This window comes from Adiantum capillus-veneris, chromosome 7 (assembly GCF_014529385.1).
Source record: "Adiantum capillus-veneris isolate H3 chromosome 7, ASM1452938v2, whole genome shotgun sequence".
In the NCBI taxonomy this organism is placed as follows: Eukaryota; Viridiplantae; Streptophyta; class Polypodiopsida; order Polypodiales; family Pteridaceae; genus Adiantum; species Adiantum capillus-veneris.
The window spans coordinates 102,998,813-103,142,991 of record NC_140937.1 but is presented as its reverse complement, the minus strand read 5'-3'; the positions used below and the strand labels follow the sequence as shown (position 1 = coordinate 103,142,991).

The 144,179-nt window shown below is 43.8% G+C and overlaps 1 protein-coding gene across 2 annotated transcripts; it reads left to right on the top strand.

Moving 5' to 3' along the window:
- The first annotated feature begins 31,778 nt into the window (after positions 1 to 31,778).
- Positions 31,779 to 109,518, top strand: LOC147454350 (Plasma-membrane choline transporter family protein). Of its 2 annotated transcripts, none has more exons than XM_086516342.1 (4): positions 31,779 to 31,992; positions 83,797 to 85,002; positions 85,125 to 85,473; positions 108,830 to 109,518. In XM_086516342.1, the coding sequence occupies exons 2-4, from the start codon at positions 83,831 to 83,833 to the stop codon at positions 109,082 to 109,084; spliced, it is 1,776 nt and encodes a 591-aa protein (XP_086372468.1). In that variant the 5' UTR covers positions 31,779 to 31,992; positions 83,797 to 83,830; the 3' UTR covers positions 109,085 to 109,518. The 2 variants fall into 2 exon arrangements, with proteins under 2 accessions (XP_086372468.1, XP_086372469.1); XM_086516343.1 differs by lacking the exon at positions 31,779 to 31,992 and adding an exon at positions 32,010 to 32,288.
- The last annotated feature ends 34,661 nt before the right edge of the window (positions 109,519 to 144,179 follow it).

The window sequence follows — 144,179 nt, the reverse complement described above, 5'->3', positions numbered from 1 at the left end:
TCTTTATGTAGATGATTTGCTAATCAATGGACCAAATGAGAGACATATTGCTAAATTTAAGGCTGATTTGAATGCTACTTTAAAGATGAAAGATTTGGGGTTGTTGCATCATTACTTGGGCATACAGTTTAAGCAGTGTGATGGTGGTATTGCTTTGTGTCAAAAAAGTTTGAAGTTGAGTCTACATGATGCTGGCAATCCTGCTGATGTCACTCTTTACCAAACTGTTGTTGGCTACCTCATTTATGTATGCAGCACGAGGCCGGATATTCAGTTTGCAGTCTCACAGGTCAGCAGATTTATGCATAGCCCAGGGTCTAAGCATTGGTAGGCTGTCAAGAGGATTTTCCGCTACCTTAGTGGCACTTTACATCTTGGCTTATTTTATCCCAAGGGGGGATCATTGCCGCCAGACTTACATGCTTTTTCAAATTCAGATTGGGCTGGTTGTTTTGACATGCGAGTGTCTGTTGGGGTTAAGGTCTATGTGCCTTGACCGGTCGCCCAGGTCATGGGCGCCCGCCCACTGTTACCCTATACTTATAGTGAGTATATTGTATAGGGGGAGCTGCCACTTCACAGTCTCCCCATCCACATTGTGTGTGTGTCTCCTTCTCTCTCTCTCACTCTCCGTTTGTGGTGCTCCCCGATCCCCTTCAATTGGTATCAGAGCTATGGTGACCGCGGAGAGCACGACGGCTTTGAGAGCTTCGAGGTGATAACTCGCTCGCTCTCGACGGTAGAGAGATTAAGAAAGCTTGGAAGCTTTGTGAGAATGCAATGGGAGCTTGTGAGCTCAGTTGAGAGTGATGTATGCTCTTGTGGAAGCTCAGAAAGAAGTGTGGAAGACTGTGTGTACGTGAAGGTGCTGCCCTAAAAACTGGGTGCGCAGTAGCACTGTTTTCAGATTCGTTTTTCTCCTTGTAGAATGCAGATCTGAGAATTCTGTCCTCCTTGCCCATCCGTTTCGACGTGGTCTACAACTTTGTAAAGGAAACTTTTTGCAAATTCCTCACCGTTTTGCTGATATTCAGCTTAGACTGACTGTATACAGAAATTCCATATTTTCTGTTGTCGCATTGTGTGCGAGTTTGATGCACTTTTGGAAGCACGGGAGAAGCTTGAAGTTGAGTGCATAAATTCTGAGCTGAAGATGCAATTGCAGCTTGTGTTAAGCTTGTGGTTTGAGGGTTTTTTGGTAGACTTGGGCAACGAAGTACGGAGCCGTTTACACACCACCGAGGCGGTCTCTTGAGAGACACAGTTTTTTGGAGCACACGGGTGGAGCTTCTTTCACTGGTTTTCACAGGATACTTTGGCAGTGATTTTGTGCTTGGATTCATGGTCTTTGAGGATGGTTTGCATATGGTTATGGTGCATGGATGATGCCCATTATACATGCATTTTAGCGAGCACTTTCAAGTGCCGGTGAGCTCTCTTGAGAGCATTGTTTTCGCATTGATCAAGTTTCCGGATTGCAAATCTTTTGGCGCTTGCTTATGCGCGGTCACTTCGTTGATGTACGTTGAGTGCGGATTGCCATTGTATGTGAAAATGTGGAGCCATTTTGGCATTTCTACTCATTGGCATTGAGTAGTGTTATGGTTTATGGTAGAGATTGTACTTGAGTTTTTTGGTCAGTTTTCAGGGGAAATTCTGTCGGATTTTTCCCAGATTCTCGCCATAGTTTGTGATCGAGTGTTTACTCTCACTTTGACAGGTTTTGTCAGTTTGGACACAGTTTTGTGTTTTTGTATCCACTCTCGCAAGAGTGAGGAGTTGTGTATCTTTCTTTGCTTGAGACAGTGGTTTGCTCTCAGGTGGGAGAGTCTTGTGATCTCGAGCATTGTTTGCCATAGTTTTGCAGAGCTTATGCATGTATGTTGAGTGTAGTTTGATGCGCATTGATTGCTCATTGTATTGAGCTTGCAGGACAATGGTTATTTTGTGTTGATAGCCATTGTGCGTCGAAACTCTGGCGAAATTTTCCCAGGAGTTTTATGCGTATCATTTATGCGATCTAGGTAGAGATTGCGGGTTGCACTCAGCATTTGCGTGCGGTGTTCTCTGTAGGTGGGAGACTTGTGCGTGTGTATGCATCGATACGGCATAGAGTGGGCTTGGTGATTAGCTCACAGATTGCAGTGTGATACTAGAGCATGCGAGGCTTGTATTGACATTGCGAGAGCTCTATTTTGGAGTGTGTCTCACAGGTTTTACATTGTGTTTCTGGCCATATTTGTAGACAGTTTCTAGGTGTTGTTGGTGAGGTGGTTTTTCTTTCTAGTTTGCTACATTGTGCTCATGGCATAGACAGGTGATCGCTCAGATTATGATCTCTCCGAAATGTGCATGTTTGATGGGTCAGACTTTGCAGCATGGAGAGAGTGTATGCTTGATGCATTGACACAGCGAGGGTTGCATCGACCATTGAGTGGTGATGCAGGTAGACCTTTAAACATGTCTGACGATCAGTGGAAGGAGCTAGAGGAGATGGCACTATCTACACTCTCTTTGCACCTTGCGGAATCTGTATATGCTCTTGTTATGTATGAGACTACTTCGAGAGCACTTTGGCGCAGATTACATGATATGTATGATAGATCTGAGTCATCAAGGACTCGTGTGAGACATGTACATTCACGAGTACGCCGACAGGTGATATGTTGGTATTGTGGTCATTCTAGACACGTTAGACGGCGCTGTTTTCGTCGTATGCAACATTGTAGGAGACATGGCAATCTCAGAGATGTATGTAGTGATGCCATGGACTCAGTTGCTTTGATAGTTGAGGCACATGTAGTGTCGGAGTATACTAGTGACGGGGATGTCACTTTTACCTCAAGCTATGCACGAGATGCTATACATGTGGATAGTTCACTCCCTTTGCAGTGGTTGCTAGACGCAGATGCTATGTTTCATGTCACGCCGCATCATGAATGGTTTTGTAGCTATTCTAGCGGGATGCTTGGCAGTGTACGTTTGACCGATGGATCGGTGCATGCGATAGCAGGTGCAGGAGATGTGAGACTGTCATTACCAAGTGGTGCATCTTACTTGTTACGACATGTGCGCTATGTACCAGATTTGACAGTGAGCTTGATCTCGATTGGTCAGCTTAGAGATTGTGGATGTCAGATTTCGCTACGAGAGCGAGATTTTGTGATGCATTTGGGTTCGCTAGTGATTGCGAGAGGTGCCAAGAGTAGTACAGGTTACCCATTGCATGTGGATCACGGGAGAGACGGTGTTGTCTATGTGATCATGCAACCATGTAGAGAGCGAGAGAGCAGGCGAGTCTCTTTTGCTTGTGGGTTGCAGGATGCTTTGCATGGAGTGCATAGCAGTGACCTTGTTGTGCAAGTTGCGTCTACGGATGCACAAGTAGAGCTGGACAGCTCTAGTGAGTCACATCATGATGAGTCATCAGAGGTGATGACAGAGATGACTCACATGGATGCTGAGATGTCAGCTATTGTGGAGTCATTTCTTGATATGCTTATGCCAAAGCTTGATGCACATTTAGGACAGATGGATACTCTTGGTACACATGTGATATGTGGTGGGCATGAGGAGTCACTCCAGAGCTCGGAGCCAGAGTGCCATGGTCTCTATGATAGGGGACAGGATTGCCATGAGTTGAGTTCTGAGTTGGAGGTGGCAGAGGTTGCCAAGGTTGCATCAACGTTCGGTGTCCTCATGTACGAGATGCTGATCTCAAGGCTCGACATAGCAGCTACATTGGGAGCATTTGCAGCATGGTTGATTAGTTGTTCGATGACTGATCTCGGCATAGAGCATAGGGGAGGTTTGCAGCTATTGAACCGATACTTGCAGGAGTGCTTGAGCTCTTGTAGACTCTTTGCAGAGCTTGGAGATAGCTCTGTGTGGCTTCCTCAGCGGGATGTTTGTCTATCAGTAGAGCCAGATGCACTAGCTCATCGAGAGTCATTGGGCATAGGTTGAGAGAATATCTCACCTTCTATTAGTTGTACACTCGTAGATCTTTCTTAAAGGCACATTGGCCTTTAAGTGGGAGGTTGTTGGGGTTAAGGCCTATGTGCCTTGACCGGTCGCCCAGGTCATGGGCGCCCGCCCACTGTTACCCTATACTTATAGTGAGTATATTGTATAGGGGGAGCTGCCACTTCATAGTCTCCCTACCCACATCGTGTGTGTCTCTCCTTCTCTCTCTCACTCTCCTTCTGTGGTGCTCCCTGATCCCCTTCAGTGTCCACAAGTGGTTTTTGTTTCATGCTTGGCATTTTATGTATATCATGGTTGAGAAAGAAGCAACCTATCGTGGCCACTTCAAGTTGTGAGGCTGAGTACAAGGCAGTCTTCACAGGTACAATTGAGTGTGTATGGCTCAGACGCCTTATGGCTGATTTGGGTGTTGGATAGGACACTGCCAACACTATCTACACTGACAGTCAGAGCGCATTGGCAGTTGTGAGGAACCCAGTTTTTCATGCTCACACAAAGCACATTGAGGTGCATTACCACTATGTCAGGGAGAGGCTCTCAATAGGAGAGATCGGCTTGGCTTATGTGCCAATACAGGACAACCTTGCAGATCTTTTCACAAAGGCATTGTCTTGTGAGAAGCTTGAAGCTTTCCACAAAGCTTTGGCTTACTCCCCTTTGTGGACTGATCATGTTCTCAGGGCATGGCACTTCCCTTTACTCATGTGCCAGCTCTCATTCACCGCATCACTCCAGGGGGAATTTGTTACCATATACATGTGGTACTGATGTGTGTGAACACACTAGGACCCCCGACGCATTTTTTCCCGCTTTAGCAGGTTTTTCTCCCATGCATTGTATATACGCCCATCACTCTAGGGCTATCTATCTTTCATTGCACACTAAGTAACACACTCTCTATTGTGTGCCTTGAGCTTCCTTCGTCTTCTCCAAGCTGTGTGCGTTTCTTTGCAACCCTAATTCCAACAGAAGATTCACCATGTTCCCTAGCTGCTGCGCCATTTTCTCCTCATCCTCCTCTGTGATGAGTCAATCTTCTTCCAGCAAGAAAAGCGAATTGTCCCTTCTCGTTCAAGCTGAGCAAGGTCCGCATATTCAGTTATGTGCGGCAATGATAGAGCCAATACACATTGATTGTTGCCTTCAGAGCCTCCCTAAACCAGTCGGCTCCATACAACGCCTCTCCGTTGGGAATGGCTTCCATGGCATCCCACGCAGAATTGATTTTATTCTCAAGATCGATGGATATCGTGAAAAGTAAGAGAAGTGGGCTACGGTAGCTAGTGGACGCTTTCACAAAAATAATTCAAGAAATGCCAATTTATAGCAACTGTATTCATGATGTGACACATAAACAACCACTTTCCAAATTTGAAAAAATTTGCAAAACAATGTACCGAAATGTGGCCATCATAAAATAAAATTAGAACCTGGTAGAGTTGTTCATTTTCTGAATTGAAATACAAAAAGTGAGAAACGAAAAATGCTATGCATCCATGCCTGGATAGGTCCGGCCTCGACTCAGTGCCTTGAAGATATCAGCATCTGCCAGAATTGGTTAATGGATAAACATGTTTTCATTTTGGCTTAACCCTAGCACACACAGATAAATAAATACAAATGTTTACATGCAAGATATGGTTTTTGCTTTGACACCCGTTTCATGAAGTCTAGACATGTGCACAAAGGATGGTTGCAAATACAAACATTGTACAACCCAAAATGACCATCTTTACTTTTGGTCTCTACTTTAAAGACCTCATGGACACCATCTACCGCACATATCTCTTCTACGACCTTGGCTCTCAACGCTAGTGCTAAACTGATCTTGCGAACAGCGTCCTTGAAAATGGAAGTCCGATACTGTACACTTACACCATCTCGCATTGTGGCTTGTACACTGCCTTGAGGAGTGGATATATCTTTTGACTTGAAAGGAGAGTTGGTCATATTTTGTGCTGGAACAATCTCCGTTACATTAGAGATTTCTTCTTTCCTGAACTCCACTTGATACCCCCCTTCATGCAATGTTTGCACCTCATCCTCAGATAGGTTGGTGCCCACATGCATGGGCCAAGTGTGTGGTGGATGATGAGGTTGCGGCTCAATGTTCTGGTCTACTATATGGCAATGCAAGACATGATCCGGACAAAAAAAAAACCATTGGCACCACACCATTCCGATGCTTTCGATATCCTTCAAAAGATGGGTCCGGTATACCAAGGCTTGAACCTACAATACTGCTTCCACACCTTCGTCCTCATCTTGGCGTGCCGCTACATGTGACTCTACTACCTTGTGGAGTTTGGCATATGGCCCACATTGCCTCATTGACCTTGCATTTCACTACTTACTGCCCACCCGAACCTATACTTTGTTTTGGGGTTTGTGATATCCCTTCTTGTGCAAAGTTGATCATACAAGGTCTTCCACACTTCTTGCGATCTTTGGTGACCGAGTTGTACGCAGGCCTATGTGATGTATCATCTTTCACATTGATAACCACATTTTGCTTGCGTTTTCGCCTTGATGTCTCCTTATCTCCTATCAATGGATTCAGTTGTTTATACATTGGAGTGCCCTCGGTAGCCTCGTTCATCACTGCTCTTATTACTTGACTGGGATGTTTTTCATGGCGTTCTGCAAGATTCTGTATCGATGGACCATTCCAATGTGTTTTCCATGACTGTATGAAATGGCGTTTGCGCTCTGTAAGATGGAATTGCAAGGTCGGTTGTACATGCATCATATAATAAAATGCGTTTACTAAAACCCTCCCCTGCTAGCCAGCTGCCATACTTGCTCTTCGCAAGGTTTGTGAGTGGAGTGTTTGGTTCGTCAGAGCTTCTTTCTACGCACGTCATAATGCCACCCCAATGTGCAATACAAATTTCCCACCAACTAAGCCATGAATCCATGTTTGGAATGGTATGGTCTATGCAATGGCCGTTACACCACCATTGGCGTATTAGACGAGCCTCTGCTGCTGCAGCCTCTTTTGTTGGTGCTTGCTCCACTTCTCACACATTTCTTTGTGTGTGTGTTGAGAAGCTTGAGCCACATACTTCATTGTGTGTTAATTCAAGCTTTGCTTCCAATGGAAAATACAAGAACGCTCTCGATCGTTCATTGTATTGGTCTTGTTGCCACCATTGAAAACAATTTAAATTGCATTCCAATTTGCTTGAGCTTCATCCGCCATGAAGCCAAAGAAATTAGCTATGTCACACCCACATGATAGCGTTACATAATTGAGGCACTCCCAAAACAGACACTGTGTTTCCATGTCTTCCTGTTTCATTTCACAAGTTGCAATAGTCAAAAGGTCGTGCATGCTACAAACAAATTGTTAGAGAGAGAGTCAAAGGCAACCCACAATGTTTTCAAGGTGCACCATGTACCTTAGATCATAGACATGACCAGGTCATAGTCACCCAATCGTTAAGATGTCTAGTGTGATGAAACTGGATTCACGCACGTTGAAGAGCGCCATCCCTGTCTTGTCTCATTCGGTTCACCAGGTCCACATCGGATGTTGGACCAATTGTGGACATTTTGAAGACATAACATTTCTCCCCCTCCGTACCTTGACCAGAAAACCTGCTTCCAAGGAAAAAGTCATATGTGCAGTCTCGCTTCAGCTTTAGGAGTGCATCAATGCCAAAAGATTCTTTGTCAACCCCTCTTCGTAAACTAGATACTGACAGTCAAACCCTAACAACGGTCATAGTGTTCAGAGAAAAAATAATTTAGCATAGAGTTTTGCATTGAAATAAGAATCTAGAAAATGCACATACCAATTATCTTGCACCAATGGCCCCAACTCCTCGGTGATTGCAAATAGCTGTTGCTCACCTAAAATTCCTTCGTTGGTGTTGTTGCGAAGAAGTGTTGTACTTATAATTTCTTTTGCCAAACATATTTAAACCTTCCTGGCTCATGAATGTGGGTCAACAGTCAAAATCCTTTGCACCATCACCTTGGTGTTGTCCGTTAGTGTTTTGGATGTGCCACTATGCACATCGTGTCTATGTGGGCCACGATACATCATGACTCTGGTGGCGGTCTCATTGGATGGCATGACATAGTATACTACACAATCACATGTTGCAATAATACAGAAAGCAATTGTCTCGCAAAAGTGGCATGTAAGGCTCTTATCTCCAATCTTACAATATTGTCCGGATGCAGTAGCCTTTTTTATGTACCCATTGAAATGACTTGTATTACGAATATGATAAGTAGCCAAGTGGGCACATTGTTCATTCATGCACTTCAAAGATCCTAGACAATGACTAAGATGCACTACACCCGGAAAACTATATTGGACGTTGGTGGCTTCGACCACAAATGAGGATCATACTTATGCTCCATTGCATCCATATGGTGCAACCTCCCCATGGTAGGTAGAAATTCTAAAACAAGATCACCATTGTAAGCCCTTGGAATCTCTATAACTTGTTCCACTTCTTGTATATGCATTAAAAGCTTTTTCAGTGTGCCCTTATTTTCGGCCTACAAAAGTTTTTGTCTTGTACTCCTTTTGAAGCTATTTGGAAGCAAGACTCGAGACGGGGTGCAAAGATCTACTAACTCCTTTTGAGCGAAGTGCACCTTTGACGGACTATCCACAATGGCAATGGGAGTCGTGCTAGGTGAGTCTGCATTATATGCTTGATGGGACACGTTGACTTTGTATTTACGTGAAAGTTGTTCATCCAGTAAATAGATGAATTCACCCAAATTGTTGCATGTCCTTTCAAGAGGCAAATTCATATCAATATCACCAACTTCGATCACTGCATCTAAAGTTGTAAATTGCATTGGAGAAATTATTTATAAAAGAAATGATTCAGATATTATAAATTTACCATTGTAAAAAGGATAAGAAAGCCCTTTATCAAGGAAAAATAATGATCGAGCCATAATAATAAGCCAATGGTTGTCCTTGCTCAACTCATTTGGAAGGTATGCTTGAAAGCAATGCTAAATGAGAATATGTTTTGATTATGAATTCTTATTATATATGTTTTGATTGTGTCATTGGCAAATGATACGATGCTATGTACAATAGTAAAACTGAAGGGCTACCATCAAAAGGGAGCTTCAACTACGACTTGGCACCTGGCTCATACGAGCAAAGTATTGTTTCTGCGCTATCTCCCCAGGGGATTCACCGTGGAAAACTTACCGCACCACGTAAGTGCAAGGGAGGGGGTTTTTTTTACAAGTTACATAAGCGTATAAGTTAGGGGTAGGCCCCAATAATTTATCTCCTAAGCTTAAACATAAGGGAGGGGATATCATATTTCGGGGGGCAGGGGGGAAGTGAGAAAAGGGGAAATAAAAGCATTTTTTTGTGTCTGAAAATCATGGCTTCCCAAAAGAGTCTTCCCTCAAATTTGTGAGTCAATAGCTACCAAGATACATGCAAGAACCAACACTGCTTTGTAAGTATCAATTGCTTGTTTTGTTATTATAGTTCATTTGTTGAGGGATGAAAGCTATAAAGAGTTTGTATAGATGCAAATTTACACGGAGAACCTAACACAACTTTATAACCATGTTTTTTGAGTAATTTAGATAGGTCAGAATTGGACAAGTAGCTAGAGTGCAGGCTGAATGGGCACATAGTTGGAAAGTCAAACTAAGAGACATTGAGGGTACATCTAGCTATGAACAAAAGTGGTTCCTTAGTACATTGTCAGTCACTATGCTACACGCTCTTTGACTAGTTTTACTCAGTTAGATCATGTGAGACTTTAATTTTATATGTAAGATAGGGGTATGATAGTTTTATGCATTGACTTTTGTATAAGCGAAGAAAAGGGGGTCATATTCCCTAATATGAGTCATATATAGAGGTGGTGACTTGCTCCAAGGTGGTGATGCAACCTTGAAAGAGAATGGCATAGGGTTGACGGAGAAGGCATGGATCCAGTGGCTTTGATATCACATGTATTGGTGGCAATAGGAAAGGTGGATCAAGTGATTATTTCCTTGAATCAATTTGTTGGTGATCTAACTTTTGTCCTATTATTTGCTGCAGGAGAGTGCTTGAGATGGCCGAGAAAATGGAGGGCGAGAATCAACACGTTTCCATCCAACACGAGAAGGCTGAAGAGAGGCATGGTTGCACACTCACACACACATTACATAAGTACAGACGGAACCACTTTGACAAAGCCTTCAAGAAGTGGAGTGCACGGATCAAATCCACACAAGATCCCGAAGAGCAACTTTACTTTGCTTGCACGACACGATGCATGTTTTACAGGTTGGACATCTTTGATTGACACATTACGTATGTTGTAGGTTACACTAATCCTGTCAAAGGTGGCTCAAAACATTATTTGTTGTCTTGTAGATGGTGGAGAGATGCTCTAGTCATACTCACACACACATTGCAAAAATACAGATGGAACCACTTTGACAAAGCCTTCAAGAAGTGGAGTGCACGGATCAAGTCCACACAAGATCCCGAAGAGCAATCCCACTTTGCTGCACGACATGACGCATGTTGTACAGGTTATACGTTTGATGTACATGGCCTTTCCCTTACACACTAGGCCACATACAGCTAGCACGTGTGCAGCTCCTTTATGGAACCAATGGGATAGCGAGCTTGTGGATGCTGCATTCCTCACAACCGAGTTTCTTTTGGTTGATGGCATGGTTGTGGTGGCGACATGTCATGCATAACATTTTTCCATCACCACTTCGAAGGCAGAGGGAGCTCATTTCCAGTTGTTGAGGATATTGTACATACGACTGTCGGAGTCTAGTTGCACGACTGTTCAGGACTATGTAGAGGGGGTATGTTGTTTATTGTTTTAATACTGATCAGTATCTTTGGTGTTCACAATTCAAAATATCTACGTTTTAATGTTATTCATAGGTTGGTACTTTGTTGCTAGTCATTTTTTCACCCCTTAGAACCTGCGGGTGTCGGCTTCCGAGATATGATCGATCGGATGGAGAGATTGCAACAAATGTACGTGGCTTCTCTGTAGATGACGACATGTTGTGGAAGAAGCTACCAGGTATACAGATCGCACACGGTGGATGCTTGATGGTATGGGCAGGCCTTATAGTAGAGGTGTTGAGAGGAGTCCAGCGTTTGCCAGGTGCTAGAAACTTATTGGATGTTTTTACTTCATGTTCCTAAAAAATTGGAGGTATAACAAATCTAAGTATTTTTGTTGTTTTGTAGGTGGCTACTAGGTACCTTCACAAACATGGGAGATGATGTGTTGGATTGTTTTGCAGGAGTGGGACATTGGTAGCACAATGTTTACTACTACGCAGTCAATTGTGAGAAGGATTGGTCAGTTTTTTGGTGTTTATCTAGGGCTGGCTCAACGTCTACCTTCCGATTTAGGCTCAACATTGATGTTTCGTAGGAGTGACAAAGTTCATGTAACTGAGCATCCAAAGCAGGTGATAGAGCAGATTCATCTGCTGGAGCCACCTTTGTCGACACCACTCAGCGGTCAGGGGGGAATAATAGCAGCTCCACATACTACTTTCATGGCCCCAGTGTTGGCATGGCATGCAACTGGACCATCCCCCCGTGCATTCAGTGCCTCCACATCTAACGCCCCGCCCGGAGTTGATCCATTGCCTCTTTCACTACCTACAGGCCTCCCCACATATGGTTCGTACCCTCTACCATTTGGAGGAGTTCCTCCACCATTTGGTGCATTCCCCTGTTGGCACAACCTTTGTCTGCTCCCGGAGCATATGGCTCCCCACCGCCCTTCTTTCATCCACCTCACCATGATGTATCCCCCCCCATATGTGTTTACTTTTGATGCAATGGAACACATAGATTTGGGGTTTGCTATATCAAATAGACCATACTTGTGTGTAAGAAACTTCTGTTTTTCTTGACAATAGTGCATTGAATGCATCCATGGTGGTAATTCATGTTTTTGTTTGAATGTAAGTTGGCCCTGAACGTGCAATCTTCAATGTTACATTTTAGTTGAAAAGGGGGAGAGAGAGAGAGAGAGAGAGAGAGGAACCCAAAAATAAAAAGGGAGAGAGAGAGAGAGGTAGATAAAGGATCTTGTGGGATTCCGCTCACCTGATTCTTATAAAGTGCTTGCCAAAAATTTCTCGCCCAAAAATTGCACCCATATTCTCCCCTTGGCAGTATAATTGATATCATATCCTGCATACGTTCATCAAGTCATTATGTTCAATCTCATGTAATAGCCGGAGTAATTCTAGTTGCGTAAGTCAATTGAGGTGCTGCATTGCCCCGTAGTTTTTTCATAGAAGCCCTAGACCCCGTTGACCCCATAGACCGTGTGTTTGGGAATCGTTGATGTCCAAAAGATTCTTCCACTCTGGTTCTTAATGGACTTACATTCCCAATGTTTGGTCTCGTGTGAGTAGTTGTGGTTTTAACTTCTTCTAAATTTACATAGTATTGGTGGAGTGGTCCCCCAAAATATGTATATCTCTCTAGCTCCTTATGGTCCATAGGAGAGTATTTTCGGCCATGCTTATCCATTATGACCACCTGGATATTTCTCTCTCTGTGTAAGTAAAAACGTATAGTTTTTTGCGATCAATCAGTTCCTTGATGCGGGGTTCATCGCATTTATAATAGAGCATTTGTTCTCCATTATTGAATTTATATAGCCCCACATAACTGTTGTCTGTATTAAGCCGCTCTGTCTCGATAGTGCGTCCATTTTGGGTGGTTCATATGCTAGCTCTTCATCTACCGTGGTGCCAGTCATTCCCCATTTGTCTACAATAAAGGGGTTGTGAACCACTAGGTACATTATTCCCTCTCTGTCAAAGTATTTGTCTCTGTCATAATCCACATCTACAAGGTCCTTGAACTCGCTTGGCTTGTTTTCCAACTTAACACAGTAGCGGTCCATTCCATCCGTATAGATTTTGGCCTTAAGCACATCAAATTGAAACTTTAAAATACAATAATTTTACGTTAGATGCAGGTTGTGAAGGACCTACCCCCATGGAAGTTACTTCCTTAGGGTTCAACTTTTTGGATTCCTCAACCATTAGGATGTATGATCTATCTGACGAGGTGGTAGAAAAGCTTTCCTCTACAATGGCTTCTAAAGGATGCAATGGTCTTTGATTCACGCTACCTTCAGTTGAGTGATCGCTCACTTGGTCTATGATGTTAGGATTCCTATTCTAGTACATTCTTCCTGATTGCAAATATATGAAGAGTTGATATTGCAAAATCCAAACCAAGTTACCTCATTAGCTAATTTGAATGCCCCGTTTTGGTCTTACTCGTTGGGTTGTATTCTCTAGCACTTGCAACCTGTCAAAAAATGCTTGATAGCTATGAGTTTCTAGCCGTTTGTGTTAGTTCGAGCTTTCAATCGACAAAATTTAACTAGGTTTTTCAATACTCCACAATTTTGCTCACAACATCAACAATTCAGGTCCAATATCAATTTCAAAAAATCCACCAGGTTACCGGGGACTACCTCTCTTTTCGGTCAAATTCTGCTCTTATGCTAACTCAGAGAAACATGGATCGTGATCCATGTTGGGAGGCCAAACTGACTTTTCTTGGCACCAATAGAATCAACATGGTTAGTAGGTTATTTGGTACTAGAATTTTGGAAAATGGATTTTTGGATTTTAGAATTAGGTTGTTGCTCAGAATGCTTGACAGTCCTGGACTTTTGGCTTGAATTTGGAGATCCTAATTCAGTTTTGAAATGATCACTAGAGTCATTGGGATGTTCTCTAGCTATGGTGCAAGTTTTGTATCGATTAGTGTCGAAAGAACATGGATCGCAATCCATGTACCTAGATTGAATAAAAACTTAGCTCATAGCTTTTCTTTGGCTCCCTGATGTCAGCTTTAGGGTTTTTGTAGTATTTGGACTTTTTTAAGGTCAAACAAAAGTCAATTCTTTGGTCTGTTCCAGTGGTTTCCCCCTGGATCTGTTTTATGCCCTTTAGGCCCACCTTTTGACCTTTTCTAATAATAGTAGTTTAGGAAGAAGTACTTCAAATCTTATCACTTTGTTACCTGTCAAATATCAGCTCAAATTTCCAAAAGGTACATGGATCATGCTCCATGTTTGGCATGATTTTGGCATGATCTTTGGTGAGGTTGTGACAAAGGGTGTGATGATGCTCTTCCCAAAATCTTTTTGGATTTGACCCACTTTTTGCAGGCCAAAAGCAAGATTTTGTCTGCTTTGTGGTTTTTTGCAAACAACTCCTTTTTGGGAATTTTGATCAGATTTTTACACTTTTTTGTTGTGGACCCTTTGAGAAAAGTTGTTCCCTTAGTTCTCAGGAGTGCATTGATCAATTTTCCTTTGCAATTGTCAACCAAGCATATGGATCGCGATCCATGTTTGGCAACATCTGGTCATGAATTTTTGTATGTTGGTTCCCTGCTTTTAGTTGAACCCAATTCTCACCCCTTTATAATTTGGACAAATAAAAGTTCAGTTTTTCCAAATTTTCTCATTGCACTTGTAACCGTTCCAAAAGAAAGGATTCTAGGAACTCTTGTAGCAAATTTTGAGGTTCATTGCACAATGATTGCTATCATTGTCATAAGAAAGAACATTTTAAGAAAGACTGTCGTGCATGGCAAAGAGACAATAAAATGTCTCAAGACGGTAAGAAGTCTAACAATGATGCCAAGGGAAAGCTAAGATTGAAGACCTCAATGTGCTAGAGTCTCTTAAGATTTTAGATGTGCATAAGGTACAAACTTCCTCAAATGTTCTCGTCTTTATAAATTATAATCTTAGTCTAGATGCTCTTATTGCACAAGATGCTAGCTTTGATTAGAATTGGATCATAGATTTTGGAGCCAGTTTCCATGTGACACCTCACAGAGAATGGTTCTCTACATATGAACATATGCATGGTAAAGTGAATCTCAATGATGTCTATGAGCTCAGGATACATGGTGTTGGAGACATCAAGCTAGTTATGCATAATGGCGTGACATTCATAGTCAAGAATGCCAGACATGTTCGCAAGTTAGCAAACAGTTTGATATCTGCTGGTCAACTTTAAGACTTGGGCTACATGACCACCTTTGGGAATGGTTCATGGTCAATAGAGAAGGTAAATCTTGTGATTCTTAGTCCAAATCATGGAACATGTTACTCTATTTTTGTCTTGTGTGTCAAAGAGGATTGTATATCCATAGCCAAGCTACCATCTATTGAGTAATGGCATAGCCAACTAGGCAATATGAGCTAAAAGAGAATGAAAAAACTTTCTCATTTTGGTTACTTGCCTATGTAAAGTTATTCCATGAATTTTTTCTAGCTTGCCATGATGGTGATGTTTGGTCACCATCAACTGCTGCAATTGTTGCTAATAGGAGCAAGAATGACATGCTCACCCATCTCTCTCTCTCTCTCTCTCTCTCTCTCTCTCTCTCTCTCTCTCTCTCTCTCTCTCTCTCTCTCTCTCGGGTGCCTCTTGGGATCCCTAGTGCCTCTTAGGCTATGCATAAGCCCGAAGCATTTATGTGGCTACTCATAATGGGTTGGAGAGGGGGACTTAGAGGTGGCAAAGAGAAGTAGAGTGCACTCTGTGTGGTCATATATGGACAAAACATACAACACACTTCATCTATAGTATAGATAGAAACTTGTCAAATTTTCATTTGTTACATCAAGGCAGAACATTTAAAAGACCAACATGTGTCTTTTGCTCTTAGCATTGATAGAAAATCATTTTAGCAAGAAGACCAAAAGCTTGAGGACTACTAATAGTGGAGAGAATGTCTCCAAGGAGTTTGAGAATTTTTGTAGCAAGAGAAGTATTAAGGGACAGCTTACTACACTTACATACCCAATCAGAATGGAGTTGCAAAAAGGATGAATTGAACAATTAAGGAGTGAGTCACGGCCATGCTTTCTATCATGAATCTAACTCAAGGTTTTTGGGTAGAGGTAATACTAACAACAATACACATCATTAACAAACACCTAGTATGCCATTGAATTATCATATTCTAGAGGAGATGTGGTCTAGAAAGAGCATGTCTTTGGATGTGAGGCATATGCACATGTTCCCAAAGAGCTTCAAAAAAAGCTAGACCCAAAGTCACACGAGTGTATATTCCTTGGTTATGGTTCAAATGGAGAGGTGGAATGTCATCTTTGGCACCCAAAATCTTGCAAAGTGAATTGCAGCTCACATGTTATCTTTAACAAGTTGACGATGCACAAAAAACCTATCAAAGAGTTCGAATATAGAAAAGTCACATTCAAGGACATTGCCTCAAAATTTGTGCAAGCTCAGAAGACTAGTGACATACCTTCCACTAGAAATGCTCCAATTGACAGGGCAAAGACTAGTAGTCAGGCTTTGAAATGATCTAGTAGATCCTCACATCCACCTGAGTGGTGTCAACCATGGTTGGGTTATCTCATGCTGATAGATTGTGGTGAGCCATCTTGTTACAAAGAAGCCATGCAAATGGATGAGAAGGTCAAGTGGGAGCATGCGGGGAGCATGCCATGCAATCAAAGTTCCCCCTAGATTGTATATATTCCCATCACTCTATGACAAGCCTTATTTTTGTACTGACACACTCTACAAAACTACCTCCTATGGTGTGTGATCTTGAGCTTCTCTTTTATCTTCATCATCATCACGTGCATTCTTGCAACCACATTTCTAACACAAAGCCTCAAGGGAGGTTTGTTGGGCATTTAGTTTTTGGCCCTATGTACCAATGTGTGGTGTGTATCATCTCTACTCTAGTCATTAGTTTATGTGGCACTTTCCATGTGACCCTCATGTGAGTTGTATGAGGTGTATATACTTCTAGATAAGTTGTACAAGCTTCCAAATCATTTCATGCATTGACACTCCCTTTGTAAGAGCTTATTTGGGGAAATTCTTGGAGCCATGTGCATGTTATTACACACTTGTACCACCTTGGTACTTCTACTTAAGTAGCCTACTCTTGTACACACTTCTAGTGTGGGTTAAAAGTTTCATTATCAATTATCTAGTTCATTTCATATTGACTGTCTCTTGTGTATTGTGCCATTGGTTATTATTGTAATCATCATGAATGATGTTGGGGTAAAGGCAAAGTGCTTTTGCTCGAGGTTGGACATCCGATGTTCGATCATCCACTGCATACACTTTCCTTATCTTTTTACATATACAAAGAATAAGGAGCACTCTCACTTCTTCTTCCAACATGCTTGCTCCACCCACACAACATTATACTCTCCTCCTCTCCCCTTCCTTGCACACACACACATGCATCCGTGAACATCACACTTTCAACTAATATGAGAGCCACGATGGTCAACAGTGCTCCCTCGATGGCAATGGAGTTTGACCTGGATCCGACAAGAGAAGGCTGATCGAAGGAGACCGACAGAGCTCAGAGCTCCCAGCCTGTGCAAATCTTCCAACTTGGAGGATTTGGGGATCTATGCAAGGAATCTTGAGAGGAATCGGGTATCTCTGTAGAGCAAGAGTGAGCAATAGAAGTTGGTAGTAGATGTGATCATTGGAAAATCTAGTAGGCAGATTGTAATCAAATCTCAATTGTGTGTCCTCGTGTGTACACACACACACGTGTTCACATTCAACTTTCAATTAGGAGAACCGAGCAGCAAGGAATTACGTGCGAGTAGCAAATCGGGCAGAGACCTTGAAGGGAGCATGCAATCAAGCAAAAAGGGATTTTTTTTTGGTAACATTGACGACGCTAGTAAAAGCAAAGCGAGTGTACTGGAAGTCGGGACATTAGCAAGCAAATGCATTAAGAATTTAGAAAAAGGTATTGAAAGCAGCCAACAACTCCTAATTGGTAGCTTTAAGAAGAGAAAATGTGCGAAAATCAGGCCAACACCTACAATGCTGGGCAGAGCCAGCTTAGAATTTCTTTGAAGCAAAGTGAGTAGAAGAAAGGCAAGGGTGTGTGTGTATAAGGGTGTGTCCACACACACACACACACACAATCTTGGTGTAAGGTCGAGCTTCAAAGAACAAAAGCGTTCAAAGGTGTAGAGAGAGAGAGAGAGAGAGAGTGTATGCTCTTAGGAGTGTATACATAGGAGAGAGCGAGAGGAATTGTGTGTGTATACATCAACACAACACACACACATAGAGTTTTTTCTTTAGGTCTTGATTCTACATTGACGGCGGTTCTCCCATCTCTTTCGCCGCAATAGCACAACATTGACGGCTACAACTTCGTTGACATTGGTATATAGGTAGAGAGAAACATTGGTATATATGTAGAGAGAGAGAAAGAGAGGGAGAGTGGCATCATCTCTCAACTTAGTTTTGACATCAGGAAGCATGCTCTCTACGGCATCGACTATCGGCTTTTCGGTTTTTGACATTCTTCTCAGCTTTGACATCGACTAGGCGATTCGGCATCAATAGTGACTTTCTTCTAGCAATGGATGATGGCATTGGCATGCTTTTCTAGGCTTTGATATAGCAAGAAGAAGAGAGAGTGATTTGGCTCTCCTTCGGTGTATCCTTGACATTGGCTACCCTCCCACTCCCATTCTAGAGCGGTTTTGCTCTGACAATTCCCCTCGGCATCCCAACCTTGACATAGCAGGAGATAGATTGTGTGTGTGTGTGTGTGTGTGTGTGTGAGAGAGAGAGAGAGAGAGAGAGAGAGGCATCGGATCTCTTCTAGCCCACATTGGCTCCAGGGTGTCTCCTCGACAATTTTGGCTTTGATAGTTCTCCATTTTTTTCTTCGATCACACACATCGATACATAGAGGCTCCGATGGACCATTCTGGAGCGGATTTTATTGACATACTTTTCGATCGATGAGGTAGTGTGTGCAAAATTCCAAGAGCTTTGCTCACAGGTTGCGCATTCTTTTCAGTGCAGATTGTGCAGCACGAATACTCTGCTCATCTATAAAGATTCAAGGAAAACTCTATAGAATTTTTCCTAGATTCTTGCCATTCTTTGTGTGTATCTATAGTTTACTCTCTGATGGTTTAATGGTCAAGTGTGACAGTGATCGAGTTCTTACTCTCACTTTGACAGGTTTTGTTAGTTTGGACACGGATTTGGTGTTCTTGTATCCACTCTCGCAGGAGTGATTTTTGCATATGCTTGTGTGGCTACAAATTACAGTTAGTCACAAGCTTTGTAGATTCTACATGTTTTTGGACCCTTGTCAATTTTTTGCACAAAGTTTTCTTGTGACATCATTTGGAGCATTGTTCGCTCACTACTTGCATATATGGTTATGCACTTTATGCTTGATTTAGATATTTGTCCCATATTGGGCCCACTTGGTATAGTGATGTTGTTTATGCCTACAGATTGTGGAATTATTTTACGCATATACAAGCATCGGCTTTGATGTGGTTGATCATGGAGTGGTTGAGTGATCTTACACTACTTTGTTGCCATTGTGACATGGTTTATGGTTGAGATCTTGAGTTTTTGCTCAGTTTACAAGAGACACTTGCAGCTTTTCTCCTAGGATTTCTTGCCATAGTTTCTTGGAATCCATTAGCAGACATGTGTGATAGTTCAGAGTTGATAGGGATAACTCGTGAGAGACGGCGGTTTGTAGCTGTCGATATGCAATGTTGGCACTGTGGTCATACATGGCACACTAAGGTCCACTGTTTTTTATATATGAGGCAACAACAAAGATGTATGTGTGATGCAGATGAGGCTTTAACACATGTGAGAGTGGTGTCTTCATTAGCCAGTGACAGTGATGTCAATTTAACTTTAGCATTCCTCTTGACTATGTGTCTTCAAGAGGTGGCACTTCTCCTCGTTGGTTGCTAGATGAGGATGTAGTTTTACACATCACAGCACATTGTGAGTGGTTTATCACCTTCTCTAGTGGGAGCTTTGGTCTGTGCAAACAAAGGTAGAGCTGGTCTACTCCCTAGAGACACAAGGAGAGATGATGAAAATGGAGTTTTATGATATGATCATGCTAGAGGCTTGTGAATCAATGCCAAGACACAGAGTTTTGCCTATGGATGAGAGGCATGCAGATAGCACTAAGGAGGCTAGGATAGCCAAGGTTGTGTAGATTCTATCAATGTTTGGGCGTCTCATGTATGACCTACTAGTGTCGAGACCCGACCTAACAGCTACAGTGGGAGCACTTGCAACAAGAATTGTCAGTTATACGGTGACTGACACTAGTATGATGAATTGTGGAGCTATGCAAATGATACAGAGTTTTTTGTGGAATTTGCATACAAGTTCTAGCATATGGATACACATGCTCGCCTATCACTAGAGCCGATACAGCTGCATGTAGATTGAGAGAGTGAGCGCGTGGGCTTAGGTTGAGAGAGTCTCTCACCTATTTTCTTGTACATACTAGTAGCTAATAAAACCCACTTATTGAGACATTCACCTTCAAGAGGGAGATTGTTGGGATAAAGGTGAAGTGCCTTTGCTCCGGGTCGGATGTTTGGTGTATGTTCGTTCATGGCATACACTTTCCTTATATTTGTATATATATAAAGAATAAGGAGCACTCTCACTTCTTCTTCAAGAGGCTTGCTCCACCCACACAACACTATACTCTCCTACTCTCCCCTTCTCGGCACGCACACACACACATGCATCCGTGCACAACGCACTTTCAAATGCTTCACTAATAAGGCCTCTATACAATAACAATAACCACAAGAATAACAATAACAATATATATATATATATATATATATATATATATAGATAGTGTTGAAAATAGGGTTGCAGGGAAACACACACCTTGAAGAAGACAAAGAAGCTCAAGGCACACAACAGAGAGTAGTATTACTTAGTGTGCAATGGAAAGATAAGTTAGCCGTAGAGTGATGGGTGTATATACAATGCATGTGGAAGAAAACCTCCTAGTGAGGGAAAAAATGCCCGACGGTCCTAAGTGTGTTCACACACATCACTACCACATGTATATGGTAACAAATACCCCTTGGGAGTGATGCGATGAACAAGAGTTGGCACATAGTGTATAGGGAAGTCCTATGCCCTGACTACATGATCAATTTACACAGGGGAGTAAGCCCAAAGCTTTGCGGAAAGCTTTGAAATTCTCACGAGGCAAAGTCTTTGTGAATAGATCTACAAGGTTTTCTTGTGTTGGCACATAAGCCAAGTTGACCTCTCCTACTGAGAGTCTCTCCCTAACATAGTGGTAACGCACCTCAATGTGCTTTGTGCGGACATGAAAAATTGGGATGCTTGCAACTACCAATGCGCTCTGACTATCAGTGTAGATGATATTGGCAGTGTCCTGTCCAACACCCAAGTCAACCATAAGGCGTATGAGACATACACACTCAACCGTAGTTGTGAATACTGCTCTGTACTCATCCTCACAACTGGAAGTGGCCACAGTAGGTTGCTTCTTGCTCAACCATGATATGCATGAACTGTCGAGCATGAAATAGAAACCACTTGTGGACACTCACGTGTCAAAAGAACCAGCCCAATTTGAGTCTAAAAAAGCATGTAAATCTAGTGGCAATGATCTCCCCTTGGGATAAAACAACCAAGATGTAAAGTGCCACTCAAGTAGCGGAAAATCCTCTTGACAGCCTGCCAATGCTTAGACCTTGGGCTATGGATAAATCTGCTAACTTGTGAGACTGCAAATTGAATATCCGGTCTTGTGTTGCATACATAAATGAGGCAACCAACAACAATTTGGTAAAGAGTGACATTAACAGGATCACTAGCATCATGAAGACTCAGTTTCAAACCTATTTCCATGGGAGTGGAAATAGGTTTGCAATCCTCATGTCCAAACCTACATAGAAATGTCTCTATGTAACTTTTCTGACACAAGGCAATACCACCATCACACTGCTTAAACTGTATACCCAAGTAATGACGTAACAGCCCCAAATATCTCATCTTGAAAGTACCATTGAAATCAACCTTAAATTCACCAATATGTGTCTCATTTGGGCCAGTGATCAACAAATCATCCACATATAGAACAACAATCAGAAGTACAACACCCTCACGCTTTACATACAAAGTGCGTTCCGTTGGACTGTTACAAAAGCCTCGTTTAACCAAATGAGTGTCAACTTTCTAATACCAAGTATTAGTAGATACTTCAACCCATACAAATCTTTCTTACATTTGACTTTATCCTCTTGTCCTTTCTTGACAAACCGTATGTCACCATTCAAGAAAGCTATAACAATGTCTGATTGATGTACATCCCATCCAAAATGAGCTATCAATGCACATAGAAAATGCACAATAGTCATATGACAAGTGGGAGCAAAAGTCTCTTCATAAGCTATGCATAGCCTTTTGCAACAAGTCAAGCCTTATAAAATTTCACCATCCGGCTTGCGTTTCAACTTGGAAACCCACTACATACCAATGGCTTTTTTGTCAGGAGGCAAATCACATAAAGTCCATGTGTCATCTTTTATAAGTGCATCATATTCTGATTGCATGGCAGCCATCCAATTTTTTTATTTTTGTGCTTCATCAAAAGAAAAGGTTCCTCTACATCACGTAGACTAGAAACATCCAAAGCATAACAATTTGATGCAAAAGATGCATGGCAAGAACCTGAACGAGTACAATAGACAAAGGTGCATCCAATTTACTGTCACACAAAGTATGCACCAGCCATTTTGGCATACCTCTAGCCTGCTCATTCTTAGCCCTTTCCATATCAAGTACATCTGCATCAGTAATAGGCTGATCTGTAACATTTTCAAAAATCCCATAGGCTCTACATTTTCCTCATTTGAATTTACATTCAAGTTTCACCAGTAAAAAGAGGCAACAAACTGACATAAATGTCTTGTGCGCTTACCTTATTGTCTCTAGTACATGATAGCAAGGGCTGAATGGAAGCTTACATTATTGTCTCTAGTACATGACAGCAAGGGCTGAAGAGAATCTTCCACAAACCCAACATCCCATGAAACCAAGATACTCTTTGCTTGCAGGTGGTACAACCTATAACCTTTGCTTTCAATACTATAACCAACAAAATCACATGACAGCCTTATCATCCAATTTTCTACGCTGCATTTAAGGCACCAAAGCATAAGAAAATAGCCAAAAATGCGCATGTGATCAATAGATGGCTTTCTATCATGCCATGCTTCATAAGGAGTCATAAACTGCAAAGCTTTCATAGGACACCTGTTAAGTACATAAGTGGCACACATGATATCCTGAAGCCAAAATGAATGTGAAAAAACTTGACTTTTGGCCATACATCGTGCCATTTTTGTAATCGACCTATTTTTCCTTTCAACAACACCATTTTGTTGAGGTGTATACGACACTGCACATTGGTGTTTTATCCCATGACTAGCCAGAAATGCATTAAATTTATGAGACATATATTTCCCCCCTCGATTTGAACGGAGGGTGCCCATGGTACATTTAGAGAAATTTTCAGCTAGAGCCACACGTCGGACTTTTCTTAAGCGGATACACCCATGCATGCCCAAGGGCGGAGTTTGCATGGGTCCACAAACATCACTATACACAAGTTGTAGCCTGCATGTAGCCCTAATTGAACCATCCTTTGGAAACTTGGAATGTTGCATCTGATCCAAAATACAGTCCTCACAAACATGCTTCACAGAAGCTTCAAGAGGTGGCAAAGAAGCAAGCATATCAATTTTCTACAAACGCAACAAACTGGTAAAATTTAGATGCCCAAAACGTGCATGCCAAAGTCTTGCATTTGAAACAGTCTTTGAATCCACAATTGCATTTGCAAAATTTTTCTCACACTTGTCATACAAAGTGAGCTTATACAGGCCACAACACAAAATACCGGATGCAGCAATTCCATCACAAAAAATGAGATCATGAACTGTACATCTATCATCCACAAATTTGACAACAAGACCAAGTCTAGCAAGTGCAGATACAAACAAAAGGTTTTTCTTGATCCCAGATACATAAAGTGCATCGACAAATGTGAAGGAACTGCCATTCGCAGCAGTCGGCACAATCTTTGTTGGAATTAGGGTTGCAAAAAAACACACACAACTTGGAGAAGATGAAGGAAGCTCAAGGCACACAACATTACTTAGTGCGCAATGGAAAGATAGATATCCCTAGAATGATGGGCGTATATACAATGCATGGGGGGAAAAACCTCCTAGTAGTGAGGGAAAAAATGCCTCGGCAGTCCTAATTGTGTTCACAAACATCACTACCACATGTATATGGTAATAAATCCCCCTTGGAGTGATGCTGTGAACAAGAGCTGGCACATAGAGTAAAGGGAAGTGCCATGCCCTTAGGACATGTTAGTCCACAAACGGGACTAAGCCCAAAGCTGAGCCTCTCCCTGACATAGTGATAATGCACCTCAATATGCTTTGTGCGAGCATGAAAAATAGGGTTCCTCGCAACTATCAATGCGCTCTCACTATCAGTGTAGATAGTGTTGGAAGTGTCCTATCCAACACCCGAATCAGCCATAAGGCGTCTGAGCCATACACACTCAACCATATCTGTGAAGATTGCCATGTGCTCAGCCTCACAACTAGAAGTGGCCACAGTAGGTTGCCTCTTGCTCAACCATGATATGCATGAACTGCCAAGCATGAAACAAAAACCACTTGTGGACACCCGCGTGTCAAAACAACCAGCCGAATTTGAGTCCAAAAAAGCATGTAAGTATGGCGGCAATGATCCCCCCTTGGGATAAAAAAAGCTAAGATGTAAAGTGCCACTCAAGTAGCGAAAAGTCTTCTTGACAGCCTGCCAAGGCTTAAACCTTGGGCTATGCATGAATCTGCTGACCTGTGAGACTGCAAGTTGAATATTTGGCCTCGTGTTGCATACATAAAATAAGCCAACCAATAGAAGTTTGGTAAAGAGTGACATCGGAAGGATAACCAACATCATGAAGAATCGACTTTAAACTTTTTTCCGTAAGAGTGGAAATAGGTTTGCAATCCTCAAGTCCAAACTTACATAGCAATGACTCTATGCAACTTTTCTGACACAAGGCAATACCACAATCACACTGCTTAAACTGCATACCCAAGTAATGATGCAACAATCTCAAATCTTTCATCTTGAAAGTAGCACTCAAATCAGCCTCAAATTCAGCAATATGTCTCTCATTTGGTCCAGTGATCAGCAAATCATTTACATAGAGAACCACAATGTGAAGTACATCACCCTCACACTTTACATACAACGTGCTTTCTGTTGGACTATTACGAAAGCCTCGTTTGACCAAATGAGTGTCAGCTTTCTCATACCAAGCGCGAAGAGATTGCTTCAACCCATATAAAGCTTTCTTACATCTGCACACTTTATCTTCTTGTCCTTTCTTGACAAAACCGCGAGGCTGCGTTACATAAACATCCTCAAATATTTCACCATTTAAGAAAGCAATAACAATGTATGATTGATGTACATCCAACCAAAATGAGCTACCAATGCACATAGAAAACACATAGTAGTCATACGACAAGTGGGAGCAAAAGTCTCTTCATAATCTATGCCTTTTTGATGTGCATAACCCTTTGCAACAAGTCGAGCCTTATAGTGATCAATCTCACCACATGCGTCCTTTTCTATAAGTGCATCATATTTTGATTGCATGGCAGCTATCAAATTTTTTGAATTTTGTGCTTCATCAAAAGACAGTGGTTCCTCAACATCATGTAAGCTAGACACAACCAAAGCATAACAATCTCATGCATAAGATGCATGGCGAGAACCTGAATGAGTATGACTAGACAAAGGTGCATCCAATTTACTGTCACGCAAAGTATGCCCCAGCATTTAGGCATACCTCTAGCCTGCTCATTCTCAGCCCTTTCCTCATCAAGTATATCATTTACATATGCATCAGTAATAGGACGATCTATAACAATTTCAGAAACCCCCATAGGCTGTACATTTGCCTCATTGGAATTTACATTGAAAACTTCCACCAATGAAAAGAGGCAACAAAGTGTCATAAATGTCATGTGAGCATACATTAATGTCTCTAGTACATGACATCAAGGGCTGAACAGAATCTTTCACAAACACAACATCCCGTGAGACCAACCTGTAAGCTTTGCTTTTAGCACTATAACCAACAAATATACTTTTGATAGCCTTATCATCCAATTTTCTGTGCTGCATTTGTCGCCCCAAAGCATATGCCAAATAGCCAAAAACACGCATGTGCTCAATAGAAGCCTTTTTATCATGCCATGCTTCATATAGAGTCATGGATTGCAAAGCTTTTGTAGGACACCTGTTTATTATATAAGTGGCACACATGACGGGCCTCAAGCCAAAACGAATGCGGTAAAACTTGACTCTTGACCATACATCATGCCATTTTTGTAAGTAAACTATTTTTCCTCTCAGCAGCACCATTTTGTTGAGGCGTATAAGGCATTGTACATTGGTTTTTTATCGCAGGACTAGCTAGAACTGAATTAAATTCATGAGACATATATTCCCCCCCCCCTCGATCGGAATGGAGGGTGCCCATAGTACATTTCAAGACATTTTCAACCATAGCCAAAAATTGTTTGAAGCACATGAATACTTTGGACTTTGGTTTAAGCGGATACACCTATGCATGCCTGGAGTAATCAATAATGAAAGTCGCAAAGTAAAGGTAATTGCCCAAGGATGGAGTTTACATGGGCCCACAAACATCACTATGCACAAGTTGCAACCTGCATGTGGCCCTAACTGAACCATCCTTTGAAAATTTGAATGCTGCATCTTACCCAAAATACAGCCTTCACAAACATGTTTGACAGGTCTTCAAGAGGTGGCAAAGAAGCAACCGTATCAAATTTTTGCAAATGCAGTAAACTGGTAAAATTTAGATGTCCAAAACATGCATGCCAAAGTTTGCATCTGAAATAGCCTTTGAGTCCACAAATGCATCTGCAAAATTCTACCCACACTTGTTATACAAAGTGAGCTTATACAACCCACGACATAAAATTCCAAATGTAACGATTTCATCATCAAAACTGAGATCATGTACTGTAAATTTGTCATCCACAAATTTGACTACACGTCCAAGTCTAGCAAGTGCAGATATAACAAAAGATTCATCTTGATCCCAGGTACATAAAGTGCATCAACAAGTGTGAAAGAACTGCCATTTGCATAAGTAAGCACAATCTTTCCAACTCCTTGAACTGAATAAGAGCCATTGTTGGCACAAATAACTGAATTCCCATGAGAGACAGACTCAAGAGAGGTGAACAAATCACGATGTGAGGTAATGTGATTTGTAGCACCATTGTCAAAATACCACACATGTGAATCTACAGGAACTGACATGCATGCATAATGGACAGCAAGATTATAGGTACACCCTGCACTAAAAGCCATTCTGCATCAACATCATCATCATAGTCTCCTTTCACAGAAGACTCAACAATAGCTACATTTGTAGTGGAACCAGCCTCTTTCTTCTTAGCCTCTTTGGCCTTCAACATAGAACACTACTTGATCAAGTGATCATTAGCTTTACAATAATGGCAACACATCTTCTTTTTGCCCTTATCACCAAAATTCCCAGACGAATTGCTAGCAGAAGCATTAGGAATAGGTGATTTGCCACTCGCAGAAGAACCATGAGAAGTGGCTATATTACTGCTACCACATTTTCTTTGAGCATCAATAAAGGCCCGTTCAACTGCACGCTGTCTAGGCCTGTTTTTTCTGGAAAGTGACTCTTGCAAAGCAGCAATGTGCATAGTGCATCAAACTTGACAACTTCAGGATTTCCTTGGGTCATAAGTCTCCAACTACTAGCAAAAGTCTGGTAAGAATCTAGCAAGGCATCAAGAACAGTCTGCACAAGGGAACTATCTGAAATGACTTCACCTGCTCATTGATATCCTTGACACCACCAAGGAAAGTGTCCATGTCATCTTCCTCATGCATAATCTTCGACTCCAGCTCTTTATGCAGCAATGCAAATTTTGCCTCATTGGCGACTTGAGAAATAAAGCGGGAACAACATGTGCTATATATCACAAGCCGTAGAAGACTGTAAGAGACCTGTTACGCAAAAAAACAACACTGACAAAAATTCTGCACAAAATGAAGAAATAGCCTGCGCAGTACTACCTTTAGTGGAAACGAAGGCCGAAATGAGCACAAATAAAAAATATGAGCAGACCAAGATCTTTGAGCTTTCTCAGATAATTTGTCGACCTGCAAACGCTCGCCAAAACTCACATAAATTGGAGAAAGTGAGCAGGCGCGTGCTCGAGCTGCTGGCGACTAAGCTCGAGAGGAGACAACCTGCTCTGATACCAATTATTGGAATTAGGGTTGCAGGAAAACACACACAGCTTGGAGAAGACGAAGGAAGCTCAATGCACATAAGAAAGAGTATATTACTTAGTGTGCAACGGAAAGATATATAGCCCTAGAATGATGGGCATATATACAATGCACGGGAAAAACCTCCTAGTGAGGGAAAAAATGCCCAGACGGTCCTAACTGTGTTCACAGACATCACTACCACATGTATATGGTAATCTTTCCAACTCCCTTGACCAGATAAGAGGCATTATTGGCACAAGTGACTGTATTCCCACGAGGGACATCCTCAAGAGAGGTAAACAAGTCAAGATGAGAGGTAATGTGCTTTGTAGCACCACTATCGAAGTACCACACATGAGCATCTGCAACAACCGACATACATACATCATGGACAAAAGGATCATAAATGCACTCTGTACTAAATGCCCACTTTGCATCTACATTAGCATCACAATCACCCTTCACATAAGATTCTACAATTGCTGCACTTGTAGTGGAACCAGCCTCTTTCTTCTTAGCCTCTTTTGCCTGCAATTTTGCACACTGCTTAATCAAGTGATCATTAGCTTTACAATAACGGCAACACATCTTCTTTTTGCCGTTTTCACCAAAATTCCCAGAAAAAGTGATACCAATAGAAGCATTAGGAACAGGTGATTTACCACGTGCAGAAGAACCATGAGAAGTGGCCATTGTTGCAGTTACCACTTTTTCTTTGATCAACAATAAAGACCTGTTCAAGTGCATGTTGTTTAGCCGTGTTTTTTTTTCCTTGAAAGTGACTCTTGCAACAACAATGTGCATAATGCATCAAACTGACAACATCAAGATTTCCTTGGGTCATAAGTCTCCAAGTACTAGCAAAAGTCTGGTAAGAATTTGACAAAGCATCAAGAACAGTCTGCACAAGGGAAGTTCAGAAATGGCTTCACCTGCAAAAATAAGTTGCTCATTAATATCCTTGATACTAGCAAGGAAAGTGCCATTTCATCTTCCTCATGTATAATTTTTGACTCCATCTCTTTACACAACAATGCAATTTTAGCCTCATTGCAACTTGCATAAAGACCAACCATAATATCCCAAGCCTATTTTGCAGATTTCACTAAACAAATGTAAGGAGTAATAGTGCGCTTCACAGATAACGCAATCAATGCACGAGCCTGCGCATCTGTTACATATCCCAACGAGCTTGCTCAACTGTAAGCAAAACAGCTCTGGCAGCAGCAACCCTGCCACCAAAACCTGCAACATCCTCAACATCGCCTGTATCCTCAGAACCAAGACGCACATCAATGCCCTTGCACAACATTCCATACCCCCTTTGACACAAGAACATGTTGCATCATGTAAGCCAACATTGAGTAATTATCCCCATCCAATTTATCCTCAGCAACAAACATCTTGAACACATTTGTGTTGTTGTCAGCCATGGTGCGTGCCTGCACCTGATGTGAAAACTGCCGAGAAACAAAGCGAGACTAGCACTTGCTATAAAGAATAACACGAAGAAGACTATAAGAGACCTATTATGTAGAGAATGGTAATGACAAAAATTGTGCACAAAAGGACAAAATTGCATGTGCAGTACTGTCTATAGTAAAAACGGAGGTCGAAATGAGCCCGAATGGAAAATTTGAGCAAGTGTTGTCGACCTACTAATGCTCACGAAAGCTCACCAAAATCTAAGAAAGTGAGCAAGCATGTGCTGGCGATATTGACTACTAAGACTGGAAGGACTCAACCTGCTATGATACCAATTGTTGGAAATAGGGTTGCATGGAAACACACATAGAGTCACGTGCTTTTGTCGACACAATTTTTTACGAGGGACAACACACAATTGACAAAAGTGTTCCCCCCTAGTCACTTGCTTTTATTCGACACAATTTTTTGCGAGGGACAACACACAATTGACGTTAGTGTCCCTCCTAGTCACTTGCTTTTGTTCGACAAAGTTTTTGGCGAGGGACAACACACAATTGATGCAAAGTGTTCAGGTATTAAGAATAAGAGCAAAGACCACATGAATGTATTGAGCGTGTGTAGAGTCAAAAACTGGAAAACTCCCATCATTGCTTCCATAATTCAATGTTACTTTTTGACATGCAACGATACCCATCAAAGGCTCCAAATTCTGGCAATTTTTAGGTTCTTTACACATTTATTGTGTTTTTAGAGGGATGGGAATAAGTTTGCCCTTCACAAATGTGCATAACACCCAAACACGCCATGAAGGGCAATGGCTCTAGTGGAAAATGGAAAGAATCATATTGCCATTCAAGAATGAAGAGAAAGCATCTATATGACAAGAATATTGAAAAACATGAAACATGAAGGCGGCACTTTGAAAGCAATTTCACTTTTTGAATATATTGACAAATAGCTTAAAAAGGTGGCAAAAGAACTATACACTTAACCTCACTCTATGCATTGTTCACTCAAGTTAAAACCCCTCTCTCTCTCTCTCTCTCTCTCTCTCTATATATATATATATATATATATATATATATATATATATATATATATATATATATATAACTTGCATTAACATCAAGATGAATATATTTGAACTACGTATGCACCTTTAGTTATGAGTAACTTGCATTAACATCAAGATGAATATATTTGAACTACGTATGCACCTTTAGTTAAGCAAATTATTAGCAAAGCTTTTAGTTTAGGCTTGTAATATGTCTTTGTTCCATGAGGGATATATTTTGTAGTGCGTAATTAGTTTGGTTTCATAAGACTCAATGTCCTCTGTGTGTGTGTGTGTGTGTGTCCAATTGCCGGTTTGTCTCTCTTTCTCTCTCGAACAATAGGCCTCGAATTCACGACTTGTATGATAGATCTTTGAGTTCTCCTAGGATTGTTCCTAGGATGTTAAACTTCTCTCCTTAAAAAAGAAACCCCATTGAGCACGGTGAAGGTAGTAGGGAGAAAATTTACACATATCATGGTTTTACAACTGTACATTGTTGTACATTACACCCTCGAGGACGACCTGTGAATCACTTCCCCAATAGGGAAGGTGAATACCCAACAAAATGTAACCTGTGAGCCTCAAACCCTCAACCTTGGGGTTACATAACAAAGGACTCACCAACTTGAGTAACACTGCGTGAGCAAATTTCTCTCCTCCTTCTTCTTCTTCTCTCTCTCTCTCTCTCTCTCTCTCTCTCTCTCTCCCTCCTCGACTATGGTGTGCTCCACTCCTTTTCCAACTACCTTTCGCCCAGAGACACACAGGACACCCATTTTTGGGCTTCCCGTCCCCACTTACCATTTAGCCCTCTTTTTTACACTAAAAATTCATTTGAGTCCCATCCCCCGACCCCCATGCCGTGACTCGTCCCTTGTGACTATGCTTTCGCCATCTTCCGCCTTCTCTATTATTTAAATAATTATCTCCCTCCAATGAGGTGCGGCCAAGTGGCATAGGTCTTCTTGTAGCATCCTCACTAGCCTAGGCCAATTGGAAGCTGGAAGGATAAAAGAAATGCACATGGACCAGCCTGGCACACAGTAAAATCGGGGAAGCTCTCTCGTTCGAAGTGCGAAACTTAGGCTATCAGAAGAAGACTGCATTTCCTCTCATATCTCTTACATGTAGAACGTGCACGCTCATTGCATCGTCATCGTCATCCTAATCATCACATTCTCTCTCTCGGACCTCGGTTTCTCCGCTATCAGACAGCAAAAGCTTCTTCCTGGGTAACATAGCTCATTTCTTCGTTTGGTCTTTGTTTCCCTCTTGTTACTGTCATGCATGCAAGCCCCTGAAGACGTACGATTGTTGGGTTCTTCAATGCTGGCAAAACTATAAATTTCATTCACTCACAGGATATAGTAGCCCTACGTTTTAGAACATTTAAGAGAGAGAGAGAGAGAGAGAGAGAGAGAGAGAGAGAGAGAGAGAGATTTCATGATCTGGATGAATTGCTTTTGGAGCTCTCTATCGATGGAGATTTTCAAACGACTGGGCAGAGTTTATGTGCATTATCCATAAGGTGCGTGCTGTATTGCAGAATTCTGGGTTTTGTTTGGGTGTGGAAACTGTACTGAGTGACTTAAAGTTCAACCCATTTATCTCTTGGGGTCCACTTTATTGCGTAAGGATTTCAAGACAAGGCTTACCCATCGTAAGACAACGCGTACCCACTGTTTGGATACTTACCATCCACTTATAGTAATGCACAACAATCACAACGTAGAATCAAGGAAATTGAATCTCCTCAAATGTGTTTTGAGGAACTGCTTTGAGTTGCAGTCAAGTGGTAGTTTAAGCCTCACTCCTTCAGGTGACCTCATGCTATTCTAGTCTCTAGGGCCCTACAGATGGGGCCCTCCTACATGTAGGGCCTTCTCTTACAAGCCACATTGGCTACATTCCCAAAACATGTCCCGATTCTGGATCGTCTCTTCCATGGCATTGACATCACATACTTAAGGATCGATGATGTCCACATGGATGAATGGAGAATTTTCAAAGCTTCAATGGAGGTAAAAGTAGCAGCCTGCAGGTCTCTTCTTTGGATTTCTCCATTATCTCAGTACTTGTCTTTATTGATAGGCCATCTATGGTGTAGAGTAACATTTGGAGGAGATCCTACCTTTTTGACGTTTGCCGAGATCTAGGGGAGAGAGGTCTTCTTTTGAGGTTTTGCTAGGCCTATGGTTGCCCTTTTAAGACCCATGACTTTTCATATCCTCATTATCTAGTCGTGGGGCACATATAGGGGACTTGGGAAATCAAGAGCCACCCTTGAGGTGTTGGTGGCGGGACCCCATGTGCAGTGATTGAGAGAGACAAGCCACACGAACACGAGAGACAGATGGCGAAGTTGGCAACTCAATAACTCCAGATGGCGACTCAAACGTCCATTGAATGGCCCTTGGCAGCACATATAAAGTGTGCCAGAGGTAGGCCAGACAATACCTCTAAAAGTACCCAACATCCATCAGAATTCCATTAATGGGAAAACAGAGAAAATGGGCAAAATGCCTGGTGCAAATCCTATATAAGCCTAGAATCCCTATTAGGAGGGTGAAAAGGTGGCCAACCCACAAGAGAGGTCCTGTGTGCATGAGTGAAAGTGCATAAGCAAGAGAGAGGATTTGGATGGTGAAAATAAAGCTTTGACTCAGTTTTCTGGGATCCGTATCGACTATTGATTAGAGGGGCCCTGCAGAGCCTCATCTCTCTCTCTCTCTCCCCCCCCCCCCCCCCCCCCCCCCTCCTCCCTCTTCCCGCTTCCTCTCTCTCGTCTTGTGTTTCCTAATCACTTGGTTGCCCTCCTTGTTGCCATACTCTCATTTCCGTTACACAATTTGAAATAGATAAAAGCTCACCAAGAAAGATACAGTGGACGCTTATTGTGAGAGATTCTGGAGCTCTTTTCTACCTGCCTCTTCATTTAAGAAGATCTCGTTCAAGGAACAGATTGAGCGGTTTACCTTGGGTCTACCTACAGAGATCCGAGATCACTGCTTGGAACAAAAGTCAGCTTCCATTCAGGAGTTGATGAGTCATGCGAAACGGGGTTTTGCCATTCACTCAGGCAATCTGACCTACCCCACCGATGAGATCATGACACAAAGAGCCGAACAGACTTCGACAAATGAAAGTAGAAAGAGAAAGAGCAACCCAGAGAAGAAAGATGCACCGCCCAAGCTTACTCCTCAGGAGAGAGCTCGCTTCCTCAGGGAAGGGAAGTGCTTTGGATGCGGGGAAGTGAATGTTTCCTACCAGAGATACACTTTTTGGGACACATTGTGTCCGCAGTAAGAGTACAAATGGATCCGGCCAAGATAGAGACTATCTGTGATTAGCCCGATTTGAAGAATGTCCATGAAGTTAGAAGCTTTTTGGGATTGTGTTCGCACTATAGGCGGTTCATTTGAAAGTTTGCAGAGGTTGCTTTCTCTTTGCATATCTTGACACAGAAAGGAGTGGGGACCCACAGAGGTGACCGCCTTTCAGGCTTTGAAAGAGAAATTGACTACGAGACCAATTTTGACTTTGCCGGACTTGCAGAAGTCATTTGAAGTATATTGTGATGCTTGTGGTCGTAGTCTGGGTGCGGTCTTAATGCAAGAAGGCCATGTCATTGCTTACGTGAGCGGATTGTTCTCAAGGCCGGAATTGACAGCACAGATTTATGAGAAAGATCTTTTGGCGGTTATCCATGCTCTTACTCAGTGGCGGCACTACCTACTCGGAGCGGATTTTACTGTCTTTATAGACCATCAGAGTTTACGCTACTTCTTGTCACAAAAGCAGCTATCGGAAAAGCAGATGCGGTGGGCGAATATCTTGTCAGAGTTTCACTTCCAGATTGTCCATGTTCAGGGACAGAAGAATTTGGTGGCAGATGCTTTGTCTCGGAAGCTGTTGGTTCCGACTATTTCCACGATATATCATAGGAGCTTCAAGGATATGGTTGACCAATATTCCATAGATCCAGATTTTGCAGACGTTTTCACACGGATACGGGATGGGGAGATAGTAGCGGGATATTCCATTCGGGATGGCTACTTGATGAGAAAAACCATGTTGTGCGTTACACAGCCGTTGAGGGAAAAGGTTATGGCTGAATGCCACTGTCCGCCTTTTACGGGTCACCGCGGCATTGCTACCACCATGAAAGGGGTAGAGAGATATTTCTTTTGGCCGAGACTCAGGAAGGATGTGGACGAGTTTGTATGCAGGTGCTTGGTATGCCAGAAGGTCAAGTTTGACAGGCATAAAGCACAGGGATTGTTACAGCCTTTGCCCATACCCACTCGCCCTTGGGAATATATTGCAATGGATTTCATTTTTGATCTCCCGAGAACACAGAGTGGTCATGATGGTATCTGGACTGTTATTGATAGATTTAGAAAGCAGGCTCATTTCATTCCAACGAAGAAAATAGTCAAGCCGGATCACTTAGCGAGACTGTTTGTGGCCCAGATTTTTAGATTACATGGCATGCCTGAGACGATTGTCTCCTACAGGGACCGTAGGTTTATGAGTTTGTTTTGGAAGGCAATTTGGGAGAACATTGGCCCGCGGTTGCAGCTCTTGTCATCTTTCCACCCGCAGACCGACGCTCAATCTGATATTGCCAATTCAGTGGTTTTAGATTTAGTGAAGTCTTATATCTTAGATCAGAAGACTCAATGGGAAAAGTACCTACCTTTGGTGGAATTTGCCTACAACAACACGATACACTCTTCGACGGGGAAGACGCCATTTGAGATTATTGAAGGTGCTCCGAAGGTTCCACCCTAAGCACGAAGGATAAGATTTTTGAAGCTGATGAGTATACGCGCGACTTAGACACGGCTTTTGCCAAGGTCAGCTAGGCTTTGTAGAAATCTCAAGAACGACAAAAAAATACATCGGATCGCCATCGTCGCGATTTGAAATTGAAGGAGGATGATTGGATGCTCTTACGTTTTGAGAAGACACGCCTGAGAAAGAAGAAGGGAAAGGAGAGGATTTTTCCAAAGCTTAGTAAGCGATACTACAGACCTTTCCATATCTCTGAAAAGATCAATGATGTTTTCTTCCGACTGAAACTGCCTGACACTTCGAGGATTCACAATGCATTTCATGTGAGTCTCTTGAAACCTTTTAAAGGTGATGTGCCCGATGATGGGGAGCCCGATGAGCAACCCGAAGTAGAGGAAAACGAGGAGATCCTTGTTCTTGAACAGATTTTGGCACATCAGGACACAAAGAATAAGGGTAAAGTCAAAAGGTGGTTCTTGGTTAAGTTCAAGAACTATCCTGCATTGGATACGAAGTGGATGGAGGAGGAGGACCTAGCAGATACTCCTCAGATTGTGAACCTAGTGCGTTCCTAGTGCGTAGGTACTAACAGTCAATGTCTGCTAAGACAGTTTATGGCTTCTGTCTGTTTTGCAGGCGTAATCGAGGGCGATTACAATGCGTTCAAGAGGGGGTATGTCACAAACTGGTGACGTGGCTGCACACACACACACCCTTTCAGCATGGATAGCCCCCGGAAAATCCCTGGCAATGTTGACGTGGCTGCCCAGTGCACACACCCTTGTGGCGGGCTAAAAAGCTGACGTGGACAGTCCATACAACTGCTGACGTGGCAGTCCGTGATTTGCGGTAGAATTTACGGAAAGCCTGGCTGCTTTTTCCTGCGTAGGCCTGGCTGCTTTTTCCTGCGCAGGCCTGGCTGCTTTTTCCTGCGCAAGTGAAGAGAAAGAGAGAGAGCCTTTTGCTTTATTTTGTGGCCAAGTATGGCTAGAGAGAGAGAACCTGCTTTATTTTATTAGAGCTTTTGATTTTCAGCTTTTGGGGTCTGCTTTTAGCAACCCTTGTAAGCTTTAAATATGTGAGCAGGCCTCTCACAACTCAGAGCATTTGGACGCAGAGTCTGAGTGTGAGCCCCTGCCCGCACTCTTGTACTTTGAACTCAGATTAATACAAAAAGAAATACCGAAAGGGGCGCTAGTCTCTGGGGCCAATAACTCTAGGCACGAAACTCCGCCGGGCCAGTGTTGAATAAATTGTGAACTATGAACTGTTTTGAAGTGGTTATTTGGTGTTGTTGCGGTAGATTCTCGACTTGGAGTGTCCAAGTCTATTACACTTGCATATTGTTGGAGCTGCCCTGCAGCCTCTCGAATTGACCTCGAAGTCTTCACCAATGGGATGGGGCGGGCCTTGAAGATGTGGAAGCAACGGGCTCTCCATGTGAACTAGAGAGTTAATGTCACAAGACGGGCACCACGTGCCAATAGAAAAGAACAGACTGTACAGACTTTTAGCACTTCAATAACAACTGAACTGAAAGAGAGCACACGCAACACGGAGCGGCGGAATTCCACCCCAGAGAGTATTGGCCCCAAACCTTGGCGCCTCTCTCGATATTTGTTTATATTTCAACAACTGACTACAAGTCGATACTCCATCCAGAAGCATGTAGAGAATGAGCCCTAGCCTCATATTTAAAGGCCCTAGGCCCAAAAGCAGTTTACATGAAAAGCCTTAAACTCAAAAGCATCTGGTACAAAAAGCAGTCAGCGTGATTTATGAAAATCCATACAGTTCTGCCACGTCAGCACAGCCAACTCATCCTGCGAAAAAATCCGTACAGTCTGCCACGTCAGCAACGCAAAATTAGGAAATCTGTACAGTTTTGCCACGTCAGCACAGCCAGTGTAAAATCCGGAAATTCGTAGACTTTTGCCACGTCATCAACTCCACACGTGTGTGTAGGTCCTGCTTTATTTTATTCTCGTGTCAGTCGGGCCCCATTAGACGGGGTCCCATTAGTTGGTCTCTCATACCACTATCACAAGATGGACACCACGTGCCAATAGAAAAGAGCAGATCGAACAAACTTTTAGCACTTCAATAACAACTGAAACTGAAAGAGAGAGCGCACGCGACACGAAGTGGCGGAATTCCACTCTAGAGGAGTATTTGCCCCAAACCTTGGCGCCCCTTTCGGTATTTCTTTATATTGCATCAACATAGTACAAGCCGGTACTCCACACTCTGCACCTTCTCTTAGAATAGCAAACTCCTTATTAAAAAAAAAGAGCAAACTCATTGTCCCTAGGAAGTTTTTGAGCTAACTTGAGTTGTTTTGCAGATATGATGTAATCGCGGACGATTACTCTCTTTCAAGAAGGGGGGATGTCACAAACTGCTAACGTGTCAAGCCACTAAAGAACGGAGCCACTGTGCAGATCTCCCCTAAGTATAAGTAGACGAAGAAGTAGAAGTTCTTACCAACTTATGGGACCCCGTCCGATGGGGCCCAAGTGACACGAGAATAAAATAAAGCTGACCTACACACACACACACACACACACACACACACACGCATGGAGCTAATGACGTGGCAAAATTGTACGAATTTTCGGATGTTGCGCTGGCTGTGTTGACGTGGCAACTCTCCCAAGCCCAAAGCCTCAAGATCTGTCGAGTAGGATCAAGCACACAGATACTGTCTGTGATGTCCACAACTCGAAGCCGTTGGAAACAACACTTTGCTACCTCTAGTGCCTGAGTAGTAACTATGGAGGCGACCTTCTCGCTGAACCTCAAAGAACATTCTAAGGCCCGAGTTTGAGCATGTCCTAATTGCGATGAGGACCTCAAGGCAAGTGAAGACCCCCATCTAGCTGGGGGCCGTCGGCTAGAGAGACGTTGTCGTGTTGTGGGACATGCGTAATGTGAAACTAAAATATCCACCTCACTCTTAATGCTTTTGACATATGAGACCAAGTGCTATAATGTACATAGTGTGATGATACATGCGAAAACGGGTGCCATGGTCGTAATTATATACATACCTTACCACGGAGGCGATTCTTTGGACGTGGCACTATGGCATGTTTTCTCTCAATAAAATATGCCCAATTTGCTTTAGGAATATACAAATGTCAAGTGTTTTGAAGCGCACAATCGTTTTGCCTAGAAATTTCAAGGAGAGCGATCTTGGCCAAAAACAGTAGGTTTCATGCATGGCTGTAAAAGATGTGTCCAAAGTGCTTGCCAAGTGGGAAAATGAGATTCAACATGAAATTTGAGTCTACTTGGGATTTTTCCCAGCTCGTTGGGCTTTTTGCGACAAAAAAGGACATTTTTGCGCTATAAGGGCAAAAAATGTTAAAAATAGCCCAGAATTAGCACAAAATAGCACAGAATGCCACATCAACGACGGTGTCGTTCTTGCTCAAGCTGAGGGTGAGTTTATAGAGCCAAGAACGAGCTCTTTTAGACATCTAATAAAGGAGATATTAAGTCAGGATACTAGTGCAGTCCCGTACTGTTTCCACTGCATTTGAGGCTGTGAGCTCACCAGTTAGGGTTTCCCCTCTTCAAATAATCACTTGGGTTTCTCTAATGAAGTTCTAAAGCTTCCAAGACATGGTCATGATGAAGAATTGAGGCATAAAATTAGGGTTTTAATTGGGCGAAAGAGCATTGTATCTGCACAATTGGGAGCGAGGCTACACCAAATCATCACACACGAGTTTTGAGTTGATCTTGGTTGTTTTCTAGGGTGATGATTTCATGGCTGGAGTTTTGGTCTTTTTGAGTGTGTGGTTAGCTTCAAAGGTTCTACGATTCACTTAATTTTGCTTCGAGCCCTCATAGTCAGAGGCCCGGTGCTTACCTAGCCGCACTGCGCATTTCTTGACAGTGTTGTCGTGCCGTGGCACGCGTATAATGTGAAACTAAAAGTATCTATCTCACTCTTAATGCTTTTGATGTGTGGGACCAAATGCTATGTAAGGTGCAGCGGAAGTGAATGTTGATATTGCTCAAGATGAGTGCTCCAAACTGTGCTCACGGGTTCCTTTTACTTACGAAAGGGAGAGCCTTCCGTACCTTTAGTGAGAGAGTGTCACAAAGTGATGACGTGGCGGACAACAGAAACCCTAATTTCTGGCTGAAACCCTAAAATTCCTGCAAACCCTAATTTCTGCCAGAAACCCTAATTTACAGAAACCCTAATTTTTGGAAACCCTAACCCTAACTGCTGGCTGAAACCCTAACTGTGGTGGAAACCCTAATTTGGCTGCTGAAATGCCACGTGGCAGTAGTGTACGGATCTCCGGAAATTTCGGCGTGATTTGCGGCGCGAATTACGGCAGGCAGCTTTTAGGGCGTTGCTTTTCTCCACGCTTTGTGTGTGAGAGAGAGAGAAAAAGATATTGCTTTGTTTTTTTAAAGCCACAGCGGGAGAGAGAGAGTTTGTGAGAGAAAGCTTTTATGCTTTTGGGGCTCTGCTTTTGGGCATCCCTTGTAATCTTTAAATTAGTGGGGAGGGCTTCACCTCTCAGGGCATTTGGACGCAGAGTCTGAGAGTGAAACCCTAACCGCTCTCTTGTACTTTGATGATTGATTAATACAAAAAGAAATACAGAAAGGGGTGCCAATCTTTGGGGCCAATATCTCTAGGCACGGAACTCCGCCGGGCCAGTGCAAATCTTTTGTGATCTGTGAATTGTTTTGAAGTGGTTATTTGGTGCTGTCGCGGTTGATTCTTGACTTGGAGTGTCCAAGTCTGTTACAGAGAGTGCAATGATCACAAACAAGTGAATGCTACAGTGAATGAAAGTGTTGAGACTGAGAGAGAGAGAGAAGAATATGACACTAGACGGTTCTCAAACCCTCCTCCAAGGGCCCCCCTCTCTATGGCAAGAGAGGTCTATGATATAGATTGCACAAATCTGGTACAATGGTCTAGATGCAATGGACTTGCCGACGATGTCGACAACAAGGACAGGCTGCAAACTGAAAACGCTAGGGCTGAATTGCTAAAATCTACGAACTGCTGACTTTCTGCTAAATGCTGACACTATGTCGACGAGGATGGCGATGGCGACAACTCGACGATGAAGCGCTGAAAACGTAGATGCTGAAATCTGTGAACAGCGGGCTGAAACTGTAAATGCTGGCTGACTCGACGGTACGGCGAGGATTTGTTGCGTGTAGGTGAGATCTGCGAGGCTAGGGGCTAAATTTGCAATGGCTAGGTGCTGAAAACTGAAAACGCTGATGTGCTTGGCTGATCTGACGTCGTGGAACTGCAAAACTCTAGGCTTGATCTGCTACAGGAAACGCCAGAAAACGTTGGGGCTGATGTGCTACAAAAATGCTAGGTGGATCTTGTTGGCTGAAAACGCTAGGGCTCTTTGTCGGTCTTGCTGAGAAGGTGCACTGCAAGTTGCTAGAACTTCTTTTGCTTCTTCTGCTAAAACTGGGTGCCCCATGTCTGCTTGCTTTAATGCCAAATTCTCTGTAAAATATATAGTCCCAAAACTGGCCCAGATTTGGATCTTTTGCTTGGACGATGCATATGCTGGGTGATACTGGGTGTGCAATCAGAGGATATGCAACTACTCTAAGTACATGGACATGCACGGCCTGCTCACAGACTCACAAAGGTGCCAGAACACTTCCTAAGCTGACCTGAACTCTAGAGCTGAGATAGCTTGTCCACATGCACATAGGGTTAGATGTGCATGTGACATCCCCTCCTTTTCAAAGTGAGGTACTGGTACCGAGCTGCGTGGCTTCCCTGTAGTCTGCTAACAAATCTGGGTAATCTCTGAAAAATTCTTCGTCAACCCACACTACCTCGTGGGTTCCTCGATCCTTGAACTTCAAAAAGTATTGTCTGACTTGCTTCTTTGAACCATGGCGAAACCAATGCAACAACACTTGCTCCGGCTCCATGACGAGATAGCTTGTCCACATGCACATAGGGTTAGATGTGTATGTGACATCCCCTCCTTTTCAAAGTGAGGTACTGGTACCGAGCTGCGTGGCTTCCCTGTAGTCTGCTAACAAATCTGGGTAATCTCTGAAAAATTCTTCGTCAACCCACACTACCTCGTGGGTTCCTCGATCCTTGAACTTCAAAAAGTATTGTCTGACTTGCTTCTTTGAACCATGGCGAAACCAATGCAACAACACTTGCTCCGGCTCCATGACTTCAGCTTCATCAATGATCTCGGGCTCTTCTTCTTCTTTGGAAATGTCCTTCGGAGGTGTACCCTGAAACACTTTCAATGAAGAAACACGGAAAATGTTGTGCATTAACCATGAGTTAGGCAATTGTAATTTTATAGAAACCTCACTGATCTGTTTAATGACAGGAAATGGACCATACATTCTGAAAGACAATTCAGGACACTTCTTTCCGACTTGCTTAAGACGTTGCCTCATGATTCTCAATAAACCCAATTCCCTTCCTTGATAGAAACATCTTGACGATCCTTGTTAGCCTGTCGTGAGTAAGATTCCTGAGCCTTGCTTAGCCGAAGCTTCACACTTTCAGAAATCTCATCCAACGACCGACTTTCAACATTGGCATCAGGCATTTGACTGATCGAGCGAGTCAAAAGTGGCTGGAACGGACGGCCAAAAGCTAGCTCATACGGAGTTCTACCAATAGCAGAGGAATAAGAGTCATTCAAAATTGCTTGGACCAATGGGAGATAGGGCTCCCAATGAGACTGTTTATCATGCACATATGACTTCAAAATGTCAAAAGCCAACTCATTGTAAATTTCTGTTTGACCATCTGACTGTGGATGAAAAGCCGATAAAAAATTCAACTCAATGACAAAATTTTCAAAGAGTGTGTGCCAAAAATTGGACGTAAACTTAACATCCCTATCTGAAACAATTGACTTTGACAAACCATAGAGGGGGTACCGATGCTTTATGAACAACCGTGCTACATCTTCTGCGGTGATTGTGGCCTTACAAGGAATCAACAAGCAAAATTTGCTGAAACTGTCGACCATTGTCAAGCATTGAGTGTTCCTTGAATGCAAACTAGGTGGAAGGTTAGTCCCAAATCCATAGAAATATCCTGAATAGGCCCATCGGGAATAGGCAGCGGTAGCAAGAGGCCTTGTTGCTTACCTCGAGGAGCTTTTACCTTTTGACAAATGGTACACTGTGTGACATAGTGAAACACATCTTTTTGCATTTTAGGCCAAGAAAAGAATCTTTCTATTTTTTCCAAAGCAGTGTTCATTCTTGTCACAAAGTGATGACGTGGTTGCTCGAAACCCTAATTCTGTTGAAATCCTAACCCTAAAATAAAAAACCCTAATACTGCCTGAAACCCTAATTTTATTGAAACCCTAACTCTAAAATCAGAAACCCTAATTTTTCCCTAAACGTAACCCTAACCCTCATTTGGGACGTGGCGTGCTGACACGTGGCAGAGCTGTACGGATCCCAGGCTTTTTGCTTTATTCTACGCTGGGAAAAGCAGAGAGAGAGAGTGCTTTATTTTAATATAGAAAGCCTCTTTGCTTTATTGGATTAAACAAGAGAAAGCTTTTTTGCTTTATTTTTAAAAGGGACAGCCTTTTGGGACTTGCTTTACTTTTACAAGCAAGAGAGAGAAAGAGCCTTTGCTTTATTTTTAGGCTTTTGATTTTCAGCTTTTGGGCTCTACTTTTAGCACCCCTTGTACTCTTTAAATAAGTGGGTAGGCCACTCGTAACTCAGAGCATCTGGACGCAGAGTCTGAATGTGAGCGCTTGTCCGCACTCTTGTACTTTGAACTCAGATTAATACAGAAAGAAATACCGAAAGGGGCACCAGTCTTTGGGGCCAATATCTCTAGGCACGGAACTCCGCCGGGCCAATGTCGAATAAATTGTGAACTGTGAATTGTTTTGAAGGAGCCAAGGCCAACTTCTTTTCACTTGAAATTGGCGGCTCGATTTGGAATTACGCCGGAAGGTTGTGATGTTCTACTCGAAATCCCTTAGTACCACAACAACAACCCCGTGGTTGACTACCGGGCTGAGAAAGTGACTTTGACAAATGAAGGGCTCAGAGATTGTGCTTGATGAACTTCAGTTTCTTTACTCACTGTTTTGGGAGAGAATTGAACGATGGATGAAGGTTGAATATGTTTTGACCTGAACAAAAGAACGCCAAGATTTTCTCCACACTCATGCCGATTGCTTTTCATAGGGCTTGTAAGGCGAGTTACCACCCGCTCGTCCTGAAGATCATACCATTGATCTGATACCTGGAAGCACACCACCGAACCGGCCACCTTACCGTGTGAGCCGAGAACAGAACGAAGAGATTATGAACCAAGTGAAAGACCTCTTGGAAAAGGGTCTTGTCCAGCCTAGTACTTCACCGTATTGCTCTCCAGTGTTGTTGGTTTTGAAGAAAGACGCATCTTGGAGAATGTGCATCGATTATAGAGCTCTCAACAAAATCACCATCAAGAATAGACTTTGGATTCCTAGGATCGATGGTATACTTGATAGATTACAAGGATTGTTTTAGCAGGATTGATTTGAAGAGTGGATATCATCAGATCCGAATCGCACCGGATGATGGACAGGATTTTTCGAGAGCAAGGTGGTACCAAACGTACTGTACGTGGCGTATATGTACATACTGTACGTTGTTCGGTACAGGAAAAATTTTATGTACGTAAAAATACGTACTCTTGGTAAAAAGCTGCAAAATACTACATTTTCTAGGACTTTTCCAATATAAATCAAGAGAGAAGCCAACAACTTATAGAGACATTCAAAGACATGTTTTACAAGACAACCACATACTGTGTAACTACTGCAAGAGACTTAAAAGTTAAGACGACATTGATAATTGAACAAGAACATCAAGGCTCAAGAGTCAAATGAGATTTGAAATAACAATGAACACACCAATGCTGAAAACATCAAATGACAAAGTACCATAGGTGATAGCCTACAAGGCCCACGCCATAACAAAAGGCTCATCAGCCATCATAAATGAAACCATCCTACTCAAAAAGTCTGTCTATATAGTAGTAGAAAGCACTAAATAGCTAGCTCAAAGCTAGCACATCATCCATGTGATGGCCCCATCGTGAAAAATCATCATCAGATGCAGATGAAGACTCTGTTGAAGAGACCAAGTCTCCATCCGTCAGGACATTGCCCTCTTTGTCGTACTCTGGCTCTGCCATCACGGACACCTGTGCCACATGTAGATCATCCTCTACTGCCTCTGTCGAAGCCTCAATGAGACGAACAGCCTTGTTTGCCCGTTTCCGAGAAGAACGAACAGGTAGCTTCCTTTTACGAATGCTCTCTCTTCGAGCACTATCTGGGTCTGGATCATGCTCACGTAGAGGAATAGCCAAAGCTCGTGCGCATGACCTCGTCACACGCCGATCAACACTCTCCAACTCCCTGTGAAGCAGCCAAATAATCTCTTCCTGCTCATTTCTGATTTGCGCCTCCACCTCCTCTATAGCACCAGGATCTGCCACCATCTTCACCTTGGTTGGGTCTGCCTGTTGAAAAATGAAAACAGAGGAAATATTATTTAGTATGTACTAAGTACTCAATGGCCAAGTGTATCATGATTCATAACTCAATCATTCATGTGAAAATTAATAGTAGACCTGCTTGGGTGTTCCCAAAGCGTGGTAGGCTCGCACAAGCCTCATATTTGCTTGGCAATAGACTAACTTCTCTAGTTGAGAAGTGCTGAGACGATTGTGGATCTTCGTATGTATCAAGGAATAAGCGCTCCAGTTGCGCTCGCATGCACCAGCCGAGCAATCCTACAACAATGAGCATTGAGATTTGATATATGGCAATAGTAAGTACTAGGTACATTGTACAAAAATTGTAAGTCTCAAGATTCTCAATTACCTGTGAAAGTACTCGTAAAGCCAGATGTGTAAGCGTTGGAAGACCTTGTCTCCCATAATTCTGCCACCATGTAAGAGGAAACTTGGTAGCCTTTGGCCTCAACACCACAACTCTAGCAAAGGATGGTCCTAGATTGTTCATGAAGCTGATCATCTCTGCATCAATCTCCAGCTGATCGTCAATGTCGTACATCATATTGATGTAATCATCCTTGAGCTTTAAGAGAGTCCTCTCGTGGAAAAGCTCTGGCATCTTGTAGAAAGGATGAAGCAATGCAGCCATCCCGTGAATGGGACGACTCACGAAAGTCCATCTCCTTTCTACAATGGCCACGATGTCATCTCGGCTGAAATTTTCAGCAATAAAACAAAAGTTGAATTGGCAAATTCAAATGACAAGTACTAGAAGATTTCAAAAGACAAGTACTTACCAGCTCTGTGTCAGAGACACGCACTCTGTAAGGTGTCTCTTCATCTCCATGAAGAGATGATAGACTAGGCCCAATGTAGAGCCCTCCATGTCTGTGACTCGAAGAAGCACATACACTGGCTGCAATGCCACTGTCAAACTCTGAACCTGTGTCCAAATGGACTCATCGAGCACCCGTCGCTGTATGTATTTAGTGGGCTCTGTCTGTGAGTGATGCATCAATCTCCACTTCGGGTCCACGACTGTTTGGAGAAGTGGATCCCTCAATTCGAAGAGTCTCTGTAGCACTAAATACATATAAGCAAATCTGGTCTTTGAGGGTCGCACCATATCAAGTGTACTGTGGCTCCTGAAGATAGCTAAAGCTTGATGTTTCTTGCGGAAAAAGGTGGTCATCTTAGTGGCATCTGTAACAATAGGCAATACCCAAGGCAACTTGCCTATATCCTCCATAAGTAAGTCAAGACAATGCGCAGCACATGGAGTCCAAGAAATCCGAGGGTAAGCTGCCTCGACCATTTCACCCATAAGTTTACAATTTGAGGCATTGTCAGTCACAACCTGTACCACATTATCCTTCCCAACCTCATCAATAGCTTTCTTGATGTGCCCAAAGTTAAACTCACCATTGATGCGCTCTCCGGCCTTCCCTGCATCCACAACGCGCAAGAAGTATGTGCCAAGACAAGACGACACAAGAATATTAATGATGTGCCGCCTACGGACATCACTCCAGCCATCTGATATGATGGTGCACCCAAACTGCTGCCAACAATCGGCCTTGACCGGGACCAAAGCCTTATCTATCAAAGCCTTCTGCTCATCAAGCATTGTAGTGCGCATCTTCTTATACTCCACCCCTGACCATGAATCTGTGTGACCAACATCAGCTATAGCCCGGACCATCCTCTTCCATTGCTCAGTCCTCAAAACATTGAAGGAGATGTTGCACTCAATGAGAGTACGCGCAATCTCCATCTCAGCCACCTTTTGACGCTCCTTCACCCAAGAAAGAGAGTTCACACACGAAGGCAAGGTGCTTTGCCTACGTGCATCCATATCACCTCGATCTTCCTCCTCCTGCACAACTCGAGCCCTCTTTCTACTATAACCAGGAGTGGGATGATCCTCTTGAACCTCGGAAGATGAACCACCAAAATCCCCAATAAGAGCATCATGAAGAGCATCCTGTGTGTGCTGGCTACTTGTATTGTCTTTTGGTGTTGGTACTTCCGGAAAATTCTCCGCAATCAGCTTGTCACTAATATCCTGTGGAACCTTTTTGCACCCTCCACAATTGTTGGTCGTGCCAATGCCTGTCAGATGCTTGACGACACGAGAAATTGTACTCGTGAGCTCAAAATTACAGTACTTGCATTGCCATCGTCAAGTGGCGGAACCCGCTTGGCCTGGAGTGTTGATAATGCGGATGACATTGGTATGCTCCTTCCAGTACGGGTTGCGTGGCTTAGGCATGATGAATCTGTCGCAAACAATAAGACAGACACATGACACGAGTGAGAGAAAGAGAGAGAGAGAGAGAGAGAGAGAGATAGAGTGGGAGCCTCGGAGCCTGCAAGAAGAACTTGGAGAAGAGAGAGAGAGAGAGAGACAGAGAGAGACTTTACCTGCACACTGTTTCTTTGCAGAGAAAGGTTACTGGTTACTGGTTCTCTGCAACTCAATGCAAGTGCCTTAAAAATAAGCCCCAAAAATTGGTCGCCTGGGCCTAGCGAAACCCTCACGCTGGAAAGGGGGCAGATTTAAAAAAAAAAAAAAACCAGCACCGTACGGATCAATCCGTACGGTATGGATCCGTACAGATCAACTGTACGGTACGGTATGGATCCGTACGTACTTGTTGATCCTACCTTGTTCGAGAGTACATGCTATTTTGTTGGCACTTTCTTTGACGATATCATTGTTTTCTCCAAGAATGAGGCAGAACATAGAGATCATCTGCTTCAAGTCTTTCAGGCATTACGAGATTACAAGTTAGTGATTAATGGAAAGAAAAGTGAATTTTTTCCTACCAGAGATACACTTTTTGGGACACATTGTCTCAGCAGCAAGAGTGCAGATGGATCTGGCCAAGATAGAGACTATCCGTGATTGGCCCGATTTGAAGAATGTCCATGAAGTTAGAAGCTTCTTGGGATTGTGTTCGTACTATAGGCTGTTCATTCGAAAGTTTGCAGAGGTTGCTTCTCCTTTGCATATCTTGACACAGAAAGGAGTCCCTTTCTCGTGGGGACCCACAAAGGTGATTGCCTTTCAGATATTGAAAGAGAAATTGACTACGGGACCAATTTTGACTCTGCCGGACTTGTAGAAGTTGTTTGAAGTATATTGTGGTACTTTTGGTCGTAGTTTGGGTGTGGTTTTAATGCAAGAAGGCCATGTCATTGCTTACGAGAGCCGATTGTTCTCAAGGCCAGAATTGACAGCACAAATTTATGAGAAAGAGCTTTTGGCGGCTATCATACTCCTACAGTGGCGACATTACCTACTCGGAGCCAATTTTACGGTTTTCACAGATGATGGGCCTTATGCTACTTCTTGTCACGGAAGCAGCTATCGGAAAAAGCAGATGTGGTGGGCAAAATTTCTTGTCACGGTTTACTTCCGGATTGTCCATGTGTAGGGACAGAAGAAATTGGTGGAAAATACTTTGTCCCGAAAGTCGTTGGTTATGGCTATTTCCGCGATACATCATAGGAACTTCGAGGATATGGTCGGTCAGTACACCACATAACAGATTTTGCAGATGTATTCAGTTCAATACAGAAAGGGGAGATAATAGCGGATTATTCCATTTGGGACGGCTACTTGATGAAGAAAACCATGTTGTGTGTTACACAGCCGTTGAGGAAAAAGGTTCTAACGGAATGCCACTGTCCGTCTTTTACGGGTCACCGCGGCATTTCTACTACCTTGAAAGGGGTAGAGAGATATGTCTTTTGGCCAAGACTCAAGAAGGATGTGGACGAGTTTGTGTGCAGTTGCTTGGTATGTCAGGAGGTCAAGTTTCACAGGCATAAAGCATAGGGATTGTTACAGCCTTTTTACCCATACCACCCGCCCTGGGAAAGTATTGCAATGGATTTCATCTCCCGAGAACACAGTGTGGGCACAATTGTTTATTGCCCAAGTCTTCAGATTACATGGCATGCCTGAGACAATTGTCTCCGACGGGACCCCAGGTTCACGAGTTTGTTTCGGATGGCTATTTGGGAGAACATAGGCACGTGGTTGCAGTTCTCATCATCGTTCCACCCGCAGACTCAGAGATTGCAAATTCAGTGGTACTGGATTTGTTGAAGTCTTCTTGGTTGGATCAGAAGACTACTTGGGAAAGGTTTTTACCTTTGGTGGAATATGCCTACAGAAACACGTTTGACTCTTTGATGGGGAAGATGCCATTTGAGATTTTTGAATTTGCTACGAAGGTTCTACCTTTCCTTAGCACGAAAGATAAGATTTTTCTTTGAAGCCGACCAGTTCATGAGGGGCTTGGTCTGGAAAGCTTTGCAGAAATTTTAGGAAAGACAGAAAAAGGCAGCAGATCGCCATTGTTGTGATTTGAAATTGAAGGAGAAGGATTGGGTGCTCTTACATTATGGAAAGGCACGCCCGAGAGAGAAAAAAAAGGGAAAGGAGAGGCTTTTTCCAAAGCTTAACATGAAATGGTGTGGACCTTTCCAGATTTTCCGAAAAGATGAATGATATCTCCTTTCGATTGAAGCTGCCAGAATATTTAGAGGATTCACAATGTTTTTCATGTGAGTCTCTTGAAGCCTTTTGAAGGCGATGTGCTTGATGATGTACAACTCGAATTGGACGAAAACGAGCAGATACTCGTTCCAAAACAGAAATTGGCACAGAAAGAAAGAAAGAAGGTAAAGCGAACTGACGGTTCTTGGTTAAATTCAAGACCTACTTCGCATTGGATGCGAAGCGAATGGAGGAGGAAGACTCAGCAGATATTCCTCGGAATGTGAATCTTTACCTCGAAGCTTTTGGTTTAGCATGGTCTATTCCAAATGGAACCCAGAATTCAGCTTGGCCGGAGATCTGGTGCAGTGGGATGCACAAGAGGAGAGTTACTCCGCTCCTTTGTCAACAGATGCCTCGATTTTTGAATACTAGAGTCACTGATGTCTCTTTGAGCTTCAGGGATATTGAGAGTTGACAGTATTCTACTGTATGACTTTATGAAATGGAATTCTGGAAAATATGAAACTGACTTGTTCTTGACTTGTTTTTAAGTGCAGGAACTGATAGACGAAATGACTGCAGCATTTCGGTCTGAATGATCTCGAATAGACATGGTTGCAATAGGGGTTAGTCAATTGAGCATCTGTGAGGTCCTGAGTGGATCTAGATGCGATTGCTAGCTACATTGCCGATAAATCATGGTTTAAGATCCGAATGAATGTTGAATGTCATGTGATGTCCTGTGATGTGACTGTCGATTGGTACATGTGCTAGATGTGTGTTCCTAGTACGTAGGTACTAACAGTCAAGTGTCTGCTAAGATGGTTTATGGCCTCTGTTTGTTTTGCAGCCGTAATCGAGGGCGATTACAATGCTTTCAAAAGGGGGGTATGTCACAAAGTGATGACGTGGCTGCCCGAAACCCTAATTCTGTTGAAACCCTAACCCTAAAATCAGAAACCCTAATTCTGCCCTAACCCTATTCCTAACCCTGATTTGCTGACGTGGCGCGTTGACACGTGGCATAACTGTACGGATCCCCGCGTTTACGGGAAAAAGCAGCTAGGCTTTTTGCTTTATTCTACGCTCGGAAAAGCAGAGAGAGAGAGAGAGAGAGAGAGAGAGAGAGAGAGAGAGAGAGAGAGAGAGAGAGAGAGAGAGAGAGAGAGAGAGAGAGAGAGATTGAATTATCGTCCACGGAGGTCAGATATGACCTATGGGACCGCAAATAAAAACAATACATTGTCAGATACAATCTCAGTTAAGGACTGAGGGTCCATCGAGGGGTGAACAAAAAGAAAATGACCAAAACCTAAGGAGGGGTAGATGAGGAGGAAGCCGATTTGGGAGTTCGAAACTCCTGGATAATAGCTTTGCCTCCTCGGTAAACTGCCCATTTTCCTGCAATGCGCACCTCTCGCATCTTTTGTAGTTCTGCTTTCTTCTGCTTGAGTTGGGCGGGAGTAAGGTCTTCTGCAAACCAGATTTTAGTGTCTTTAAGAAGCCTCGATTGCTCGAGGAGTTTGATTCGGTCCGCCTTGGTCTTGAAAGTGATGATTGCATGGTTCGTGCGGTATTCGTGTGTAAGAGAGTTGATTGTGACTAGGTCCCACTGTATCATGTGGGTTGCGGATTGAATGCGGGCAAAAGACTTGTTGTTGAGATCCCCCTCACCTTGCCAGTTGCTAGGAAGCCCACCAATGCGAACGTTGAGAGCTATACTATCTTGCCGTTGTTGTTCGAGTAGCGTGGACGTCACCCGATCATCGACCTTGTGGAGGATAATTTGTTGCACTTGATTCTTGACCGTATTGGTGAGAGAGGTGTCCACCTCTGCTTTTGTTTGGTTGATCTTGATTTCCATCTCTTCCATTGTTTCCGCCTTGGAGTTCTCTACTATGGTGAGTCTAGCCTCGATGACCACCAGTCTTTGTTTTAGCTCATCGTTCTCCTTGCAGAGTCTTTCGACTTCATGTTGGAGGCGGGTCGTGGTGTCCATCTTCGGGGTGTTGCCACAACCCCGGCAAAAGTCAGCTTGCCTCGGGACGACGCCCGTGTGGCCATGATTGCTGCAGCCCTTGTGCCGAAAAGATGTCTCTGTATTTACTGGTTGTTTGTTTCCGAAGGATGCATTCCAGCTAGGGGTGCATTGGGGGTGTTGAGGACATATGGGCTCGTGATCAAACGTGCAGTTGAGAGAGAGAGAGAGAGAGAGAGAGAGAGAGAGAGAGAGAGAGAGAGAGAGAGAGAGAGAGAGAGAGAGAGAGAGAGAGAGAGAGAGAGAGAGAGACACTAAGTGTCCATGCCTATTGGGCGAGCAGGGTTTCGGACCTGCAGTGGCGAGCACGACAGTCGAGCGTGCGGGATTGTGGGCGAGCAGAGCCTCGGACCCCAGTGGCCAGTCTCGTTGACAAAACAGGCGTGTGCGGGGCGGGGTGGTCGAGAGGCCTTCGCAGGAGGACTGGTTTTTGCAGGGCTGTCGACGGGCTTGCGCGCATGGCTTCTCCTGCTCGTGGGCCGAGCCTGGCAGATGCAGCGATGCCGGGCCTTACAGATGCAGCAAGGCGAGCTTCGCAGGGCAACCGAGCCTGACAGATGTGGCGAAGCCGTCCCGGGTCCTGCTCGTGGGGGACAGGTGCGACGAAGCTTAGTTGGGATGGGGCAAGGCTGTTGGCGCCCCCCCTAGGGCAGCCCCTCTCTCACAAGGGGAGGCTGGGGACGCGTGAAGGTGAAGAACGACAGAACCGCTTAGGGTTTGAGAGAGAGAGAGAGAGAGAGAGAGAGAGAGAGAGAGAGAGAGAGAGAGAGAGAGAGAGAGAGAGTGCTTTATTTTAATATAGAAAGCCTCTTTGCTTTATTGGATTAAACAAGAGAGCTTTTTTGCTTTATTTTGAAAGGGATAGCTTTTTGGGACTTGCTTTATTTTTACAAACAAGAGAGAGAAAAAGAACGCACATCATATGCAGTTTGGGCAAATCCCAATTACGTGTAACAAACTTTGACACTCCAAGTCAAGATTCTACCGCGACACGACAGGAATTTACTTTAAAACAGTTCACAGTTCACAATTGATTTGACACGGCCTGGCGGAGTTCCGTGCCTAGAGATATTGGCCCCAAAGACTGGTGCACCTTTCGGTATTTCTTTTTATATTAATCTTCGAGCAAAGTACAACTCTTGCGGGTGCTCGCTCTCAGACTCTACGTCCAGATGCTCTGCAGAGGGAGCCTCCTTGGGTTTCTTATAAAGGTTACAAGGGATGCCAAAAGCAGAGCCCCAAAAGCTGCCCCAAAAATAGGCTTACAGTTTAAAGCATTAAAATAAAGAAACTTTGACTCAGGTTCCCAAAAGCTGCCAATAACATTGCGTAGGAATTTTCTTCTGCCCTTGCGTAGAAAAGGCAAGTCGTATTGCTCAGCCCACGTCAGCCTTGCTTTTTCGGAGATACCGCCGCAATTCGTGAGGGTCCGTACGCTGCTGCCACGTGGCAGAGCCATTGCGTTTTTCGGGCGTGTTTGCCAGCGTGTGTGTTCGGTCTTGCAACCCCTTTGTGTCATGTGACACATCCCAACCCTATGTGTCCGTGGACAAGCTACACCACGGGGTTCAGTCAGTCTAGATTAGAAGTGATCTGGCACTTTTGTGAGTCTATTCATAGACCGTGCATGCCCAGTCACTTAGTATAGATGCATATCCTCTGGTTGCACACAGCATGATCATCAGTATTCCCATCAAAATCCATCAGGGGAATTTTCCAGTGTGTTAGCCTATTTTCCCTATTTTTGGCATTTTTCACTTATTGTTTTTAAGTGAATTTCCAACAAAAGTAGGTAGGGCAATTTTGCTAAGAAAATATATAAGCAAACCCAAGTTAGCACTCAATGGCAGAAGTGGCAGTAGGAGCACCGCTCAACATGCACCTTCTCAGCAGAACCCCAAAGGCTTCTTAGCGTTTTTGCTCTTCAACAGCTTGGCTAGCGTTTTTGGACAAGACACAGCAGATCAGCCAACGTTTTGCTCTTGCAGATCCCTGGCGACAAGAACACAACATATCAGCCTAGCGCTTTTGCATTTGCAGAATCCCGGCGACAGAAGACTAACATTCAGCCCTAGCGTTTTTGGTTGCAGATCAACCCCGGCGTTGTACACCTTTACCGCGACGGAAAGTCAAGTAACATCAGCGTTTTCAGTTTTCAGCAGTTAGTACCCGCATATCAAGTCCCGAACCTCGCAGATCTCACCTTCCCGCAGCAGTTCCTCACCGCACGGTCAATTTTCTGCAAGGTTTACAGTTTCAGCCCGGGAAACGCAGATTTCAGCATCTGCGTTTTCAGCGCGTCGTCGTCGCATCGTCGTCATCGACATCGTCACCGACATAGAGTCAGAATTCAGTAGATAGAAGATTAGCAGATTTCAGCCCATAGCGTTTTTGGACAGCAGTAGAAAGATTGCAGATTTCAGCCATTAGGTCGACTTCGTCATCCCAGTCATCGTCGTCGACATAGCTTAGACTTGCATCAGTCACATGCATTCCATTTGTACCAGATTGTGCAATCATAAGTAGACCACTCTCGTCGACGAGAGTGGGGCCTTCGGAGGAGGGTTTTACAACGTCTCTGGTGTCGTATCTCTCTTCTCTCTCTATCTCTCAGTCTCATACACTTGCACACATAGTGTCCATTCACTTTGTTTGTGATCATAGCATTCTCTCATTAAGAACGGAAGGCTCTACCTTCCATAAGAACAAAAGGAACCTTGAGCACAGTTTGGAGCACTCATCTTGAGCAAAGTGCAAACAATCATTCCGCTGCACCTAACATTGGTATCAGAGCTTTGGTAGTGTTCTGTATTACTCAAGGAAAGAACCACAAGAATCACAAGAATTTTTTCTGCTTGTTGAGGTCGCACGAACCCAAGTTCGCTTGGGCGTGTCGATTCCTAATCGTGTTTTTGAAGAGTGACAGGAATCCCAGGAAAGAAGGGCTTGTCCAGCCTCCCCTTGTGTCTCTTTTCACTCATCGAGAGCGGACCGTGCACTTAGCGCGGCCGGCCAATCGACGTGAGGTGGGAAAAAGCAACCTTGGTGTGAGCGCAAGGCCGCCAAGGGGTACGCCCGCGGAAAGGAGTAGAACTCGGGTGAAGAGAAGATCCTTCTCAAACACGGTTTGCAAGCGAAAGAAAACCTGAAGAACCTCAAGAATCTCAAGACCCTCAAGAACCCAAGAACCCAAGACCCCCAAGAATCCAAGTTCCTCGTGAACTTAAGAACCCAAGACCACAAGAACCCACAAGAACCCACGACTTCAGAATGGTCATCACTCGAAGCGGAATGGATACTTCGCTTGGAGGTGATGAGCATGAGAGAGGCGAAGAAGAATTTTCCTCACCAGGAGGTTTTTCCGACCCTCCCCCTTCCCCATCTACGTCAAGGATTGCTCTAACTCCTATGGAGGCTTTGGACAAGAGGATGATGGACAGGAACTTAGAAAGCGAAGAAAGAATCGTAGCCATTGAGCGTAAGTACCAAGAAAGAATGGCAGCCATAGTGCGTGAGAGCGAGCAAGCTCGCTTGGAAGCCAAAGCAAGAGAAGCAAAATTTGAATGCGAGAACAAAGAACGCGAAGCAAGATTTGATCGCGAGAACAAAGCAAGCATGCAAGAGTTCTTGCGACTCTTTTCTCAAGTTCAGGCACAGATGCAAGAGAATTGGGAAAAGGAGACTCTCTCAATCTCTTCTTCTCCAAAGCATGACAGAGGATTTGCATGATTGTGACCAGCGTGATGATTTGAATGACAATGATTTGCATGATGATTTGGATGACCATGACAAGCATGATGATTTCCATGATGATCATGATGTGATTTCTAACAAGCATGATAATTTGCATGATCAAGATGTGATTTCTCACAAGCAGATGTGATTTCTCACAAGTATGATGAGTTGCATGAAGTAGATGTGATTGTTTACAAGGATGATGTGCTAGTTGATGCTTTTTCTAGCAAAGCTAACCTCGTTGCAGATTCGATCAATCACGAAGGATCGATCTTGGCTTTCGAGTCGAGGTCCAAAGAACCCCCACAGGACGATTCGATCATTCAGGAAGAACCGATCTTGGCTCTCGAGCCTAGGCCCTAGGTCGAAAGAACCCTCACAGGAAGTATTATGTGTTCGCATGATTGATATGCACGCATTGTTTGAATGTTTCATTCGTGATCGTTTCCTGTATTTTAGTCAGCATCGTTATGCGATCCCTTTTTCTAGGCATGACATATTGTATGTTGAGCACGTTTCTCTCATGGATGAGCACGAATGTATGTGGATTTTTCATGAAAAGCTGAAAGCTGTATATAAGGAAGTCACATTCCATGTCTCTTCCTTGGCATGACACAGTTTCCGAACGAGCACATGAACGTATGAGCACCAAGCATGGGCATTTCCGTTGTGAATTGCCAAAGTTGATTGCTTTAGATCAAAAGAATGATAAGATTCGATCTCATTGTTTGCGTGTATGTGGTGAACAATTTAGCACTCTGTCTCTTTGTTCATCTACATTGCATGCACAGTCTTTTAGAAAGACAAGATTTTTCCTCACTTTACATGGAATAGATATGTTCATGTTTTTGTGTTGGAAATGGTTTCAGGAATTTTCAGCCATGGAGATTCTTGAAGAAGGTGGACCTACGTCCATCGACAAAGTTGAAAAATCGAAGGAGCCACAAAAGACTGTCGCTTTCGGCGCGGCCCAAAGAAGCAAGCATTGCAGACCTTTATGGAGTTCAAGTACCGCATGACCCACACATCAGAGTGGGCCGGCGAAGAGTCTCTTCCAGGCTTCCGGATGCTATTGCCGATCTCCCTCGACGCCATACAGTTCGGTACCAGTACCTCACTTTGAAAAGGAGGGGATGACACGTGACACATCCCAACCCTATGTGTCCGTGGACAAGCTACACCATAACAAGGTTCAGTCATTCCGGTCATTCTAGATTAGAAGTGATCTGGCACTTTTGTGAGTCTATTTGTAGACCGTGCATGCCCAGTCACTTAGTATAGATGCATATCCTCTGGTTGCACACAACATGATCATCAATATTCCCATCAGAATCCAACAGATTCCATCAGGGGAATTTTCCAGTGCATTTAGCCTATTTTCCCTATTTTCTGGCATTTTTCACTTATTATTTGCAAGTGACTTTCCAACAAAAGTAGGTAGGGCAATTTTGCTAAGAAAATATATAAGCAAACCCAAGTTAGCACTCAATGGCAGAAGAGGCAGCAGGAGCACCGCTCAACAGGCACCTTCTCAGCAGAACCCCAAAGGCTTCTAGCGTTTTTGCTCTTCAGTAGCTTGGTAGCGTTTTTGGACAAGACACAGCAGATCAGCCAACGTTTTGATCTTGCAGATCCCTGGAGACAAGAACACAACATATCAGCCTAGCGTTTTTGCATTTGCAGAATCCCGGCGACAGAAGGCCAACATTCAGCCCTAGCGTTTTTGGTTGCAGATCAGCCCCGGCGTTTTGCACCTTTACCATGACCGAAAGTCAAGTAACATCAGCGTTTTCAGTTTTCAGCAGTTAGTACCCGCAGATTAAGTCCCGAACCTCGCAGATCTCACCTTCCCGCAGCAGTTCCTCGCCGCACGGTCAGTTTCCGCAAGGTTTACAGTTTCAGCCCGGGAAACGCAGATTTCAGCATCTGCGTTTTCAGCGCGTCGTCGTCACATCGTCGTCATCGACATCGTCACCGACATAGAGTCAGAATTCAGCAGATAGAAGATTATTCAGCCCATAGCGTTTTTGGACAGCGGTAGAAAGATTACAGATTTCAGGCATTAGGTCGACTTCGTCATCCCCGTCGTTGTCGTCGACATAGCCTAGACTTGCATCAGTCACATGCATTCCATTTGTACCAGATTGTGCAATCATAAGTAGACCACTCTCGTTGACGAGAGTGGGGCCTTCGGAGGAGGGTTTTACAACGTCTTTGGTGTCGTATCTCTCTTCTCTCTCTATCTGTCAGTCTCATACACTTGCACGCACAGTGTCCATTTACTTTGTTTGTGATCATAGCATTCTCTGATTAAGAATTCCATAAGAACAAAAGGAACCTTGAGCACAATTCGGAGCACTCATCTTGAGCAAAGCGCAAACAATCATTCCGCTGCACCTAACACTTTGTGTCTAGGGTTAGGCCACATCACTGGTTTGTGACATACACCCCTCTTGAAAGCATTGTAATCGCCCTCGATTATGCCTGCAAAACAGACAGAGGCCATAAATTGTCTAAGCAGACACCTGTTAGTATCGACGCACTAGGAACACATATCTAGCACATGTACCAATCGATAGTCACATCACACGACATCACAGGACATCACTTGACATCACAGGACATTACATGACAAATCACATTTAAAAATTCATTCGGATCTTAGACTATGATCTATCGGCAATGCAATTAGCAATCGCATCTAGATCCACTCAGGACCTCATAGATGTCCGATTGACTAATCCCTATTGCAACCATGTCTATTGAGATCATTCAGACCAAAAATGCTGCAGTCATTTCATCTATCAGTTCCTGCACTTAAACAAGTCAAGAACAAGTCAGTATCATGTTCGGGAGTTCTAGTTCATAAAGTCATTACAGGAGAATACTGTCAGCTCTCAGTATCAAGGTAAAGATTCATAATCTGAGGAGTATCTGCTAGGTCCTCCTCCTCCATCCACTTCGCATCCAATGCAGGATAGTTCTTGAATTTAACCAAGAACCGCCTTATCACTCGACCCTTAATCTTTCTGTCTTTATGTGCCAATATCTGTTCGGGAACAAGGATCTCCTCGTTTTCTTCCACTTCGGGTTGCTCATCAGGCTCCCCATTTTCGGGCACATCGCCTTTAAAGGGCTTCAGGAGACTCACATGAAAAGCATTGTGAATCCTCCAAGTGTCGGGCAGCGTCAGTCGGAAGGAGACATCATTTATCTTTTCGGAGATCTGGAAAGGTCTGTAGTATCGCATACTAAGCTTTGGAAAAAGCCTCTCCTTTCCCTTTTTCTTTCTCAGGCGTGCCTTCTCAAAACATAAGAGCACCCAATCATTCTCCTTAAATTTCAAATCGCGACGATGGCGATTTGCTCCTTTTTCTGAGATTTCTGCAAAGCCTTCCGGACCAAGTTCAAGTCCCTCGTGAACTGGTCGCCTTCAAAGAAAAATCTTAGTTGTCGCAAAGTAAGCATTCAATTGATGCAACTAAGAATGATTAACATTAGCATCCATCTTACCGTCATACTAACTGAACGTCAACTTCTCAGTGACTGGATTGTTGGTGTCCGTATCTCTACTTGTGCTACCTGATGAACTGCCCACATCTTTGACCGGCTCAGATTTCCAAGTGAGTATCTGTAGGACAAACTTATGCATGCGTTGGTCTCTCTATGCCTCATGCTCTAATTCCAAGGCCGCTCGCCTTTCTTCGACCGCTATGCGTTGAGCTTCGTGTGCTTGCTCACGCTCAAGCTCCATAGCTGCCTTTCTTTCTTTCGTCGCCAAGCGTGCTTGATCACGCTCGCTATTCAAGGTGGCGCGTTGCGCCTCTTGTTATAGCATCATGTCCATCATCGACTTGACCAAAGCCTCCATAGGATTTGGTGCAATCCGTGGCATAGATGGGGAAGGGGGAGGGTCAGAAAAAAATCCTCCTAGTGGGGAAAATTCTACGTCACCAACTCCACTCTCATCACCATCATGCAAAGTATCCAATGTCCATTCCGCTTTGGGTGATGACCATACACTGAGGTCTTGGGTACTTAAGTTCTCGAGGAACCCAGAGGAACTTGGGTTCTTGGGTTCTTGAGGTTCTTGAGTCCTGTAGCTTGCAATCGGTGTTTGAGAAGGCTTTTTCTTCCCTGCGTGCGCACCCCTTGGCGGCCTTGCGCTCATACCAAAGTTGCTTTTTCCCCACTCAAGTCGATTGGCCGGCCGCTAAGTGCATGGTCCGCTCTCAATGAGTGAAAAGAGGAACAAGGGGAGGTTGGACACGCCCTTCTTTCTTGGGTTACCTGTCACTCTTCAAAAACACGATTAGGAATCAACACAACCAAGTGCACTTGGGTTACGTGCGACCACAACTAGCAAAAAATTTCTTGTGGTTCTTTCCTTGAGTGATACAGAACACTGCCAAAGCTCTGATACCAATGTAAGGTACAACGGAAGTGAATGTTGATATTGCTCAAGATGAGTGCTCCGAACTGTGCTCAAGGATTCCTTTTACTTACGGAAGGGAGAGCCTTCCGTTCCTTTAGTGAGAGAGTGTAATGATCACAAACAAGTGAATGCTAGTGTGAATGAAAGTGTTGAGACTGAGGGAGAGAGAGAGAGAGAAGAATACGACACTAGACGGTTCTTAAACCCTTCTCCAAGGGCCCCCCTCTCTATGGCGAGAGAGGTCTATACTATAGATTGCACAAATCTTGTACAATAGTCTAGATGCAATGGACTTGCTGACGATGTCCACAACAATGATGATGACGACGGCGACGGGCTGCAAAGTAAAAACGCTAGGGCTGAAATGATGAAATGTGCAAACTGCTGACTTTTTGCTAAATGTTGACATTATGTCGATGAGGATGGCGATGGCGACAACTCGACGATGAAGCACTGAAAACGCAGATGCTGAAATCTGAGAACAGTGGGCTGAAACTGTAAACACTGGCTGACTTGACGGTACAGTGAGGATCTACTGCGTGTAGGTGAGTTCTGTGAGGCTAGGGGCTAAATCTGCAATGGCTAGGTACTGAAAACTGAAAACGCTGATGTGCTTGGCTGATCCGGCGTCGTGGAACTGCAAAATGCTAGGCTTGATCTGCTACAGGAAACGTCAGAAAACGTTGGGACTGATCTGCTACAGAAAGTGCCAGGTGGATCTTGTCGGCTGAAAACGCTACGGCTCTTTGCCGGTCTTGCTGAGAAGGTGCACTGCAAGTTGCTAGAACTTCTTTTTCTTCTTCTGCTAAAACTGGGCGCCTCATGTCTGCTTGCTTATATAGCTATGAAAAGCTGGGTCAAGCGGTTCTCCTACAGACCACGACCTTTGGAAATTGGTAATTTAATTAATAAAATGCCAAATTCTCTGTAAAATATACTGTCCCAAAACTGGCCGGGAATTGGATCTTCTTCTTGGACAATGCATATGCTGGGTGGTACTGGGTGTGCAATCAGAGGATATGCAACTACTCTTAAGTGCTTGGACATGCACGGCTTGCTCACAGGCTCACAAAGATGCCAGAACACTTCCTAAGCTGACCTGAACCCTAGACCTGAGATAGCTTGTCCACATGCACATAGGGTTAGATGTGCACGTGACATTCTACAATCTACATAGTATGATATGTGAAAAATTGATGCCACGGTTGCAAGCGTGTACATACCTCGCCGGGCAGCGAGACCTAGGACATGGCACTGTTGCATGTTTTATCACATTAAAACATGCCTACTTTGCTTTAGGAATGTACAAATGTCAAGTGTTTTGAAATGGCACGCTCGTTTTGCCTAGATAGTGGAGAGCCCTAACCCGTAGGGTCTTCAGTGGCTTGACACGTCAGCAGCTTGTGACATCTCCTCTTCTTGAAAGAAGAGTAATCGTCTGCGATTATCGTATACTGCTTCTCCTCTTAGGGTTTAGGCCCCTCGGCCGGGATCTGTAAGTCAGCTAGGGCTAGGCTCGGAGAGCCCTAACCCGCAGGGTCTTCAGTGGCTTGACATGCCAGCCGTTTGTGACATCTCCCCTTCTTGAAAGAAGAGTTATCGTCTGCGATTACCGATATTTGTAAAACAACTCAAGTTAACTCAAAAATTTTCACGGGTCATTCCTAGGGACAATTAGTTTTCTCATTCCAAATCAGAGCAAGACGGTGCTGATCTTCAATGGGTGTCTCGATGCACTAAAATTACATACCCTGGCAATCTTACCCAATTAGGAATATTCAGTGGTTGGCACATCACAATGCAACACAAATGCTCACATATGCATGTTACAAGACACAACGAACAGTGCTGCTAAGCACTCCCTCGAGACAGATGGTTTGCGGTATGAAGCTACTCAATGACTACCTCGTCACTCCCCTTGCAAATAACCTAAAAAGGTTCGGGCCATGAGCTCAGAAGACTAATACTACCAAACACTTCCCAAACCGCAACTTGCGTCACTTGGAGGTTTGAAGCATACATCTAAGCTCCCCAGAAATCTTATCTGCGTCGTTTAGAGGTTTTCCAAGCATACAACGAAATTCCCCTCAGACATCGTGTCTGTGTCGTTTTGAGGTTTTCAAGCATACAATGAAACGCTCGCTAGACATGCCGTCTGTGTTGTTCCGAGGTTCACACATTATCAAACAACATTTCTCACTACTCCACCGGGAGTAAATCACCAATTATTGAAACCAGTATTAAAACCAGAGTCAAACAATTCAAATCGGCTCCAAGACAGGTTTAAAATTGATACAATCTATTTCAAACAAATTTCAAACCGTACTTTCTCGAGCAATCTCTCAAACAAGTTGTCAAAGAAAATTCAAAAAACTACTAAATCAAACTGAAAGAAGCATTCTCAATGTCAATCGAGCTCAAAACACGTATGGCTTTCCATTTTGAGACCTGCACCAAAAATTAGGGTTAGTTTTCTTCCAGACGTTTGCGAATGCAGCATGGTCATAAGCTCTTGAATGGTCGAAATTGGCTTGGTCAGATAGTGTTCTTGTTGCGGTGATGGTAATCGCAAGATATAGCCATCTGAAACGAACTCAAAGTGGATCTCCCGGCTACACGGACCGCCTATAGACAAGCGTCGGATGAACCACCCGACCACAGCTCCCGTCACAAGACGGGCACCACGTGCCAATAGAAAAGAGCAGATTGAACAGACTTTTAGCACTTCAATAACGAGAGAGAGAGAGAGAGAGAGAGAGAGAGAGAGAGAGAGAGAGAGAGAGAGAGAGAGAGAGAGAGAGAGAGAGAGAGAGAGAGAGAGAGACGCGACACGCGACACGGAGTGGCGAAATTCCATCCCAGAGAGTATTGGCCCCAAACCTTGGCGCCCCTTTCGGTATTTCTTTATATTGCATCATCAAAGTACAAGCCGGTACTCTAGACTCTACACCTTCTCCAGGAAGCATGCCAGAGAATGAGCCCTAGCCTCATATTTAAAGGCCCTTGGTCTGAAAAGCAGTTACAGTAAAAAGCCTTTAAAACTTAAAAGCTTCTAGTCCAAAAGCAAAGCCAAAATGCTGCCAGCGCAATTTACGGAAATCCGTATAGCCTGCCATGTCATCAACCAGCGCAAAACGCGAAAATCCGTACAGCTTGCCATGTCATCATGTCAATGCAATTTTCGGAAATTTGCCATGTCATCAGTTTTTGCGTGTGTGTGGGTCTTGCTTTATTTTAATCCTTTGTCACTTGGGACCCCACCATAAGTCGGTAGGACTTCTTCTTCTGTTACTTGTTCTTCTTAGGGTTTAGGCCCCTCGGCCGGTAGCTCCGTTCTTCAGTAGGTCGACACGTCAGCAGTTTTTTATATCTCCCCTTCTTGAAAGAGAGTAATCGTCCTTGATTACAACATATTTGCAAAACAACTCAAGTTAGTTAAAAAATTTATGAGGGACATTCCGAGGGACAATCAGTTTGCTCTTTTTATTAAGGAGTTATCTTCTCCTTTCGGCTGTTTTAATCAAGGAGTTAGCTTCTCCTTTCTGCTCTTTTGAACAAGGAGTTAGCTTCTCCTTTCTGCTCTTTTGAACAAGGAGTTAGCTTCTCCTTTCTGCTCTTTTGATCAAGGAGTTAGCTTCTCCTTTCTGCTCTTTTGATCAAGGAGTTAGCTACTCCTTTCGTCCAGATCGGAACTCTTGATATTCCGGCGTAGTAAAATTAGCCATCACACCCAGACCGTACTGATCTTCCACGAGTGTCTTGATGCACTAAAATTACATACCCAGGCAATCTCATCGAATCAGGAATATTCAGTAGTTGGCACATCACAATACAACACAAATGATAGCCTGATCGCAGGTCTAGCTTCGTAAAATACAACGCTCCATGGAGCCGATCTATCAGATCGTCCATGCGCGGGAGCGGATACTTGTTCTTGACAGTGAGTTTATTCAACCCCTTGTAATCGACGCAGAAGCGCATAGTGTTATCCTTCTTTCGAGAAAGTAGCACTGGCGCTCCCCACGGGGATTTGCTAGGCCGAACAAAACCCCTGTCGAGATAATCTTTCAGCTGTCGCTGAATCTCGTCCTCCTCGGTTTTACTAAACCGATAGGATTGCTTTGAGAAGGGCTGACTACTAGCCACCAACTCAATGCCATGATCTCCTCCTCCTCTCGAAGGCGGCAAGCCAGGAGGTAGATCATCAGGAAAAACATCCTTGAAATCAGTCATGATTTCTCGGATAAGGTTGGATTCGTTGGAATCCCCAAGTTCAACAGAAGAACATGAAACATTTTTACGAAATTCAGTGACAGAAGTACCAAGCACTAATGAATCAGACCAAGCAGATGGTACGCATTGATAAAAGTCAACATCAGAAGACTTTATTTCTTTATACATTTCCAAAGCAGTAACAACTGGTATTGCAAAACCATTATTTACAGACTTCTGATTACAAAGCGACACAGATACATGAGGCATGTTCTGCTTAACAAAAACAAGAGAGTGATGTACATAGTCTATATACAATGAGTCTTGTTTATCATAAAACCATGGAATTCCTAAAATAACATCTGCTCTGTCCAGGTGCATGATGTGGAAATCCAGGTTCTCTTTGTAATCAACCAGCTCGAGCGACAAGTCTGAACCATCCGATTCCATACATCCGTATCCACGCCACGAGCCATCTTCACGCGATATTCATGGTCATTGTCTTGCGTCCGGCGCAGGTTCAGTTTCTGCACCAATTTTGCATCCACAAAATTGTGTGAGCTTCCATTATCAAGGAGTACGGTGACGTCGTGACCATTGATCTTCCCGGGGAAACGGAGAAGATCGTGCTTACCAAACACTTTGGTGCTAAAAGTACAATTAGTGCATGAACTCTGCGCTAAATGATGGATTTCAACTTGAACAACATCAGAGTTACCTGAGATCTCGTGAATCTGAATCGAAGGACGGCCTTGCGGTTTCTGCGTCTTTTTCTTCTTGGGGCAATCCTTGATTTGGTGACTCGTCTGGCCACATCCGAAGCAAGCCCCCTTCTTCACTGCATCAGCAACTGAAGCATTTCTGGCTTTCTTCTTTTCCTGAGAAGATCTCGGCGGTGATTTGGACTTATGTTGGAATCGGGGTCGCTTCCTCAAAGCACCCTCACCGGATTGATGGTCTGCATTTCTTTTCTTCTCATAATTCGCTCCATTTATCAAATGGAACGTCCTGGCCTTGGCCACTGCATCCTCGACATCAGTCGGGGCTTTGTCCTTGATTAAGGCACAACGGTAATCTTCATGTAACCCCAGCAAGTACATGTGCACGGCGTGTGTGGAATCCACCTTGCAGAAGGTGAGCGCCTCTTTGAAAGCTGTCATATACTTATCAAAAGACAGAGTTTTCATCGAAAGACTCTGCAGTTTGGCGTAAGCTTTCAAAGGATCCATTTTGGCGAAATCCCTCTTGAATTTCACGCAAAAGTCAGCCCACGTCGTAGGCTTCTCTGTCATGTCACACCACCAGGTAAGCACCTTGCTGCGCAGATAGAGAGGAATCGTTTGAATCCTCCGTTCATCATGCTCCCCATGAAGATCAAAGTATGTGGTCCACTGGTGCAGCCAGTTATTTACAACCAATTCCGTACACTGCTCTTCACCTGAGAAATTTGTAGTTTTATACGGAATTGTGGTAGTCGGACCACCCTGCGAACGCCCAAAAGTAGCAATGTGTATCCGCAATTGCTGGAGATGGGTTTCCCCCTCGGAAATACGTGCAGTCTTCGACTGAGCCATATTTTCGAGAGTAGAGAGTCGGGAACTGAGCCCCTGTACGACCCCTTCGAGAGAGGCCAAGCGAAGGCTCGTCTGAACATTCGCGTTTTCCAGAGCGGTAACACGCTGGTCGAAGCTCTGGAAAGTGCTTGTAATCCATGTGTAGAGAGCATGCGTGAATGGAATTTGAATGTTACCTGGCGCTTTGTCACGCTGCACATCCGAGCCGGAGGAATCCATGGCGAAGTGCGTGAAAAAACTGGAAAATTCACGCGAAACCGAGCCTTTTCTGCACTTTTCGGTCGCGAAAAGTTGAAGTTGCGAAGAGCTCCACACGTCGGCGTGAGCGCGTGAAGGCGAGCAGGTGGTGGCGGGAGCGCGAGCGGGTGAGAGAGAGGAGCAGTAGAGAGAAGTAGAGAGCTCAAAAATGAGTTTCTTTGCAGGAAAACTCAGTCTCTGTAAGTGAGTTTCAATACAATACAGGTTTCACATTGACCTTTAAAAAAAAATAAAAGTGTCCCCACTTAAGAAATGGCCGGGCCTTTTAATAAGTGAATTAAATCACTTGGAAGTTGGTAGCGTTAGAAAAAAAACGAACGCCTAGCATTGGAATATCAAAACGAACAGAGCGTATGTGTGAGGAAAAAAAAATTGACGCGTGGCCAATCTGCCGCTTACCCACAAGCGCGTGCGGGCGTGTGCCAAGCCTACGATTTTGTGCCTTGCTGGAGCCAACTCGGACTCTTACGCTTGGGCAAAAACAAATCGCCATCTTCCCATGCTCACAGAGGAAGTCACTGCTACGAGAGAGAGGTACTTCTCTCTCTCTCTCTCTCTCTCTCTCTCTCTCTCTCTCTCTCTCTCCGTGCGAAGCACAGAGAGACTTACAGAGAGAAGGACTTACAGAGAGATGTCATATGCTGAATTGCAATACAAAAACAGCAAATTAAAGGTAAATACACCGATTTTCGTTGAAAACTAGTAAATTCAAGAAAAATCCTCTGATTTTCAGCACTCCCACTTGTTGAATTGCTGAATTTTATAAAAAATCAGCAATCGAACTTTATTGTTTACCTGCAAACATGCTTTTGAGAAGAAAAGTAAGTAATTTTAGCAATTTTATCATTAAAAATTACGCAAACTCGAGGTTCCCCGACTCAAACCGATCTGTAGGTGTGCACACAATCCCTCGTGCAGCCAAGCCGGCTCTGATACCATGAAACGCACGAGGAGATAGGATCTCTCGGCTACATAGACCGCCTACAGATACGCGTCGGACAAACAACCCGACCATAGCCACCATCCGGCAGCTCCCCCGTGTTGGGGCCAGCGTCCGAGGACGTAGGCGTGCACCTGTAAGACCGAGCGTCCCATACCACCCGGCCTCACCTCCTCGAGGTGACCTCGCGCAGTCCTAGCCTCGCGGGCTAACCACTGGCACTCTGCCAGTGGGGTCGATAACTGCAAATGAGGCCTTGGCCTCCCTTCTATAATAATGGCTGGCCTCACTGGCCGAGTTCACACTACGTTGCCCGGACACTGGACGCCCATTCCGACGGCATCTGGGCTAGATCCCCTCTCCTGTGAGCGGGACATAACAGACGGCGATGGTAGTCCCAAGATAGCAATCGCACTGGACCTCCAAGGTCATCTGCTCGTGAAGAGACATCTACTGAGAGATGTTGAGAAATTTCAAGTTATAATCTGCTAGGGTCTCCATGGCAAGCATTTCGGGATACCCCACTCTGCCAGAAGTTGCACTCCGAAGGAAGACGTCAGAAACCATATAACTTTGGACAATTTTTTTTTTGGTTTTTCTTGAAAGCTTGCCAAGTACTTGGAGTATGCTGATTGGTAGCTGTAGACGTCAACATCTGCATGGCACTGCTTCTGAGAAAAACAATGACTGGAAAAAAATCTGGATCCTTCTCTTGCAAGTGATCTTAATTGGCTTAGGCCCTGTAAGACATGAGCGGTGAAGACAGGAGCGCGCCAGACGCGCGATGAAGTAAGGGTGGGAGTGGCTAATAAGTCCGGGTTGGAGGGCGAAGATACCTCAAATAAAAATTCCAAAAGCTCTGCTCTTTTGGAGGACCGGTATGCTTTTAGAAAAGCACACGCTTGATGCTCTGATATCACTGTCACAAGACAGGCACCACGTGCCAATAGAAAAGAGCTGACTGAACAAACTTTTAGCACTTAAATAACAACTGAGAGAGAGAGAGAGAGAGACGACACGCGACACAGAGTGGCGAAATTCCACCCCAGAGAGTATTGGCCCCAAACCTTGGTGCCCCTTTCGGTATTTCTTTATATTGCATCATCAAAGTACAAGCCGGTACTCCAGACTCTGCACCTTCTCCAGGAAGCATGCCAGAGAATGAGCCCTAGCCTCATATTAAAGGCCCTTGGCTTGAAAAGCAGTTACAGTAAAAAGCCTTTAAAACTCAAAAGCTTCTGGTCCAAAAGCAAAGCCAAAAAGCTGCCAACGCAATTTACGAAAATCCGTACAGCCTGCCACGTCATCATGCCAGCGCAAAACGCAAAAATTTGCCACATCTTCAGTTTTTGCGTGTGTGCGAGTCTTGCTTTATTTTAATCCTTTGTCACTTGGGGTCCCATCAAACGGGGTCCCCATAAGTCGGTAGGACTTCTTCTTCTGTTCCTTGTTCTTCTTAGGGTTTAGGCACCTCGGCCAGTAGCTCCGTTCTTCAGTAGGTCGACACATCAGCAGTTTGTTACAGCACCCCCGTGTTGGGGCCAACGTTCGAGGACGTAGGCGTGCACCTGTAAGACCGAGCGTCCCATACCACCTGGCCTCACCTTCTCAAGGTGACCTTGCACACTCCTAGCCTAGCGGGCTAACCACTGGCGCTCTGCCAGTGGGGGTCGATAACTGCAAATGAGGCCTTGGTCTCCCTTTTATAATAATGGCCGGCCACACTGGCCGGGTTCACACTACGTCCGTCCAGACACTAGGTGCCCATCTCGACGGCGTTTGGGCTAGATCTCCTCTCGTGTACGTGGGACATAACATACTTCCCCCCTTAAGAACCATTGATGTCCTCATCAATGAAGTGGGGATATTGAGCTTTGAAAGCTCTAACTGGTTCCCAAGTGGTGAACCTTTCAGATTGACCCTTCCATTTGATTAAGTACTCGTCATAAGCCTTTTGGCGCGAATGACAGGTACGATGATCTAAAACTGCCTCTGGTTCTCAAGGAATATACTCAGTTTGCATATCTTGCTATACATTTTCCTCGATAGGCACAAAAACGACGGCTTTGCCCAATTTTACTCTAAGGTGGTTGACATGAAACACTGGATGTACACTAACATTCGAAGGAAGAGCCAGTTTATAGGCAACTTGGCTAATTTTCTTTGTGACCAAGAATGGAACACAATATCTAGCTAAAAGCTTCCCCGTTCGCATGGTCTTGGAGTCCTTGGGTATCTTCAGATAGACCCATTGTCCCACCTCTAGAGTCATGGGAGATCTCTTTTGATTAGCATAAGTAGTGACTTGATCACAAGCCGTTCTTATACTATCCTTAGCCAATTCGAGCATTTCTTGCATGTCATCCAAGAAATTGGTGTTCCTTGACTTTCTCTAAGCCAATAGCAATTGGGGATTTAGGCTCAAATCCATACATCAGGATGAACAGGCTAAATCCGGTAGCAGAATGCTTGCTACTATTATAGGCAAACTCTAATTGTGGAAGATACCTTTTCCAATTAGACTGCCTGTGAGAGACATAGGCTCTCAACATGTCCTCTAACTTCTGATTCATCCTCTCAGATTGTCCGTTGGACTCAGGATGGTCAGAAGACGACATACTCAACTTCGTCTGAAGATGAGCAAACACATCTCGCCAAAATTCATCAAGTGAACTTAGTATCTCGGTCACTGACGATATCCTTTGGCAAACCACACAACTTTTAAAGTTGATCGACAAATAAAAGCGCCAACTCATGGCTTTTTATCGTCGACTTTGTTGGTATAAATTTCGCCTTTTTTGTAAGTCTATTGACCACAACCCAAATGGCGTCATTGCCCCGACTACTATTTGGCAAGCCAACGATGAAGTCCATGGAAATATTTTGCCACTTGGCGTCTAAGATTTCCTATGGATGCAGCAGGCCAACTTTCCTAAGGCGCTCTGCCTTATTGATCTGACACTAAGTGCATCTCTTCACATAGCTCTCTATGTAAGAGTGTATCCTTGGCCAATAGAAATATCGCTTGACCAAAGTTAAAGCTCTCTGGATGCTTGGGTGCCCAGTGCTAGGAACATCGTGGCATTCGAACAAAATCCTTCGTCGAACCTCATCGATTTCCGGCACACAGACTTTTTCATTTTTGAACAATAGTCCACCTTTAATGGAATATTGTCGCTATCTCGTCTCTCTAGCACGACTCACTTGGGTCTCCGGACCACCCAAGCCTGTATGTGAGTCATGCCCCACTTCGACCTCGTTCCATATCTTGCCAAAATAGCTATCAGAACGACATAGTCCTCGGAGAGAGAGACAGAAATCCGTCGAGATTTCAGCCATAGACAAGGCATTAACCTCAAGAATCCTGCTGAGTGCATCGGCAACTCGATTGCGGCCCATCACCATCCTCAACTCATCCTACAAAATTTTCGTCAAGGCTCTGAGTTTGGGTATTCAACCACTTCTAGAGAGCATCATACATGGGACACAGACAGGTTTTCTTAAGGAGCGTAGTATCCTTGACAACATCTTCACTTCTGGGAGGCATCTGCCCTCGCACACCTCCGTGGTGAGGATCTGGTGATACTTCTTCTCGATTTTGAGAAGGCCTACGATAAGAGTTGACTGGGACTTTTTGGAGAGCACTCTACGCAGGATGGGCTTCTCAGATGCATGGATCAGAGGTATGTCAGCTCTTTACAGACGGGCACACAGTAAGGTACTTTTGTCAGGTGGTAGAGGAGATCGTTTCATGCTCATATGTTCGGTCAGATAGGGCTGCCCTCTTGCCCCCTTCCTTTTTTTGTTCTATGCTAAGGCGATAGCAGATTTTTGGTTTCATAGCAGGTTGGTCTACGTGGCTTAGCGCTCCCTATTTGGGGAGATGAGCTAATGGATGCTGAGTTTGCAGCCGACTCAGCCTTGTACTTGGAGGGCTAGGAGGCCAACCTTCACAAGTGTGAGCAGGCTCTTGAGACCTTTTGTTGTGCATCAGTCTCGGTTCGTAGTGCTCCTACGCCTGATTGGCTGCCTGGTGAGGGCTTCAGATGGATTCCCCGAGGGACTGTAGTTCGATACTTGGGTTGTCGGGTTGGCTTGGACTTGTCTCTTGAGCAACAGGTTGCTCCCCTTCTCCTGTCCATCAGGAGGAAGTTGTTACATTGGAGTTCCACACAACTTTCTCTGGCAGACAGAGTTGTAGTAGCCAACCAGGTGTTGTTGGCTACTATGTGGTACATCACTTCTTGTTGGATCTTTTTGAGTTCTTGCATCAGCTAGGTAGAGAGGCTGATCAGGAACTTCCTTTGGTCAGGGCGTGACACTCAGATAGCCCGGGCCAAAGTGGCCTGGCAGGTCATCATTCTTCCTTGTTCTTAGGGAGGGATGGGGATCATAGACCCAGCACAGTAGAGTAGTGTCCTTATGGGGAAGTTTGTTGTCAGAGGATTACTTCCAGGGGAGGAGCCCTGGAAGGAGTTTTTGCTTCAACGGCTTAGTGCTAGAGTACCTCAGGCTGGAGGCCCTTGGCGACCTCCGACCGGATGGATTTTCACAGAGATGCGCAGAGTTGGCCTGAGCAGGAGACTGGAGGACCGTTTCGCTGTGAGTCTGCTCCGTTCCTGGGAGCAGCCGCATCAACCTACTTGCAGAGAGGAGCGCCTGAGACAGCCCCTCGTTTGGAACCCCATGGTTAGCACTCAGAGAGGCCACTTGGTTGGTAGTACGCCTCATGTTTCTTGGGGTCCCATGGCAGAGGGTCTAGCACTCACTTTAGGTGATTGACTACAGTTTTCAGGCTTATCAGAGGAGCTTCAGAGCATCCAGCTACTACAGGGCATGAGAGGGGTGCAGAGCATGTGTCAGGACATCACAGAGGCAATACCAGCTGAGTGGCTCACACATCTTGAGTCAGCAGCGCCCAGATGGATGGGGGCCTTCACACGACTGGAGGTTCTCATCGTAGTTCGGGCTTGCTCAGAGACTGTATTCTCCTTGTTTTTCGAGCTACAGGGTGAGGGTCGCTTACACCGAGTTTCAGTAGAGGCCCCACAGGTGGCAGAGTGCTGTTTTCAGAGGATCCGAGTCGTGGGCACCTGTGGGAGGAGTTGTGTCATAGATCGACCCTGTAGCTCTTGAGACTGGCCACTGGAGGCTGTGGGCTTGGGAGTGCTGTCCACTGGCACGAGTGTAGTGGGATCCTGGAGAGTGGTTTTGGAGGGACCCTTTCTTCTCAGTTGACCATCCAGGTGTCCCCAGCTGCTTGGTCCCTCTCACGGGCCCGGCGCTTCAGTTTCAGCTATCCTCCACCAGCAGGATGATAGTGATGCAGGGGGGTCGACTTACACTCCAGCCTGCTACAGAGATTATTCCAAAGGAGTGGTGCAGTGAGAGAGAGTAGTCTTGGGAGCTCATCTGCGGCGTGATACTCTGGTTCATCTGGCGGGCCCGTTGCTTCTGCATCTTTGAGGCTGGCCCTGTACCACCAACAGAGACTGTTCGAGACCTCTGGCTAGAGCTGATGCATACTCTCAGAGGACAGTTCGAGAGACTCCAGGGCAGCTTCGACCGCATGCGGGAGCGTAGAGAGGCTTTCCTTCGACTCTGGCGCCTTTGGCCTTTCTTGAATCTTCACCATGGTCCAGGGTGTGCTGAGGTGGCACTACCGTCCACCTATGTGGCTCTTCCCTCCTCCCATCTCTTGATTTAGCCTCACTGTACATATGTTGTTTTTCATTGGGAGAGTCTCCCCCTTATGATTGTTGTAGCCCTCTCTAGTAGAGGTGGTTGTAGTCCCATGAGCAGTTTCATTAACTATTAGAAAGATCTTTTTCAAAAAAAAAAAAAAAAGAGAGAATGAAAAGAGATGCACGACACACGAGACGTGGAGTGGTGGAGCTCCACCCCAAGAGAGCACTGGCCCCGAACCTTGGCGCCCCTATTATTATTTCTTTATATTGCTTCCAATTAGTAGATCACCTGTGACTCTGCTCTGCACCTATATGTGGTAGAGTGCCAGAGAAGAAGTCACAACTTGTATTTAAAGGCCCCCAAGGCCATCCAAAAGAAGTGCAATGAAAAGCATCTATTCTAAAAGCCATTGGCCTGCAAAAGCTCAAGGCTAATTCTGCAAAAATCAATGAGTGTTGCTCACGGACTCGGCCTCCAAAAGCTCAGGGCCAATTCTGCAAAAATCAGCCAGTGCTGCTCCGTACAAGTTGCCAGGTGGCACTGCCAGCGTGATTTAGGGGAGTAGTTGTACAGCCTGCCACGTATCATTTTTTACGCAATGGCAATGTGTGTAGGTGCTGCTTTATTTAATCCCGTAGGCATTTGGGAACCATCGGACGAGGTCCCATAAGTTGGTGGGAACTCTTAGGCCACTCAGCAAGACTTTGCAAGTTGGTAAAACTTCTTATGCTGCTTCTTCTCTTAAGGTTTAGGCCCCTCGGCCGGGATTTGCAAGTCGGCTAGGGCTAGGCTCGGAGAGCCCTAACTCGCTGGGTCTTCAATGACTTGTAGCATAACCGTGAAATGTTTCAGACCCGAAATGTTTCACCCCGAAACGTGGCGTTTCACCCCGAAATGTTTCACTCTAGGCTAAGGCCTCACTGAAACGTTTGACTGAAACACCAATTTTGTGTATATATAGAGTTATGTATCGACAAAATAGGTGTTCATAGTGCAATGAGTAGAAACGCATGCTATGTTAACCTTGAAATAGCATATACATAATAAACAAATAACTATTTAATGGCCAAATTCTCTAAAGGAAAATTTTTATTTCAGGCGTTTCACTCCAGGCATTTCACCTTGCAGGTGAAACGTTTCGGCCGTTTCACCCGTTTCGCGTTTCACGTCTGTTGAAACGCGTTTCACGGTTACGTTGATGGCTTGACACATCAGTAGTTTGTGACAACTGCATTTAGTGGTGTCATAGAGAACTTGGCCAAGGGCCACAGAGTTCGTATCAAGTACAGGTTCATCAAACTGTTTATGGACGAAATAGGGTGTTATAGATCAAGAGCGGATCATTTGTGGAAGCTACGGCTATACTTTCAGAGGCTTGACGAAGGAGGTCAACTAAACCCCAAGAAGTGTAAGTTAGCACAGCCTCCAACGTCATTATTAGGCCATGTGGTGTCACAGAATGGAATTGAAGCAGATCCGGAAAAAGTTAAGACTCTAGTTCTTATGGAGCCTCTCTCCAGTGCTCAAGGTTTGGCATCGTTTGTGCATAAAGTGAAGTATCTATCAAGGTTTTTTTGTATGTTGTCCTAGTATGTATACCCTCAGCTTGCAAGCAGCAAAGTGCAAGTGGAGATTACAGGTATATATGTGCCCACAGCCACTTATGCAGGTTGTGAAACCTTATAGGAGATTGAACACTTTTTGAGCACAGGTCAATGTCCAGAATGGTTGTCTAAGCTACAGAAACGGAGAATAGTACAGAAGGCTTGCAAATTTACACTGATAGGGGAGCATCTAATGACCTTGGACGAGATGAAGTACTGCGGAGAGTGCTTTACAAAGAAGAAATCGGCATGGTGTTGCAACAGTGTCATGAAGAAAGTGGGCATCAAGGTAAAGATTAGGTTTTGTTTTGAATTTTAAGAGCAGGTTTTTGGTGGCCTTCGGTAGTACATGATGTACACTATTGGTGCAAAACCTGCCACGAATGCCAAACTATGGGTGAGAGGAAGCTAGTAGCCGAGTCACAAGGGGCTATCATCGCCCAAAATTCCTTTGAAAAGTGGGGTTTGAATGCCATTGGTCCACTCCCGAAGTCGACAAGTGGGAAGAAATACATTTTAATAGCCATTGACTACCTTACCAGGTGGGTAGAAGCAAAGGCAGTTAAGGAAGTAAATGCTCATGTTGTGGCTCAGTTTGTTTTTGATAACATTTGCTATCGTTTGGGAGTACTGTGGGTGGGAAGAAATATATTTTAATAGCCATTGACTACCTTACCAGGTGGGTAGAAGCGAAGGTAGTTAAGGAAGTAAATGCTCATGTCGTGGCTCAGTTTGTTTTTGATAACATTTGCTATCGTTTGGGAGTACCGTGGGTGCCTGTTTCCGATAGAGGACACGGACTTAGAAGCAAGCTTATGAAGGCTTTGGTGGAGAAACTGGTCATTCAACATTGATTCTCTTCACCCTATCATCCTCAATGCAATGGTCTGGTAGAAAGTGCAAATGGACAGATCATAAAGACGCTGACGAAGTATGTTTATAAGCAGAAAACAGAGTGGGAAGCGAATCTCGAGAAATGTGTATGGACGTACAGGACGTCCTACAAAGTGGCTGCTGATTTTACTCCATTCGAGTTGTTCTATGGAATGGAGGCAGTGTTGCTAGTACATAAACAACGAAGTGCTTTGAAAGGGATGTGGCGAGTCAATGCCACGCAGCATGAACTTTTGCAAGATTGAATTTTCAATCTTGAAGCTTTGCAGATGAACAGGGAGGCAGCAGCGGACTATTATGTAAAGTAGCGGAAAAAACGAATTGCTAAGTTTAACCAAAGCTTGCCAGACAAAAGGATAGAAGAAGGAGATCTCGTGATGAAATACGAGAGCTACTTGGATTTTACTTTCCAAAAGAAGTTCAAGAAGAAGTGGACAGGTCCGTACAGGGTGCAGAAAGCTTTTTCAAAGTGGACCTATCAAGTGATGAGAGTGAATGGTAAGCTACTTAGAAACAGGGTGTCACAAAGTGATGACGTGGCGGACAGCAGAAACCCTAATTTCTGCCAGAAACCCTAATTTTTGAAAATCGCGGAGTTTTTTTTTTTTTTTTGTGGGAAATTTTGAGCAACGCAAATCTCAGCTTTTTGCTATGATTTGGGCGAAAGAGACAGAAAAAGAGAACTTGCTTTTTACTGACTCATTGAGAGAGAGAGAGAATCTGCTTTTGCTTTCAAGCTTTTGGGGCTCTGCTTTTGGGCATCCCTTGTAATCTTTAAATTAGTGGTGAGGGCCTCACTTCTCAGAGCATCTGGACGCAGAGTCTGAGAGTGAAACCCTAACCGCTCTCTTGTACTTCGATGATTGATTAATACAAAAATACCGAAAGGGGCGCTAGTATTTGGGGCCAATATCTCTAGGCACGGAACTCCGCCGGGCCAGTGCAAATCTATTGTGATCTGTGAATTGTTTGAAGTGGTTATTTGGTGCTATCGTGATTGATTCTTGACTTGGAGTGTCCAAGTCTGTTACAGTGGTATCAGAGCACGACCGATTTCTCTTCTACGAGAAATCCAATCCCCAATTTTTTTTTTCCGCGGCACCTATGGCTTCAGGCAATGATCAGTCGACTCCCTCTGCATCTGGAGATGCGAGCAGGGATCACAAGGAAGATTCCGGCACGGAGTATGGCCCGCCTAGGCCTACTCAGGCGGAGCAGCAAGAGATGGAGCGTCGTCAATTGATTGGCGATGCAACAAAGATGATGCTCAATTTTGCCAAGGACCCGAAGATGGCAAAATATATGAACCAGACCTCTTTGGAAGAGGTACAGACGGAGTGGCAGAGAACCACAACACCACTCCCGAAACCCTCTCTCAAGAAACCTTTCGCCTCCAAGAAATATACGGAGAAGGAACTGGAGAACGTGGTTGATGCACAGATTGCTCAGCTTTTCGACGTGCAAAAGAAGGACAAAAAGCACGGCAAAAAGCAGAAAAAGGCACTGACTTCCTGGGATATTTGGGTCGTCGGTCGACATTCGACAAGGCAAAGAAACTGAAGAAGCGCGTCAAGTTTGAAGGCTTACCCAGTTCTTCTTCTTCTTCTTTTGACAGTTATTCTAGCTCTTCAAACTCGAGCGAAGAAGATAGAAAAAGCAAAAAGCGAAGCAAGAAACAACGCTTCGGAAAGGGAAAGAAAAAGGCAAGGAAGTCTAAGTCTCGCCCAGTGAGTGACACTTCTACAGAGGACTCGTCTACGGACAGTTGAGACTCTGACAACGGAAACTTTTATGCGAAGAAGAAGAATTTTTACAAAGCCAACCAGCATGACTTTCTCGAAGATAAAAGCAAGAAAGTCCGAGAGTTTAAGGAAGGTGGCCAAGCACTTAAGTTTGATACTTTTTCGGGATACTCTGATGCTTCGAAGGCTTTGTCTTTTATACAGCAGTTTGACATCGCTTTTGCGGGAGGACGCTATTCAGAGCACTCCAAGATTCGGAGAGCTGCCTCTTATTTTAAGGGGAATGCTCGCACTTGGTGGTCCACGCTTCTATTAAGCAAGACTGTGCCAGTTACATGGCTGAAATTCAAGAGGCTTTTTATTTCTTCTTGGTTGACTCAAGAGTTTGAGCGAGATATACGAGCTGCTTGGAACCATCTCCGGATGACCAAGAGCGATACAGTGAATTCTTACTGTGAAAGATTCTGGAACTCTTTTCTACCCGCCTCTTCATTCAAGAAGATCTCGTTCAGAGAACAGATTGAGCGGTTTACCTTGGGTCTACCTACAGAGATCCGAGATCACTGCTTGGAACAGAAGTCAGCTTCTATTCAGGAGTTGATGAGTCATGCGAAGCGGAGCTTTGCCATTCACTCTGGTAGTCTGACCCACCCCACAGATGAGGCCATGACACAACGAGCCGAACAGACTTTTGGGAATGAAAGTAGAAAGAAAAAAGAGCAACCTAGAGAAAAAGGATGCACACCCAAGCTTACTCCTGAGGAGAGAGCTCGCTTCATCTAAGAGGGGAAGTACTTTGGATGCGGGGAACATGGACATATCTCGGCGAAGTGCCCTAAAAAGGCACAGAAAGAACAGAATGATAAAGACGACGACAGGCCTGAGAGTTGGAGAGTAGCTGAGGAACGTGGCAGAAAAGGCAGATAGAAAAGCAGAACTGGTACCACATGGCGTGGGACTTGCACCGAATCTAATGAATGAAAGTACAAACTTTACCGCTTTTGGGGCAAAGTGAAGGATCACGAAGCTCTTTTGAAGGAGTCAAGGCCAACTTCTTTTCACTTGGAATTGGCGGCTCGATTTGGAAATTACGCCCGATAGCCTGACGCCACAGGCGAAGGTAGTTCGACTGGCACCCGCATGGGATGTTGCCATTACACCGAGCATTGGCAAACTTCGTTTGCAATGACAGGGGTGTTCAGGGCACGTGAGTGACGTTCTACTCGGGATCCCTTGGTACCACAAGAACTACGCCGTGGTTGACTACCGGACCGAGAAAGCGACTTTGATAAATGAAGGGCTTAGAGATTGTACTTGATGAACTTCAGTTTCTTACTCATTCTTTTGGGAGATAACTGAACGATGGATAAAGGTTGAATATGTTTTGACCTGATCAAAAGAACGCCAAGATTTTTCTCCAGGCTCATGCCGATTGCTTTTCAGAGGGCCTGAAGATCAAACCATTGATCTGATACCTGGAAGCACGCCACTGAATCGGCCACCTTACCGTGTAAGCCGAGTACAGAATGAAAAGATTATGAACCCAGTGAAAGACCTCTTGGAAAAGGGTCTTGTCCATCCTAGTACTTCACAGTATTGCTCTCCAGTGTTGTTGGTTTTGAAGAAAGACGGATCTTGGAGAATGTGCATCGATTATAGCACTCTCAACGAAATCACCATCAAGAACAGATTTTCGATTCCTAGGATCGATGATATACTCGACAGGTTACAGGGATCCTTATGCTTTAGCAGGATTGACTTGAAGAGTGGATATCTTCAGATCAGGATAGCGCCAGGAGATGTCTACAAGACAGCTTGTCGGACAGGTTGTTGGATTTTTCGAGAGTACAGGCTATTTGTTGGCACTTTCTTTGACGACATCATTGTTTTCTCCAAGAATGAGGCAGAACACAGAGATCATCTGCTTCAAGTCTTTCGGGCATTACGAGATCACACGTTAGTGATTAATGCAAAGAAAAGTGAATTTTTCCTACTAGAGATACACTTTTTGGGACACATTGTGTCAGCAGTAGGAGTGCAAATGGACCCGGCCAAGATAGAGACTATCCGTGATTGGCCTGATTTGAGGAATGTCCATGAAGTTAGAAGCTTCTTGGGACTGTGTTCGTACTACAGGCGGTTCATACGAAAGTTTGCAGAGGTTGCTCCCCTTTGCATATCTTGACACAGAAAGGAGTACCTTTCTCGCGGGGATCCACAGAGGTGACTGCCTTTTAGACCTTGAAAGAGAAATTGACTACAGGACCTGTTTTGACTTTGCCGGACTTGCAGGAGTCATTTGAAGTATATTGTGATGCTTGTGGTCGTAGTCTGGGTGCGGTCTTGATGCAAGAAGGCTATGTCATAGCTTATGAGAGCCGATTGTTCTCTAGGCCGGAGATGACAACACAGATATATGAGAGAGATTTTGGCGGTTATCCATGCTCTTACTCAGTGGCGGCATTACCTACTCGGAGCGGATTTTACTATCTTTACAGACCATCAGAGTTTACGCTACTTCTTGTCACAGAAGCAGCTTTCGGAAAAGCAGATGCGGTGGGCGAATATCTTGTCACAGTTTCACTTCCAGATTGTCCACGTGCAGGGACAAAAGAATGTGGTGGCAGATGCTTTGTTTCGGAAGCCGTTGGTTCTGGCTATTTCCGCGATACATCATAGGAGCTTCGAGGATATGGTTGATCAATATGCCACAGGCACAGATTTTGCAGATATTTTCACACGTATACGGGATGGGGAGACAGTAGCTGGATACTCCCTTCGGGAAGGCTACTTGATGAAAAAAAGACTATGTTGTGCATTACACAACCGTTCAGAAAACGAGGAGATCCTTGTTCCTGAAGAGATTTTGGCACATAACGATACGAAGAAAGGTAAAGTCCGAAGGCGGTTCTTGGTTAAGTTCAAGAACTGTCTTGCATTTGATGCGAAGTGGATGGTGGAGGAGGACCTAGCAGATACTCCTTGGATTGTGAAACTTTACCTCGATGTTTTGGTTTAGTATAGTCTACTCCAAACGGAACCCAGAAATTCAACTTGGCCGAAGATCTGGTGCAGTGGGATGCACAAGAGGAGAGTTACTCCGCTCCTTTGTCAACAGATGCCTTGATTTTGATACTAGAGTCACTGATGTCTCTTTGAGCTTCAGGGATGCTGAGAGCTGACAGTATTCTGTTGTATGACCCTCTGCTTTTGGGCATCCCTTGTAATCTTTAAATTAGTGGTGAGGGCCTTACTTCTCAGAGCATCTGGACGCAGAGTCTGAGAATGAAACCCTAACCGCTCTCTTGTACTTTGATGATTGATTAATACAAAAAGAAATACCGAAAGGGGCGCCAGTCTTTGGGGCCGATATCTCTAGGCATGGAACTCCGCCGGGCCAGTGCAAATCTATTGTGATCTGTGAATTGTTTGAAGTGGTTATTTGGTGCTGTCGTGATTGATTCTTGACTTGGAGTGTCCAAGTCTGTTACACAGGGTGAACGGGGTGCGGCTTAAGCTGTACTTCGACAGGGGTTTGGTACCTGATGTAAATCAGATTGTAGCCAGGGGGGTTGGGCAACCCACGTGAGGCTCGAGAGCGGTGAACATGCAACGATTGTACCTACTGTACATATGGTTGTGTTTTTTTCAGTATGCTTGAGTGCTAACAAAGTGTTGCACGTATCAAGTTCAATAAAGTTGCTTTTGGTTGAGCTTGAATGTTCAACAGGGGGTGGGCAATGATGGTGCAAGCAAAGTCAGTTGGAGCTAGAAGTGGTGCCAAGTAGTACTAAGGGTGCACACAGGTGTTGGGTAAAGAGTTTAAGCTGGTATGCAAGGCATGGGCAGGCAAGTGCTAGAGGAAATGCATGTATAATGTGGTTTTTGGGCAGGAAAGACCAATTGGGAAGGCAGGTCCAAGCGTCCGAAGTGTTGCTCTACTACTCAGGAATGTAGTGTTCAGAGTGCTCTAGAAGCCGGTCCAGACAGCTCCTCAAAGGGAGCCACAGTGTGAAAGATATTGAATTTTAAAGTTAGAAAGCTTTACAAATCCTCGACGAGAAAGGCAGATGGGGACAGATGGCCAAGCCTGGTTTTAGCAGGTGACTGTGAAGCACTCGAGTTGCGGACCATGTTGGTCCTTTCAGATTGAGAATCTGAATGTTTGTCGGGGGCCAGTTCTGGGGCAACTTACCCTCATTGGGAAGCGTGCTTGCCGAGAGATTTGGGGCCTTGACCAAGTTCTAGAATGTCATGTGCACGGAATTGACTGCTTGTCAAATGGAATCGCGAGGGCCGAGATATTGCAGTTAAAAGTTGGGACCAAAAGACATGGGAAGGTTGCCGAATGATTTTTTTAGTTTTTTGCGGCCTTGAAAGGCGGGCCCAAGAAGATCAAAATGTGGCGGGGATAGTGTGGACGGTAGCTGCGAACCGGGTCTACCGGCAATGCTTGACAGCTCGGCAGCTTGATCACTGAGCAGTAAATGGCAAGGTTGGGAAGGAGGGCCAAAAAAAACGAAGTTTCAACACCTTTGTGATGTTTTTTAAGAGGTTTTTTTAGGACCTTGGGGTTAAGGAGCTTTTATAGCTACCACATGGCAATGCAGTTAACCCACATGGGCAGTTAACAGTGCTGGGTCCGCATATTTAAGTGCTGGGTCCGGACTATATATCATACAACGTGCGCCTCATATGTGTGCCTCCTTGGGAGCTCCCTAGCAATGGCATCCATGGGTGGCCCTGCGTGCAGTGGGTGATGGTGTGGTGGCACGCTGTAGGCGTTTGGAGGTGCCCGACGGACACAAACATGATGATGATGTGGCAGTCCAGCAAGGTGGGGTTCCCGTGGGCCCAATGGACGCCCATTCCTTTATTGAGAAAGGCTTGTACCCAAGAAGGGTTGTCACGGTGCCGTGACTACCAACATGGGCTCAAATAAGGAAAGAGAGAGAGAGAGAGAGAGAGAGAGAGAGAGAGAGAGAGAGAGAGAGAGAGAGAGAGAGAGAGAGGTGATGAGGTGTCGGCAACCCATCAAATGTGCTAAAAGGGTGTACCCCCAAGTGGATCAAAGGAGTCCCCCATTCGAAAAAGGAGGGCAAGGAGAACCCACTTTTTTTGTTTTTTTTGTAAATGAAGCCTCCCTATAAGAGGGCTTTTCAAAGCTTTGTAGGGGGCTTTTTTGCCAAAGAGGTTTTGGAAGCAAGAAAAGGACCTTTTGCTCTGTGTAAGCTAGTGTAAGCTTTTGCAAGCAGAAGCTCGACTTTTCTCCCCTTCTCAGTGTCGATTCCCCGCTCCCCCCCCTCTTCTCTTGCTTGTGTACTTTGCCTGAGTTGACGGTTGTGGTGTGGTTGAGTGCAACCCCGAACCGAGGTCCGTGTATGTAAAATGAGAGAGAGAGAGAGAGAGAGAGAGAGAGAGAGAGAGAGAGAGAGAGAGAGAGAGAGGTGATGAGGTGTCGGCAACCCATCAAATGTGCTAAAAGGGTGTACCCCCAAGTGGATCAAAGGAGTCCCCCATTCGAAAAAGGAGGGCAAGGAGAACCCACTTTTTTTGTTTTTTTTGTAAATGAAGCCTCCCTATAAGAGGGCTTTTCAAAGCTTTGTAGGGGGCTTTTTTGCCAAAGAGGTTTTGGAAGCAAGAAAAGGACCTTTTGCTCTGTGTAAGCTAGTGTAAGCTTTTGCAAGCAGAAGCTCGACTTTTCTCCCCTTCTCAGTGTCGATTCCCCGCTCCCCCCCCTCTTCTCTTGCTTGTGTACTTTGCCTGAGTTGACGGTTGTGGTGTGGTTGAGTGCAACCCCGAACCGAGGTCCGTGTATGTAAAATGAGAGAGAGAGAGAGAGAGAGAGAGAGAGAGAGAGAGAGAGAGAGAGAGAGAGAGAGAGAGAGAGAGAGAGAGAGAGAGACCGGGCGTCGTGCATGGTCAGGCAAAGTGATCCAAATCCTCTGATGCAGCCTCCGCCGATGCTATGTAGTCCTCCGTAGTCGTGGGTGTCTGGATCTTCCTAGCTCAGTCGCTTGGTCGATCAGTGTGCCTCTGGTGTGAGACGACGAGCTTTGCTGTGGTAGTAACTCCTCCGGGTGTCCAGTGGCAGCTCTAAAGAAATCTGTGATCTGTCTTTGGGACTGGCTAGCCTCTCCTCTCATCAGGCTCTCTCTCTGTGTCTGCGTAGCGCGAGCAAAAGCAAACCCAAGCATCTCTGATCGTGGTATTGCATGACTCTGGAGAATGGTCCAAAGCCCTCTCTGAACAAGCAATGGAAGCGGCCTTGTATCTCGTAGTAGACGGGGCAGTGGCATGTGTAGTGCAACTCTGTCTCAGGCTCGATGTCACACAGGGGGCATGTCCTGGCCTCTACTGGTACTCCGCTGTATCTCCCAGTCTCGATCCGCAGCTGGTGTGAAGATGTATGTATCTGGCCGATAGCACATCGTATCCCATGAGACAAGTGGGTGTCCATGTATCTGGGCCTCGTCACAAAACCATCAACCGTAAGCTGGAGGAGATGCTCTCTGTAGAAAGCCATCTTCGTGCCCAGCTCCTGTGCTGGCTGTATCCATGTCCTCCTGGTGTCTAGCTGAGAGAGAGAGAGAGAGAGAGAGAGAGAGAGAGAGAGAGAGAGAGAGAGAGAGAGAGAGAGAGAGAGAGAGAGAGAGAGAGAGAGAGAGAGAGAGATTGCCTGGCATAGGAGGATCTCTGACTCAGAGTTTGGCAAAGACAACCTTTCTAGAGAGAGATTCTGTGATTGGTTGGCCATTGCATCCAAACGCTACCCTAAAATATCACATTGAATAGTTAACCCTAAATTTTATTGATTGTGGTAGATCAAATAGGCTTGTTTGTTTGCTGGATTCAAGTTTTGGATTAGAATCATGGTGAAAGCTTGTTATTATTACCTCTTGTTGTGTGAAGGTCTGGTGAAGAATTTGCCAAAATTACTGTACAGAAACTAGTACAGAACTTGCTGATTGAGGTTTACTATCACATTAATTGAAAATTTGGGTAGGAGCTGTCGTCAGAATGTTTCACGTTCTACCATCTTTTGATATGCCTTGTGTTCTTGTTCAGGTGTCAAATGCCTACCTGCCTCCTTGTATAAAACATGGATGTTGAGGCTACACAAATTGAAGTTGGTGTTGGTAGCTCAAAAGAAAAATTGGAGCCTTTGCTAAGTAAATCTGAAGTTTCAGATGAAGGAGAGGCGGTAAAAGCAGATGATCAACCTCCACCTTTGCCGTATTATCCAGGATTTGGTTTTGTCAGTGAGCCGAGACCCTATCGTGATATTGCTGCCACAGTCATCTTTGTCATCTTTGTTCTTGCCAGTGTCGCATGGGGTATATTCTGCGTTGTAAATCACAATGAAGACTGTGGACTTGTGGATTCTGCAATGTACAATAGCTCATCCGGATTGTGCTACAGCTACTCTGGGTATTCAAGTGACACAGCCAGGATTGAACAGTTAATTGAGTTCAGGTCTATAAGCAGCTGGCCGAGAGTTTCTAAATTTAGCAGGAGTAAGGGATTTCTCAGTTCACTTGAGCTTGGCTGGACTCGGGCGCTATCACAAACAAGATTTGAAGGATCTTTTTCTGCAACTTCATTTGTGACGGTTTTGGTTGGGACACTTGTGCTGACATTGGTTCTGAGTGTCCCATTCATATTCGGGTTTTTGTGGCTCTTGAAGACTTTTGCCAAACAACTTGTTTATGCTTGCCTTCCATTTTTCATTCTTATACCTGTATTCTTGAATGTGTTTTGGTTCGTAGCCTGTATAATGAGTAGCGAGTGTCAGGAATCATTCAGCCTTGCGGGACGGATAGCACTTTTCATCTTTGTCTTCATATTATGTGGAATTTTTGCATGGATTATATACTCAAATTGGGATCGTGTTGAGCTCACTATCAAGATAATGCAAACATCAGCTCAGGCCCTTTTTAGCAATTGGATGCTCTTGCTCGTCTTACCTAGCCTTTCGCTACTACTACTAATATACATAGCTCCTTTTGTTGTCTTCTTGATATATGCATACATGAATGGTGAAATAGTTGGGACCTCAGGCTCATATTGTCAAGGAGAGGCTGCTACAGATTGCTGCTCATGGTCGGTCGACAAGTGGGTTCCAGTATATTACATTCTGACGATCTTCACCCTACTCTGGTCCATATTGTTGATGACAGAAGCCCAGGTTTATGTTCTTAGCAGCACAATTGCACAGTGGTATTTTACTGTGTCTGGGTCGAAAGTTACTGGAAGTATCCGACAAGCCTTGAAGTAAGATAGTTTCTTCAAATACCTGCTCTTGCAAAAGAACTTAATGAAGGTTGTTAGCACATTTTTGTCATGGAAAATTGACTGGCACATTTTTAATCTTGCAACGCCATGTGAAATTGCAGGCATGCGTTTGGCCCCTCATTTGGCACTGTGACCTTTTCAGGACTTGTCGTTGCTTTTGTGCGTATGATTCGAGCAGCCGTCGATAGTTCACAAAATGCACAAGGTCCACAAGGCTGCTTTATTGCTATGCTACGCTGCTGTGTCAATTTTGCTCTAATATCCATTGAGTTTCTTAATAAATTTACTATCAACTTTGCGGCCATCACTGGGGAAAACTATTGTAATTCTGCCAAATTAGCATATGACCTTCTCAAACGCAACCTGCTATCACCTGTTCTTGTGGAGGTGATCTCAACACGACTCCTTGGAGGGATGGTCTTCGTGCTTTCAGTCGTCTATGCAGTTGTGGTAAGCTCTAATTTTTCCTTGCAAAAGACAATTCTTTTTTTTATTGTTTAGTGAAATTTATAATTGCGTGATGGCTGATGGTCCCTACATCGTTCCACTCTATTGATTGAATCTGTTTGAGTAAGGATTTACAGATCCAATGAATTTTTACAGTAGAGAAAGAGCAGCTTGTAATGCTCTTTGGGCAGGCCTAGGTTCTATAATTATGATGCTGTTTTAAAAGCTGGAGACTAACAGATCCCCTCAGTTACCAGAAGAAAGAAATGAAATGTTATATTAACGTCTTCAAAAGGCCATAATGACCTATGAGACCCGAAAGTTACAAAGTGGTGGATCTGATACAAAGTCAGAGTAACAAAATAACCTAATAACCTACCAACAGTACAAAACAAAGATATATACTATGGGGTCCTAAGCTGGTCGCTGTGAGCCAAGCAATAGACTAAGCAAAAAATGGGCGGCTTGTTGGGATAGCTGAATCACAAGAGATCTATCATCGGTCGTTGGCGAATCTCATCAATTCCTCCATGGTTAGTAGTCTGACCGGGCGTCTTGCATGCCTGGCCAGCGTGCTCCGAATTTTCTGTCGTAGCCTCTGTCGATGCTTGTTTGGTATTAACCATAACAGACAGAGAAGCCGAGAAGGCTTCAGTTCCAAAATGAATGCTTGTTAATGCTGATTGAAGGCACTACAAATGGATTTGAATTTTTTTGAATTCAATTAATGATTGTGAATACATGAATCATGACAATTTATGGACAATTACAGGGGCTCACTATGAGTTTGATGCTCTCTATTATGAGTTTGATGTTCACTATAGTGGCTCAAATGGCTTAGTTTGAACAGTTGCATCCAAAGTATGCTGTCCATGGGACTAAATGGATTTGGGTGAATCATCACACTCAAAGCTGAATTATAGCTGCAATTAGACTTATTCAAACCCACTCAAGGTGTCTGTAGCTAGCTTAATCACTATGAGACTCATTGCCACCACATTACAAAAGTGCATGATTGCTTGTGATCATACAGTGTATGTGTCTTAATGTGTGTGCTGTTTCTTTTTCTTCAATCTTTTGATTGCTATTAGCAATCAAGGATGAGTGCTTTGATTTTAGAGGGGAGTATGTGACAGCTTTTAGGGTTAGGGGTTCTGCATCCAGGCCAAGACGAAACCGATCATCACGTGCATCTGGTTGGTCAAAGATACTCTCTCTCTCTCTGGAAAGGTGGTCCATGCTAACCTCTTAAGTTTGAGCCAGAATCTTCCCAATATGTGCCTTGATTCTCTCTCTAGATTCTTTTCTCTTCAGACTCCAGAGACTGCTGATTCTCTCTCTCTAAACTTGACATTTTCTCTCCTAGGACATTTTCAGTCTCTAGAATCTGCTCATTTTCATTCCCTAGAAAATTTTCCAGATTCTCTCTCTAAAAGAGTTTTGCGTTCTTCTTCTTCTTCTCTCTCTCTCTCTCTCTCTCTCTCTCTCTCTCTCTCTCATCTCGTATGTCAGTGTCTGGTTTACTATGAGAAACGAGCCCGTTTTCATTGTCTATTCAGAGAGGGCTTTGGACTATTGGCTAGTAGAGTCATGAGATATCAGGATCAAAGATGCCTTGGGTTGTTTTCGTTAGAGCAGAGACTCGGCAGTCAGATGAACAAGCTTCGTCGCAGACTTCAGAGTCCACCTACACCAGAGGTATATTGACTGATAGAGCCATTGAGCTTGGGAGCGCTAGATAGCCACGTCTATGAGGGTCACCATGACATCGACGGAGGCTCCATCAGAGGATCAAAACTATTCTAGCACGACATGGAGACGTCCAATACGACTATTTACAGAGGCGGATATTTGAACCTCGTATTGAACGGTGTATCGGCCTCGCGGACAGCTGGACCCATGACGGGGCCACTGTGGAAAACATTGGTGGTCCATGGATTTGCAATAGAGCAGTTAGCGCTAAATCAGCCCTAGCGTTTTGCTCTAGATCAGCACCAGCGATTTCAGATTTGGATCAGCCCTAGTGTTTTTTCTCTACAGCAGCAGATCAGCCGTGACTTGTCAGAGATGTACTTTGGAGCATGAGTCGTTGAGGCACTGTTTCTGGGTTTGTTCATACGTGCAGCCAGAATGGATGGCAGTTTGTTGTTTGTTGATTAGAGCGGGCATCCATGATGGGTTTGTGACGTGGGGACAGTTGCATGGCTTTTGCAATTTCCCGGGTCACACACCTTCTTTCAGGGCTTGCTGACAGATCCGGTCTTCCTGCTTACTCCCTTAGGATATAGGCCAGGTACTCTACAGATGATCCCAGATGCAGGTCATGAGTTGGATTTTTGACACCGAGACGTAGTTTTCACCACGATATGCAGCATCTTGCTTTGGACCATGTGGAAGGCTCGTTATGCCCACGTTCTGGGCTCCCTGTCCTCCCCTATGTCCACCATTTTGACAACCATTTGGAGAGAGCTGCTGCATACTCTTTGTAGTCAGTGGGATTCTTCAGTAGGCTTCTCCAAGGCAGCGGAGCAACATCAATGCGTCTTTCTTCATAGATGGGCGAGATCGTCAGTTCTTTTCCGTCGAGATCATGGCCACATCACATGACATTATGCATCCTCACAGTGGTTCCTTTTACATTCATCATATAGGCCGCCTTGTGTATGTATAGTTCACACCTAACTTTTGTACTTCCTCTGGGTGATAGGCCATTGTGTATCTCTAGAGGTCTCTCATGTATACAAAATACAATCCCTTTTCTTGGAGAGAGAGAGAGAGAGAGAGAGAGAGAGAGAGAGAGAGAGAGAGAGAGAGAGAGAGAGAGAGAGAGAGAGAGAGAGAGAGAGAGAGAGAGAGAGAGAGAGAGAGAGAGAGAGAGTTCTTGTAGGTCAAATATGACCTATGGGACCAAGAAAAAACATACACGTGGTGATCTCTTTAAGAGAGAGTACATGGGGGGAATCACTAATTGTGGATACAACAAAATCGTGACATATGTCACTTAGGTTGCTTAGGAAGAGAGGTTAAGGTGGGTGGCTTGCCGCCTCGGTAGATGGCCCATTTGTCTATCGCTTGTGCTTCTCGCACCTTTTGGAGTTCTTGCTTCTTTACTTTGAGTTGGGGGGGGGGGGGGGGGGGGTTTAAGGCTTCGCTTATCCAAAGTATGGTGCCCTTGAGGAGTCGTGCTTATTGTAGAAGCGCCGTGCCTATGTAGTCTTGAAGACAAGGATGCCTTGGTTGGTGCGATTGTCACGATGAACCTTCTCGGTTGTGTTGGGATTGAACTTGGTTGGTTGAAGGTCTTGGTTGAGAGCTTGACTAGTGTCGATGTGTAGTCATTGTCCTCCCCTCACCAAGCAGAGGGCAAGCCGCCGATGCAAACAAAGAGTGCTAGTCCTTCCTGTTAGCGGCGTTCTGCATGCACTCTTTTGCCAATCTTGGCACCCAAGTCCACGAAGCAACCGCTGATGTCCCCCATGCTTGTGGTGAGGGTTTGCTTGATTTCCTTTGCTCTGGCTAGGAGGTGGTTGTCGTCGGCTCGTTTTTGTGACTCCAAGGAGGAGAGACGCTTTTCTAGGGCAGCAAGGCGCTCCTTGAGCTCCGTGTTCTCGTCTTTGAGTTCTCGGATTTAATCTTGAAAGAGGACTTGTAGGGTGAATCCTAGGCATGGGGTTAGCCGCTATTTCATGAAGCATACAGTGCATGCATGACCCATAGAGGATGCATAGACCACATTAAATTAGCCCATAACTTTTGGAGACTCTCTCAAGCCACACACTATATGCAAGTTGCTACCTCCACCTCACCGCATGGACCACCTCAAGCCTCCTTCTCTTGCTATGTATAGGCCCTACCTGCATTGCAATTATCATTTGCACCTTCATTGAGATTTCTTGTTTGCTAACTTGTGATTTTGTCATCATGCTAATCATCTATGAACGGCACTAACACTTATCCACTAACATCCCATTTTGTGGTATCAAAGCTTAATGATGGCTAATACCATTTCTTAGCCTTATTAATCCTAGGCATGTTTTCTTTCTCTGCTAGATAGTGATGCTCTCCTCCCTTTTATCACTTGCTCGGAATCATACTAGTGTTTTTCCCTAGTTTTTCAAATATCCCAAGGGTCATCCCTTTTTGAATGATTGCCAACCAATTTTAGCAAAAGAAAAAGCTTAAAGTAAGCCCTTCCAAAATTGGTTGAGGCAAGTTGATGGTGGGCTAAGGAAAGTTGAAGGCTTTTTTTTTTCAACGCGCTACAAGGGTGGCTGCTTGATCTCATGTTTCAAGCCTCACAACTCACCCTCTTTGTTTTGCAAAGCCTCATGTCTCAAGCCCTGTAGCTCAATTTGCTTGTTTGAAATCTCCGCAATTCCATCTTCGACCAATGTAGCTACTCGTCATCATTTCGGCTACCCTCGGCTCTCAGCAATTTCTCAGCCCATGCTGCCCTCAACCACCTCAATACCCTTGGCCACCTGTATTGTTGCAAGTGCACAACCGCTTTTGCAATTTGCATACAATAGTGTGTAGCTCCTCTTGCAAATTGCAAAGAGCTCATGGCATGTGGAGAACACTCATGATGTGGTCATCAATCGAAGTTGGCAAACTTTTACTGTGTTAGTGTTAGCTCAATTCCACACACAACTTTACATAATTTGCCAATTTGGTGCCATCAATAGAATAAACTTCAGCTGCCGCTTGGGAGTTGCCTCATCAAGTAGATAGCACTTGCAAAGTGCAAAGTTTTCAAGCTCAACCCTTTTGCTCTACAAAGTGTTGCCATCAAGCCAAAGCTTGCTCGTCTGCTGCCAAGAACATCAATCAATTTTTCTTCATAGTCGATTTTTTGACAAACCCTTTTTAATGATTTTATTTTAAGGTTATAGAGAATTGAAATATTCTCTACTGTGCTTGTTTTTCCTTTAGACCCAAGCATTGTTAAAGTGGGAGTACTATTCCTTTCGTATCACAAGTCATTTTCTCTTTGCGACCCACATTGTAACGGGTTAGACACTGCTAGGATAAACTTTTCCTTGGTAAGACCTTTTGAGTTTCAAAATGGGCTAGGAGTCTCTAGCAAAATTCGGCGGCCAAGGTTTCCATACCTGGTAAGCTAAAGTAAAAGGGTTTAATGAAGAAAATTTGTGGGGGATAGTTAAGCCGTTAGCGGAAGACGAGAGTAGAACTAGGGCTGCCACTGTAGGTATCAAGAGAGAGACGACGACCAAGCATATGACATTCTTCTTACATCTCTCGAGGACAACTACATTCACTACCTAGATGAGTGTAAAACTTCTCAAGAAGCTTGGCTAACCTTAAAATGACACTTTGGAGCAAAAGCCAAAAGATCCAAAATTGCACTAAAAATGCACCTTTATGCACTCACAACGGAACCAGGAGAAGACATAGCTTCCTTAGTCAATAGGACAATAGAAATAACTTTTCTGATGTTTTGGAGTGCTCCCCAATGCTGCTCTAATTTTTTTGTTTTTCGCAAGACTTGCATGTTGAGGAATATGGAAAAAGACAGTTAACAAGAGAACTAACGACCTTGCTGTTGCTGCCCGCATCCTCCTCGCCATCGCCTAGCTCCCCAGCCCCCCTCGCACAGCTCGGATCGTTCATGGAATGTGCAGGGATTAGGAGGGCCCAAGTTTCAGCGTCAGAGAGGTCGGTTGTGTCAGAGCTTCAACGATGCCTTGTGGGTGGTGAGATTGATATTCTTATGCTATAGGAGCATCATCTGTGTGAGAGACGCATTAGACGATGTGGTCAGATTTAGCGTGGTCGTTATGAGACGTTTTGGTCAGCTGCATTTGGACCTGGAGGTATCTAGGGAAGGGTATGTATGACCATTGCGGATTCTTGGCAGCAGACCATTGTGGGCAGAGGTATTATTGTGCCAGGCAGAGCTAAGTGGATTACTATGCAAGTTTAGGGTTGCCTCATAAAGTTCCTGAACATGTATGCGCCCAATGTGGCAAGTGCACGAGCAGAGTTTTGGTCTCATGTTGTTGAGTCTTTGCCGCATGCAGAGCAGTGGTGTGTTGCGGGGGGCTTCAACATGTTGGAGGGTCCCTTTGACAGGATTGGAGGTGGCCATGCTACGGTGCACGGGGCTGAGTTGGCAGCTTGGGAGCGGCTATGTATGACTATGAGGGTTTCTGATGCTTGGGAGCATTTAGGTTTTGTGAGACCCCTAGACAGCCTGTCTTTCTCTCGCGCTAACGTAGGGTAGGAGGAGTGAATCTATCTCAAGTAGATTGCTTCTACGCTAGTGACCACTTTTGTGACATGGGGGGATCTGTTTGCATCCTGGCAGGGACTACTTTTTTCGACCACACGCCAATGATTCTCACTGTGACAGACAGACAGAGGAGGGGGGTGCGATGCTATGCATCCCCGAGAGGATCTTTCTAAATCTAGAGCTTAGAGAGCGACTGGAGGCACTTTGAACAGAGGGTCTAGATACGTAGGACACTCCTACTGGTAGAGTTGCCTCTGCATTGGCAGAGCTTAGTCGCTTCTTCCTTTAGGAGGCTGCAACTCGCTTGGCTGCAGCCAAGGAGGAGGAAAAGCGTCTTTGATGGGGCATTGTTTCCTTACAGAGGATGCAGGAGCAACATCCAGACAGTCCATGGTTGGAGGAGCAGATGCAGCAGGCTAGGTAGGAGTTGACTAGCATTGAGGAGTGGCGTCATGAGTTTGCCTTCCATCAGTGGACCCAGGTGGGTGACAGAGTTATTGGTGAGTTTTTTGAGACAATGGGGCCACACCATGTGCACACCAGTGTTAGTCAGTTGAGGAGACCTGACGGATCAGTTGCTTTAGAGCATGAGGATATGCGTGCAGTTGCTACTGACTTCTATCGCGATCTGTTGTTAGCTGAGTCTCAGTCAGAGCGCGAGGATGCATGCAGAGAGTTGGTTTGGGCACAGATGCCTTGCCTTGTTACCGAGGAGATGTGACAGAGACTTGAGCTTCCCGCCCAGCTAGAGGAGCTCCATGAGGCCCTCAGAGAACTCCCCTGAGGTAGTTGTCAAGGGGAGGATGGTTTGACTCCTAGTTTTTTCTTGGAGTACTAGGACTTGCTTGGGTCAGATCTTTGCAGCGTATTCCAGTACACTGGCAGATGCTTGACAACACGAGTGAGGGCTTGATCTACCTGATTCCCAAAGAGGGAGACTCCTTGGATGAGATTCGATTGTGGTGACCCCATTACCATTCCCAACTCATTCTACAAAATTCTAGCAAAGGCTCCGAGGCTGAGGATCTAGCCACTGCTAGAGAGCATTATACATGGGACTCAAATAGGTTTTGTCAAGGAGTGTAGTATCCTTGACAACATCTCCACTTTTTGGGAGGTGTCTGTCCTCGCGTGTCTCCGAGGAGAGATACTCCTCGATTTTGAGAAGGCCTACAACAAACTTGATTGGGACTTCCTGGAGGGCACTCTACCAGGATGGGTTTCACAGATGCTTGGATTAGAGGTGTGTCAGCTCTCTACAGGCGTGCACATAGTCAGGTGCTCTTTGGCAGGGGAAAGAAGGGAGCGCTTCTTGCTCACGCGTTCGGTCAGACACGGTTGCCCTCTTGCCCCTTCCTCTTTCTGTTCTATGCTGAGGCGATGAGCAGATGTTGACTTCTTAGTAGGTTGGCTTGCATGGTCTTGAGCTCCCTATTAGGCAGATGAGCTTCTTGGCGTTGATTTTGCCGATGACTCAGCCTTGTACTTGGAGGGCCAAGAGGCCAATCTGCACAAGTGTGAGCTGGCTCTTGAGGTGTTCAGTTGTGCATCAGACGCACTTTTCAACTGGAGGAACAATTGATTTATGGGTTGGCTGTGCTCCTACACCTGATTGGTCGTCATGTGAGGGTTTCAGATGTATTCCCCTAGGGATTGCAGTTTGCTACTTAAGTTGTCAGGTTGGCTGGACTTGTCCCCAGAGCTGCAGATTGCTCCCCACCTCTTGTCCATCAGGAGGAAGTTGCTACATTGGAGTTCGACACGTCTCTCTTTGGCATGCAGAGTTGTAGTGGCCAACTAGGTGTTGTTGGCTACTATGTCGTACATCACATCTTGTTGGATCTTCTCGAGCTCCTATATGAGCCAATTTGAGAGGCTGATCAGGAACTTTCTTTGGTTAGGGCACGACACTTAGTAAGCTCGGGCCAAAGTAGCCTGGCAGGTCATCAACGATGTTCTCAAGGGGGGCTGGGGATCATAGACCTAGCACAAGAGAGCAGAGCCCTTCTTGGGAAGTTTGTTGTTAGAGGACTGCTTCCAGGGAGGAGCCTTGGAAGGAGTTGTTGCTTAAGCGGCTTAGAGCTTGAGTGCCTCGTGCAAGAGGCCCTTGGAGCCCTTCCAACAGGTGGATCTTTACAGAGATGCGCAGAGTTGGTTTGAGCAGGAGACTAGAGGATCGATTTGCTGCGAGCCTGCTTCGCTCTTGGCAGCAGCTACCGAGTGGCTTGGAGCAGCACCAGCCCACTTGCTCGGAGGAGTGCTTGAGATAGCCCCTTGTTTGGAACCCCATGGTTAGCACTTAGAGAGGCCACTTGGCTGGTAGTAGGCCTCATGTTTCTTGGGGTCCCATGGCAGAGGGTGGAGTTCGCACTCTAGGCGACCGGCTTTAGTTTACCGGTTTGCGAGAGGAGGTACAAAGCATCCAACTACAGGGCATGAGAGGGGTGCAGAGCATGTGCCAGGACATTACAGAGGCCTTACCAACTGAGTGGCTCACCCCTCTAGAGACAACAACTTTCATATGGATGGGGGCCTTCACGCGACTGGAGGCCCTCATCGCAGTACGTGCTTGCATGGAGTCTGTATCCCCCATGTTCTTCGAGATCCAGGGCGAGGGTCGATTATAGAATGTCTCAGTAGAGGCTCCGTAGGTTGCAGAGTGCTGTTTTCGGAGGATACGAGTAGTGGGCATCTTTGGGAGGACCTGTGTCAAAGATCCTGACCCAACAGACCTTGAGACAGGCCATTGGAGGCTTTGGGCTTGGGAGAGCTGCCCTCTGTACGAGTGTCGTTGGACCTTGGAGAGTGGTTTTGGAGAAACCCTTTCTTTTCAACCGACGACCCTGGGATCCCTTTCTTTCAGTAGGGAGCACGGAGAGGGGCTCGTCCTGCTGCAACACTTCATTGGCAGGAGGAGGGTCTCACAATGGAGTCCTTGTCAGGCTTTTGGGAGCGGTTGTAGGACTCCAGACAACCGAGGCGAGTCACTTTGTTCTAGTGGCTAGTTGCACACAGAGCTACAGCAGTGGAGAGTTGGCTGGTACATGGTGGCCTTTCGGCAGCCTGTGCAGCTTGCGACCATCCTTTGGAGAGTCAGCGTCACTATGTGTGGGATTGCCCCATAGCACAACAGGTTTGGCTTCGGGTTCTTCGGTTGGTGCCAGCTCTTTTCACAGCGTGACAGTACACTTGGGATGATGTTGCCTAGTCCACCCTCACGGGCCGTGCGCTCCAATTTGAGCTATCTTTTACCAGCAAGATGATAGTGATCCAAGGGGGTCGACTACACTTCAGTCTGCTACAAAGCTTACCCCCCAAGAGTGGTGCAGTGAGAGGTGTGTTGGGAGCTCGTCTGTGGCTTGACACTCTGGTTCATTTGGCGGGCCTGTTGCTTCTGCATCTTTGAGGCTCGCCCTGTCCCACCGGCAAAGACTGTTCGTGACTTTTGGCTGGACTTGATCCATACTCTCAGGGGTCAGCTCGAGAGACTTCAGAGCAGCTCTGACCGCATGCGGGAGGGCAGGGAGGCTTTCCTATGACTCTGGTATCCATGGCCCTTCTTCACCATGTTCAGGATGTGCCTAGATGGCACTATTGGCCACCTGTGTGGCTCTTTCCTCCTCCGATTTTGTGATTTAGCCTCATTGTACATATTATGTTTACTCACTGGGAGAAACTCCCCATGCTTTTGATGTATCCCTCTCTAGTAGAGGTGGTTTGTAGCCCTATGGGCAGTTTTATTAACTAATGGAAGGATCTTTTTCTCGATTTTTTTTTTATAAAAATAGCTTTTCTAGAACTGCCAGCACACAGTCTTGGTTGCCAGATGTGTTGAGGCAGATGGATTCTATTTTTGGCACACCATTTATGCGCTTAGTGCAGATACAGACATCTGTGCCTTCTATAGAGGTGGCTACTATCCCTTCCACATTCTTTCCAGATACCATCACTTTTGAGTGGAAAGGGTGCTATACTAGTAGAAGATTGTGGTTACGGGCAGATCGAACCAGTGCCTTAGATGTCATGAGATGGGTCACTTGGTGAGGGATTGCCCTAGAGGGTGACAACAGAGACAGATTAGTCGAAGGAGACGACCCTCATAGCCACAACAGAGTTCTGTACAGTAGCAAGACCCTGCGTAGAGTCAGCAGTAGCAGAGTAATCATCAACAACACAATGTAGAGTAGACACAAAGAAAGAGACAAAGGCAGGCAAAAAGACAGGTATAGACACAGCCTATCCTAGTTTATAGAAGGGTAGTGAGATAGAGGTTGACAGAGGAAGAGCAATCCACAGACAAACCTCCGGAAGAGAGGTTACCAAACCAATATCAAGAGGAGGTTCCAAGGCAGTTGGACAGAGGGATAGAGAAGGATCAACAATCGACGACAGTTTAGGAGCAGCTTGAGTTGCTCTAGGATAGACCAGTCCAGTAGACTTCAGATCTCTTAGAGATTCAATCGTAGGTGTCTCTCACAATACGCATTGTTCAAGGCGAGCAAGAGAGTGAGTCTTCGGAGTGTGCTGAGGACTTTAAATATTCAACAGGCCTTGCATTTCCAGCTTATGTTCCACTTTCTGAGATCTTGCCAACTCAGTTCTTTGCGGTTGGTCCATGGAGATCTCCAGACGTTTCTTTGAGGAGTGGGCCACTATGTGTTGACATGCTTCTCCTATAGTTATCAGGAACACATTCCATTTTCCTTGGCTGAGAGAGAGCGCCCATGATCAGATTTAGAGTACAAGCTTTACATGGCGACTCCTTCTGAATGAGGGAGGCTGTTTGTGATACCATACAAGAGCAGAGAATGCTTGAGGCCAATTGCTTTATGGATATTAGGTAGTTTGCAGATTTGATTGAGAGCGAGTTTAGAGAGGTTTTAGGGAAGTTGGTTTGGTTAGAGAGATCTGCATCTTGGTACCTTCCCTTAGCTTTTGAGGTGCATAACGAGTGGGTTCCCCCTGCCTCTCTTACAATTTGCATCCTTTTTTGGAGTTCATCATCAGGAAATGTTAGAATGGATTTGGATGATTTCAGAGGCACTGTCGACGGGTTTCACAGTCCCTTGGCTTTTGTGAGCTGCTACAGGAGGTTTTTACCGCGGATGCAGTCACATAAACAGCACTCGACTTGGTGGTTTTCGCTACGTTGCCCGAGGTGGACAGAGCTTTGGGCAGATTTGTGTTGGCTTGATCACTATCCAGATAGCTATACTTCACCACCTGGTTAAAGTATCTTTATCCCTAGATGTTCGCATGTGTTTTGTTATGGGATTTTTCCCCATGATTTCATTGTACGTCCGTCATGATTTTTCCCATATTTCTTGTATATGGACCAAGGGTCAATTTCTGTGTAATGCAAAGGTTCAAGCCCCACTTTGAGAGAGAGAGAGAGAGAGAGAGAGAGAGAGAGAGAGAGAGAGAGAGAGAGAGAGAGAGAGAGAGAGAGAGAGGAGGAGGAGGAGAGTTTTAACGTCGCAAGAAACTATCCCAAGATACCTTAAAGATCTAGCCGACGAGGAGTTGAACTCAAGACTTGTTATTCAAGAGGGAAATGACATAACCAATCTACCACACTTGGGTGATAGAAAGGTTATACCATTTTCCTCTTTTTATTAGCGCGCACACGCATACCCACACCCACACACCCGCGAGAAGAAGAGAGTTTTAACATCGTAGGAAACTATCCCAAGAGACCTTAAAGATCTAGCCGACGAGTAGTCGAACTCAAGACCTGTTATTCAAGAGGGAAATGGCATAGCCAATCTACCACACTTGGGTGATAGAAAGGTTAGTACCATTTTCCTCTTTTTATTAGCACACACCCACACACACACCCGAGAAGAAGAGAGTTTTAACATCGTGGGAAACTATCCCAAGAGACCTTAAAGATCTAGCCGACGAGGAGTTGAACTCAAGACCTGTTATTCAACAGGGAAATGGCATAACCCTGATAGAAAGGCTATACCATTTTCCTCTTTTTATTAGCGCGCGCGCGCACACACACACACACACACACCCGAGAAGAAGAGAGTTTTAACATCGTAGGAAACTATCTCAAGAGACCTTAGAGATCTAGCCGACGAGGAGTTGAACTCAAGACCTGTTATTCAAGAGTAAAAAGGCATAGCCAATCTACCACACTTGGGTGATAGAAAGGTTATACCATTTTCCTCTTTTTATTAGCACACACACCCCCAGACCCACACCCACACACTGTAACAAACTTGGAGACTCCAAGTCGAGAATCTACCACGACACCACAAGAATTCACCTCAAAACAGTTCACATTTCACAATTCACAATTGATTCGACACTGGCCCCCGGCGGTTCGCATTTCACAATTCATAGTTCACATTTCACAATTCACAACTGATTCGACACTGGCCCCCGGCGGAGTTCCGTTCTTAGAGATATTGGCCCCAAAGACTGGCGCCCCTTTGTTTTTGTATTAATCTGCAACTCAAAGTATAAGGGAGTGGTCGGGACTCACTCTCAGACTCTGCATCCAGATGCTCTGAGAAGTGAGAGCCCAAGCCACTATTAAATAGATTTACAAGGGATGCTAAAAGCAGAGCCCAAAAGCTTCAAAATCAACAGCCTTGCCAAATAAAGCAAAAGCTCTCTGTCTCTCACAAGCTCTCGCTTTTAAATAAATAAAGCAGAGCTTTTAGCTCTCTCTCTCTCTCTCTCTCTCTCTCTCTCTCTCTCTCTCTCTCTCTCTCTCTCTCTCTCTCCCCTCTTTTGCATAGAAAAGCAGGCCACGCAAAACTGCCCCAAAAACAGCGCCATAAAACGCGGGCGTCCGACAGTAGGCCACGTCAGTAGTGTCAGCGGGAAATGTGGCGCAAATTCTGGAGCTTTCCACGTGCCACTGTCTGCTTGCTGGGAAATGTGTCCGTGTGTACTGGACTGTTTTCAGCAATAGGGGCCGGTGTGTGTGTACTCGATCGCCACGTCACCAGTTTGTGACATACCCCCCTCTTGAAAGTATTGTAATCGCCCTCGATTACGTCTACAAAAGAGACAAAAACCATAAACTGTCTTAGCAGACACTGACTGTTAGTACTGACGCACTAGGAACACACATCTAGCACATGTACCAATCGACAGTCACATCACACGACATCACAGGACATCACTTGACATCACAGGACATCACATGACAAATCACATTCAATATTCATTTGGATCTCAGACCATGATTTATCGGCAATGCAACTAGCAATCGCATCTAGATACACTCAAGACCTCATAGATGCCCGATTGACTAATCCTTATTGCAACCATGTCTATCGAGATCATTCAGACCAAAATGCTGCATTCATTTTGTCCATCAGTTGCTGCACTTAAACAAGTCCACAACAAATCAGTTTCATATTTTCCGGAATTCCATTTCATAAAGTCATACACCAGAATATTGTCAGCTCTCAGTATCCTTGAAGCTCAAAGAGACATCAGTGACTCTAGTATCACAAATCGAGGCATATGTTGACAAAGGAGCGGAGTAACTCCCCTCTTGTCCGTACCCACTGCACCATATATCCGGCCAAGCTGAATTCGGAGTTCCATTTGGAATAGACTATGCTAAACCAAAAGCTTCAAGGTAAAGTTTCACAATTTGAGGAGTATATTCTAGGTCCTCCTCCTCCATCCACTTCGCATCTAACGCAGGATAGTTCTTGAATTTAAGCAAGAACCACCTTCTGACTTTACCCTTAATTTTTTTGTCCTTATGTGCCAATATGTGCTCGGGAACAAGGATCTCCTCGTTTTCTTCCACTTCGGGTTGCTCATTAGGCTCCCCATCTTCAGGCACATCACCTTTAAAAGGCTTCAGGAGACTCACATGAAAAGCATTGTGAATCCTCCAAGTTCCGGGCAGCTTCAGTCGGAAGGAGACATCATTTATCTTTTCGGAGATCTAGAAAGGTCCGTAGTATTGCATACTAAGCTTTGGAAAAAGCCTCTCCTTTCCCTTTTTCTTTCTCAGGCGTGCCTTCTCAAAACAGAAGAGCACCCAATCATTCTCCTTCAATTTCAAATCGTGACGATGGCGATCTGCTTCCTTTTTCTATCTTTCCTGAGATTTCTGCAAAGCCTCGCGGACCTTGGCAAAAGTCGTGTCCAAGTCGCGCGTGTACTCATTGGCTTGAAAAATCTTATCTTTCGTACTTAGGAAGGGGGGAACCTTCGTAGCACCTTCAATAATCTCAAATGGCACCTTCCCCGTTGAAGAGTGTATCGTGTTGTTGTAGGCAAATTCCACCAAGCGTAAGTACTTTTCCCATTGAGTCTTCTGATCCGAGATGTAAGACTTCAATAAATCTAGTACCACTGAATTAGCAATTTTCGATTGCCCGTCAGTCTGCGGGTGGAAAGATGATGAGAATTGCAACGGCGTGCCAATGTTCTCCCAAATAGCCTTCCAAAACAAACTCATGAATCTGGGGTCCTTGTGGGAGACCATCGTCTCGGGCATGCAAATTAATCTGAAGATCTGGGCTACAAATAGTCTTGCTAAGTGATTGGGATTGACTGTTTTCTTCACTAAAATGAGCTTGTTTGCTAAATCTGTCAATAACAATCCGGATACCATCGTGACCACTTCGTATTCTCGGGAGATTAAAAATGAAATCCATTGCAATACTTTCCGAGGGGCGGGTGGGTATGGGCAAAGGCTATAACAATCCCTGTGCTTTATGCCTGTCAAACTTGACCTTCTCGCATAGTAAGCAATTGCGCACAAACTCGTCCACATCCTTCTTGAGTCTCGGCCAAAAGAAGTATGTCTCTATCCCTTTCAAGGTGGTAGCAATGCCGCGAGTACCCGTAAAAGGTGGACAGTGGCATTCGGTCATAACCTTTTCCCTCAACAGCTGTGTAATGCACAACATGGTTTTCCTCATCAAGTAGCCATCCCGAATGGAATATCCCGCTACTGTCTCCCCATCCCGTATCCGTGTGAAAATGCCTGCAAAATCTGTATCTGTGGCATACTTATCGACCATATCCTCGAAGCTCCTATGATGTATCGCGGAAATAGCCAGAACCAATGGCTTCCGAGACAAAGCATCTGCCACCAAATTCTTCTGTCCCTGCAAATGGACAATCTGGAAGTGAAACTGTGACAAGATGTTCACCCATCGCATCTGCTTTTCCGATAGCTGCTTCTGTGACAAGAAGATGGTCTGTAAAGACAGTAAAATCCGCTCCAAGTAGGTAATGTCGCCACTGAGTAAGAGCAACCTTTGCAGGGAGACAATGTGTCCCAAAAAGTGCATCTCTGGTAAGAAAAAATCACTTTTCTTCGCATTAATCACTAACTTGTGATCTTGTAATGCCTGAAAGACTTGAAGCAGATGTTCTCTATGTTCTGCCTCATCCTTGGAGAAAACAATGATGTCGTCAAAGAAAGTGCCAACAAATAGTTTGTACTCTCAAAAAATCGTGTCCAGCATCCGGTTAAATGTTGCAGGAGCATTGGTTAGGCCAAAAGGCATCACCAAAAACTCACATAACCCAAAAGTCGTCCGAAAGGCTGTCTTGTAGACATCTCCCGGCGCGATTCGGATCTGATGATATCCACTTTTCAAGTCGATCTTGCTAAAGCACCAGGATCCCTGAAGTCGGTCAAGTATGTCATCGATTCTAGGAATCGAAAATCTGTTCTTGATGGTGATTTTGTTGAGAGCTCTATAATCGATGCACATTCTCCAAGATCCGTCTTTCTTCAAAACCAACACAGCAGTACGATGAAGTACTAGGCTGGACAAGACCCTTTTCCAAGAGGTCTTTCACTTGGTTGATAATTTCTTCGTTGTGGGCTCAGCTCACACGGTAAGGTGGCCGGTTCGGTGGTGTGCTTCCAGGTATCAGATCAATAGTATGATCCTCAGGACGAGTGGGTGGTAACTCGCCTGGCAGGCCCTCTGAGAAGCAATCGGCATGAGTGTGGAGAAAATCTTGGCGTTCTTTATCAAGTTCAGACATATTTGTCTTATTCTCATCATTCAGCTCTCTCTCAAGAAGATCAAGTAAACAAACAGACTGGATTTCATTAATTTTGAAATGGCCGAAGCCGATACAATAGGGATAGACTAGCCCTTAAGCTTTACATCTAGTACAATGGTTCTGCTCTTCTTTGTGGTCAAAGTCGCTTTCCTCGCCCGATAGTCAACCACGGCGTTGTTCTTGTGGTACCAGGGAATTCCCAAGAGGACATCACAACCTTCCAAAGGCATTATGTAGAAGTCCTCATGCCCCAAATACCCCTAACAATGCAACCGAAGTTTGCCAATGACAGGTGTAATGGCTACGTCCCTGTTGGGTGCCGCTAGAACTGCCTCTCCTAGTGGTCCCATCCGATTGGGTGTGATCTCGAGCCGCGCTGCCAATTGAGGTGAAATGAAGTTGGCCTTGGCTCCTCCATCAAAGAGAATCAGGGCTTCTTGGTCTTTCACTTTGCCCCAAGCTCGGTAAAGTTCTGTACTCTCGTCCATCGTGCTTGGGTCAATACCCAGGCAATCTGGAACTAATCCTGTTTTCATCTTGCCTTTTCTTCCACGTTCCTCAGCTGCTCTTGAACTCTCAGGCCTTTCATCGTCCTTGTCGTTCTGTTCTTTCGGTGCCTTTTTAGGGCACTTCGTGGAGATATGCCGAGTTTCCCCGCATCCAAAGCACTTCCCCTCGATGTAGAGAGCTCTCTTGAGGAGTGAGTTTGGCTCGTGCATCCTTTTCTTTCTTTTCTGGGTTGCTCTTCCTCTTTCTACTTGCATTTTTCGAAGTTTGTTTGGCCCTTTGCGTCATGATTTCATTTGTGGGGTAGGTCAAACTGCCTGAATGAATAGCAAAACCCCGTTTCGCATGACTCATCAACTCCTGAATGGAAGCTGACTTTTCTTCTAAGCAGTGATCTCGGATCTCTGTAGGAAGACCCAAGGTAAACCGCTCAATCTGTTCTTTGAACGAGATCTTCTTGAATGAAGAGGCGGGTAGAAAAGAGCTCGAGAATCTCTCGCAATAAGCGTCCATTGTATCCCTCTTGGTCATCCGAAGATGGTTCCAAGCAGTTCGTACGTCGCGTTGATAATCTCGAGTCAGCCAAGAAGAAATAAAAAGCCTTTTGAATTTCAGCCATTTAACTCGCGCTGTCTTGTTTAATAGAAGCATGGACCACCAAGTTCGAGCATTTCCCTTAAAGTAAAAGGCAGTCCTCCGAATCTTGGAGTGCTCTGAGTAACGCCCTCCTGAGAAAGCTATGTCAAACTGCTGTATGAAAGACAAAGCCTTCGAAGCATCTCTATAACCAGAAAACGTGTCAAATTTAATTGACTGTTCACCTGCCTTAAACTCTCGGACTTTCTTGCTTTTATCTTCCAGAAAGTCATATTGGTTGGCTTTATAAAAATTCTTCTTCGAATAAAAGCTGCTGTCGTCAGAGTCCGAACTATCTGAAGACGAGTCCTCTTGTCACGTGACACATCCCAACCCTATGTGTCCGCGGACAAGCTACACCACAACAGGGTTCAGTCAGTCCGATCAAGTTAGATTAGCAGTGATCTGGCACTTTTGTGAGTCTATTCGTAGACCATGCATGTCCAGTCACTTAGCATAGATGCATATCCTCCGGTTGCACACAGCATGATCATCGGAATTCCCATCAGAATCCATTAGCATCAGTTAGGGGAATTTTCTAGTGCATTTAGCCTGTTTTCCTATTTATTGGGATTTTCACTTATTTTTTTTAAGTGACTTTCCTACAAAAGTAGGTAGGGCAACTTTGCTAAGTTAATATATAAGCAAACCCAAGTTAGCACTTTCTGGCAGAAGAGGCAGCAGGAGCACCTTGCTCAACAGGCAACTTCTCAGCAAGACCAACCCTAGCGACTACTCTGGCGTTTTCTCCACAGAAGACCTAGCGTTTTTGCGTCAGATCAGCCTTGGCGATTTGTGCACAACACATCAGCCCCGGCGTCATCACGACACAGCAGATCAGCCTAGCGTTTTTGCATTTGCAGAACCCCGGCGACAGAAGGACCAATTTCAGCCCTTGGCGTTTTTGGATTTCAGCAGCAAATTAAGACCGGCATCATTCACCTAAAGTGTAGCAGATTCAGCCCGTAAAGACCATCAGTTTTCAGCCCTAAGAAACCTCATTTTTCAGCCAAGAAAATGCAGCCAAAACAGTCATTTTCAGCCCCCGAAACAGTCCCGATATTCAGTGATTAGAAGATCTCAGATTTCAGCCATTGTCGCCGTCGTCGTCGTCACCGTCGTCATCATCGGCATAGAGCAAGTTGCATAGTCCATTGCATACGCATTGTACACCTTTGTGCAATCAAAGAATAGACCACTCTCGCCGACGAGAGTGGGGCCTTCGGAGGAGGGTTTTACGACCTCTCGGGTGTCGTATCTCTTCTCTCTCCTTCTCTCAGTCTCATTCACTTGCACGCACAATCCACTCACTTTGTTCGTGACCACAGCACTCTACAAGACGGAAAGCTCTCTCTTTCCCTAAAGAACTAAAAGGAACCTTGAGCAATAAAGATCACTAATCTTGAGAAAATACAACATTCATTCCGTTGCACCTTACACCTCTGTAGAACTGTCAATCACTGGGTGAGATTTAGGCTTCTTTGCCTTTTCCGAAGCTTTGCTTTTTGCTTCGATTTTTACCATTTCTGTCTTCTTCGCTCGAGTCAGAGGAGCTAGAAGAACTGTCAGAAGAAGAAGAAGAACTCCTTCAACTCGAACACGCTTCTTCTGTTTTCTTGCCGACGCAAATGTAGACTGACAACCCCCAAATAACCCGGGAAGTGAGCGCCTTTCTTCTGTTTTTTGTCGTGCTTTTCTGTTTTGTTTAGCGCGTCAAAAAGCTGAGCAATTCGTGCATCAACCACCTCTTCTAATTCTTGCTCTCTGTATACATCCTTGGAGTAGGAGGTTTCTTCAGTGCCAGTTTGAGGGGTGTTTCTGTGGTCTGCCGTCACTGAGCATGCACCTCGTCGAAGGAGGTTTGGCTCATAAATTTTGCAACTTTCGGGTCCTTCGCAAAATTTAGCATTATCTTTGTTGCATCGCCGATCAATCATCGACGCTCCATCTCTTCGAGCTCCGCCTAAGTAGGCCGAAGCGGGCCGTACTCCTCGCATGAATCTTCGTTGTGATCTCCTCCCGCATCTCCGGATGTAGAGGCAGTCGACTGATCTGTGTGAAGCCATAAGTGCCGCGTAGAAAGGATCGGATTTTTTGTGGAAGAGAAATTGGCCGTGCTTTGATACCACTGTAACAGACTTGGAGACTCCAAGTCAAGAATCTACCGCGACACCACAAGAATTCACTTCAAAACAGTTCACAGTTCACAATTGATTGGACATTGGCTCGGCAGAGTTCCGTGCCTAGAGATATTGGCCCCAAAGATTGGCGCCTCTTTCGGTATTTCTTTTTGTATTAATCTGCAACTCAAAGTACAAGGGAGTGGTCGGGACTCACTCTCAGACTCTGCGTCCAGATGCTCTGAGAAGTGAGAGCCTAGGCCACTATTAAATAGATTTACAAGGGATGCTAAAAGCAGAGCCCAAAAGCTTCAAAATCAAAAGCCTTGCCAAATAAAGCAAAAGCTCTCTGTCTCTCACAAGCTCTCCCTTTTAAATAAATAAAGCAGAGCTTTTAGCTCTCCCCCCCCCCCCCCCCCCCCCCCCCCCCCCTCTTTTGCATAGAAAAGCAGGCCACGCAAAACTGCCCAAAAGCAGCGCTGTAAAACACGGGCGTCCGTATAGCAGGCCACGTCAGCAGTGTCAGCGGGAAATGCAGCGCGAATTCCGGAGCCTGCCACGTGTCACTGTCTGCTTGCTGGGAAATGTGTCCCTGTGTGTACTAGACTGTTTTCAGCAATAGGGGCCGGTGTGTGTGTGTACTGGACCGCCACATCACCAGTTTGTGACACACACACACACACCTGAGAAGAAGAGAGTTTTAACGTCGTAGGAAACTATCCCAAGATACCTTAAATATCTTGCCGATGAGGAGTTGAACTCGAGACCTTTTATTCAAGAGGGAAATGGCATAACCAATCTACCACACTTGGGTGATGGAAAGGTTATACCATTTTCCTCTCTTTATTAGCACGCACACACACACCCGAGAGAGAGAGAGAGAGAGAGAGAGAGAGAGAGAGAGAGAGAGAGAGAGAACCCTACCGAAACCCTAATCTGCTCGCGTCAAAATGTTAGCCTGCGTCAAAACCTTAACCCTAAGTCTCTGCACCGTCTCCTCTACCCTCATAGCCCTCACGGAGCCTTGCTACACCATCGCGCTGCCCTGTATCATCTAGCGCACCTCACCCCTGCCATCGCGTTGCCCTAACCCCTTGTGCGTTGCCTTCGCTGTGCCTCCCACACCTTTCCAAGCCCCGCTTCGCCCTTCCCAGCTCTTCCCCTAACCTGTCATGCCTGTCTTTAGCCCACCCTGTCAAGCCGTGCCCTGCCTTGCCCGCAACCTCCCTGCTCACTTCACCCCACCTCTCCCCTGCCTTGCCGCCCTCCCGAGCCACTCCCCAACCTTCCTGCCTCTTTCCTGCCTTGCAAACCCCCCCCACCGCTCTGCCCCTCCCACCGCCTCCTTGCCCCCTCCGACCCCGACCTATGTCACCTTCTTTCTCAGAGGGCTGAGAAGCGACGTAGGGAAGGTTAAGGTTTTGGCATTATTTCTGCATCATCTCCTTGAGTGTTATGGCACCTCCAATGGTAATTCCTAAAGATCTTCAGTGCAAAATTGGTGACTGGATTTATATCCTCTCTCATAGAGGGGCCATTTGCCGCTTAGTGGGTTGCTCCTCAACATCCGAGAGTGGTTCTCGTGCGCTCTTACTGGTTCGGATGAGGGCAGAGTGGAGGACATCATCTTGCTAGGCAGAGGTACTTTCATTGCTATTTTCTCTTCAAAAGAACTTGCCTCTCGAGTCGTCAGCCGCACTCCTCTCGGTTTTGGAAACAGATTGGTGTTTTTGCACCCGTGGTACGAGGATTTCACACTTGCTGCTTTTGAAGACAGATGTCATGTTCCGAAGTATCCTATAAAAATATCTTTCCCAGAGCTGCTTGCACAGTTTTGGCTGCTAGATATGTTGAGGTAGATGGGTTCTGTCTTTGGCACACCATTTATTCCTTGACAAACATCTGTGCCATCTATAAAGGTGGCTACCACCCCTTCCATAGTCTTTCGAGATGCCATCACTTTTGAGGGGAAAGGGGTGTTGTACTCACAGAAAATTGTGGTTACTGGCAAACCGAACCGGTGCCTTAGATGCCATTAAATGGGGCCCCAGAGGGCGACAATAGAGACAGACTCCTCGGAGGAGGAGACAACCCTCTCAGTCAGAGCAGACCCCGCAGAACTCTGCAGTCACAGGACCGTGTGCAGAGACAATAGGAGCAAAGTGCTCAGTAGCAACACAGTGTTGTGCAGATGCAGCGACAGAGACAGATACAGACAGGTACAGACACAGCCTATTCTCATCTATAAAAGGGTAGTGAGACAGAGGTAGAGCAGCCCCCAGACAGAGCTCCAGAGGAGAGGTTACCAGACCAGGATAGACATGACACTCCAAGGCAGTTGGATAGAGAGATAGAGGAGGATCAGCAATCGATTGTAGTTCATGAGCAAATTGAGCTGCCCCAGGATAGGACAGTCATACAAGCTTTAGATCTTCTGGAGATTCAGTCACAGGTGCCCCTCACAACAGGCCCTGTTAAGGGAGAGCAGGATAGTGAGTCCTCGTAATTTGTTAGAGGATTTTGACTATTCAGCAGGCTTTGCATCTCTAGCAGATGTCCCGCTTTCTGAGATCTTACCAGCTCAGTTCTTTGCGGTTGGCCCTTGGAGATCTCTAGATGTTTCTTTGAGGAGTGGGCCATAATGTGTTGACATGCTTTTCCTGCAGTTGTCAGGAACACGCCACATTTTCCTTCGTCCTGAGAGAGCTCCCGTGATCAGATTTAGAGTGCAGATTTTACACGATGACTCCTTTTGGACGAGGGGGGCTGTCTTTGACACCCTATAGGAGCAGACAATGGTGGAGGCCAATTACTTCATGGAGATCACACAATTGGCAGATTTGTTTGAGAATCAGTTTAGAGAGGCCGTAGGGAAGTTGGTTTGGTCAGAGAGGTGGGCATCTTTGTACCTTCCCTTGGCTTTTGAGGTGGACAGCGAGTGGGTCCCCCCTGCCTCTCTTACAGTTTGGTTGTGCCATATATCCGCTTCCTTTTTTGGGGTTCACCATCAGGAAATGTTAGAGTGGATGCGGATGATTTTGGAGGCACGGCCGAGGGGTTTCACAGTCCCTTGGCTTTTGTGAGCTACTACAGGAGGTTTTTACAGAGGATGCTTTATATCAGTCAGATAAACAGCACTGGACTTGGTGGTTTTCACTACATCGCCCAAGGCAGCCAGAGCTTTGGGCAAATCTGTGTTGGCTTGATCACTATCCAGATTCACCACCTGATTAGAATATCTTTATCATGAGATGTATCCTGTGGTTTGTTATGGGATTTTTCCATATGATCTCATTGTTCTTTCGTCAGGTTTTCCCCATATTCCTTGTATATGGACCTATGGTCGACTTTTATTTAATGCGAAGGGTCAAAGCCCGACTTTCTTGCGCGCGAGAGAGAGAGAGAGAGTCAATTCTGCCTTCAGCCCTTGCACATGAAAAAAGATCATGTATGTTGCACACACAGAGAGAAGTGTACTTGCTTTGGACTGAATTACAATAGAATCATACGAACCAATAGCGCACAATGTCAGATTTTGATACGAACATTAATTTTAGGACTTTAGTTTAACATGATAAGAAAAGGGTAACAGTTTCGAATGAATTTGAAATACATTTTGAAATAATACTAAGAGCATCTTCCGGGGTCTTTTAGTACTAGTAGTACAACACTTTTTTCTGGCAAAAAGATAAAAAGGGGAGAGATGTTGTCACTTGAATGTGCATTTGATTGTATGGTTTCTTTTAGGTGCTCTGTTTGGAGCAAGTAAAATAACTCTCTTGGCTTTAATAAGTTCGTGCCTCCTAACGTCCTTTATCTGTTTTTTCAGGTTTGTGCCATTTTGAGGGCTGGGATGAATTTGGGTGCGATTGCATACTATGTGACGGCACTTGCTTGGCTACTTTTGTTCGTTATCTTTCTTCTGTTTTGCCAGGTGCTGGATAATATTATCGATACAGTTTACATTTGCTACGCAATTGACAAGGATTCGGGGGCTGTGTCAAAATTGGAAGTACATGATGTATACCTTATGCTTCCCGTTTCGAGGGATCAACCACCGGCGCTAGCTGTACAACAGGCATAGACCTACACATGTCAGATGGTAGTTTTTTTCCAAAATTAGCATATTCCGATCATGTTCTTTGGAGTTTGAGTGGACCCACCGATCAATTTCTAACACAGTCTAAAATTGATTCTTTGATGTTAATGGAGCCGATTTGGTTACGTGAAGGTGATTGGACTGCTAAATCATTGGTGCAAGGCGCAGGCAGGAAGCCCTGCTTGTGTTTGATCTGTCCCTTTCAACTAAATTGGTTGTGAAGCTGCAACTTTATGAATGACCATGTAGGGATTTTTTTTTTTTTTTGGGGGGAGAAGGGGTAGTCTGCTTCTCACTCAATAAAGATTTCTTGGCATAACAAGACAAGTTACACATTTAAGCTTGGAATGTAAATTTTTGGTTTTTATCAAGTTGTGTAAAGCGAATTTATAAAGAACCCTCCACATTTTCAGATGGTAGACTGATGTCTTGCTTCTGGTTTTCTTAATGGCTAATAATTTTAGATGTTGGCACATGGGGAATGTCATGGCATTGGCCAGCTATACTTTTGCTCCTATAATGAAAAGCGTGTGTTTCTGAAGGAATTGAGCTAATGGCTACTGTGGAGTGTGTAGAAGATGTGAAGCTCTTGATCATTTAGCAACAAACAAATCTTTTAGCAACATTGTCTGTTTGGTATTTGCAATTTTCTTGATGGGGCATGCACATGCACAAAATTGGAAATATGATGATTGAAGTTACGTATTGAACAGTGAAGGAAAATTTTGTAAGTCAAGTTGGTGCAGTGCAAGTGAAAAAATTATTCTTGATCATGTGCAAGTCTAGGAATGAGCAAGAACCGAGTTCTTTTTTTGTAATTGATCCATCGTTTTTGTCGAACTGGTAGAGGTATTATGTATTTCCTGTAACTTTTACATCGCAATAACTAAGATTAAGTCATACACTAATTGCAGGATTGAAGTGGAAAGTGTTGCTTATTCATTTTTGAGAGCCCAGAGTGTGGACATAATTTTTATGTTAAGACTGCGAGTGTGACCTTTGGCAAGAAGAGCTCGCACTTTTGTGTGTTGAAGAGGATGGTAATGGTACTGGCCGAATCTTGGTACTGCATTCCACATCTGAAAGCTATGAGGTCGGTGCCGTAGAAGGGTAGACGTTATTATAACATTCGATGATCCTCTTTATTTTGATGTTGTCTTTTTGGTGCCAGGGTCTTCTAATAGTCAATGGCATCATGTTTGTTCTACTCTTTTGTTGATTTCTGTATTATGTCTTGCTGTTCCTACTTGCAATCTCAACTACTCCCAGGCTCTCAACTTGCAATATCGCCATTTCTTGCTCTTATGATTCGCTTGACCATCCAGCCATTAATCGGCCAGCTGCTGAGATCCCTGATGCTCATTGCCAAGCCTGGCGCTATTAAATCTAGCTGAACTATTGACAAAGTGAAGTTTGTGGGGAGAGTCTAAGTTGAAGCTGAAGCTCTTGCTTCCCAAGGATGGAAAGCTGTCAAGCATCCCTCTAGCATCATAACAAGTTCTTTCTTTTTCTGTCCTCTCCATTTTTGCAATCAAAGGCCAAGTGCTTTTGCTCACCCTGGTCGTCAGCTGTAGATGTTACTATTGAAGTGTCTATTAACGAAATGGAATCGAAGCTCATTTGAGCTATGAAGATGCAACTAAGGAAGCATGGGTGGTGATGAAGCAGCTTGGAGGTATTTGTAGGGATGTGAGATCGTGTGTGTTTAGCGCGCAGAATCTCGATGCAAGTGGCTTGCCGACCCTCAGAGTTGAGCAAGTGTTGTGTTGTCTGGCATATGTAACCGCATTTAAGAGTGTATTCTTGAGCAATCCAAGCGTTTTTCTGGCCCACACATTCTGTTCCTCCACACGCGTGCGCGCATACATACACACACGAGGTGCATTTTTGTCTATCCTGTTACACGTATATTGTTTGCATTCCTTTCTGAACTCTGTCATTATTTTTCTTGCCTCGTGTCTTGCACGTATATTATTTGCACTCCTTTCATAACTTAAGTATTTTTCTTGCCTCTGGTGTCGTGAGGCCTTTGAATATTACTTACTGTGATGTGTGCAATTGCTAGCAATTGAAAGCAATTCAATTGAAGATTGGTTGCATGGCTCTAATTTCCGAAGTACTGATGTGGCGAGCATCTGACGGTGGGCAAAATAATTCCCGTCATAAAGGCCTGTAGATGTGTCTGTCCCCTGACCCCTGACCTTGATGATCTAGAATCCTTCACTATTCCCACAAGCTACAAGAATTTGAGAGGCTTTTCCAAAAGTGGACCTTCAAAAATCTTGGAAGGCAAGCTGTTTGCTCAATGAGGATAATGATAGTTGTCGTAGGAGCGTCATCAGTATGCCTTGAATGGAATGGCCCTTGTTCAGATCATGATGAGACCACATATGGGAGTACAAGAACCAGTTGGAAGTTTATCTATCACATTTGAAAACATGTGTGCTAATGACATTAATCTCTTGTTGAATTTGCCAACAATGTTACATCTTCCATTCTAAGAGATGAAGACCAATTTACAATGCATGTTGTCAAGTATTCCTTCTTGGGTCTGATAAACTCGATTCAATCACTACTTCCTTGGTTGGGCATTGTCTCCTAAAGAGCAAGCAAGCTCTTGATGCATTGCCTTGTGTAGTGTCCACTAGGCTAAGTCATCTCTAGGCATAGGCTTTGCAACCGTCAAGGTCGGGAGTCGGGGGGCAGCAGATCTGCGCCCTCCATCCCCTTGCCTTTTTTGCTCAGAAAATCGGATGTGACCGTCAGATGATAGACAACTCAGCAATCGGAAGCTACGTTCAGTCTGCACACCAATCAGGGTTTTCCAACTCAGCATGCAGAATGTCAGAGAGCTATGCATAATCTGCAGCTCAACCAGATCTCTCCACCTCAGCGCTGGGAATATGGCAGGTCAGCAGTTGGAATGGGATGAGGTGATGCCACCTCAACACACGTAATATTGCGGATAATGGTCGGTTCTCTCTGCGTGCATACCTGATTATAGGTGTAATTGAATCATCGAAATGATGACAGCACCACCCTGCAGAGTTCCTATGGAAGCTCTCTGTTGCAGCTATGGCTACTTCCGTCATAGCCAGACCTCTCTCTTTCTCTTTCACACACATCACGCGCACACTGGCACGGTTAGGTACACACACCATCTCTCTCTCTCTCTCTCTCTCTCTCTCTCGCCCAGTTTGGCCGCCTATCACGAGCAATATCGACCTGCAATGTCATCCACATCGCACAGAATTTGACTCTAACTCTAGGGACGTGCAGGATGGCCGAAATCTCATGATGAGCACAAGAAGACATCAGCAGCAGGAGAAGAGGTGGCCTTCCCTGCATTTCCCTGCCATGATGACGTCGATGATGATATAAGCAGGCAGACAGGCAGGCTGTACGGCTACTGGCTCTTGAGTATGATGATGATGATGTGCGTGCTGCATATGCTGATGACTACTGCCATGGTGGCATAAGCTGCTGAGCTCCGCCATCTTCTCTTTGCTGCAGGGGCGTATGTCATCCAGGAAAAGCATGCTCTGCCTCCAATCCCTGTCTCTGCTTCTCATGGCCCCCCTCCTCCCGACCCTTGACGGCCGGAAATGGTCATTTAGTGACCATTCGCCACAATGTTGACTCCCACATGGTCGTCAACATTATGGGGAATGGTCACTTTCCCTACCCCTTAGTTCTTTGAGGATGAGATCCAAGAATTGGAATTTCACAAGTTCGAAACATATACAATCCAACATGTTTTTTTGTTAGACCGTTCTACCATATAATTCATGCTTTTATGATCCCTCGCTCTAATTCCTTCAAACACACTATCATACAACACTTATCAAACCGTCACTACTTTTTAATTTCATAATGGTTGCGCATGATGAGCATTTGAGCACATTACACTCCACACGATAATCTCTCGACCTAGGCACAAATGGTAGTCCTACGATTGGCGATTCAGAAAATTGAAGCTGGTCACTCCACCTTCTTCGTATGCAAAAAAAGGTCTCTCTCTCTCTCTCTCTCTCTCTCTCTCTTGACTTTGAGTTTTGACCGCTTGGGGGTCATTAAGACCTCATGTTAGATAGTGTTGAGGGTCACCAGTTATTGGCTTTTCTCTCTCTGCCTATCTAATTGTGGTAGTTAAGAGCCTTGAAACGTGCAAAATCTTGTCATTTTCTCATAAAAATGAGGTAGGAACCAATTATTCGCACAATTGATTTTTGGGGTCCTCTTGAATAGCAACAAGCTACTCTAGATTTGTCTCATTGCGCAGTCAAATCAAGCAAGCACTCATCTTTGTAGCCACCAGTTTCTTTGACCGTCAAACGGAGTTGGAAGGCTGTATAGCCGTCCCAAAACGATCGTGTCCTAAGGTTGTTGAAGTTTGATGATGGGTTGTCGAACAAGTTAAGGACATCACCCATAATGATCACAGTTGCATGCTACCCACATGATGAGAGAGAGAGAGAGAGAGAGAGAGAGAGAGAGAGAGAGAGCCCATCAAGGACATATTGCCCAAGTAGTAAGGTCTCCTCTTTTGACCCTTGGAAATTGGCCCCATCGAAGAAAACAGAGATTCATCATCACAAGAGAGAGAGAGAGAGAGAGAGAGAGAGAGAGATGATGGAGGTGTGTGACAGCGTAGGAATAAGTTTCAAGGCCTACAAAGGTTTGTATAGACTTGTTACACTAGGTCACTAAGCAAAAGGTTTGTTTAGGTTCCTGCCAATGCCTTACAGTGTTAGCATCGCGAAAAGGTGCGCCAATAATGATGTTGCAAGCCTTTTGGGGGGATTTCAATATGTGGAGGATGTCCTGCCATTAGAAGAGAACAAACCTTTTCGTTACAACGAGTTCAATAATGTCTATGTTGACTTGTTGAAGCTCGAGGAGTCAACCATCAGATTTTATGGGTTGACACAGGAAGAGTGTGATGGCAAAGTTATATTTGTGATGAAGCTTAATGAATGCCAGATTTTCAAAGGTCAACGGCTCGAAAGGGTAAGCATTACGCTTATGAACAAAGCCTTGATGGGCATTCATGTTGAGCTAAATGCCAGCGAGAAGGGAAATGCCTGTTTAGGTGTTCAGTCCGAGAAGAATATTTGGTCTGATAGATTTTCATCTCCCATATGAGACACATGAGTCTCTCAAATGGTATTTTAATCACACCCCAATCGTTGACGTCATTCAGCAACAACAAAAGGACAATGATTGCAAGTTTCAAGTATGGGTACGTTCCAAGTGGAGTGGCATTTGGCAGGAGACTTCAAAACTCTCAAGTGTGTGTTAGGATGATGCAAGCAAGGTGCAATGACCCTCTTTCCATGCATTTATTTCTGCCATAGTAAAGTCTCATTAGGAACTGAGGGCAACGGTAAGGGTAAGGGTGCCAAAGCTACAGTCAACTCTGCGAAAGGTAAGGGTAAGGGTAAGGGTAAGGGTCAGGGTAAGGGTAAGGATAAGGGTAAGGGTAAGGGTGGCAAAGCTGCAGTCAAGTCTGTGAAAGGTGTGACCACTACACAAACAGTGAGTAAAGCACTCCAACAATGGTTTCAAGGTATCCTCAGTTGTAACCAGAGTGTACCCCCCTAATCAAGAGATGGACATTCCAAATTGCGATCCTATTCTACCGATTCGTCTGATAAATGTGCATGTGTGCACTCTTCATGGCCGTCTACAAATTCTTGACAAGTTGTTGATGCTCCATATTGATTATGATTGGAATATGGAGCCTGCAAAAATAAGGGAAGAGTGTATCAGAGAACTTGAATCTATTCTATCAAGCCTTGGCCTGCATGGCGGTGCAATAGAGCTATCAAAGGATAGGAAGGCATCCGGAAGTACACAGGATCATCCTAATAAAATATATATGGGTGGTAGTAAAGCTAGGCATATGCTTTCAAACTATTCTAGCTGCCAAAGACCCAAGGATTTTCAATTGTGGAAAAAGGTGTGTGACATTACCACCTACAGAGGTAACGAAGTAGCCCTAGGAATTAAGTGTGCTCATGTGTGGCAGTCTGTAGATGATATTTTTTGTTTGCTTGAAAAGGAAAATCTAACTTCTGCTGAGATATCCACTTTAAATCTGTAATCAATAGTTTCACAGCACAAATGGTGGATGCCTGGGGGGAGACACACGTACCACATTACATGGTGGGTTGAACACTTTGTCTTTGCAGTAAAAAAACATCAGTGTTTGAACTAAAGGTTTATATTTTTGTAGCATATTATTTTTGCTCATAGCTCATTTTTTCTTGACACATTTGGCTCATTGGCCATTTGGAGCAGCCAAGGAATGGAGCGCTCACACTATCAAGCAAAAGCAATGTATTTTAAAAATTCAAGGCATGGAGGTAGGAGGAAAAAGAGCAATGACCTGCACAAAATGTTCAATTGGTTCTATAGAGTTTTAGCGGGAAGAGAAAGGAAGAATACTAGAGTGCAAAGAAGCTTCAATGGAAAATAGAGAAAGTGGTTAGCGTGAGGCAATCGCAATCATATCATGCTTCCTAGTGCAAAAGACCAATTTCGACGGTGGTTGGCGACAAGGAAACAAAATGGCAGATGTTGGGTGGAAAACCAATAAATTTTTTTGACACTAACCATTCCCATATTAAGCATACATTGTAATGCCACGTGATTTGTTGACGCCCCAACCAGTGGTTTCATGTAACAAATTTCAACAATTTTGAAGTTACTTTGGATTTTTAATGGTATTATTGAGTTTTTAAGTTTTTTTATAAAAATAGTACTTTATAAGTCAAAACTCACAACTTGAAGTTAATTTCTTGTTTGCACATTTTAGAATATCCACTCGAGCATAAACATACACGCACTCACATCTTGCACCACATGGACGATTCACACGAGCAGGTTGGCACTACGCACAACAATACCACCACAATCACTCACACCACAGAAAATCAGTAGTCGGAACTCCATGCAGAATCTACAGCTTCAAATCCACATCCCCAACCACAAGTGGATAACCCAATGCCCCAGCCCGCTCCAAACACCCAAGAGCCTCCCCAACCATCAAACCTAGATGATCTAAGCAACACATGACACATATTTGAAGGTCTCGATGATATAGCCCATGCCACTCGCACACCTCTTCTAGATCCCCCACCGCTTTCACCTCTTCATAGAGAGGTCCGCTTGAAAATCCACCGCAATCACCTCCTGCCACAACCGCTGGTGCTCAGGCCACCCCACATGCTACACCGCAAAAGTTTCCACCGCAAATCAAAGAAAAAGTAATCAAGGTAATACTAGGCGACCCGATATCTAAAGCAAAAGAGGCTGAAAGGAGAAAAAGACAAAGGGAGAGGGAAAAGAAAGAGACAGTTGAGAAGGAAGCCCTTAGAGTACAAGAAGAGTAGAGAAGACTGAGAGAGCAAGAGGAAAGGCAAAGAGCTGAGGCCGAGAGAGCTCATTTGGCCAACTTACAAGCACGAGCAGAGGCAAAGAAGAAGGCGGCACAAGATAGAGCTCAAGGCACCCAACAAGCAAAGGTAGGGAGCTCAAAGCCTTCCAAAATCCTTGAGAGAGCCAAGCAATGTGCAAAAAGAAAAAGGGACAAGGTGACATCAGAAGAGCAACAAACCCAAGAGGAGAGGAGGAAAAAATACAAAGATGATCCTCCTCAATGGGCTAGGCAGGCGGTTCCTCCACCACCACCAACAACACAAAAAAAGCGAAGATGGAGGCCAGTCACAGTGGCTCTGCGTGAGATCAAGAAATATCAAAAGAGCACTCAGCCAATCATACCCAAAGCGGCCTTCTCTCGGGTGGGAGAGAGATGATCTTTGAATATAGTGATTCCGTTACAAAAGCACAACGTGCAGCTTTACTGTCCCTACAGGATGCCACCGAAGACATTTTGGTGCAGCTTTTTTAAGATGGCGTCTCCTGTATAGCGCATGCAAAGCGTGTAACATTAAAAAATATGGATTTAACCTTAGAAATAAATTTAAGAAATGAAGGATGCCTTCATAAGATGTAGTTTATCCCATGTACTCTCTCTTCATGAGATTTGTAATTTTTCTCTATAATATCAAATGGAAAATTTCTACCATTTTGTGCAATTGTTCAATTTTATTTTGTACATTGTTTTTTATAAGTATTTGAATTGGTGGATATGTTAAATTTAAGTTCACTACCATAACTCCATTTTTGCCCGCCAAGGCACACACGTGCAAAGAGCCTCGAACATGCTACCACCGGGCGGCCGGAGGGAGCGTCTCGGATATAATTTTGCGAAACGGGGCGACGGGGGTGCGTACGGGGTCAAGAAGGACATGTGACGCATTGGCGACGCCGAGCGGGGTCGGACGGGGCAAAAAAATCCCCTGTGCGCCATGGCGTGCAAGGAGCAGACATCTGCTCCCTGCACGCCGTGGCACACAGGGGCTTTTTTTTCCCTGTCTGACGGCGCGGTGACGCATCGGCGGTGCCGAGTGGGGTCGGACGGGGCAAATAAAGCCCCCCGCACGCCGTGGCGCACAGGGGATTTTTTTGCCCCGTCCGACCCCGCTCAGCACCGCCGATGCGTCATATGTCCTTCTTGACCCCATACGCCCCCCCGTCACCCCGTTTCGCAAAATTATCTCTGAGACGCTCCCCCCGATCGCCCGGTGGCTGCATGTTCGAGGTTCTGTGCATGTGTGTGCATGGGTTCGTTCGCGAAGAGAGCTTAGAGCTACAATTTTGTGAATGTGAGAAATAAAGTTTAAAACTAGAAAGTCACTTATATACCCAAAGTCACTTTTTAAAAAGCACTTAAACTAGTATCAAAATAACTTAAAACTTTGATTTTAAACAAAATCATGCGACAAAGCATTGAAAGACACCAACATGGAAGACATTTGTGCTCCACAACAAATAAATTGCATGTTTTAGTCGAAAACTTGAACAAGCTGAGAATAAGCAAGTATGCATAGAAACGAGATTCAAAACACTATATGTATTAATGTGAACAAAATCCATGTTAGTTACAAGATTTTACAAAAATACATCACGAAAACGGAATGTTTTCATTGATTACAAAGAGATATTGCTTGGGCAAGGTATATCTGAGATTAAGATACTCACGATGGTGACTAAGATGCCAGCCATTGTTCACTGTAATGTGGTGCACTACATCGTCGTGGAGATGTATTTGCAGGTCAAATAATTCTGTAGCAACAACCTTAGAGTCTAGTCCCTCCCATTCTCCCATCATCAACTTCCATCTTCTATGGGGAAAGACCATCGACAAGCTTTGCTTTGCAATATGGTATTTGAACACCACCTTGTTAGCAACTACAAAGCACTTGATTCTATCTCCCTGGTGGTTGATCACCTTAGTTTCCCATGAAGCTGCAAGAAACCCGTTGATCGCACTTCCCCCTTTGCAAGTCCACCTTGTTGGTGTCCTGTGAACACTCTGAAGTTGAAATATAAAAACAAACACATGAAGAGACATAAACCATGTTACCATGGCTTTTTGGGAACCATAGGTGCACTTGATTGCTGCTTACACATCCACCTGGATTCTCCTTTTGGTTGTTGCGATCAAGGCATTGTCTGGCTTAGGCCATTCCAAACTCTCCAAGGTTGGCGAGTGAACTAGAGATAGATTACCATATCCATTTCGCTTAGGTGTAACATAAGTATGATCATTAAAAGAAATGTCACGTGAGACAAGCTCAAAGGACTGACAACCAACATAGAGAAACTTTCCAAGCTTAGTGTGGATGGCCTCAAAAGTTTGTGTGAAGGACTCTATTGGCTCTCACTATACAAAATCAAATGGAAAAACATCTATAAACATGAACAAAAAGCAATGGAAATCTTACAGTCATCAAAAGCAACACACAAGATAGAAATACTAAATAGATAACCAAAAAACTTGCAAGAGGAGTAGAAATTACAATTTCCAGAAAACTTTGCCAGGAGCCACTGTTGTCTCTAGCTTCAGTTGTGAAGCAACATACACATGTTTCACCTTCACAAGCCTCTTGCCGTCTTGTGTTTGCTTGAACTCCATGATTCTTCCCTTCCAATTTTGTGCTCAAGAAGCCATGTGTCTCCTTGAGACCTTGTGTGCACCTCTTGAGCTGGGCTGCATTGTCACCCACATCATTCATTTTAACTCCAATGTCACCCAATATCCATTGTCATCTTGTACATTACTGCATGAAATGGAGTCAATGACACTCCTAGGTCGTCGAGTACCTGATGATGCCATGGAAAATAGTGGCACAACCTGCACACAAACACTTATGATTAGACATTGCAAATTCATGTTCTCAGTTGTATAAAGAGCAAGAATTTTGATGGTACACAAAGGTGAAGGATGCCACTTACTACTATACTGCTCCACCTGCTTGTTGGCCTAATGTGGAAGATAATGTTGCAAAGCTTGAGTGGGAAGTAGATCCTCTCTAGAGAGATTAATGGAGAAGGAGCAAGAAACCTGTTGAGGAAAGAATGAGGGATGATGTAGCAGAAGGATATGCTCTAGACTTTAGCTTTAGCTAGAGGTGTTTAGTGAAGCCCATGGAGTAATGGGAAACTTCAGCTTGAGGAGAATGCATCCCTCAAGAATGCAGTAAGCTTGAGGAGGGAAAGGAGGTTCAAACTTCTACTGTAGAGCTTTTGGGAGGAAAAACTGAAAGGAGGAAAGAGAAACAAGGTGAAGTGAAGAGAAATGAGAGATGGTATAGTAGAGAGAGAGGGAGGGAATGATCAACAAGTTTTTGGAGGGACCCCCTTTTAGGAGAGAGGGGGGGAGAAATTGGCAGCCAGTAGAGAGATAAAAGATTGGTTTTTACTCAACTATCTAGAGAAAAGTTCATTTTTTTGAATTTATAAGAGATTTTCTAGTTGTATTTTATAAAAGAGTACAAGTTTGACCACTTACTTTTAGGCTCTGCCATACCCACCATTTCAGTCCACATGGCATCCACCCATTTGTCCCTTCCATAATCTCCTTTTTAATCCCATGGCAAATAAAGAGGCCCCCTTAGAGTTCAAATTTTGATGTTGCTCAATTTAGAGCTAGTACTATCATCGATGAGCCCAAAAAGGAAGTAGAGTTATTTGAGTCCTTTCTTACTTTTTCAAGCCTTTCCTACTTTTATATCAATGGAAAAGAGTATATCCCTCTCCACCATATTCATTGTTTGCTTTATATCAAGGAGGACTATTGTGCATTGCAATTATTTTTGAAGCTTCTAAGGTGACCAAAGACTTCATTGATACAGAAGAAGAGTCAAAAGAGGAGTTTTTGGAACTTGATCTATACGCATCCGATAACGTATTCTTCCTACTGCACTTTCTCTACGCATGAAAAGATTGGAAGAGGAGAAACCTACTCTTAAAGATAGGATTTTGAGAAGAAGCTTGTTGAGCTTGGTGTCCAATATTTTGGCATAGACTTTAAGTTAAAGGAAGTTGAAAAAGACGTTGACAAAAGGGAGTTGATTGGATCATGCAATCTCCTTCAAGAAAAAGTCATTGTCGAGGATGAGTTGCAAAAGGTAGATTCAATTTCACCTTGATTTCCCTTCCTATAATCTTCCTTTTCTTTCAAGTTTGTTTTAATAAATCATTACTTATTGTTTTGTAGATTGAATTCCTTGACAAGGAAAATCTTCTTGGGAGAGCTAAAGGTTCAAGAGGGAAAGCAACAGAGGGCACTTCCAGAAGGGATGCCTCCTCTTGCATGCACTACATGCCTACATTGGATAGTGACACCTTCTGTGCTTTTGACATGCAGTATTCTGAAGATCCCGAGTTGCCAATATTTTCCCTAAAGATATTGTCATGGTTTATGTGGTACACTTCCCTTCAAATCAATGCAAACAAGATCATGCTAATTGAGAGAGTTGTAGCACTTAAAATATTTGGGTATGATGTAGGATTCAATGCGTCAAGAACGGGATACTTTCTTTTCTACTCTAGTTATGCAACAGCAGTTGAGAAGGCAAATGTCAACCTTCTTGGAGGCTATAGAAGAATTTCTTTTTGAGATACAGGGGTGACATGCCTAGTGATACCAAAAGAATCAAAAACTGATGTAAAATTGACAATAGTTTGCATAAAAATATATTTTTTGAATTGGAATTTGAGTCTTTTTAGAAAGACTCGGTACAAAGTTTCAAAGTGACGCATTAGTCTCCATTTGTGGTTGAGTTGCATGCTTGTTTGATCTCACGCCCATTGTAATTGCCTCCTATAGAACCAATTCAGTAATTCCTTAGTGCATTGCTCCTTCTTTGTCCCCCTCCCTTTCTCGTACATCTAAAAAATAAAGTCCTCGCTTGACAGTGAGATTTTTCCATTCCTTGAGTATTCCATATTGCAAAGGGTTCTTGTTTTGCAAAATATGGTCCATGTAGGTAGAGAATATTGTTACCATATACATGTGGTAGTGATGTGTGTGAACACACTAGGACCGCCGGGGCATTTTTTCCCTCTTTAGGAGGTTTTTTTCCCCCGAGCATTGTATATACGCCCATCACTCTAGGGCTATCTATCTTTCCATAGCACACTAAGTAATACACTCTCTATTGTGTGCCTTGAGCTTCCTTCATCTTCTCCAAGCTGTGTGTGTCTCTCTGCAACCCTAATTCCAACAATTGGTATTAGAGCAGGTTGCGTCCTCCCGAGCTTAGTCGCCAGCTGCTCCAGTACACGCCTGCTCACTTTCTCCGATTTTAGTGAGCTTTGGCGAGCATTCACAGGTCGACAAATACTTTGGGAGAGCTCATAGAGCATGGTCTGCTGAGATTTTTTATTTGGGCTCATTTCAGTCTCCGTTTCCACTACAAGCAATGCTGCACAGGCTATTTTGTCATTTAGTGCAAAATTTTTGTCTGTGCCGTTTTCTGCATAACAGGTGCCTTATAGTCTTCTACGGTTTGGACTATATAGCAAAGGTTTTTCCCACTCTGTTTCTCCTATTTTTGGGCAGTTTTCACATCAGGTGCAGTATTTACCATGGCTGACAACAACAACACAGATGTGTTCAAGATGTTTGCTGTTGAGGACAGGTTGGATGGGGACAACTACCCTATGTGGGCTTATATGATGCAACATGTTCTTGTGTCAAAGGGTGTCTGGAACATTGTGCAGGGCATTGATGTACGTCCTGGTTCTGAGGATGTAGGCGATGTTGAGGATGTTGCTCTTGCTGCAAGGATTGTAGTTGTTAGAGTTGTTTTGCCTACGGCAGAACAAGCTTGTTGGGATGTTAAGGATGTGCAGGCTCATGCATTGATTGCGTTGTCTGTGAAGAGCACCATTGTTCCTCACATCCGTTCAGCAAAATCTACAAAATAGGCTTGGGATATTCTAGCAGGTCTTTATGCAAGCCGCAATGAGGCTAAAACTGCTTTGCTGCGTAAAGAGCTGGAGTCGAAGATTATGCATGAGGAAGATGATATGGACACTTTCCTTGCTAGTGTCAAGGATATTAATGAGCAGCTTATTTCTGCAAGTGAAGTCATTTCAGACAGTTCCCTTGTGCAGACTGTTCTTGATGCTTTACCAGATTCTTACCAGACTTTTGCTAGTACTTAGAGACTTATGACCCAAGGAAATCTTGAAGTTGTCAAGTTTGATGCATTATGCACATTGCTGTTGCAAGTCACTGTCGAGAAAAAACAGGACTAGGCAGCGTGCAGTTGAACAGGCTTTTATTGCTTCTCAAAGAAAGGGTGGTAACAGCAATGCAGCCACTTCTTATGGTTCTGCTGCAAGTGGCAAAAATAATGTTCCTAATGCTTCTGCTAGCAACACTTCGTCTGGCAATTATGGTGATAAGTGCAAAAAGAAGATGCGTTGCCATTATTGTAAAGCTAATGATCACTTGATCAAGCAGTGTCCTAAGTTGAAGGCAAAAGAGGCTAAGAATAAAGAGGGTGGTTCCACTGCGAATGTTGGTTCCACTACAAATGCAACCATTGTTGAGTCTTCTGTAAAAGGAGACTATAAAGCTGATGTTGATGCAGAATGGGCTTTTAGTGCAGAGTGCACTTACAGTCCTGTTGTCCATGATGCATGCTTGTTAGTTGTTGTAGATTCACATGTGTGGTATTTCTACAGTGGTGCTACAAAGCACATTACCTCACATCGTGAATTGTTTACCTCTCTCGAGTCTGTCCCTCATGGGAATTCAGTCACTTGTGCCAATAATGCCTCTTATCTAGTTCAGGGAGTTGGAAAGATTGTGCTCACTGCTGCTAATGGCAGTTCCTTCACACTTGTTGATGCACTTTATGTACCTGGGATCAAGAAGAATCTCTTGTCTGTATCCGCACTTACTAGACTTGGACTTGTAGTCAAATTTGTGGATGACAGATGTACAGTTCATGATCTCAGTTTTGGTGATGAAATTGTTGCATCTGGGCTTTTGTGTCGTGGGCTGTAAAAGCTCACTTTGTATGAAAAGTGTGGACAAAATTTTGCAAATACTGTTGTAGATTCAAGGGCTATTTCAAATGCAAAACTTTGGCATGCACGTTTTGGTCATCTGAATTTTGCCAGTTTGCTGCGTTTGTAGAAATCTGATATGGTTCTTCTTTGCCGCCTCTTGAAGCACCTATCAAACATGTTTGTGAAGGCTGTATTTTGGGTAAGATGCAGCGTTCTAAGTTTCCAAAGGATGGTTCAGTTCGGGCCACATGCAGGTTGCAGCTTGTGCATAGTGATGTTTGTGGGCCCATGCAAACTCCGTCCTTGGGCAATTACCTGTACTTCGTGACTTTCATTGATGATTACTCCAGGCATGCATGGGTATTTCCGCTTAAAGTGAAGTGCAAAGTTTTTATGTGCTTCAAACAATTTTTCGCCATGGCTGAAAATGTCTCGAAATGTATTATAGGCACCCTCCGTTCCGATTGAGGGGGGGGTATATGTCTCATGAATTTAATGCATTTCTGGCTAGTCGTGGGATAAAACACCAATGTAAAGTGCCTTATACACCTTAGTAAAATGGTGTTGCTGAGAGGAAAAACAGGTCACTTATGGAAATGGCATGATGTATGGTCAAAAGTCAAGCTTTGCGGCATTCTTTTTGGCTTGAGGCCATCATGTGTGCCACTTATGTAGTAAATAGGTGTCCTACGAAAGCTTTTCAGTCTATTACTCCATATGAAGCATGGCATGATAGAAAGCCTTCTATTGAGCACATGCATGTTTTTGGCTGTTTGGCATATGCTTTCGTGCCACAAGTGCAGCGCAAGAAATTGGATGATAAGGTTGTCAAATGTATTTTTTTTTGTTATAATGCTGAAAGCAAAGGTTACAAGTTGTATCATCCGCAAACAAAACATATTCTGGTTTCTCGGGATGTAGTGTTTGTGGAAGATTCTGTTCAGCCCTTGTTGTCATGTACTAGAGACAGTAATGCAAGCTCACATGACATTTATGACACTTTGTTGCCTCTTTTCAGTGGTGGAAATACAAATGTAAGTTCCAATGAGGCAAATGTACAGCCTATGGGGGTTTATGAAAATGTTCTAGATCAGCCTATTACTGATGTAGATGTACATGATGTACTTTATGAGGAAAGGGCTGAAAATGAGCAGGCTAGAGGTATGCCAAAATGGCTGGTGCACACTAAGTTTGCGTGACAGTAAATTGGATGCACCTTTGTCTAGTCGTACTCGTTCATGCTCTCACAATGCATCTTATGCTTCAGATTGTTATGCTTTGGCTGTGTATAGCTTACATGATGTTGAGGAGCCTCTATCTTTTGATGAAGCACAGAATTCAAAAAATTGGATGGCTACCATGCAATCAGAATATGATGCACTTATAGAAAATGACACGTGGACTTTATGTGATTTGCCTCCTGGCAAAAAGGCCATTGGTATGAAGTGGGTTTACAAGTTGAAACGCAAGCCGGATGGTGAGATTGATCGCCATAAGGCTCGACTTGTTGCAAAGGGTTATGCAAAGCAAAAAGGCATAGATTATGGAGAGACTTTTGCTCCCACTTGTCGTATGACTACTGTGCGTTTTCTATGTGCATTGGCAGCTCATTTTGGTTGGGATGTACATCAATAAGACATTGTTACTGCTTTCTTGAATGGTGACATATTTGAGGAAGTTTATGTAACGCAGCCTCGCGATTTTGTCATAAAGGACAAGAGGACAAAGTGTGCAAATGTAACAAGGCTTTGTATGGGTTGAAGAAATCTCCTCGTGCTTGGTATGAGAAAGCTGACACTCATTTGGTCAAACAAGGCTTTCGTAACAGTTCAACAGAAAGCACATTGTCTGTAAAGCGTGAGGGTGATGTACTTCTCATTGTGGTTCTTTATGTTGATGATTTGTTGATCACTGGACCAAATGAGAGACATATTGCTGAATTTAAGGCTGATTTGAATGCTACTTTCAAGATGAAAGATTTGGGGATGTTGCATCATTTCTTGGGTATACAGTTTAAGTAGTGTGATGGTGGTATTGCCTTGTGTCAGAAAAGTTACATAGAGACATTGCTATGTAAGTTTGGACTTGAGGATTGTAAACCTATTGCCACTCCCATGGAAACAGGTTTGAAGTTGAGTCTACATGATGTTGGCGATCGTGATGATGTCAAGGCTTTATCAAACTGTTGTTGGCTGCCTCATTTATGTATGCAACACGAGCCGGATATTCAGTTTGAAGTCTCACAGGTCAGCAGATTTATGCATAGCCCAAGGTCTAAGCATTGGCAGGCTGTGAAGAGGATTTTCCGCTACCTTAGTGGCACTTTACATCTTGGCTTGTTTTATCCCAAGGGGGGATCATTGCCGCCAGACTTACATGCTTTTTCGGACTCAGATTGGGCTGGTTGTTTTGACACGTGAGTGTCCACAAGTGGTTTTTGTTTCATGCTTGGCAGTTCATGTATATCATGGTTGATCAAGAAGCAACCTACTGTGGCCACTTCGAGTTGTGAGGCTGAGTACAGGGCAGTCTTCACAGATACAGTTGAGTGTGTATGGCTCAGACGCCTTATGGCTGATTTGGGTGTTGGATAGGACACTGCCAACACTATCTACACTGACAGTCAGAGCGCATTGGCAGTTGTGAGGAACCCAGTTTTTCATGCTCGCACAAAGCACATTGAGGTGCATTACCACTATGTCAGGGAGACTCTCAGCAGGAGAGATCAGCTTGGCTTATGTGCCAACACAGGACAACCTTGCAGATCTTTTCACAAAGGCATTGTCTCATGAGAATCTTGAAGCTTTCCGAAAATCTTTGGGCTTACTCCCCTTTGTGGACTGATCATGTCCTTAGGGCATGGCACTTCCCTTTACTCATGTGCCAGCTCTCGTTCACCACATCACTCCAAGGGGGATTTGTTACCATATACATGTGGTAGTGATGTGTGTGAACACACTAGGACCGCCGGGGCATTTTTTCCCTCTTTAGGAGGTTTTTTTCCCCTGAGCATTGTATATACGCCCATCACTCTAGGGCTATCTATCTTTCCATTGCACACTAAGTAATACACTCTCTATTGTGTGCCTTGAGCTTCCTTCATCTTCTCCAAGCTGTGTGTGTCTCTTTGCAACCCTAATTCCAACAAATATGCTAAAAACTTTCTAAAAAAATTTAGTTGAACTCATAGGATGCAATGTAAAAAACTATTCAGACTTAAAGAAGTAATTGAATACTCGCCAAGTAATACGTGATGTCTTTTGCTCCCCAAGCATCTATGATAGCAGTTATTAAAATCTCTGCTGCCTTCTTAAAGTCATTTGCATAAGTAGTAGAGCTAACTTTTTGTCTCAAGAATTTCAAAAAATTGTCAAGCTTCTTTCACACTTCCATGCATACATCTGGTCTACTTTTGACATTGGTTGTTATTACACAAAGATCCTTCCAGCAGTTCCACATAGTGTCGACTTGTTTGTTGCCATGGTTGCTCAAAAATCTTTTGGCTTTTGCTCCATCCATTGAAACATCTTGCAAAACATCACTTGTTTCTTTTGAAAGAGTAGGACCATTTTTAAATGCACTTGGCCACCATGGAAACCCATTTGAGAGAGCAAAGCCTCGAATTTTTGTAGTGCACTCGTCTACAAGTTTACTCGGCTTAATAGAATATGCATAATAAATATGTAGTTGAAGAAATTTGTCCAAGATTCTAATATTTGCATATATTGAACATATATGTACATTTTTTAGAGTCTATAGCTAGAATTGGATCCCAAATCATAGAAGACAATGGGTGGTCAATTATGTTCACACTATTTCTTGATGTCGGTTTTCCAACCTCATGTACTACAAGCCATCCTTTTTTTCTAGTGCTTCCCATGAAATACAAACATGGATACTTTGTATTGACACTTCCACATACACCAAACATGCACTTCAGAGCCTTAAGGTTGGTACTCAAGTACCATTATACAATGAAGTCACCCATGCCATCTACATGGAGTTGTTCACCTACATTTTGGTCATGTATAAGAAAAGGGATGTTGGTATGCAAAAAGATTCATTTCAATGTATTGTGGTTTTCTACTAGTATTTGAGCTGCTCCAATCCACCATAGCTCCATTTTTTATTGAGTTTTTTGGTATGGGGAATCTAGCTTACCTTGGCTACAATCCAATGCTCTATTCATTAGGAATATAGATACTCTTTCCATTTTTTGATATTTTTTAATTTGAGCCTCATCCAGTTTCATAACAAATATAAGTTTTCCTTCATAATCTATTTCTCGCATTTTATAGTATCTGAGCATAGCAAATTGAACTTTTTTATACTCATCCAAATGCTATTAAAAACATTATACTCAAAAGAAGATTTTTTCTTCTGTTTTTGTATGGCATCGTTCCCTCTATATGTTGGTACTCTCCAAAATGTTTGGGTACTTTTTCATTTAACAAAGTCCTCACTTTCCCAATATTGTGAGGCCTAGGCAATCCAAGAGCTTTAATCTTGAAATACTTAAGTACTTGAAACTAGGTTTTAGAGATGTCCCTATAACCTCTTCTACTCACCCCCATAGTGTCACAAACTTCTTGCATTTGAGAAGGTTGGACCAATACGTCCATATCTTTTAGTAAATTTTAAAATACCGATTTCTTTTGTGTTTGATTTTTGGGAAGTTTCAAAATGTCGCTCTTGTTCATTTCCTCGTTCAAGAATCTCACCCTTGAGTCTTGAACATTGGACATATCAAATCCTAAAAGGCTAGTCACATGTCCTCTAGTACTCTTTAACCTTTTTTTTCTTTGTCCAAAACTTGTTGTTAAGTTCACTACATCCCTTATCTGCTTTACTTGTTCTCTTAATCCTATTGGAGTTTCTTTTAAAGTCTGAAGTTGATAATTTTATTGTTTTAGAGACGCTATTTGGTTTTCAGGTTTTAAAATTCTTGTTACATTTAAAGACAAAGTATTTTGGAGATATTAATGTAATGTCTATGATTTATTTGTAATTGAGATAGCCTAGAACTATATCCTAGTAAGACATCAACCCCATCTCCAACAAATTTCATCAAATCATGAAGTGTGTGAAAAGATGATACCTTCCATTGCTAGGATCTAGTGGATACAAGCTCCTATCTGTCCATAGATAGATGTGTTTCTTCCCTTTGTTGCAAAGTTTTTGTGCTTCATTTGCATTTGTAACTGGTCTTTGATAGACACTCCGCATAGTAGAATATTCTTGGCTTACCTTAATGTTCAACTGTAACTTGCAAAATTATCACTAATGGAAGATGGCCTAACTCATTGTAAGTAATAATAAAGAGCACACATAAAGTATAATAGAGATAACATAGTAGCAGACTCGCTAGAATTAGAAAAGAAGAGAGAAAGCTCCTTAAAGGCCAGAGAGAAGAAAGAGGGATTGAGTGATTCAAAAGTGGAAACAACTATTTGCTGCCAAGTGAAGTAAATAAGAACAAAGTTCGAGGTGAGCTGCAAAGGAATGGGTTGAAAATGATATCTTTTTGAATATTTAGAGATGTGTACCTAAATACAATTTAAATTGCATAGATATACTTTAAATAACCAAAACAGCCAAATTTGGACTCGTTTTTATTGTCAACTGCTCTGCTAAAATTAGTCAATTAACCAATTCCTTACACATCCCTTTTAGAGTCGTTTTTAGCCCTAATGGGGTGCTATGTCATATCCCTCCTTGTCACAAAATCTTGATGGGGTTACTTTGTTCACACATTATCTAGAGTTTCCATTATTTGGTTCCATCTTTGATTCACATTCTCTCGAATGGAAATGTTGCTCACTTGGTCTCCTACAATATATTGACTAGATCCTACCTGATGGCTATGAGATTACAACTGCTTGGTTAGTCAAAATTCTTGGATTGAAAAAACAATCATACTTTTGGCACAAATCATATTTTAGCTTCCAAAATCCTCAAATGAAGTCCAAATTAGTTTTAAAAAGACCTATGGGCTTCTTATGACTAGATCTAGCTATGGCACTACTCTGGTCTCAAACTGTGATAGGGAGACATTGATTACAATAAAACTTTGTAGACAGCTTGCCCTTGGTACCTTGATACCAGCTATATGATTTTTGTGTGATTTGGACTTGTTTAGTCAGTTAAAAGTCAAACCCTATGTTTGACTTTGTGCTTTTTCACGTTGAAGTTTTTTTGGCTCTTTTGGCTTCCTTTTTGGATTCTTTTTGGGATCTTACTTTGGAAAATATTGTTTTTAATGGTCTCTACTACAACCTAGAAAAGTCTTTGCCAAATTCTTTAGATAGGAGACATGGATCAAAATCCATGTTCTATCCCTTCTGGACTTGGGATTTGATGAGCTAATAGAGTATGGTTCTTGTAGCCAACCCCCAAAATAGTTTTGAATTTGGATCAGTTTTGGTCAGTCAAAAGTGAAATCTAATTAGTCCTTTTGAGTATTTTTTGCTATCTCCTGTTTTTGGCTCTTTTGATCACCCTTTTTAACTTTTTTGGAAGTGTATCTTTGGGAAATATGTTTCTAGTCTCTTTCAGCCAAAATCTTTGAGGAGGTATACAAATTGTGTTCCATGTTTAACCTCTATTTGACATGAAATTTTATCAATTTTCAGCCTCTATTGTTTGGAAGCTATTCCCAAACTCTTTTTGGATTTGGATCACAAAAAGTTGGAATTTTCCAAATTCTAGTCAATTGGACTAGCTTTTAGGTTGTTTTTTACTATTTATGTGATTTTGATTTCAATTTGACCCCAAACTTTGGTTTCAGTTGGTTGAAGTCAGTATCAATCAGATGATCTCAATTCTGGTTTAATTTGTCTTTAAGAGACATGGACCGCGAGCCATGTTTCTCAACAAAATTTGTTGAAACTTATCAATTTGCTGCTAAGAGTTTTGTGAGACCTTTGGGCACCAACTTTTTTATCTTGGATCAAATTTTTGGTCTCTAGCATTAAAATTTTCACAATTTCAAAGTTATGGTCTTTTCTATCAAAATATGATTCTCAACCCTTTTTGCCTTGATATGTACTGGAAAGAAACTTGGAACAAAAATGAGCAAAAAAATGCAAATTAAAGTCGTAACATAAAAAAGGAATAGTACTCTCAAAGCATATAAAAATTTTGAAGAATGAAAACTCACATCTCTCTTTGCCCTTCAATAATAGATCTAGCCGGTCCCTTGACTCTAGACTCTATCAAGCAATAAACCCACGTTCAGCTGCTTAATTGTTAAAGTGTAGATGGAATGGATGCCAAATCTTGGCAAAAGAAGTCTCTAAATACGTACTAGGTCACTCACCACCTAAAGATCATTCCCCAACAGGAATGCCAATATAAATGGGTCACTGCGATGGATGTCTGTAGCATAGCTATCTGACATTAACATACTAATGTAATTACTCAGGGAAGTGACTCAGGTGGGGGTCTTTGAGCTTTTTAGTCCCCAAGAGCTGAACCTATAGCAAGCAAACACATCAACTCAACAAGCTAACCACCATTTATAGGTTGGAAAATCTATGTATGTCTTATCTCATCGCTCTAGGTCATCACGCCATTTTGATGACTAAACAAACTTGGATCGTCATAAAACTCGAAGGTAATTTGTATTAGGTCTAAGGGGACAAATCTACAAAGTCAAGCGGTCATCTAACAAGGTGCCAAAATCACAATCCATCATGTACCAGGTCATAGAAATTGCACCAAAACAACATAAACAGGTCTCCCTAAGTCCTAATAACACTCTTCTATGGTCAAAACGACAAAAAATAGTGATTTAAGTACTCAAAATTGAAGATAAGACTTACAAAGGTGTAATCGCAGATCACAATAGAACTTGAAATGTGTACACTTAAATGAAACATCAAGAGAAAAGGAACACAATGCAGTTCTTGGAATTGAATTTGGAGTACGGATTCACGAGAAAAATGGATTAAAAGTTTAATAAGAGTAGTTGCTATACAGTCATACAAGCACTCAAGAAGGGTAAAGGGAAAATGGATCCTGCAAGTACATCAAGGATACCCAATCCCTCTTCGATTCCTCCGATTGTGCCATCTATGGAGCCCGGCATGTCCTCTTTGGAAGCCACTATACCCCATATGGCACCCTCTTCTAATGTACCAACTACATCCACATTGGTGCACACTACTCTGTTTGTTGCAGAGTCTTCTCTTGGGCGAGAGGCTTGGGAGAGAAGGCCAATCACAGGATCTATTTGTAAGTTCAAGAAATTTTTTGGCAATTTTGTCTTCCATGTTTTCTAATTCAAAGCTAATTTGGATAATGCTTGCAGGGTTCTATTACCAAACCATTGTAGATGTCTTGCTTGTGGATATATCACAAATTGATAAGTTTACCCTTGATAGGTAGATTTTGATAATGGTTAGTTATTTGGACTTTTTTATTGCATTGCTCTATGGTTTTGAACATGATTTATGTTTGATTTTCTTGTAGCATCAATAAATTTTTTACGACAGAGAATACAAATATATATATCAAAGATGGTGTGTCGTGTCATGAGGCTTATATTTGCAGATTTTCCTACAAGTTTTCTTGTGGATGGGTAAGTAACTTTTCTTTGGACTAGTACTTACATCTAACTATGGTTGTTTTCTTACATGTCATCATTCACTTTTGTAGAGGGAATGAGTGTTCCCAAGTGGAACACGTTTTCCAGGGGTCTAGTGACAGGGTGCATGGATGTTGCTCATGGGTTTTTGTACGATGAGGGGTTTTTAGTCACCATGTGCATGGCCAAGCATATTGGAGATTTTATTGCGGATGCAACTAGGGTAGGACTTGTGCTCTTACATACATGGACCATCATGTGTAATAAGAAGGCATATCGGCATCCACTCACTAGAGAGGCGGTGAGATAACAAACTTAGTTCCATAAATAATTTCTAGGAAATTCATTCTTTGAGAATTTTATTTATGCAATTACTTGATCTTACCATGTGTCTTTGGTATTGTGTTGGCCATCTTGTACCACACTATGATAGAGAGGCAGGGGAAAAAATGTATGAGAGATTGTTTCTAGCAGATTGTAGCTACATGATAGTTGATGTAGTCTTCCCCATTGTGATTGATGGTGTTATTCTTAGAGGCGGCGTAGAGCAGTCTTCTTTGTTCTTTCGGTAAGACCAGTCCAAAGTATGATACTAGTGAATGTTATAGTATATATGTGTTTGCATTAGGTTTCTAATTTACTTTTTATATGGTCATGTGGTTGTTGGCAACTATGTTTTGGACTTGTTTGCGGGGTGTGGTGGTTTGGGCCAAGCTTCTATGGAAGATATGAGGCATTGCATGTGTCTAGAGCTAGATGATGTGCTCTATGAAAGATATTTATTTGACATTACATGTGGACCTGTGAACTTTTGATTGCGGATGCACACTTGGGCTTGAGGAGACTCTATTCTAACAGCACATATTGATGTTTTGATTTATGTTTTTATGTACATGGAAGCCATATGACATTGACATGGCATTTTGATATGCTCCATACATATCATTTGGATGTTTCATTTGTGTTTGTTTTGTACATGATGGCCACATGATATTCTAATGACTTTGATTGGAGCTTTCCTATGTAGTTAGATTATGTTGACACTATTGAGGATGTATTGAATTTTGTGAGATAACAAAATCATCAAAGTGATGGAAATAAGAGTTTATGTAAAGGAAATCCCATGTGGGAGCCCAAGAAAGGGTGTGGTGTACGGTGTTTTTTATGAATTGGTCTCTATACAAAGGAGACTTTGGCAAATTTTTTAAGACTCATGTTTTATGTACAAGCTCCAAAATACATACAAATGATGCTTTTTACAAAGTTACATTTTGCATAAGCATAGACATGCTTCCATATTTCTTAAAAGTGTTTGGTAGTTGAAGGATTGTACTATGATGTTTTGAGTTTTTTCACCACACAATGATACTTAAAGATATCATTAGTGTAAAAACAAGGCTCAAAAGCTCAAAAAAACAGTTTCAATTGTAAAAGCTCGAAGTTGAAAGCTTGCAAAACTAAAATCCCCGAATTAAGTAAGGTAGTTTAAAGCACCATCTCTCTAATATCCATGTACTTATACTACTCATCTTAATGATCTGACAATCATTTATAATGGTTTAATGGGTCAATACACTCTACTTAAAGTCACTTTCAAAGAAATATAACATTGTTTCTTTGTTATCACTCTCTTCACAATACTGTGCCAAATCTAATTTTCAATACTCACTACTAGATCATATAAGTGTGATAAATATAAAACTAACAAAATATATTTTTTCTTATTTTTCTAAACATGGTCCTTGATAATAAGAGACCTTGTGGATTCATTGAGGAGTCATGGACCTTCTTTTCATAAGAAACACAACTATGGGAGTCTTTTCCACACAAAAGAGTATAATTTTTGTCGCTGTCATGAGTCACAGTGGAGAGGGGGGATGGGGAAAAAAACCTAACACACAATCTATAGCTCATGGCATTCATAGCATCCATATCCTCTTAGAAACAAATTCAAAAAACACACTTTGCACTAGCAGACCACCACTTGCACACTTCCTAATGCTCACACACTCACCACAACACAATTCACACCCACTATTGTAGTCTGTCTCAACCCTTACACAAGCACACAACTACTTAATCTCACTCTCTTACACAAAGCACAGGTGGTCAGGGAGGCACACACATTCATACTGCCAACACCGCGGGATAACACAAGAGCATGAGAAAGAGAGGGGGAGAAGGGATAATGACACAAAACTAGGAAATGATGGCTTGATTATGCTTCAAGGGAACATTTACAAAGCTTCCCACATCATGACAATGGCAATCCTCATGAAAAAACAGAAAGGGGTTTGAGAAGCACACTTCTCTATCAAAAGACTCGCTCTATAGGCTTCAAATGTCTCCAAAAAGCACACCCTATGATGGTCATCGATCGATCCACTGGCATCGTCGTCATCGACAAAAACTACCTCCAACACCCACCAATAGGTCCACCATGTGACACCCACAGCACCTGGCACCATAGCCAAGTCTCCTTGAGAGCTCTCACACTCTCTCTTGCACATCCAAATAGGGTGCACGCTACAAGCCTACCACATGGCACGCCCTGAGGTGGCCACCCTTTGATCCAAAAAAACTTCAAGTTCTTAAGTTTAAAAAAGATGTTTTCCCCTTGCCTTGAGAGCTTTGCCTTTCTCTACTTGGTGACCAAATGCTCAAGGCATTGTTGCCAACCTCAAACATGAAAATTTCATCGCATTTTGGCATGGTCACGGATTCAAACAATGTGTCCCAAAACTGGAAAAATTTCTAGATCTGCTTCTACTGTTGCTTCCCTTTTACTTGAATCTGCTACAACCACTTGGTGCTTGACACCCCGATTAGCAAGCCATGACTTCCAATTAACACCACATGGTGTGTACTACCTTTTAGAATCCTGAAAAGGTCCAAAAAATATCAGATGGCACACCTACCAATGCGATCAAAGTGCCACAAATCTTCATTGGCCATAACTTGCTCATCTGAGCTCCGATTAATGATCAAAGAAGATAGGAATGCTCCACCCCTTGAGAACTTCACATCTATCCACTGACTCTAGCTTTGGCCACCCGTCCCCACCTACCCCGTGCGTTAAGGATCTGTTAACCCTTACAACTTTGAACCAACATATGTTTCACATCATACCTCCGTTTGAGAATCCATTCATGCTGGCTTGCACAGCATCTCAAACACCACACTCTAAGGCTTAGTTTATGCACTTTAGAAACTTTGACATGCCATCATGATTGGCCCCTTTTGGACCCCTTTTCGGATAAAAAACCTGATTGGACATACATTTCCCTTATCACCTGTCTACCCAAGGCCTTTGCACCTACTTTAACACTTTGTCATACACTTGTATGCACCTTTAGCCTTGCTTGGCACCACTTCTAGCCTCGACCAACTTTGTTTGCACCATCATTGCCCAATCCCCTTGTTGAACATTTATGTTCAACCAAAAGCATAATTACAGAACTTTAAAAACTGTTGCATTGAACAAACAACCAAAAGCACTCACAAACCACAACCATATGTATAGGCTATACACAAAAGCTTCATCCCCTCCGCTTAACATCTCTTTCCGGTGGGTTTCCCACCCCCCTTGGCTACAATTTGATGCACCTCATACACTAGATTTTAGTCAAAGTGCAACTGAAGCTACACACCATTCACCCTGTACCTAAGAGTGGCCTATTTATGATCCCAGAAGGGGATTCACACAAGCTAATGTACTCCTACCATATCTTGTAGTGAGCTGCCCATGAACCTCCTTTTTTTGCCAATTCTCTCTCTCTTTCTCTCTCTCTCTCTCTCTCTCTCTCTCTCTCTCTCTCTCTCTCTCTCCGGACATAGAATTGCATCTAGAGCTGGTTCATGGATGGCCCAATATTGGCAAGTCCTTATTTCTTTGTAGAAACATACTAAATGTTTGAGTTTTTTTTAGTGTCTCTATCCTTCCTCTATCTTCGTCGGGTCTTGATTGAACTTTCCAACCTGCTTGTTGCTTCACATAGTAGTCTGATGTTGCCTCTCTATCCATCCGCAAGGCTTCAAGACTCGCAAAGTGATCCTATAAAATCTCCTGCCGAGTGGCATTGACTTTCCACATACCCTTCAATGCTCCTAACTATGCGTGCACGCACTGGGAGCACTACCTCCTTACCATAGACTAATTCAAACGGAGTAAAATTCGTAGCCACTTTAGCCATTTTGTAGGATGTCTTGTAGACCCACAAACACTTCTCTAGGTTAGCTTCCCACTCTTTCTCCTTCTTATAAAAACTCTGTCAGCATCTTGATGATCCGCCCATTGGAACCCTCCACTAGAGCATTGCATTTGGGATGATAGGGTGAGGAAAACTGATGCTAGATGCCTAACTTCTCCATCAATGCATGCATAAGCTTGATTTTGAATCCCTAGCTTCTATTAGAGATGAGCACCCACGGCACTCCAAAATGGCAACAAATGCTATCAAAGTTAAACTAAGCCACAACATGTGCATTTACCTTCCTCACTACCTTAGCCTCAACCCACCGGGTGAGGTAGTCAATAGCTACCACAACATACTTCTTACCACTTGTAGACTTAGGGAGTGGACCGACGGCATCCAAGCCCCACTTCTCAAAAGCACTTTGAGCAATGATGACCGCCTATGACTTGGCTACCAATCATCTTTTACCCATGGTCTGACACTCGTGAGAGGTCTTGCACCAAATGTGCACATCTCTCACTATAGAAGTCCACCAAAAACTTGCTCCTAAAACTCATGAGATACCCCTCCTAGGGGGTCTATGGACAAACTATACAATTTACATCTTTATACAATTTTCAATATACATCGTAGTTGAGGAAGCATTTACGTAGGGAAGGAGATCTCAACACCTGACCAAGCATGGAGTTTAGGCCATCATCCGGACTGCATCTAGAGACACCTACCGACTAGTGCTACCCCCTGAATGGGTGTTATGAATGAAAGTGTACTCAAGAAAAATATAACATTATGGAGGGTGAATATATGTGCACACTACATTACGGGAAGAGAGAGAGAGAGAGAGAGAGAGAGAGAGAGAGAGAGAGAGAGGATGAAATAGAGTGCACAGAGATGTGAGACAATGACAACAAAGAATCTTTAAATGCCCCATCTAAATGAAACAGGAAACCATGTATTAATGCAATGACAAAATCTGGGTATACCATAACATCAAAAAGTTTATGAAAAAATAACTAGCAGAGCACCGGACCCTGTGTAGGGATTGACCGGTCCACCCATCCACATCCGCTCTACTATGGACAGAGAGAATTTCACTTTGCCAATAGCGAACCAGAACACCTCAAACCTACTTGATCTAGACATAAGATGAGGCCGCTTCCCTCCATGAACCCGAGCTCTGAAAGGATCCCAAGTACCAGTAGGTGGTAGGTATCAACACCAACTATATCAATTTAGGCACCACACCTCTTCAATGCCTAGCATTGGGTTTTTAGGCAAAGCCAACGCAAAATTCCCGACGGGTTAGCCGTGAAGGTCATTCAACCCTCGATGCACTAACCATGTAAATGAGCCTAACAAAAAGAAGAAGACCTAAATAGCACCCTCGATCCAACAAAGCCCCATGTCAACGACCCTCTTATCTAACGCTAAGCGATGTAGGTGATCCTAGTCTTGTAGAGCGACGCTGCCATGAGAAACATAACACGTGAGTCCAATCACAATAGCACCTTACTATGCACAAACAATCTTTTGCAAGCATTGAAAGTGTACAAGGTCACTTACACATCTACCATAAATCATCCAGATCACTTCATGATCTAATCCTAAAACCATAGATCATAATCCAATCACATCACACGGGTGAGAACTCCACCCAACTCGGGTGAGGCACAACCAATCCTGCATAACCACTTTAGAACATAACATGGCTGTAAAATTTTTGGGCAGCATTTTGGTAGCATAACCATATCCTGAAAAAAACCAAGAGCCACACCGTATTCCACCATAAAATCACAACCATAATCCATGAGGGAATCTCCTCCCTTAGCTACAAATCATATTCACAATGAACCAACTCCCATACTTGGAATTTGACATATCCCTTGCAGTCAATTGGAGTCCACACACATATGACTCTTAAGACATAAGTTTTTCATGAATAAAAGGAGTCCAACCAGCAACTAAACATGATATGAAAATCCAATTTTGACAACATCCAACCATGCACAGTTGATGCATCATATCTGCACTTCACCCCTCTAGGACATAGAGCTAGTTTTGACCTAGAAAGGTGGAAAGCAATCATAATCATGCACATGAGACATCCACATCAACCCATAAGGTTCCATACATCTTATGATAACATTCCATCACCATAAACATGATGCAAAACAGCTCCGACTTTTAGGTCAACCATAAACCATAAATTCACACATATGCAAAAAACAACTTTTTGACATTTTTCGGAGCATGCATAGCATGCAAATGAAAGTATTTGAACTCAAATCAATGCATCAAGCTCAACTCCATAATATAGAATAGCACTCTATCACATCACTTTCCCCATATGATACTCACACAACAAACGGTAACCCAAAAAAAGCCACTTTATTCATATTTGTCTATGCCGTTCGGGTTGTCTAAGCATATACCCTCACATAAGTTTATAGGCATCTAATAGCTGAAATCAGCTCACCAGAAAAAATGATAAATCATACAAAAGAGGCTCGTTCAACTCAGGACGTCATATAGTACTCCCTCTTCGTAGCACCTCGATACACGTAGATAGAACCGGTTATGGAATGATTAATAACTCGCATACACGAGGTGATAACGAAGACCTAAATACATTTATCATCAAGCTTTTCAATTGGTTAAGTGGGTTTGCCTATCCGATGAATCTATATGGTGGTTCTCCAAGGAGCCTAGGGTCCAAAATTTGCAATGGGCAGCAAGCTATTTTTTGACCATATCTCTTAGCTCGTGCATGATTTTCACATGACACCTAAGAAAGAAAATGTTCTAAATGAGATATAAAGGGTTTGGGATGATTCATAACGGTTTGTGAGTTATGACCAAAATAGTGTTCTTACGGCTTCTATGACGTGAAACGAAAAGCGCTTTTTATGTACGCATGTGATCATAAACACATCGTGTGCATAAATCAACATATTAAAAATGATGAAATAATCATGGGGTAACTTCTACACGTACTCGGTTAATCCATACATGCACTTGTATATGAAAAAAACAATCACCGAGAGGGTGACTACTCAAAGAAACGACATAGAGAGAGATGATGATGGCTATGGAGTTTAGAGCTTCTCATCATGCTTTAGAATCGATTAGGGGCTTCAAAAGGCTTCTTGCTTTACCACAAGACAATGGTGATGAGAGCTACGTAGAGGTATTCACCACGAGAGCTTCCGGAGAGCGTGTACACCATGAAACGAGAGAGGAGATAGTAAGCAAGTAGAGAGAGAATATCCTTCTTCTTCTTCTTCCCGTATACGAGAGAGAAGAGCTTATGGAGATGGTCGATGAAGAGCTTACACCACTCCGTACAATAGATATGTATAGCCTTGTGGTAGTAGACGCAACAAAGGCACTGAAAACTGAGCACTAGATGTCAATTTATAGGCACTAAGCAAGCCAAAGTGATGCCCAAGCTAGACAACTAGCGCTAGATTTTGGGTTGGGAATAGTTGCATCTTTTTGTGAACTTTGCTAAAAATATGTATTTGCGTTTGGTGGTCAACTCTCTCACTTACCATCCATTTTTTACAGTAAAATTGGCCAATTGAACATTATCCAGTCAACTAATGGAACCTTTGGCTAGACTATGTCACACCGTGATGTCCTGGCATAATTATGACTTTCTCATATTGCCTTGGCGTATTTACGGTACTGCTTTTTATAAAAATATTTTTTGTAAAAATCCCATTTTGTCTCGTTTTTCCTTCGGGTTATCATTTTTAAATTTTAATATTTTTATGTTTAGGTCATCCTAAAAAACACATTGCTTTTCAAAAACACCGAAAAGCACGAAAAGCTAAAATTAGCGTAAAATGCAAAAAAGCAAAATTTTCTAAAATTGAACCACGGGTTTCCCTTGTCCGCTAGAATAAGAAAGCGGACTCGCTTTTCACTAAAAAGCACTAAAAATCATGAAAAGCTAAAAATAGCGTGAAAAGCACTTGAAAAGGAGATTTTTACAAAATTGAACCATAGCTTCCCCGGAACACATAGATTAAGGATCCGACCTTATTTTTTGCAAAAAAGCACCTAAAAGCATCGGATTTTTCCAAAACTAAACCAAACGTCCGTTTAACCTACTAGAACATGAAAACGGCCTTGCTATTTACTTTAGAACCTTACGATATTGTTAGTCAAGCATCTTAATTCAAAATTCGACAAAATAGATATTGAAAGCTATTTTTCTTATTTTTAAAAGAGACCCAAAAATGGGGGATCTTACGTTATTGATCTCTTGCCAAAAAGATTCTTTTTAAATCTCCCCTAATCTTCTCAGGTTTTACGCTTTCGGCTTGTACCCTCCTTGAGAACAATCTTGTGCTCTACCCCTTTTGCTCCTTGCAAATGTTTGTACTCCTTCACAAATAGGTTAGGATAGGATGCACACAACTGAAGATAATCCTCCTCCTCATCCTTGGTCAGATCCTCACTCAACATACCAGATACCTCTTCTACACCCAAACCATGAACTTGAGGTTGCATGTCTTCCTTTGTAGGTAGTCATCTACGGTGACCCCGAATAGCTCCACATCTATCTTTTGCATGTCTTTCTCACTCCCCTCTTCCTCTGTATCTATATATCCCTTGTCATAGGTCATCTTGGCCTTGTATTTGTAGCTTGTAATGTCGTCTTCATCTCTTGTCACCATGGGATGAAAACTACGCTCTTTGGTCTTCAGATCTAACACAACCTATCTCCCTTTCTCCTTGTCAAGCAAGGTGAACAACCTGCTCTCCCAATCATTCTTAGCACTTATTGCAAGCATCCAGGCCTACCCAAGATGATAGGGTAAGCATTATCACCTGCCTTCATCACCAGAAAGTCTAGTAGGCATTCTATACCCGTCACCTTAACTTTTACATTCTGAGCCACACCCAAACACCTAGCTTTAGCATTGTTGGCCATCCTCATGCGTACATTTGACTTAGCTACTGCCTTGACATATGTCTTCCTTATGGTTGCTTCCATCATGACACAAACATGTGCTCCACCATCTATGTAGGCATGTACCTACATCCTCTTCTCAACGACCGCATCCACTAAGGGAAGAACATCAACTGGGCTACCCACCCTTAATGCCATATTTTGCACCGCATGCACCTTTCCCTTAGCTCTCGGTAGCCTCATGCTAGCAATCTAGACCATTGTCTCCTCATCTTAGGATTCAAAACGAGCAACTGACCAAAAGTAATGTTTTCTTTTTACTATGCACATCACTTACCAAGCCATACTCAAAGTAGCCATGTCCCAATTAAAAATCCTTAGCTCTCGGTAGCCTCATGCTAGCAATCTAGACCATTGTCTCCTCATCTTAGGATTCAAAACGAGCAACTGACCAAAAGTAATGTTTTCTTTTTACTATGCACATCACTTACCAAGTCATACTCAAAGTAGCCATGTCCCAATTAAAAATCCTCTTGCTTGATCTTATAGCGTCTTCTCCTTTTTCTAGTCTTCGATTGCTCTCTGCATTCATATACTTTCTCTTTTCCCTTGCCAATTTTGGCTTCCCGCTTAGTCTATGTTTTTCCTCTCAACTCTTGCCCTTTTATTGGCCAAAACTTCAACATCTTGCTTGTCCACCCCGATTATATTCACCCTAGGCATTTCACATTCATTTGGCAGAACTGCCTGCACTAGACTCTCGATTGTCTGCTCCCTCTGGCCATTGAAGTTACTCTATCAAACAACGTGTATATACCACCTCTCTCTCAGTGATTGGGGACAATCAAGCGCATAATCACCCTCTTCTCCACAGTTGTAGCATCTACCCGGCAATGGCCTCACCCTCCCTCTTGCTCCTATTGGTTGCCCTCTATCCATCATGCTTAGCTTCAACTCTTGCATCTGCTTGGAAGATCTTGGATAGTTTGCACCCAATTCTGCGGCACAATAGCTACACCTCGATTCCCATGGTTCTCCTCATGAACAGCCTCTCTCGGACTCTGCGGTTGAGGGGGAACCACTATCTTGTAGCCCAACATGTTAGGAAATAGGACGTAGCTAAGTAGATGAATGAGTAGTTTACTTAATAGAGAGAGATAATTTTCACACATGAGAAATTATGGAGTAGAGAGAAAGAGAGAGAGAGAGAGAGAGAGAGAGAGAGAGAGCCCACACGATATACGTCGTTCACCCAATGTGTGCTACATCCACGGGAAAGCAGCCACTCAATGGCTTTAGTGCTTCAAAACAAGAAGTAGATTACAAAGGGATTATACCCTTTTGGAGCTCCCACCTTGCTTCACTTTCACCGCCTCACATCAACTTCACAATGCACCACAATGCTTCACAATCCTTTTTTGTATGTAGAGGAGGCCTCTTTTTAAAGGCCAAAAGGGCTACCCTCTCTCATGAGAGGCAGCCGTGTGTAGCCGCCCTTGTGTTGACAAGTCCAAATTGGACCCTCCAATTCACCCATGTATGGCCGCCCTTGAGAAGACAAGTCCACCTTTGAAATTGGCCACCAGCCATTGACTACCGGCCAAACAACCAGCCGTTTTTCGACCAATTTTTGGCTACCGTCTAGCCATAATATTCTGATGAAAAGGAATATTCCAGCGTAAAAATTTTTGTTTTCAGCGAGTGATTTTTCTTCACGCACGATGGCTTCACCTCATAACCGGGGCCTTATAAATGTGTTTTTAATACAGGATATTAGAAGAGGTAAATCATGCTCCATACTTAACAATCTCCCACTTGAAGACTGATCTCCACACCAACACTATGACTCCTTTCCATCCTCGCTTCTTATCCTTGAATGCCGATTGAAGATGAGCAGAAGCTCATTTTCTCCTTGTTGACCACCTTTGTAAACATGTCTGCAGGATTTTCACGTGTATGAACCTTTCCTAGCTTTAGTTGTCCCTCTTCCAAAAGAGTGCGTATGAAGTGATATCTCACCTCGATGTGCTTTTTTCTTGCATGAAAGGATGAGTTCTTTGCAAGATGGATAGCGCTTTGGCTATCACTATACAAGACACAATTGTCTTGTTTGAATCCAAGCTCTTCTAAGAATCCGTGAAGCCACATAATTTCTTTGCTTGCCTCCGTCATTGTAGATACTCTGCTTCCGTGGTAGAAAGTGAGACCACTTTCTGCAGCTTTGAAGCCCAGCTTACTGTTGTGCCTCCAACCATGAAGACATAGCCAGTAATGCTCCTTCAATTATCTTTGTCATCTGTCATATCTACATCAACAATCCCTTGGAGAAAAATAACAAATCCTCCAAAATACAAAGCATTTTTTGTCCTCCCTTTCAGATACCTAAGTATCCACTTCACAGCAGCTTGAGAGTTCTCTTTACCTAGGTTTTCCATGAACCTACTTACAACTCCCATTGCATGTGTAGTGTCTGGCCTTATCGAGACCATAACATACATAAGAGAACCTACCGCTGCAGCATATGGAGCTTTAGACATATGGGATATCTCCTCTTGTGTCTTTGGACACATATCCTTGGTTAATTTAAAGTGACCAGACAAAGGTGTAGAAACCATTTTTGCATTTTTCATTGCAAACCTTTCTAGTACCTTCTTGATGTAATTCTCTCGAGATAGCTTTATTGTCTTCTTCATCCTGTCCCTTGATATCTTGATACCAAGTATCCTCTTTGCAGCACCTAGATCTTTCATTGAAAAAGATTTACTCTTTTAGGTCTTTAATGTCCTAAAATGTTAGCACTTGCAATGAGCATGTCATCAACATACAACTTCCCATCTCCCAAATTCTTTGTGGAGACGCAATGATCTGAGTTTCATCTTCTGAATCCATGATCCAGCATCCATCAATCAAACTTCAAGTACCATTGTCTTGATGCTT

Excerpts from the sequence above, each read along its gene's own strand:
- LOC147454350 (XM_086516342.1), top strand. The coding sequence starts at position 83,831 with ATGGATGTTGAGGCTACACAAATTGAAGTTGGTGTTGGTAGCTCAAAA. Across the intron at positions 85,003-85,124 it reads AGTATCCGACAAGCCTTGAA|GCATGCGTTTGGCCCCTCAT; the intron begins GTAAGATAGTTT and ends GTGAAATTGCAG. Across the intron at positions 85,474-108,829 it reads CAGTCGTCTATGCAGTTGTG|GTTTGTGCCATTTTGAGGGC; the intron begins GTAAGCTCTAAT and ends CTGTTTTTTCAG.